This window comes from Ambystoma mexicanum, chromosome 13, assembly GCF_040938575.1.
Source record: "Ambystoma mexicanum isolate Mex_15411 chromosome 13, UKY_AmexF1_1, whole genome shotgun sequence".
Taxonomy (NCBI): domain Eukaryota; kingdom Metazoa; phylum Chordata; class Amphibia; order Caudata; family Ambystomatidae; genus Ambystoma; species Ambystoma mexicanum.
This window is the reverse complement of record NC_090938.1, coordinates 654632060-654776238: the sequence shown is the minus strand read 5'-3', so window position 1 is coordinate 654776238 and position 144179 is coordinate 654632060. Positions and strand designations below refer to the sequence as shown.

Genomic DNA, 144179 nt, shown 5'->3' with positions numbered 1-144179 from the left:
AGGGTTAATACTCTCTTGCCACCACCCTGCATATTTGTGAAATAAAGGGAGGGTGATGTCTGGAGAGGACCTCCAGCCCCACGCAGAAAAAACACAGTGGGAAAAAAACTCAGTTTCCGAAATCAATATGATCCAGAAGGATTGTGCTGGGTACTGTGACGAATCCTGCAGAGTCATCACTGATCCCCAGCCTAATGTCTCCTTCCGTGTGGCCAGGGGAAGGCAGCCGCTACCTGATCCTGACTCTGGGGTGGTATTCTGAGGGTGGATCACATGGGAGGAGATGGCTGTCAGGGGAGAGTGGTGACTCCAACAGGAGAGAGGCAGTATACTTCTCTTTCTGGTGAGGAAGATCCCTTAATACCAGAGTTTTTTATGGCCTGCTGTTATTATTGAAAACCATCTAATTGAAAAACTCTGAAAGCCACTTTGCTTAAGCAAAACCCTGTTCAGTCTTCATGTGTACATGGTAAACCTAAAACATATGAACCATCTGATGTTTATGGTGTTTGTATTTTGAATGCAACTGTTCAACAATGTGACATAAAATCAGTTGAAACTTCCTGGGACTCCAAGTCCCAGAAAGCCTCAGGTACTGCGATGAGGAAGAGGAGCAACGAGTCCATGTGGAGGAAATGCGACACTAAAAGTAATGTGCTGTCTAGTTGTCACAAACCTGGTAGCTGAGCGGGACCTTTAAATCCCCAGATCACCTACAGCAAGGGGAGTGAAGAAGGAGAGAGAAGGAAGACTTCAGAGTGTGCGGAGTGGGAAGCAAGACCGGTGGTAGAGGAAATCCCACCGGGGAAATCCTGTGGGGGAACAAGAGACATTTGCCAGAAGCAGATTGGCAGCATTCGGGACCGGAGAAGAGGAACTCCAGGGAAGAGAACGTGAACGGTGCGCAGCGGGGCTGCCAGAGGAGACACAGACCTTTAGAGCTGTGCGGGTCCTGGCTGCGAGGGACACGAGAGCCAGCACAGGGACCTAATGAGACTCTGCCCAGAAGGGGAAACTGGCCCCTGGCAAGCACCTCACAGCAGCCACACAGTGAACCAGTGAGCCAGCCTAGAAGCACAAGGGGCCTCAAGACATGCAAACACGTTAAAGAGTGTTTGAGAAGCATTTTCGAATACCAACCAAATAGAACTGAAAAGAGAATGCGAACATGGTACAATTCTGCTGACATGAGATGTCAGTTGGGGGAAACCTGGAACCAGCATTGCCTAAGCCAAAGGACATTACTGAAAGAACAACAGAGGCAAATATGGTACAATTCTCCTGACATGAGAGGTCAGTTAGAGGAAACCTGGAACCAGCATTGCCATAAGCCAAAAGACACCGTGAGAGAAACAAAGGGCCAAGAGTTGTACAATTCTCCTGACATGAGATGTCAGTTGGGGGAAAATTGTAACAAGCATTGCCAAGAGAGATTGAGAGAAGGGTTGACAGACAGAGCTTGAACAAACTCTAATATATGGGATGTCAGTATGGGGGAAACTGGCATAAGTAACAACTGAAGCCAACAACGTTGTGCTAGTGAAGAAGTACAATTGTGTGATACTTAAGAGAAATGTGAATGTTGCAGAGAGACCTGATAAGAGTATCAGGTGGTGAACCTTTTTGTAAAGAGATACCTAGCAGGAGAGCACAGCAGGGGATCTATGTGAGCCAAAAGGGGAATATTCCTGGCAGGAGAGTAAACCAGGATATCAAGAGTTTTCAATTGAGAGGTTTCCTGGCAGGAGAGCATGCCGGGAAACTCACTTTGAACTGGTGTGTTAAAGAGAGACTTGGTTATATTAAGTTATTGCAATTGTATTGCATTTTGTCAACCAGAAACTTTGAAAAGACTTGCCTTCTGCCATACGTGAATCAGTATTGGAGAAAAGATATTTGTTTTGGTTTATGGTCATAAGACCGAAAAAAAAATCTCGAAAAAAAAATCTCGAAAAAAAAATCCGAAAAAAAATAATAATAATAACTTTTTTATTCGAAATGGGGTGGTTCCCCCCCAAACCCTCTTTTTTTAATATTTTTTTTTTTACCATTTTCTTTTTAATCCCAGACCCCAAAATAAATATATAATTAAAAAAAGAGAAATTTTTTTTCGAGATTTTGACCGACCACTGTTTGTTTGGCCAGCCTGAAAGACTAGGAGAGACTTCCTCCTTGCCATATTCCACCCAATGTTATGGAAGTAACATTTGTTTTGCCTTTCTGATGGAAGTATTAGGTATAAGAGACATTTGTGTTGCCTTTAAGAGACTGGTCTTGACACAGAAAATTGTGAACAGTTTTCTTGAAATAATTCAGGGGAAGGGAACCAACCCCTGGACACAAGGATTGTTTTGGTTGAAGTTATATTTTTGAGTTTTTGCACATTCCTATTGAGTTGAACTTTGAAACATTTATCTTGCCCTTTTTGCTTGTATATGTTAGTGTGAGGGTCAGATTTAGTATCGAAACATGGTCAGCCTGGTTTACTTTTAGTTTCATAGGAAGGGACATTCACGTTAGGATAAGGAAAGTTAGGCCTTTATCCAAACCCTGTTCTGTTAATAAAATGGCTAATGTTGAGAATATTACCACTTTGTGTCCGCCTCTCATTTCTGACCCCTCACAGCAGAAAGAGAGCATGCAGAGAGCAGAGAGCAGAGAGCAGTCTGGACTCCATGAAGGAGAACAGAGGTAGAGTGAGTAGGAGTTAGGAGGATCAGGGGGAAGGAAGGACAGAAACAAGGAATAGACACCAGTGTAGAAACCAGACCAGACAGGTTAACTAGACGTTGCGATGCGCAGCTCCTGTGAGATTTCCAGGTATTATAGCGCAATAGAGCAGGGAACCCACGGCACGGCAGCTGCGTCCTGCCATGTTAGTGTGCCACAATCTTGGAGAGGTCCCATGGGACATGCTTCCCATGCATGCCGCCATGTTGGGAAGGGCATGTTGACGTAGCCTCCCGGTGTACATCTGCAGAAAACTTCCACTGTTGTCATACTGACCAGCCATGTCCGCAACCATCCATGTCACAAACATACAAAATGAGTTTTAACCACGCCCCTTTTCCATACGTCTTCCTACCTCTCTCCAGCAATGGCGGCCCACAATGTTCCATGTCCCAGTTCGTGGAAGGGCTTTCCGGCTGGTTTGAGATGCCTGCTTGGAGAGGATGCTGCTCTGCAGCTCCATTGCAGGTGAGTACAATGTCTCTTAGCTCTTGGGACACATAGAAGCTCTCTGAGCTTTGACTCGTGCTGGAATTGTGCTGGTGCAGGTCACTGTTTCTAAGCGTGTGAATCGTGCTAGAGCTCTTCATGCTCGGATTCGGGTCAGCAGCTCGGTTTGCTGCTGCGCAGTCTGCTCCATATCTTGACCGCTGGGCTTACTCTCACTGTGGGCTTGCTTGTTTGCTGGCTGCCCCACCGTTAAGGATGCTGAAACTGGAAGTCCTGTGGGACAAAGAGAAAATACATTTCTCTTTGTTGCATTAGACCGGTGTTGCAGTAATATATCTACAGAATAATGATATTTCATTTGGAAAATGAAAATGTTGATGAGAACCAACTCTTTTAAACCACACAAAACCCTACCCAGCGAGGACCTTCTTACATTTTTGGGTGGGATCCTGGTGTCCATGTGCAGTGCCTGACTAGATCTCCTCTGAACCTGGCTGTTGTCGCTGAAGTGATTTACCCACCTTAGATGCTATACTTGAGGCGATGAAAGCCGTGCTGCTGGGACACACCGCCAGTCCGGTGAAGATCTGGTGCTGCTTAGTTGCAAGAAACCAAATGTGTGCTTCACAGCTTTCTGTGTGACTGAGCAGCTGCAATGCAGGTAGTTAGGAGTGACAACTCTGTGTCTTGAGATGACCCTTTCAGCTGTGTGCTTCACAGCTTTCTGTGTGACTGAGCAGCTGCAATGCAGGTAGTTAGGAGTGACAACTCTGTGTCTTGAGATGACCCTTTCAGCTTTTTAGATGGCCTGTGTGTTGTCCTTTTTTCTGTGGACATTCATTTATTTAGCGTGGATTTGTAAGGCGCTTTATACATCAAGAAATTGTGTTTCAAAGTGCCCACAGGGCAAAAGGGAGCGAACAAAGGCAAAAGAATAAACAGATGATCAGGGGAAAAAAGGGGCGGTCCTCCTAGGCCTTGTGAGCATTCAGAACGTGCAACATTGGTTTGCACCATGGCCCGAGGTGCTCCTGGGCTATCAGGAGGCCCTGAAAAAGGCTGGGGAACGTGTGAAGGAGCGGTCTGCAAAATGCATATTGCCAAATGTTTGGACTATAACTCCCATGATCCCACACAATTGACTATTCCTAGCTGGGGCAAATGGGAATTATAATCCAAAACATCTTGGGAGCCAAAGGTTGCCGACCCCTGGCTAAAGTGAATCACTGGCTTTTGCAGTGATGTTGAAACCATCAAACTCTGAAATGTGAATACTCCGTCTTGATAGGAGACTGTCTTCCAGGGGTGTTGCTAGGTCTGGAAAAGATCAGGGGCTACGCTAATGTCGGGACTGCTGGGACTCGGGGCTAGCTATAGCCTTCTGTTTGTAGTCCCTGAGCTTCTATACAGGGCTAAAACCAAAACACTCAGGGCTATAGACCCCTCGGGCCCCCCTAGCAACGCCTTTGCTGTCTTCCACATGTGAACCTTAAATTCCTTGAATATGATTAGTGTCCAGCTTTACTAGCGTCTTGGATATCTGTTACACTCCACAATGTAAACCGTAGCAAGAATTTACACTGTGTGACTTTGCCCTAATGCTAGGAAAATCGGTTCTATCTAAAAAACATGTATGAAAAAACTGTTATAAAGACTTATGTCTGTCTAGCGAAATTACCAGGCTTCATTACGAGTTTGGAGGTAGCCATGCCCTTAATAAGGGCATGGCTACCCCGAAACTCGGGTCCGGGTTCCCTGAATGGGGAAATACCGGGCCATTCCGACCTTGGAGTGCCCGGTATTTCCCCATTCAGGGAACCCGGACCCGGTACATCCCCATTCCCATTTGAGCCCCCATTGGGCTCAATGGGAATGGGGAGCATGCTAACAGTGGGCCCGTTAATGACGGGCCCATTGTTAGCATGCTGGGCCACTCGCAGGACCCGCTAAGGACGTCTGGTAAAACCAGGCGTCCTTAGCGGGTCCCGCGAGCGGACCTTGTAATGAGGTGGTAGGGGGTTAACGGCGCCGGCAGCTCTGCCGGTGCCGTTAACCCCCTACCGCCAGGGTCGTAATGAGGCCCATTGTGTATATAAAAATGTCTAATCTGATAAATTCCACCAGCAGAGCAAATGTTAGTTAATGTTTGATGTGTTTATTTTGTGTTTTACATTAAGATATATTGGGTTTGGAATTTTTCCTATGTACAATTTCATAGGTCTTTTGCAATGTCATAAATGTAAAAACAACAAAAACAAATGGAAAAATTGTATCAAAAATTGCCTGAAACAATAGGAGTAGCAGTCTACAAAATATAGTCTGAAACAAACATAGCAATATACAGATGATAACATGTTTCGCGCCTGAGTGTTTTTTCTAGGCTCACGAAACAATCAAGGCTACTGAAACAATAATAGTTCTATTTTCTTTACAGTCATTATTACTGATGTTAAGAAATATATTTGAAAAACATGCGAGAGAAGAGGAAAAGGGGGAAACAGTAAAAGAAACTTCCCATTAACATTTAATATGCATTAAATGTACTTGTTTTTAAGGTTTAAAAGAAACTTCGCAGATTAATTTGTTAACTGAATTAATCTTCCATTTGATCACACATGTATATGTTCTAACGCCCTGACTCGCTATTTTAGGGAATCTTCATATCTTTATGTAGAGTGTATCCAATTTAGGAATTGAATCTACAATATGTGTCTCATCCTATTAGTGAAGACATCAATCATGACATATTTTTTGTGGGAGCCTTCATATTATGCAAAATGTTTTATAGTTGGTAGAAATTCAAGAACTTGTTCCCAGACTCTCTCACAGAATACAATGTAAATGTATTTATGCTTCAGCCTGAAAAGCCTGAGTACATGTTCTGTGTGCAGTGTAGATATACATACAGCCATATTGTAAAGGGGTAAAGAAAAACAGAAATCCAGATACTACCATGCGCTGAGATTCAGGTACATTTTCTATATGATTATTTCATAGATGCGAGTAAAAGGCCCCACAAGTAACACAATTACATAAAACGTACAAAAACACAAATAATAAGACCTAACAAAAACACCAACTTTAACTAATTAGCGAGCACGTGCTAATGATGTGTCATGAGCAAATATGCCACCCAGACTTTAATACTTATCAATGTGTATTTTTTGTAGACGAGGGCAAGCACATTTTCTTGCCCAAGGGAGTCCCGAATGTAATAGTTCCATTTCCTGTCCTAAAGGAGGAAGAGGAAGACACGCGTGCCTGTTGCAAGCTTTTCTATGGAATTAACATGAAGTCCACAATAGGTCACCACTGCATGTGTCCTTGTTTCTCTTTGAATGCCATCATAATGATAACGATAATGATGTGTTATTTATCTAGCGCCTTAATCATAACTGCTGCTACAGGAGTCGGTGCCAGTCATCGACACCACTTCACTCTTTAGCCAGGTATTCTGAGATGACGACTTGTACCCCGTTAAGATTAGAAGAAAACACATGCAGAGACTTTGGAATAGACGGAGCACACAGATAGGAAGGGCTCCCTTTCAAGATGGCGCCCACCTGTGACGCATTAAGAGAATGGGATCTTCTAGAAGAAGTATTTCCATGTCAAAGGACAGGGTTCCTTTATAACCCGTTGACAATCCAATATGTATCGTTTTCTTTAGACTGCCCTTTCCCTTCTACTCTGCCCGTTCAACACTTGCGCCTCTACATTTATCCTACCCTATTTCTGCTACTTTCTTACCGTCTCCCGTAATCTGTGAGAAATCTGCCCCAATCCTTTTCTCTGGTCCTTTTGCTCTTCGAGAACCTGCCAGCTTCCTTCTTCCCTCGCTGAGGCAGGTCTGCCAGGTTATTTATGATATGGCTGTGTACAGCTTGTTTTTCGGCGCACTTATTGTTTGGATCTAACTTTCCCATAGAGGGGACTGAGAGAATTATTTATAAGTAACCCTGTACACCATACACCAGAAAGGAAGTGAAGAAAGGGAAGTGGTCAGACACCTTGAAATCAGTACTTTGGGTATGTGTTTGTCCAATAGGGAAAAAATCAAGGACAAAAAAATACAGATTGTATGCAGTTCTCTCATTTCTATTCCTATGGTTCCAGGCCTGGTTGCGTTGCATTTCTGGGTTTTGTTTCCCTTTTCCCCAGTACGGATGCTTCATTCTGTTTCCTTGCACTTTGGTGTAAATCCCAGAGCGTTCCCAACAATCGAGACAAGCTAGCCTTTACCCTGCCCTACCTTACTAAAGAGTCCATGTGGTGGGCTACCTCATTAATCCTGAATGGTACTTTACTCAAGGATCATAGTCATTTCTCAGTCCACTTTAAGGCCATCTTTTAACAAAAACATTTAGAAGCACAGGCACACACTGAGCTGTTAACGCTGAAACAGGGGCCAGGGAATTGCTAATTTATATCACCTGGCTTGAACAGTTAAAGGATGAAGTGCAATGGATTAATGAAGAGGCAGCCTTTTATCATGGCTTGAGAGAAGAATTGAAAGTTGTGTTAGCATTGCTGTTAGACCGCCTCACTGCATCATTTAAGTTAATACAGTTAACCGTACAGATTAAATAACAATAGATTATTAGGATAAGAGGGAAATGTGTAGGGTATTAGATAAGAAAAACATGGCCAATACCCTTTCAACCAACTCCGCTACATCAGACGGTAGATACCACAGAATCTATGAAAATTGCTAATATTAAAAGAACATTAACTCCTGCTGAAGAAGAACAAAGACAAAGGCTAAGCTTATGCTTTCATTGTTGACAAGCCGGGCATTTTGTTAGAAAATGTACAAGGATTGTTGGAAATGCCAATATCTGGTCTTAAAAAGCAGACAATGAGCGAGCCCAAGTTTTTCTTCGCAATCTACTCCAAAACATAATAGAGTTTTTTTAAGTATTGCTGACTCTCATTTTTGGTCCCATTGCAGTTCTAGCACCTTTGGTCCGGGTGCATCTGGGACATTCGTGAATGTAAATTTCGCCAAAATGATTCAAAGTTCCCTCAAATACGAAGATTACTTCAGAACCAATTGGCACACTTGACGGTTCAACGCTTTTTTAAGGGGATGCTCAACAAAACCTGCACAGATAATCATATGGGCCAATATAGGACATGTTGAAGCCATCCAATTTGGTCCCCTAGTTTTCCAGTAATATTAGGAATATCATGGTTGCAAAACAAAACCCAGTGATAGCTTTGCGGAACCAGTAGATAACGTTCTCTGTGCCATGACTATGCCACAGAATCCTTAAATTGTGCGGTAGATAAGCAGCACGAGAAGGTGAACAAGATATCAGCACATTGTCATGAGTTACTGGAAGTATTTTCAGAAAAGGAAGCAGAAGAACTCCACTGGTGACATTTGGTTGCCCCCAGGACATATGGTTGCCCAATTCACTCAATACTGGATGTGAAACTATGACATAGCTGCATATATGAGACTCAAAGAAGATGAGGAACTTAAGAAGTACTAAACAATAAAGGGACTGGGAGAAAGGGGCTGGAGGGGGTGTACCACAGACTAAGAAAAGGGGATCGGTGATGTGGGATTGCAATTTGATCATACTGAATGTTGTCCATTTCTCTGACTTTTACTGTTATGATAAAATCAATAAAAGATTTTATTTAAAAAAAAAAGAGGTACTTGACAGAGAATTGGAAGATGGACTTTACTAGACTCTTGATGTCCCCAGCATTGTCACCTGCAGGTGACATGAGGCTGTGCATAGATTGTAGAGGAGTGAATGCCATCATGAATCGTCACTGATATCCATTGCCACTAATCTGGGTGCTTGTCGATCAACCAAGGACCCCCGAAATATTCCCCAAATTAGATCTCAGATGGGCCTACAGTGTGATGGGAATTAGGCAAGAGGGTCAGTGGGAGACAGCTTTCAACACAAGATATGAACACTTTGAGTTTCTGATAATGCCCTTTGGGCTCTGTAATTTCAGGGCAGCATTTCAATATTTAATGAATTGCATATTCTGAACCGTCATAGTTACATTTGTTATTGTGTATCTTGATGATATTTTGGTATTCTTTAAATCATGAGGCTGACACCAGCAACATGTGCAATGGGTCCGAATGAGGCTCCGAATAAAAAAACATGCTGTATGCGCAACGGAAGAAATGTGAATTTGAAACAAGAGCTGTGGATTTCTTCTGATTTTGCATTTTAACAGATGGTATCCGCGTAGGCACGGGAAAGATTAAAGCAGCAGCGGCGTGGCCATTGCCCAAGACAGTGAAAGACTTTCAAAAGTTCTTAAGTTGTGCAAACATCTGTAGATGCTTGATTGCAGACCTCTCAGAAATAGTCCAACCTGTTTGCCCACTGACCAATCAGGAGTTCAAGTTTTATTGGGGGCAGCAGCAAGAAGAAGTGTTCAGTGTATTGAAAAAATCATCTATTAATATTAGATTCCATTTTGCAACAACCAAATCCAGATTTACCATCTGAAGTTGAAACAAATTCATCAGTGTAACCATTGGCGCAATTCTATCACAAAGACATCGGTTGTTGAAGGAAATCATCCAGTAGCTTTCTTATCAAGAACACTGTCAAAAGGTGCATGGCATGGGAAGCCAATCTATTTAAGGTACATGACATTACTAACCACTTTTCTGCATATCCTCTACGGCATATTGATTCTGGTCTGTTATTTTCTCTTGGTCGTAAAAATCAATAAATATATATAAAAAAGAATATTCTCAGAAACAGAGGTGCACTGCACTATTTATGATAAAGACCTGTTGGCAATAAAAGAAGTATTTGCATATTGGAGACACTACCTTGAAGGAACTGTCATGCCAGTGATTGTATGGACAGATCATAAAAGAATCTGGAGTTTCTACGCACAATGAGTGGCACGCGTATCAGGCAGGCCAGATTAATGCTGTTTATTCTCCAGATTTAAGCTAGAAAATGAAATACAAACCGGGTAACAGGCAGGGTAATGCAGATGCTTTATCCAGACGTCTTATCCAGTAAAATATGAGACTTATAAAATGGAGGAACCATTTATTTTGCGCAAGAAGGACCGCATTCCCACATTAGGTGCGGGAGGATCTGTAGATCTAATTTCGACCATCGAAGAGGGCTTCAGAGCCTTAGATGAATAATGCAAGTGGAACTGTTATACAGAAAGGAAGAGATAGAGCGGTTGTGTTGCCAGGATAAAATGCCAATACCAAACACAACATCGAAAGGAATGATATTGGAACTTTGCCATGCTGGATTCCGGAAAGGAGTTTCAACAGTAGATCAGGCATTTATGTTGCAACTTATCTCACAGAAATTCGTGATTCTGGAAACCCAAACGATGTATCGGGCCCTTGTAGATTTGCAGACAGCATTCGACACGCTTCCAAGAAAGCTTTTATGGGAAACCCTTGAAGCACTTCCGGTTCCTTCTAATATTAGTAGTTCAATAAAGTCTCTATACCATAATAATGTTACACATATTCGGTGGGGACCAAGTGGAGAGTGTATGGACCCAGTTTCTATTAATGTTGGTGTAAGACAGGGTTGGGTGTTGGCCCCTTTGTTGTTATTATATATCAATTATACAGTTTAACGATGAATGCAATGGCGATGGATGCCCCAAGACTAGGGCATCACAAATGGAGTCTGCTACTCTTGGCGGATGATGCAGTTCTCCTACTTAAAAGCCCAGTGGGCCTGCAGCACCAGCTCTCCACCTTTGCGGCTATTTGTAGGATTAAATGCTTATCTATCAATACATCAAAAACTAAAGTGATGATATGCCATCCTGCAAGCGGTGGTCGCCCTGCCCCTTTAAAGTTGTATCTAAATAATCATTTATTAGAATTCGTCCATTCCTTTGAGTATTTGGGAATTACAATTTCTAGTAATATGAATTGGCCATGCAGATTGACAAGAGCGGCCTGACAGCCACCAGACAAAGTGGTGCAGCTGCGTGCTTCTCTTCCTGTTTTGAGGGTGTAGTACACCAGAAGAAGGAGGTGGACAATTAACAAGACTTTATTAAACTAATAGAAAAAAAGCCCTATAACAAGGGGGGGACTGTCTGCCTAACATAAATCTAACTATAGTGCTCGTCGTCTGTGATGTTGTGCTAATCCAAATCAAACTAGTCTTTCTTCCGTCCAAAAACTAACCTACGCTGACCCTACCACTAAAGAAAAAGGTTCAGCAAACAAAAAGGCGTCCAGGAGAGTGACTAACTTCTCCTGGATAGGCTTGCTCAGCCTTAAAAACATATCCTCATATAGTTCCTTGTGCTATTCTTAATTGACCCCTGTAGTTCCTTAAGGGGGCTCTTCCAGTCTCTCTTTAATGTCCAATGATTCTTTTGTTTCAATGTTCTGTGTCTCACTATGTGAGGATCTTGATCCTTTCCCCACTGGGTTTCTGTTAGTGTCTCTTTCCTGTTACTACGACGAGTACCACAAGTCCGGTAGCCCACTTGATTGACTCTAGTTACTTCACTACTATTGCAACGAGGGTGATGACTCCTATAGTATTCTTGATGTGCTTTAATGTTTTCCCAATTACTGAGATGAGGGATATGACTACTATAGTGTTCTTGACTTGCTTTAATGTTTCCCAATTTACTGAGATGAGGGGGGTGACTCCCGTAGTGTTCTTGACTTCTCTATGCCACTGTCCTCTAACAGATCCCTCGCCGCTCCCGTTACCTTTTTCTTGTCAGGTTGGCATCACTGGTTCTTCCTGGGGTCGCAGGTTTCCTCTGTGCTGGTAAACGCTGGCCTTGTTTCTCTCTTCGGCTTTCTGTGCTTCTCAGCAGCTCCGCAGAGCCCTATGCTCAGCGATCTCAGCCTCGTTTGCAGACCGCACGGTCCACCTCCTCTAGGTCACGCCACCACCTGGATCTTCCAGACCTTCTTGTGAGTAGGGTCGCTGCCGGCTCGTGGACTGCTTTTCCTTCTGCTTTGCCACGTCCTTTCAGCCGAGGACTAACATGCTTCCATGGGTTTATCTCTCCTGGGTTTGAACTTCCCGGGCTACAAATGCTCGGCGTCAGCTTCCCTCTTCTCAAGTCCTTTTTCAATTTTTATACTATCTGGCTGGGTCCTTCCTAGTGGAGGATCATTGTCCTTCCTCAGTCTCCATGAAGTATTCTTCATGACCCCAAGGTTCCAACTCTTCCCAGTGATGTACGTTTCCAATTGAGGACGATAGTTATTACTCCTTCATTCTTCTTCCCAGTACGAGTGGATTCCAATCTGTTGGCACTCTTCATGTTTCCCTCACTCTTCCTCTTCTCAGTGGTTGTGTTTTTTAATGGAGTAAGGGAAGGGGTGTTACAACAGCAAACAGTGGTCTGTTCAGGTTGGAGTTCTTGAGGTAGTGAACTAAGAGCCTCATAGAATAGAAGGTTAGGGAGTTCCTTCATGCAATGGGATTCCCTTTCCCCGATAGGGCAGTCCCTCCCCTGCGATGTCCCGCTTGCTGCCACCCCGAGGGGGAATATTGCATAGCAGGCTCACCTCCCTAGCCTCAGAGGGAAGGGCTCCCCTCTGGGGAAAAGTGATGATATCCCATGAATCGACACTGCGGGAGAACACTTTCAATTGCTACAAAGGTATACAAGGCCCAGGCTATCCCAGCCATTACATATGGAGTCACGTTGTGGGGCCATGTACCCTGCCCTATGTTACAGGTAGCTGAGAATAAAGGTATGAAACGTCTCTTGGGCCTCCCATGTAGTGTCCCTTCAGCCCTAGCAGCCTTTCGAATTAGGTTTAACAGATATAAAATCTGATATCATGTTGATACCACTTATATAGTGGCTTATGATTTGGAATACTGATGTGTTATCACCTTATAGAGAAGGCGTTGTAGATGTATTCCATTGGAATGGTGGTAAATTATTTTTGTGGTTCAAATATGCAAAATTCATGTTTCAGAACATCAGCCTTGAAATCCTATTGACGGACCCTAAAAGATTTGGATCACAGGCACGATTGGATCTTCAAAGCTAGATTATATATTTGTTATTCTCACTGTTTATCACTTAACTATGTATTAGTTAAGTCTAATCTGGCGACAGCACCATATCTTGACTACCAAGCACAGAGGCAGATGAAAACCCATATACAGAATTTCGCTGTGGCATCCTACCCCTCACCACATTTACTGCTCATTGGAGAAAGGATATGTTGACAAAATGCCCTTTATGCACTAGGCATGATGGAGATGAATTGCACTTTTTATTTGGGTGCCCCCTATACAATGTTGGTAAGCAAATGTGGCTCAAGCCAATGATTAATTGGTATGGTCTTAGACTTGGAAAGGAGGGTCTTATCCTAATGAAATCTTGCTCCTCTCCCCCAGTGTTCTTTGCGGTTTCCTCATTTTTAATTGATGCTTTTCAAAGGAGGAAGGAGTTTATGAGTAGCTAACTAGAAGAGTGTTAATGGGTCTTCGATCTTATATGTGCTCTGGAAATCAAGGTTTGCCATTATTCAGTGGAATGTTTGTACTTGTCTACCCATTTAGTTCATTATTAGAAGGGGAATTGGAAATTACAATGAGTATGATATTAGAATAATTGCACTGTACTGCACAACACTAAAAATCGTACTTTTATTTTTTTTTAAATGTTATAGTTTCATTTGTTTAACTTTTCATTTGTCTCCAATTTTGCAGAGTTTTCCTTTTAGTTCATTGCATGTTTGCCAAGATTTAGTATTTCTTGTAGAAATTGGCATATTGTGAAAATGAGTTTGTTTAATCTGCCATTGAGCATCTCTGTGCATCTTTCTTCTGGTTCCATCGTCTGTTCTCTAATCTTGTAGTAAGTGCCAAGTCTGGATCTTTGTTCAGAAAGATCGTTGCATTCCATTAGTAGGTGGAAGAGCTTTTCTGACTTTTGTGGGTCTGAGCAGAAACGGCAAAAATGTTCTGTTGGCGGAATTTGTCTGGTTTTGGCTAGGTAGAAGCGTGTTGGTATTGTGTTCATTCGGATTTTCAGATATATTGCATGCATTTTGGTGTCAGGGAAGATGGTCAGATAGGCTGGGAGTTCGTTGATTGATCTGATGTCTGTTTTACATTGTATATTCAGACTGTATTTTGTTTTTTCTTCGATGGTTTTTATCCAATTGTTTCTCATTATTTTTATTTTTGCATGTTGAGGGCGTAGAGTGAGCATTCGATGGGAGATTTCTTCTATTTTCATGAGTCGTTCGAGATTGTCTTTCCACTTAGCAAGCATTGTGTTGTTCATGGCGCCATGGCGAGACCTTAGGATTTGGATTGCCAGTGTTTTCTCGTCCGTGAGCAGCTTGCGTTATAGATCTAGGTGTTTCCACAGGATAATTGAGCTGATGGATTGGACGGCTACTTGTCTGATTCTGGGCATAGGGAAGGAAGGTGGCATATGTAGAATCTTGCGCCAAAAGGAAGCTTCTAGTTTTGTCCAGTCATAATCCGCTGCGTTTATCATTGCTTCTGTTCCATAAACTATTGTTGGAATCACTTCTTGTTTGTAATATGTTGTTATGGGTTTGAATGAGTATTTGCCGTACTTTCGCTGGATCATGCATCCTTGTCTTGCCAGAGATTGGATCTTTTGTTCTAGTTTCGCTGTCCATTCTTTTTCGGATTTGGATTGATTTATATGGATACCCAGGTATTTGAATGTTGTTACTTCTTCGAGTTGGTTACCGTTTAAGTAGATTTTTAGTTGTTTTCTGTTTTTCTTGGTTGTTCTGCTCAGGTGCATGGTTTTCGTCTTCTTTGTATTGATAGTAAGTTCATTGAGGTTCATGTATTGGTTTAATTGAGAGAGACTATTTTGGATGCCTGAGTGTGTCTTTTCCAGCAGGATGATGTCGTCCGCGTAACTCATGATTTTAACTGGTGTTGAGTTGACCTTTGGGGGGTTGAGGGCATCGGGTTGGAGATGAGTCTCGATGTCTGCAGTAAAAAGGTTGTATAGTGTAGCTGCTAGAGGACATCCTTGTTTTAGGCCGTTTTCAGCGGGTATTTTCAGTGTTGTATGGCCTCCTTTAAGAATTGCACATTTTATATATATATATGTATCTTGTGTTTTACATTTTTACTCTGATCACTCTGTGGAAATGTAGGAAGTTGAACGCTTTTATGACCTTGCGCCTAAAATAAAGCTACATTTGATTGATTGGTTATACAGAAAGGAATAGCAAGAGCTGGTGTTTTGCCAGGATGAAATGGCAATGCCAGAGAGAAGGTCTAAAGGAATGATACTGGAACTTTGTCATGTCCCCCCATTAGCAGGTCACCTTGGAATCACTGATGTTGGGATTGATAACAAGGGATTTGTAGTGGAAAGACCCCCCCCCAGTTCAGTGATTTCAAGTCACAGCTTTGTCTGACAGATCAGACAGAGCTCGGTTAAAACTGAGCATTAACGACTTTATTGACTTAATAATTAGCCACGTCCTTTGTGTGGCCCTCTCATGGGTTGGCACTAAAAGGGGGTGATCAGACCGTACCTGCCAGATGACCATACTCTCTGCAGAATTCCACCTACCACCTGGGATGAAGATGCCACTGGGCGCTGACCTCTTGAACCTGCTACCCGAGGGGAAGTATCAGCTGCACTGTGGTATATGTGTGGGGTAACAAACCCCGTGCCTAATCTATTGACCAGTTACATGCGGGTAGAATCCCCTGTGCCCTTCTGTATGTAACCTGTTACATTAGAGCGCAGGCTGCTGCAGTAGCAGGATATGTTCCAAGTCTAGTGTAGACTGATATATCTTATACCGTGCACTGTTGCCACCTGCGTGATCTCTTGACGGCTCTGTGATGCAAGGAGGGCAGCGGGTGTTAAGTAGGAGAAGGAAAATAGCAAGAGAGCTGTGATGTGCTTTTGGCAGCTTCCGTTCGGTTATACTGTTCACTGAGTGTAGGTGTGATTTTCGTTTGGTGGTTGCCATGTGGTGTGGGGCAAGATTGTGTGTGGTTTGTTTCATTGTTGTGGTGTTGTGAAGTACGTGCAGTTTGTGGTACTGGAGAGGTATGGTTGTGTTTAGTGCAGAGTTTGAGAGGTCTATGCAGAAGGGTGAGTTTCTAGTACGGTTTGTTAGTGGCAGTACATTTCCTACCCCCTCTGGTCTGATGAAATGCGATCCATATCCCTTCACATCGATCAATTTAGAATGCAGCAATCACCGCCCCCACAAGATAGTCTAGCTGTAGTGTGCTCCCTGTGCCCATGGTCAGTCCCTGGGCTGCCTGGTTTCTGCGTTCAGCCCTGTACCTTTATTTGTGATGGGTTTCACACCCTCAGTAGTTCGATTAAGTGGGTCACATCTCCCTCCCCTCTTTCCACCTTTGGGCCTCTATCAGGATGTGTACACTTCAGGTCTAAAACCACCCTTCCCAGTCAGACGTCTCTCTTCTCACCTGCCCTCCACTCCGGTCCGGCCTACTCCTCAATCCTTTTCTGGTGTGTGTTCCTTTAATGGTGTGTGGATGTTGTTCAGTCGTTTTCACACCGTTCGGAGCTGAAGAGACAGGTTTTTAGAAATGTTCTGAATTTTAGATGGTCCTTCATAGTTCATAGTTCCCTGGGGAGAGAGTTCCAAAGTTTTACGGCTATGCAAGAGAATGCTGATCCAGAGGTACCTTCACAATGATATATATATATATATATATATTTTTTTTTTTTGTTTAAATGTTATTGTTTAATGCGTGGACCTAGCTCTAGAGCAACCGGCTGTGAGTAGCCAGCATTTGGGGTGGCATCTTTTAACAGTAGCGCAGTACTATGAGTTGCTCTGTAAACATCAGTACTTGAATCCATTGGGATTAGTCCTTGCTTAGGTGTTGTTGAAATAGCCATGTTTTGAGAGATTTGTGAAATTGGGGAATTGTGAGGGCATTTCGAGCCAATACCGGGATTAAGTTCCAGAAGGTGGGTGCATGAAAATAGAAGGACTATTTGAAGGTCCTCTCTTTGAGGACAAGTTTCGGTACGAGTCAGTTGGTCAATTGGCTGCGTGACACGCTTGTGCCACCTTATAGGTGGAGCTTAACCACAAGGTACACTGGTGTGAGACTCGTGACTGCTTTGCAGATGATACCTGCCATCTTGAACAGTATCCTGGCCTGGAGAGGAAGCCAATGTATGTCACGGAAAACTGGGGGCTGGGGTGGGGGGATTCTGTAAAATGTCCACATACCCATAATAAGACATGCTGCAGGATGGTGGGCTGCCTTTAGGAGAGCCAAGTTAGCAGCTGGGAGCCCTGTCAGGAGAGCATTTCCCCATCGATGGGCGAGACCACAAGTGCCTGCGCTACGGCCTGGAAATCCTGCAGTGGGATGAAGGGTTTGATTCTGCAAAGGGTGGAGATTTTGAGCAAGGCAATTTGGGCCTTCTTAGCTATATGTTTATGGAAGGACAGGCTGCTGTCAATGGTGAAGCCTAAGGATTTTGCGGAATCCAAGAGTTGTGGATCAAATCCTTCTAGGGGCATATTGGTGAGCCATTGTTGGAAAAAATGTTGTTTAGTGTGGGGGCTGATGGGGACACATTCGGTCTTGGATAGGATAAGTGGGAGGTAGGCAGTCGACCTCCAGAACTGGATAATGGCTAGGTAATCATTGAAATGACTGATGTTCTGTGGGCTTTTTACTCTCATATACAACTCAGTATCGTCCGTGTATTGGAGTATGGCTGTATTGGGATCTTTGAAGAGTGTGCCCAGAGGCTCCATGGAAAGGTTAAAAAGGCTTGGTGAGAGGATTGAGCCCTGGGGGACTCGGCATGAGCCTGGGAGTTGGTTAGAACACAACGTGTTCACCTGGATTGTCTGGTGTCTGCCCAAGAGATAGGAGGTAAACCAATTCAGGACAGTTCCAGAGAATCCCATCCTTTCGGCGAGGAGGGAGAGGAGGATGTGGTGATAGACATTGTTGAATGCAGCTGAGAGGTCAAGGAGTATGAGAAGGCACAAGTCATCCTTATTCATGATTTGGAAGGCATCATCCACCACCTGGATGATGGATGTCTCAATGCTACACTTGGGGTGGAACGTTGACTCATAGTCATTTAGAAGGTGCAGTTGTTTGATTCTGGCGAGTAGTTGTGTAGCAACTCATTTTTCCAAAATGTTTCCAATAAACAGATGGTTTGTAGTGGGTCAGTAGTTGGCCAGGTCATCTAGTTCTAGGGTTGTTTTTAAGAGGTCGTATGAGAGCAGTCTCAATGGTATCCAGGAATAACCCTTCAGTGGGTGAGGCATTAATGAAGCTTAGGAGTGTCTGAGCACCGGACCCATCAATTGTTTAATGATGCAGCCCAGGATGATATTGTCAGAGTAGGAAGTAGGTTTGAGTGAGGCCATTCTTTTGAAGAGGTCTAGCGGAGAGAGGAGATAATTTGTTCCAGAGGAGCAGTGTGCGGGCTGGTGTGCAGGGGGGGATAATGCTGTGCGAGGTTGATTTGATGATCTGTCAGGTTTTTATCCATTTTTTTGATAAAGTTGTTGATTCCATCACATTTTTCCTGTGTTGCTGGCACCTCAGAATCAGTGAGGGTTTGGTACAATGCTTTCATTCTTCAAAGATGGCTTTGCTCCTGTAAGTGGCTGTCGCCACAGTGGTGGAGTGGTAAGCAGCTTTGGCCTTAGTAATCAGACTCCTACGGTTGGTGCTGAGAAATTTGAGGTTGGTGAGATCTCTAGTATACGTTTTTTGTGCTACCGTTTCTCTGGGTCTTTGATTGAGAATTTGTTGAAGGAGTGCTCGGGGTGTATCAAGGGGCAGATGGTTTGACATCAATGTGGCTGGTTTTTAGGGGGGCGGTATGCCCACCAGTTTCATAGCAGAGTTTTGGAATAATTCTCAGACGACCAAGGCATTTCCTGTGGCGGGGAAGCCTACGAAGTTTGCTTCTAGCGCATTGACCGGGATGGTTTTGAATGAGCGTCGCTGAGTGAGGGGGCATTTAGCCTGACCTTTGTGAGACATAAGGGGCTTGGTGATCGATAGTGGAATGGCAGCATAGTCAGACCAGTTGACTAGGATAGGGTCTGAGCAGGTGATGATGGGGGTGATGTAAAGACTAAGTCTAGTGTGTTGCCTTTGTTGTGCGTGGGGAGAGCAAAATGGGCTTGAGGTCCATGGATCCGATCAGTGTGAAAAACATGCTTTGAGTGTGGTTGTCAGCGTGAGACTCGGGATGTTAAAATCTCTGAGAAAGACATTATTAGAGTGTGCTAATTTGGCAGAGGAGAGTACTTTAGAGATGTCGGCAATGAAAAAGTCACTCTTGTGAGCTGGTCTGTAGATTAGGTGGAAGGTGATGGATTCCTTGTGAGATAAAAGGAACACGGGGCGAGTGGTTTGAACGAAAGGGGATCGAATGATGGCACACAACCAATTGCTCCTGTGGATGATTGCCACTCCGCCTCCTGCCTTTTCTGGCCAGTCTTCATGTTAGATGTAGTCGCCTGAGGGAAGGAGGATATCGAAAACATGGGGGGAGAATGGGGCAAACCATGTTTCAATGATGAACGGGGCATCAAGGTTGTTGTATGAAAAGAGGTACACGTTGTATGGGGCTTCAGCAATATAGATTAGGTTTGCTAGGGTAACTTGCTGGGGCTTCCCAGGGTACTTGGCATTTCCAACGCAAGCGAGGGTGGGGATAGGCTGTGGAGGGAGGAGACACATGGGGAGGTCTTTTGGTGCATAGTATTAGTGGCTACTTTATAAGAGCCTATCAGCCACAAACATAAGAGGTTCTTGTCTTTGTCGGTCCTTTGTTGAGGATGCCAGCGATGAGCACGCCTAAGGAGGACTGGGGAAAGAGGTGGTTGGTGGAGCAACTGAGTGGCAGGGCCTCGTCACGTGACTAGCAGTTTACTCAATTATGTCTGTCTAGAGATGGCCTGGAGCCCTTAAGAAGAGGCCTCGTAGGTGCGAAAAGTGGTGGGCAGAGCAACTGAGAGGCAGGACCTGCTCAATTGACCAGCAGCCTACTAAATTCTGTCTGACTAGAGCTTTCCAGGCGCCCTTAAGTGGATGCCTGGCATGTGCCAAAAGTGGTGCTGGGCAGAGCAACTGAAAGGCAGGGTCTGGTCACGTGACCAGCAGACTACTCAATGCTGCATGCCTGGAGGTCTTAAGTGGATGCCTGGCAAGTCTGAAAACTGGTGGTGGGCGGAGCAACTGACATGCAGGGCCTGGTCATGTGACCAGCAGCCTACTCAGTCTGTATATTGCACCTTTTACAGTGGGAACAGTGGTAATTGCACCAGGATGTATGCCACCTCTTCCATGGAGGCAGGTTCCTCTGCACTTTACATGGGGAGCACAGGTCCTTGCACCAGGGTATATTCATTGTTACGGGGGGGGGGGGGGTGCGCCAGTGGTCCGGGCATCCTGATATATACACCAAGTATTACAAGGGGCAGAATGCCCCCCTCCCCTACAACCAGCAAATGAAATACAACTGTCAACACGTGTTACATGGGAGACAGAGGACCCTGTTGTGTGACATATTCCATGTGTTGCATGTGCGGCAGTGGCCCCTGCAGCATGATACAGCCACATGTTATATGTGGAATGTGGGTAACCGCACAATGATATAGTCCACCTGTAACATGGGGGGCGGGAGGGTACTTCTGCGCTAGGATAGAATCTATTCGGCCTGTGGTATGGGGGACAGGTGGTATGGGGGACAGAGGTCCCTGCACCACAATCTATTCGGCCTGTGGTATGGGGGACAGAGGCCCTGCACCACAATCTATTCGGCCTGTGATATGGGGGACAGAGGCCCTGCACCACAATCTATTCGGCCTGTGGTATGGGGGACAGAGGCCCTGCACCACAATCTATTCGGCCTGTGGTATGGGGGACAGAGGCCCTGCACCACAATCTATTCGGCCTGTGGTATGGGGGACAGAGGTCCCTGCACCACAATCTAATCGGCCTGTGGTATGGGGGACAGAGGCCCTGCACCACAATCTTTTCGGCCTGTGGTATGGGGGACAGAGGCCCTGCACCACAATCTATTCGGCCTGTGGTATGGGGGACAGAGGCCCTGCACCACAATCTATTCGGCCTGTGGTATGGGGGACAGAGGCCCTGCACCACAATCTATTCGGCCTGTGGTATGGGGGACAGAGGTCCCTGCACCACAATCTGTTCGGCCTGTGGTATGGGAGACAGAGGTCCCTGCACCGGGATAGTTCCACCTTTCACAGTTTCACATGGGGGACATAGACTCATGCAACATGATGCATGCCACTTATTCCACGTGTATATCCCCCCGCCCCCCTTTTACACGGGGAACAGAGGGCCCTGCTACCTGATATAATCCGGGTTAAGGGCTGGACTGTTCTACGGGCCTCTGGGGTCACATGGGTCAGAGGTCGCCGCACCCGGATGTGTTGACGCGGTCAGGTGTATCCGTTCGACATTTACACAGGATCGGGGTGCAGAGACCTCGTTGCGGGGGTCTGCCCCACCTGGCACTGGTGCCATATCCGACCTCGGTCGTTCCAGTGGGGGTGGGGGTCGGGGGTGGGGGTGGGGGCGGGGGTCCAGGGTGAACGCGCCTTCGCAGTTATCCTGCCCCCTTTACCCGAGAGGAGATGGGCCAGGCGCGCGAGCCTCAGCTGCAGGGCGGAGGGGGCGGGTGATTCCAGCGCTGCCAGGGTATCACTGCCAGGAGGGCCGGGCCGTGCCAGCTGTCCCATTGTTGTGGTCCCTCCATATGTTTCCTGTACTTTATAATTCGTTTCCTGATTGAGGGTTTGTGGCGCTTGCTCCTGCGCCTGGGTTATTACAGGGACGGGTCCCCGTGCGGCGGCCCGGGTAGGAAGAAAGGCAGCCGAGAAGTGCCCTCTGTTTTGTTCTTCCATTTCTCGATCAGTTCAGGGGATGAGCAGTAATTCGCCTGTCTGCCACTTAATCTGTCTGTCACTTCCACCCAGACAGACGGGCCCTGTACAACCTACACCAGGCATCAGCACCCACCGTGCAGGTGCCAGACATAAAGCATGGGTGCCAGGACCTCCGCGGTGCAGCTGGTACCTGCCATACCCCATACGCACCTGCACCCCAACAGTGCTGGAACCTGCTGTACAGTAATGAGTACAGCGACCCAATAGTGCTGGCACCTGCCATGCAGCATGGGCACCAGGACCTCAACAGTGCTGGAACCTGCCTTGCAGCATGGGTACCAGAACACCCACCCTACGGGTACCTGCCATGCAGCATGGGTACAAGGACCCCCACAGTGCTGGCACCTGCCATGCAGCATGACACCCATCCTAGGGGTACCTGCCCTGCAGCATGGGTGCCAGAACACCCACCCTACGGGTACCTGCATTACCCCATGGGCACCAGGACCCCAACAGTGCTGGAACCTGCTATACAGCATGAGTACAAGGACCCCCACAGTGCTGTTACCAGAAACTAAGCATGGACCCCAGGACCTCACAGTGTTGGTACGAGACACAAAGCATGGGCACCATGACCCCCACAGTGCTGGCACCAGACACAAACCATGGGCACCAGGGCACCAGGACTATTGGCTAGTGGGTTACCTGACCTTTAGCATGCTAACATTCACAGTTTTCTCTAAGTGTGGCACTTGTTGGCCTTTCACAGTCCTATCTAGAAGCGGCGCAGGCCAATGTTCACAGTTCTATCTAGTTGTGGGCATGCTAACATTCATAATCTTATCTAGGAGTGGCGCAGGCTGGTGTTCACAGTTCTAAGTGTGGCACATGCTAACATTCGAGTTTCATCTAGACGCGGGCATGCTATCCTTCAATCAAAAATCTATCTGGATGTGACGCAGGCTAATGTTCCGATTCTATCCAAGCGTGGACATGCCGACATTCACAATTCTATCCAAGTGTGGACATGCTAGCATTCACAATTCTATCTAGATGCGACGCAGTCTAATGTTCACAATTCCATCTAGATGGGACACGACGGCTAATGTTCACAATTCCATCCAAGTGTGGACATGCTAACATTCACAATTCTGGCCAAGTGTGGACATGCTAATATTTACAATGCTATCCAAGTGTGGACATGCTAATATTTACAATTCTATCTAACTCTGGACATGCTAATATTTACCAATCTGTCTAAATGTGGACATGCCAATATTCACAATTCTATCTAAGTGTGGACATGCTAATGTTCACAATTCTATCTAAGTGTGGACATGCTAATATTTACAATTCCATCCAGACGCGATGCAGTCTAATGTTCACAATTCCATCTAGAAGCGACGCAGGCTAATGTTCACAATTCTAGCTAAGTGTGGACATGCTAATATTCACAATTCTATCTAAGTGTGGACATGCTAATATGTACAATTCCATCCAGACGCGATGCAGTCTAATGTTCACAATTCCATCTAGAAGCGACGCAGGCTAATGTTCACAATTCTAGCTAAGTGTGGACATGCTAATATTCACAATTCTGGCTAAGTCTGGACATGCTAATATTTACAATGCTATCCAAGTGTGGACATGCCAATATTTACAATTCTATCTAAGTGTGGACATGCTAATATTTACCAATCTGTCTAAGTGTGGATATGCCAATATTCACAATTCTATCTAAGTGTGGACATGCTAATGTTCACAATTCTATCTAAGTGTGGACATGCCAATATTCACAATTCTATCTAGGTGTGGACATGCTAATATTTACAATTCTATCCAGACGCGACGCAGTCTAATGTTCACAATTCCATCTACATGCGATGCTTTGTATGGTTGTATGGTTTAGACTGTGAGCGTGCAGGTTTGGAGTTGGGCTAGAGGGATGTCGCGTAAAGCGAAGCGCGTGCACTTTATACATTGTACAAGTTTCAGGCATTGCAATTTGCCATTTCTACCTCCAATATGTTACATAGAAGTTTAGGCATAGAACTAGGGATGGGGGTAGAGGAAAAAGATCTGATGAAGGACATGGAGGACATTATATAATTACACCAAACACATAGTATATGTGAAGAATTCAATGTCAATATTTGTATAAATGTAGGATGAGCCTGAATGATTTCTTTTGAGATCTGTACTATAAATAACAATTTAATTGTTGGGTTGTGAGCTTTTCTTTGGCTACCGTAAGAATATGCTTGATCCAGTGACAATGTGTGAATGGCAGGAGATTTTTTTGTGATGTGGTACTGGCCATAGAGCATGGGTACCAGGCCCTCACATTGCTGGTACCCGCCACAGAGCATGGGTAGCAGAGCCCTGCACACTATGGGTGCCAGGAACTCCACAGGGCTGATACCAGTCAGAGAGCTTTGCTACCTGGACCCGTACATAGTGCTGGTTCCAGATAAAGAGCATAGATACGAGGACCACACAGTGCGCGTATGGCGCTAGAGTGCAGCTACTAAAAGCTGACAGTGCTGGCCCCATTGCAGAGCTAAAATACCAGTAGGCCACATTGCTGCCACTGCCAGTGAATATTGATACTGGGACCCGACATTGCTTGCTTACCAGAGATACCAGGACCTGACAGTGCTGGTCTTGCACCCGAGCAAAGGTACTACAAGCTCCCAGTGCTGGTCCTGCCGCAGAGCTCACACACCAGTAGCTCACAGTGGTGACACCGGCCAATGAGCAGAAATACCAGGACTCCACCATACTTGATCCAACCAGTGAATGCCGGTAGAAGGAGCCCACTGTGATGAATCCTTAATGGCTCCCCCAGAAAACATGGCCTGGGACTCTTCTCATGTAGCCAGGGAAAGGCAGGTGCTTTCTTATCCCGACCCTGAGGGTGGTGTTCTGCGGGAGGATCACATGAGGGGGGAAGCAGGCCAGGAGGAATGGGAAACCCCCTTGTTCACCTTCCCCCAAGACCCCAACCTTTTAATGGCTTATTGCAAAACTAAAGAAGATAGAAAACCTTTTTTTCATTAGGGACTTCAACTCCCATAATCCATGAAGTACTGGGATGTAGAAGGGGGCCAAAGAGGAACATAACTGCAAGGTGCTGCGTGTTAATGGGAATATGCCACACCTGAGGGATAATGGGAGGCTTAAAAGGCCCCATCAGGTGCAGGCCATTAGTGGGCAGCGTGAGCAGTGTGAGCATCAGAAGCAGATAATGGAGGAGGGAGAAGACGCTAGGACCACTGGCAAGCAGAGTGCAGTAGCCGGTTCTGAGAGGGTCTTTGCCTCCAGAAGCCTTAATTACAGATGTCGCGCAGTGGGAAACGTGAGAGAGGGAAGCTTGCCCTCTAATTACCTGTTTTGCAAAGGCTGGGCAGTGGGAAGGAAAAGTGGGGAAAGCTTTCTTCCCTACAAGGCTGTCTACGGTGGCAGGTGAGCACTGGAGAGCCTCCAGAGCAAAGGAAGCTCAGTGTGTAATTGTACAGATGGCAGCAGACAAACCAGCAGAGTGCCAGACAAGAGGAGCTGCTGAAGTGAAGTACCTCTGAGCAGCGAGGGAATCGGATGTGCACGTCTTACCTGGTGAGTTCACCAGCTAATAGTGACACTGGAGCGCTTTGAGACAGTTTGCATGCTTGTTGCAGGTGTTTTAAGACCAGAAAACTGTGGGGTACATTTAAGAGTCACTCTGATAGATACCCCCAGTTAATCTATACTTTTCTGTTCTCTTGTTCATTTTTCTTTCTCATTGTTACCTACTATCAACTACCAACAGTTCAATACAGGCTTCTGATGAAGAGGAATTTTCCTTGAAACACGTAAAGCCACAGTATATTGAACCTGAGAAATTTGTTTTTGCTCACTACCACATTTGCTTTATATGTGATTAAAATACATGTTGCTTTTACACAGTCTGTGTTCCTATAATATCTTTTTGAATGTAAATTCTTGTAAAAGTTCTCAGTGAATTCAGACATACATTTTTACAAATCAATATTCATAACTAATTATCACCTTTTTGGTGGATTATAGACAGTGTGCAAGGGACGGGAGGGTTCCTACTTTGGATCCTCTTCTTCCTTTCATTTGTATAACCTTGTGCAAAGGTCCTTTTTTTCCCTCCCTTGCACCTTGAAAATTTGAAGCCAGCTTGCCTGGACTTGTTACTTATTTGAAAATGTTATTACATACATGGTGTGCACCGACTACCTTATCTTCTTTGCAGTACATTTAAGGCCCATGAAAGAAATCCCCTTCAAACCAAAAACCATCTCGAATGAATGCCACAAAAACGGCTGTGCATTTCTTTCCCTGGCGCATGTGTTGGCGAGCATTGGAAATTGCCACCCAAGGAATGGCTCTGCATTTGTTTTGCCTTCATTTAAATCATCAGAAAATGATCTGCAGTCAGAACGGCACCACATTTGCTGTCCTGCCATTTGAAGACTAAAGCTGCGCCTGACATCCAAAACTGCTTTGCAAATTATTATTTATTTCATGAAAACATCACAAAGTTATGCCCTTCATGGAAACATACCCTTGCGTGCTTTATTTCTGCTGATTACCAAGAAGTGAGGCAATACATTTCAAGAACAGCTGCTGTACTGATAAAGTACTTGAGGAACAAGGAATTCTGTTTTCCACTTAACACGGCTTTTGTTTTCTTTTACTGTGAAATGTTGCGCTCAAAATTGCAGTAAATGAAAGAAATAACATGGTGTTTCTTTTTCTCATGTCAATATCAAAGAAATCCTGGGCAGCATCCTTTTGAGTCCATAAATCAACCGTATATGCAAAAAACCCCAGAAGATTAAGTGTAATGAAACTATGGTCTACAGAAACCGCCCTTGTAAACTTGAAATGCAAGGAAATGAACACGTGTGAATTTGCTCTTCTGAAAATGAGGAAAATGCTGTTTAAAAGTGAAATGTCAAATGACAGCTTGTGCTCGCACAGAAATGTGATTGAACATATGGGCGGGGTTTTTGCTATATAATGTACAGTATATTTATCCCTACAAGACGGGGTTTCCTTTAAAAAAGTTGCATCCATAAGTAAACTGGCCCACAAGGACACCTGAAAGGCCCAAGTTTGTGAAAATGCACATCCCTGCTAGACTGGACGGCATCCCTGCAGAGAGGAACAAAGAACCCAGTAGGGCTGGTGCATGACCAAGAGGTGCGATTTCCTCCAGCACCCACCCTGAAGTGGGAACTGTAAGAACTTCAAAGGGCATCATAAAAATCCTTTGTTGCAAGCCAGGCCTGGCAGAGACAGTTGGCTGTGGGGGGTTGCAGGGCCACCCACACAGTGACAAATCCACCCCATTGACTTTAAAGAACATTTGTATTTAAGACTGCTTATTCAGCACCCTGAATAAGTAGTCATTTTATATTTATGCCAATTTATCATGGGATTTCTGAGGAGAAGGAAAAGAGACCAAGTACATGTTTCTAACACTTGGTGAACTGAAATGGCCATGAAATACGCTTTTCGGGGTGAATTATAGATGGCACAAATCTGAAACTAAGTGGAAAGATGCTAAACGCTATCGAGCATATGTGTAGCCATTGGCAGATTTATAAATATTATGCTTTTCATGAAAATGGCAAAAATGTGCAAAAGGGCGATGCAACATTGCACAGAGTTGGCGATCAGACTGTGCAATTCCCTGTGACAGATGGCATCTGCATATCTGCTTCTTATAACGGTCACTAGTATAAATGTGAAGTTTGGCTCTATAACTCATTTTAGGTCAAAAAGTAGTTTGGTGAGACAAAGAAAGGTCACAAATGCACACACATAATTGATGTCTTTCCCCCTGAACCAATCAGCCCAGGGGGAGGTGGGAAGACCGATAGGCTGGCTTATCCTAGGATAGGAGTAATTCTAGAGTAGTTCCCCCCAGGTTATAAAATTTGATGAGGTCACTTTGGCTATATAAGGGGGAGACAGAGAAACACAAGGACAATCCACTGACAAGCCACTGAAACTCACCTTCAAGATCCAGGGAAGCAGATCCACCCATCCAGATCCAGGCACACACAAGATCCCAGGGAGAAAGGAGGGGAGGCAGCCGATCCCATTCAGGAGAGCCCAGTGACCAGATCCCTTGCCCAGCTGATCCTTTTCAAGAGAGCCCAGTGACCAGACCTTGCCTAGCTGTCCAGCATCCCATCCAGCTGTCCACAGTGACCAGACCTTGTGTAGCTGTCCAGCATCCCATCCAGGAGAGTCCAGTGACAAGATCCTTTGGCCTAGCTGTCCAGAGACCTCGCTGGCTTTCCAGAATCCCAGATTCAAGCTTACATTGTAAGTATCACATAACCCTAGTCCTCAAATTGCATATCCCACGTTTTTGACCCCTGCACCCCATTGAAATCCCATTCCAAATCCCAAATTGCCAGTATCATCTGTTCACCTTTCCATAGAAGAATCTGTGTTAGCCTATGTCTGTTAGCATATTCCTTTTATAATTCTGTCAGTTATCTGTGAAGTAAATTAATCAATTCCTCTATAAGGTGATTCACGGTGCAAGCTGGTTAAAATTCGAAATTAACCCCCTTACGTGCAGTGTCTTTCTTTAAGAATTATAACCATTAAAATATAGTCTCATCAGAACTAGTCGTTGTGCAACAAAAAACGAATTTGCCCATGTATTGTGCATTCCTATAAATTCCAATTTGTATTTGTCCCATAGAGAGACCCAAACAGTAATCCCATTAAGAGTAATCCCTTTCCATCAGAATCCTATCTGTAAAGTGCCTTTGTTTCTTATCCTAAAAAACGATTTTCGATTTTGACAGCCAAGCCCTTTCCATGGGTGCTGTCATCCCAAGTTCTGTGAAAAACGAATTGCCATTCTGCTGCGTGTGTTTTCTTTTTGCATTTCTGTCTTTTTCTCCAAATCGATTTTCTTACCTGTGTTCATGTTGCTTTGGTGCCCTGCTCAGTAGCCCGTAAGCTTCCTTATCTCTTAAGTGCAGCCACACACATTTCTGTCCTAGCTATCCCACTGCAATTGTAAACTGATATGCAAGTAACAAGTAAAATCCAATTATGCCATTTTGCTCATAAATAAGGTTTTCATTTTCATTTCTGGCCTCCCATTTTGGGGTGGTGGACTGAATTCAAAATATGATAGTTCCCTCTTCATTCTGAGTCCTTCCCGCTGCTTTCCACCCACCAAGAATTTAGTTAGCAGAAGTTTGGGGATGAGTGTTGCAGGGGGAGTACTGAACTTGAGTGCCATCTGTTGATTTTACAAACACTTTCCCTTCTGTTTTGCTATTAAAAGTTTCTGTGTATATGTTAGGAGTTTGAATTATCTGTATTGTGGGATTGTTGCATTTGTACTGCCACACAGTGGTGGCTGCTGCTCAAATAGTTTGATTTGCTTGATTTTTCATTAATCCTAAAATAAATAAATATATTCTTACACAACGGCCTGGTTCCTAGTCCATTGTGACACAGGGAGTTTGTTAAGGTGGGTGTGAGACGGGTTTGGGGCCTTCTCAAAGAAAGAACCCGGAAATGAAATAAAAATAAAAATACATGTTTTTATTGTGCGTCACATTCATTGTCAGTGGAAGAAGTCCCTGGCTGGAGTGTGGCGTGTTATAAAACCTTTACAAAACACTTGCATATGTTTGGAAGTATTACCAAAGGCAATTCTGAATACTGAACTATTAGAAACCAGAGAAAACACTATTATACAAAACCAAATGACTGTGTCTTTAAGCATGTGTGTTTATTGAGAACCCAACAACAAGATGGGACAATATTCTTAGAACCTAAGGCAAACAACCATTAGCCAAGCTAAAAGAAAGTAAAAGCAAGGCAACTTCAAATCAGTATATATTGCCAAAGTCAGTAGGGGACTAATGGAAGTTCCAAAGATTGTAAAACGTATTACCCATATTTGAAGAAGCACATAACAAAAGCTAATATAAACCCACATTGTCAAATCCAAGGAAGAAGTAGAATAAAACCATATCCTTGTCAGTATTTGCATCATGATGCAGTGAGGACACAAGAGTGACAAGAAGGCTGCCCTTCTAAAAAAGGTTGTTCAGAAGGAGAGGAGCATATCTTGCAGAGGTTTTGGAAAGTACAAAAGAGTACTAAAGAGCATCAATGTTAATCTTGCCTTCCCTGAAGAATTGCTTAAAGCCTGATGTTATAATGAACACTGCAAAACTGCTGTAAGATGATTTTAACCACAAAGGCACTTGTTGTTTGTAAATACTGTTCGGGCAGGGGAGTATACCCGAACAGTGAACTCTGAAGTAGTAGGCCTGGCATGGCAGTAAACCAGGTGTGATTGAAGTAGTAGGCCTGGCATGGAAGACAACCAGGTAGAAGTTGATGAAGTGCTGTGAAGTGGTGTTAACACATTATCCTCACAAATGTTCATTGCTGAAGCAAGAATTGTATATAAACTGCTGCAGAATTGCCTTATATATTCAGAAGTAATAGGTTGTTGCAAACGAATCCTGACAAAGACAATTTAAGAGGATACTTCTGATCCAAGGAAATAGTCTTTGTTTATGTGAGGAAGATTGCTTTGAGTCTCAGTATTACAAGAGGAAGAGAAATAACCCTTTGTTGAACCATTGGAGTGTTGGAGCTTTTTGATGTAAAGTTGGAATCACGAAGAACTGTTAGATCTTTTTTGCATACCAGGATTTCCTTATTTCTTTTTTGGAACTGTGCGACAGACTCCTGCTTGAATCTGGGTAGAGGGCATTCACCCAGATTAGGAGAGACTGTTGACATATTGTGCACTTAACTGTTACATTTTCTTGCACTTGAACTGCCATGCATTACCTTATTGAGTTACTGTATGTATAAGTGTGAGTGTCAGATATCCTTTGGTAGAGTGTTTCTTCTAGTTTATTTTAGGCAGGGAAATCCTCGTCAGGGCAGGAATAGTGGGGCGTTTATCCAATCTTTGGAGTTAATAAAATGCCATCTTTTGAAAAACCTTCACAAAGTTGTCCGCCTCATATTTCTGACCCCTCACACCACACAGTGCTACTGCTACTACTGACCACATGATGCAGGAACTAGAACTCCTACTAGCCACAGAGTGCATGTGGAAGGAGCTCAGGTTGCGATATCGGCACCAGGGAGTGGGTACCGGCCACAATTCGCAGATATCAGAAAGTGCACATTGCTGCTACAGTGCGCATGTACCATGAGATCTCAGACACAGTGATGGGGGACTACAGAGCTCATGTAATTGGCGGTCACTCTGCTGGCAGCCACCACTGAACGCAGCTACTGGAACTACAGTCCTGGTAATAGCAAAGAGAACAGGTTGCAGGTGCTGAAAGAGCTGGTACAGGCCACAGCGTTCAGGTGGTACCCACTCAAACTGAGATCAATGTTAGCACACTCCAAGTGTAAACTCAATAATACCTCCTCCTGTACTCTAAGTTTAAAACTAACTCTGCTATAATATGGGCAATACTGACTTCCACCGAACCTCGACTCCCACACAATACACCAAGTACTCATAAGAAATCCAATAAGAACAACCCTGCTACTCCAAGAATATCTTCAATGCACAATATTAAACCACCCGCAAACTACACCTAATGCTATCCCTCCATGCTGGCCTCAATGCTGGCTCCCCCATGCTGGATCCAGTGTGGGCTTGCACCATGTTGGACTCAACTCAGATTCCCATCACATTAGTTCCTCACGCTGGATCCAATGCTACCTCCCACCACTCTACACCCAAAGGTCCCCAATGCTGGATTCAATTCTGGTTCCCCCATGCTGGACCCAGTGTGGGCTTGCACCATGTTGGTCTCAACTCAGATTCCCATCACATTAGCTCCTCACACTGAATCCAATGCTGCCGCCCACCATTCTACACCCGAAAGTCCCCAATCCTGGATTCAGTTTTGGCTTCCCCCAAGTTGCACCCAATGTGGACTTGCTCCATGTTGGACTAAAATCTGATTCCCATCACATTAGTTCCTCACGCTGGGCACGGCCCAATTCTGGCTCCCTCCATGCTGGACCCAATGCTGACTTAAATCATGCTTGCTCCAACCCCATTGTTTTCAATGAACGCTAGATCCAGTGCTGGCTCTTCCTGTGCTCGATCCAATGCTGGTGTCCCCAAACTGAATCCAGTGCTGGCTGCATCGGATCCAACACTGGGGTCCCCACATTAGACCTAATGCTGGGATACCATGTGGGAAGCAATGCAGGCTCTCTCCCCGCTGCAATCACAGCTGTCTTCAACCATAATGGTGCTACCCATGCTGACTCCAACCAGGGCACCCCCAACACTAGACTCAGTGCTGGCTCCCCCAAGCTGGATCCAGTGGAGGGTCCCTCACTCTGGAACAAATCCTAGCGCACACTCCAGTTGGACCCAATACTAGCTCCCCCACAAAACACTATCCTATGAAGATCTCTGTATGCACGTTTCTACCCATGCTATACTATCCCCTGGCAAAGTCTCTTCCATTCTATGCCTGATCTAAGCCCATCCCATGCCAAGGAGTTTATATACCCATGCAGGGGTGGACTGGCGTACAGGGAACTGTGGAGATTTCTCAGTAGGCTTCTGCACCGTGGGCCTCTTTTGTGTAAGAATTAACAAAGTGTCTCATGGTAAAAGGGTTTGGTTTGCTCCAAATGTGTAATATGGGGACACTTTGAAAATTATCTCCAGGGCCCCTTTTGGTTCCCAGTCCACCCCTTTACCCATGCTATGCTTGCACCATACAAAGTCCATGCAATGTCAAAGCTAAGCCCAAACCATGATCAGATGAGTGTGTACCGCTACGCTTAACCTTTAGTATGGCTCTCATTAGTATGCACTTACTAAGTGCAAAATATTCCCCTGCTAAGGCCTCCGATAAGCCATAGCTCTCAACCATTTGTGTCGCCAAGACAGGTGAGAGCCTGTTGAAGTGAATAGGCGAGCAGGGGGCTTGGCAGTTGAGTCAGCTGTTTGCAAGGCGGGTGACACCCGCCAAAAGCGAGTGAGCAGAGTGCCATGGTTAAGCTTCATGCTGATATGCCAAGGCCAAGGTGGCGCTGTGCCCCTTCTCTCTACGGTGTGCGGTGCAACGTTTCTCCACGCCCGGCCCCTACATGCTCCTCCTCCAGCTCAGAGTCAGCCCCTACAAGAAGGCACGTCTGAACGTCGCGCTGCTGATTTACGACCTTGCTTTCTGGCCGCCGTGTCATCCCATCTCCTGTCAGCATGGCCGAAGGGGAAATGCTTGAGAGGCCAGAAATCACCCAGCCAAGGCGGTGGGTTTGCCGTGGGTGGAACACTGAGATCCCTTGGCATGTCATAAGCTCTGACTGACTCCTAGTTTCCCACCTCCACGTTTCCTATGGTCTAGCCCTGAGGCCCGAGAGCTGTAAATATGACAGGTCTCCTACATGACAGATGCTTCTGGCACGGCACACGCCGTGGACCACAGAGGAAGACGCTTCATTGGCTGCCTTCAGAGACTTGGTGCTTGTAAAAAGAAACAAAGGAAGGCGGAGGCCACTGGGCAGGGTGGGCCGCGCCAGCCGAACTCTAGGGCGTGGCATGGGAACAGATCAGGTCTCCGCCAGCGTAGAAAGCACTGACTGCAAAACCCAATGACGGTGAGGGCCTCGTTCACTAATGGGCCTCATGGGCATAAGGGTGCTGAAGCCTCATAGGCGTGATCACGGTGGTGCGGAGGCCTCATACTAGTGAGCAAAGGGGTAATGAAGCCTCATCGCCACGACCATAAGGGTGCGGAGGCGCAGTTGCCAACATGAGCCAGTCCTGTTTTGTTTCTTTTTATTCGGGGACTTGTAGTTCTGGTTTTTTCCCATTATAAAACTCAGACTACAGGTCCCAGAATGCAATGAAAATCAGGACTGGATAAACTCCTACAGATCGGAATGGTTTATGTCGGCAACTATGCTGAGGATTCATAGGTCTGAGCATAGTGGTGATTAGACCTTGCAAGCCATTATGTAGCCATTGTTATACTTCATGGACCTGGGCCTAGGAGGGGAATCGGCCTCATGGCTTGATCACAGGGGTGCTGCTGCTCCAAAGGCCTGAACACAGGGCAGCTTAGTCCTCATAGACCTGAGGAAAAGAATGTTGAGTACTCATTAACCTGCGTATAGGGGTGATGAGTCCTCGCATGCCTGGGCATAGGCATGCATAGGCTTCACAGACCTGAAGATAGGGCTGTTTAGGCCTCATGATTTGATCATTGGGGGTGCTGAGGCCTCATGGGATTGAGTATAGCAGTGATTAGTCCTCATAGACCACAGCATAAGAGTTATTGGGCCTCATAGTGCTGAGCAGATTGGTGCTGCTGAGGCCTGAAAGGACCGGGAATAGGAATGAATAGACATGGGTATAGGGTGTTTACGCTGCATAGCCCCGAGCATAGGACTGCTGAATGCACACAGACCGTACCATAGGGTTGATTATGCGCCATGGGCTTGGTTGTAGGGGTGATTAGACCTTATAGACTTCAGCATAGAGGTGCATATGTGTATTAGTCTTACACATAGGGGTGCTTAGACTTCATAGCCCCAAGCATAGGGGTGTTGCTGTCTCATATACCTGAGCAGAGGGGAGATGGACTTCACAAGCCTGGCCGCTTATTCTTCACAGTCCTGGGCATAGGGGGGATTAGCTCTCATACAGTTAAGCACAGAAATTCATTGGCATCTTTGCATTAAGCACAGAGGTGCTTAGATTTCATAAACTACAGCATAAGGGTATCAGAGCACCGTATGCCTCAGCACTGTGGTGGTTAGCCCTTAGAGGCCTAAGCATAGCAGCACCATGTCATCATAGACCGCATAGGGGTGATTCTGCTTTATAGACTCGAGCAATGGCCTGTGGGGATTATGTCTCATAGACCCAACCATTTGGCTGCTGAGGCCACGTAGGTCTAAGCATATAGGTACTTAGACATTGTAGACCTAATGAAGGGGTTAATTAGGTCTCATAGACCAGATAATAGCAATGCTGACTGAGGCCTCATAGGCCTGGACACAGGGCTGAGTAGACTTTGTATGCCTTGGCATGCGTGCTTACATTTCATAGAGCCTAACGCAGGGTGATTAGGCCACACATGCCTGAGCACAGGGGTGATTAGACCTCATAGGTTGGGCATAGGGGTGCTAAAACCTCAGACACCCGAGCATAGTATTTTAGAGGCATCTTAGTCTTAAGCATAGGGGTGCTCAACTCTCATAGGGTTGAGTACATGGTGGCTTAGACTTCATAGGCCTGGGCCTAGGGGTGTTTAGGCTTCATGGCCGGACCATAGGGGTTTTAGGAATCAAATCTTGAGCACAGTGAACATTCATATTCCTCCTAGACTTGAGCACAGGTTGGCGTATGCCTCATAGGCCCGACCATAGAGGTGCGTATGTCCTACAGGCCTTAGAATATGAGTGATTGACACTCATGAACAAAGAAGTGCTTAGACCTCATACGCTTGCGCATAGGGGCACTTGGGGGGGTCATAGACCTAAGCACAAAAGTGTTCAGTCCCAATTGATTCGAGCATAGAGGTGCATAACCCTCATAGGTTTTCGAGCATATGGGTGCATAGCATTCGTAGGCAAGAATCGAAATGCTTAGTAGTCATAGGCATTATCATAGTAGTGCATAGACCTATAGGTTTGAGCATAGGATAGACGAGCTGTGGGCCTAGTAACGCCTAAAGGGCTGTATGAAATAAACCTCTCACTTGATAATATTGGAAGATCTGTCTGCTTGGCGAAAGTAGAAGGATAGCAAGGGGTGGTGAAATGGCTCTCCCAATTGGACCCAAATAGTAGCCTACACAAGCCATTGTCCTAATGGGGAAAATATGGACTACAGTGGTTGGCCAGTGACCACACAGTAAATGCAGAGTAGGGTGCATACCACTAGAAGCCTTCTGACATTGGTCAGCCTGATGCCATCACAGTTGTTGGTGAAGGATGCAATACTCTGTTGCAGCACTTTTCTGTATGGGTATAGTTACATACATTATTTGCAAAGCTGATTGATCTCTATGCCAAAGAAACTTAAGTATTGCAGGAAGCAACAGGGGTTGAAAATATGTGTCGATGAGTTGATTGTGCACATTAAATGGCTTATTAGTAACTGGATGAATGACTTATCTCAGTGGCTTTTTATAAGATTCTATGCATTTACACAATGGCCTCATAATAGTAATAGCCCCATCCATCTCTTACCAACTTTTGGTGACTCTTGATAGACAGGCACTGTGCACTAATATTCCACAAAATGAATCTATAGATTGCATTAGTGAGATCTTACAAGAGGTACTTATGTAATACATTCTGCAAGCCATGATAATAGCATAAAAACGTAATTATTTGGAATTCAACAATCAATTTTTTCAAACAAATAAAAGGAACTGCCATGGGAGCAGCATTTGCCCCAAGCTTTGCAATTAAATATATGGCAGATTTTGAGAAGAAGTACATTTTTGCAGAGAGCACTCCATATCAAGAACAGATTACATGGTGGAAGCGTTGCATTGATGATGTTCTCCTAATATGGACACCTATGGCTGATTTGTTGAATGCATTTTTGAACGGCAGAATAATCACAATAATAATATACTGTTTTCTAAGGAACAGAGTGTTTCAGGGTCAGCTATCTAGATATATTGCCTTGACATGACGATGGAAGACAGTTATGCAATTTAAACAGAAAGCAACAGATAAGAACATTGGAAAAGGTAACAATAGTCCATACCAACTACCCTCATTTATTGAGAATATGTTGATATGAACAGAACATGGTGCAAACTGATTTATGGACCTGAGGAATGCTGATCATTGGCTAATAGAGAGTTGAAACATACCCGTTGAACATTGTTAGGGCTATGTCGAGCATGACCTCAAGATGTCTGGCGTGAGCAACTTAAAACCAGGCAACCTATACAAATCCTCATAATCAGTCTGGATGAATGTATTCCAATACCAGATGTATGAAGGACCAGTAGGCAAGGATTACTTAATTCCAAAATCAGATGTATGAACAGGTTTTCTCAGACTGCTGAGATTTTGGAATTGATTATCTTCTGAATAACATTACGCTAGGTAGCTATATTAACAAGGATCTCAAGGCTATATTAGAAAGCTTGTTATGTTGCATATTTAATAAACATGTTGATGGTTTGCAAATTAACTATGTATATTTATATTTACTTGTCCCTCTACTTTTCTATATGTAAAACAATGGTTTAAATATAGAATGTTTGTAATAAACAATTATTGGGTTACCTCTAAACAGGTAATCTCCCTCAATTATTGTTTACGGGGGGTCAAAGTCTCGGAACGGGAGAACAAAGCTGAGAGCGTTATACAAAAATGAGACTATTGACTACCCCACTCATAGTCCAAACAGGCTGGGCTTGGTGGTATATGTTATCTACTTATTTTGTGATTAATGCCTTCCAGATTGGTACCACATTCACAATTTTCAAAAATTCATTTTTTTGCAACAGTTATCAACAAATGCTGCATGCTATTGAGACAAAACATGGAACCATATCGCTTACACACCCTCAAGAGTGAACACTAAAAATCATCAGTCATAAATGAGTCCATATCAATTTATTATTAAGACAAATTTAGAAAAGTTAAAAAAGAGAGAAAGCAGAACATACAGATATATGTCACAAATCAATGCTGCATGATCGACTTAATCTACATCCTAAAAACAGAGTCAACTATAGGGGTTAGTTGAATTAATGAAAACTGACTTTTATCAATGAAACAGTATTTAGATACAAGACTTCAAAAAGTTGGTAAGTCTTTTGTCAAGTGTCGACATGTTTCGGCCCTTCTGGAGAATGAGGCACTATCTCTAGTGTCTCTACAACCATAGTTTTTTCAACTGCCTTCTTCAGGATAGACAATTTCTTTAAATCAGATAGGAAACCTCTTTCATATACCCCGACAGGCTTAGCGCAATCTAAAAACAAACATACAAAAAATTGTAAGCGACAACGGTTGATTGTTCCAAAACAGTGCATATTATCTAAAACACATTGTACTTGTACCAATATTCGCACATGTTTTTCATAGAATTTACACAATATTTACATCCTTCAGATCAAATCAACAAAGGGAAATGGAAGACAACACAAATGATACTGGTGTCCCCATTAGGGAACAACAGTCAATATATATCAACAAGCCTTAACTTACATCCTGGATGGACGTGAGATCAAGAAATCCGGCTCCAAAATAGCTGTGACAGATTAAGAGTTCTGATTTTCTTGTCACCGGATGTTCGTGGATCACCCTTTATTTGTTCACCCGGCCCGACATCTAATGGGAACCTGTATTAGGTAAGGGACAAACCTCCTTATTTCAGTTTCTATTTTAATCAGCAGTGACTAACTCACTAAACAGCAACTTGATTGATTATAAAACAATGTATTCTCTGTTTTTGCATTTACCGAAAAATACCGAACCATAACATTATTACTATTATTGTCATGTTCACAACATTGGAAAAGGTAACAATAATCCATACCAACTACCCTCATTTATTGAGAATATGTTGATATGAACAGAACATGGTGCAAACTGATTTATGGACCTGAGGAATGCTGATCATTGTCTAATAGAGAGTTGAAACCTACCTTTTGAACATTGTTAGGGCTATGTCGACATGACCTCAAGATTTCTGGCGTGAGCAACTTGAAACCAGGCAACCTATATGAATCCTCATAATCAATCTGGATGAATGTATTCCAAGACCAGATGTATGAAGGACCAGTAGGCAAGGATTAATTAATTCCAAAATCAGATGTATGAACAGGTTTTCTCAGACTGCTGAGATTTTGGAATTGATTATCTTCTGAATAACATTACGCTAGGTAGCTATATTAACAAGGATCGCAAGATTATATTAGAAAGCTTGTTATGTTGCATATTTAATAAACATGTTGATGGTTTGCAAATTAACTATGTATATTTATATTTTCTTGTCCCTCTATTTTTCTATATGTAAAACAATGGTTTAAATATAGAATGTTTGTAATAAACAATTATTGGTCATTACCAAAGCTCTGTATAACTGAAAATATGATAACAGAAATCAATGTAACAGGTCCAGAGATCTGTCCCTGCCAGGTAGGGGTAGGGACCTGTCAAGACCTGGGGTGGGAGGCCTACCAGGGTTCATGCCAGATACGGTCCTACCCCAGAGGCGGGGTGTGGTAGTTGGAAGGGCCCCATTCCTTATCCCTTCCCCTTGTGCCAGGTTGTGTGACCCAAGTGTCATTGTCTATCCCCCCATGCCTGCACAGCATCATTATGCCCTGTGTATTTCTCTTAGTCTTGTAGGACCTACAGCATCAGTAGTCATAATGGGACAGCCAGCGAGTCCCCAAAGAGAGACTGAGCCAAGTGAATATAAGTCAGAGAAAACCACACGGCAGCCCGAAAAAGGCAAGTCGCTGTGCAACCCACTCCTATTGAAACAACACAGCTAGACCGGCCATGGATGGATCCAGCAAAATCCAGCCACAAGGAGACAGCGACCAAGCCAGCTGAAAACCAGCACAAGTCAGGATGTCGAGTGCCCGGCGGGACTCACATAAACAAAGAAATTATGCTCACCTCCAGGCGGCTGCGAAGCGGCCCCTCACCAAACCGGCATCCTTAAGCCTCCAGCAGATGCTGACATGAACTTGAAGGCTCACTGTTGTGGCCCAGCATTACTGAAGACCCGTGGTTTTGCGGATCGACAAGGGGCAGTGATTAAGATCCCTTTTGAATGTGTGCTTCATTGTAACACCACACCAGGGAAAAAGACAAGCAGTGGTTGACCTGGGGAGCCAGCAGAGGAAGAGTGACAATATAGAGGGCAGGGGAGGATAAAAGGGTGGATCGAAATGGGAAGGTGGGGGTTATTCAGTGGGGTCAAGGGAGGAGCAGGAGGACCAAGAGGCCAAGAGAGGAAGGATGGAGCAGAGAAGCATGGAGAAGAATTTCTGAAGGCGTGTTCACAGTGCGATATTGGTTGGTGGGAGAGAGTGGTACTAGTGTGTGAAAGGTGTGAGAGTGAAACTGATAAAGAAAGAGTAAGGAGTGAATGAGGACTGGGGAAATGAAGGGAGGGTGACTGTGATAGAAGGTTTAGGCGGAGTGAGTAGTAGTAGTGTGTAGTGTGTAGAGGCGTGCCACAGTAGTTGTAGTGTGGAGCAGGGAGTAGTTGGAGATGTGAGCAGTGATAGTGGGGAACAGGAAGTAGTAGTATGGTGAAGAGGGGAGAGTAGAGGAAGGGGACAGGAGACAGGGTGAGTAGAAGGGAATAGGAGTGGAGGATACAGGTAGTTACTAGAAAGAGAGAGGGAAACAGAGAGAGAGAGAGAGAGAGAGAAAGTGGCCGAAAGAGGAGGGAGGAAAGTAAAATGAAGAACGATTAAGGACAACATCGTCTCCCTTGCCGCTGCACTTGCGGACTTCTGCAAACACTTTTTTGCTACTGGGTTATTTACCCCTTCTCTCAAGCATTCTGTTGAGCGCCCCCTACTGAAAAAGCCATTCGCTGACCCCTCAAGTCCAGCTAACTATTGCCCCCTCTCTATCACTCCCTTTCTTGGGAAACTTCTGGAGAAGTTGGTCTTCCCCCAGCTGACACAGCACACTGAGCTCATTGGTTGCCTTCAGGACCAATAATCTGGATTCCGAGCATCCAGAGGCACAGAAACTGCTCTTCTGAACACTGTAAAGAATTTCTTGCATCTCTTGACTCTAACTCCCCGCTGTTCTCATTCTACTCGATCCATCCTCTGCATTCGATACAGTTAACCACTCCATCCTCATAAAGCGACTCTGTGACACCATTGGTATCTTGGACTAGGCACTGGACTGGCTAACCTCTTTCCTCACTGACCGCCCCTCCCAGGTTATCCTGGGCTCTTTCTCCTCTCCCACCTCTATCTCCACCTGTGGCGTCCCACAGGGCTCGAACCTCTCACTGTGGCTTTTCTACATCTTGCCCTGCAAGCTCACCTTATCTCCACTTTCTCCCCCCACTTCCAGTGTTATGCAGACGATACCCAACATTTCGTCAAACTTCCCTCTGACCCTCTCCTCACTTCCTCTACTATTCTTGACTGCCTATCTGCGATCCAGTCCCGGTGTTCCTCCAATGATCTCTGCCTCAATACCAGCAAGACTGAGATCCTTCCTATTGGAACTCCTCCTCCCTCTTTCCCTCCTTCACTCTGGCCACCTGCTATGGGCTCTCCCACTTCTTTTTCATCTGAAGCCAAAAACCTTGGAGACATACTCTCTTTCCTCCCTCACATCTTGGACCTTGCCAAGAAGGCCCACTTTCAACTCCACCTCCTTAGAGGTATCCTTCCTTGTCTCGCTTATCCACAGAAACTCAATGTATTTAGAGTTTTGGTACTCTCCAGGCTGGCCTGAGTGTCTTAAAGGTTCAAACCGTCAATCCACATCTTCTTGGGAGCTTAAGAGCAGGGACCACCTAGATTGTTCCCTGAGGGATGCCTTGCTAGAGAAGGCATCCTGCCTTTAGATAAAACAGATTTTAGATAGCAGGGGCTACCAATCTAGTGACCACCCATGGATTGAAGGACACCAGGGTTAGGGAGGGAATTCCCTTCCCTAAACGAGGTAGAGCGGTATGGTCCTTAGAGACCCCCTTGAGTACAGAAATAATAAAAACCCTTGAACTTTCTTCGAGAGTTGGTGTGTTCTGGAGGCCATCTGTGACATCATTAACAATCTTTGGTTGATGAATGTTCCCAAATTAAATAGAGATGTATTCTGTTTTGATTGCCGAAATAGTGCCGTTAAATGTTTTCTGCAAAAATGTTTGTATAATAGTGAGAAATGATTATATTCAACCAAGCCGTATTTGTATAAGTAATAAGGGTTCATTATGGTAGTGTAAGGAATGAGACATCAGGCATCAGTCCACCCACAGCTTCCTGCCAAGTTTTCAGCATTCTCGATTATCATTGCTAGCGTCAGTGCCAAGCGGCCAGGAAGATAGGATCATATCCACTGTAGGGCCAGGATCCTGTTACTTGCTGGACACTAGGAACAAATAGGAAGCACATTACCACCTGCCCTCTTACTCTTTAGTACCCTTGAGCCCCAAAGCAACCCACGCACATGTTTGGGTATCATCACACCAGCGGCCTTACCACATCCGGCCTTCCTGGTTCCCGGATTTCAGGGCGATATCAAGGTGCAACTTGGCAACAAAAAAACACAGCTGTGGTGAAACCCCCAGCCTAGTACAATATGGGTCAGGAAGAACTGGTTATATAGCCTGAGGGAATGATAGGAAGTGGAAGCAAGACAGCAGGGAGCACCACAGGTTCGATCCCCGGGTCCGCGCTTAGAAACCTCTGGGTATTAAGCGCGTTATAAATAACCTATCATATCATATCCTAGTAACATGTCACGGGTGCAATGGCGAAAGGAAACCTGGCCCAGCAGACAGTGTGGCCACAAGCAGGGAAGTGACAAAGAAGAACAGCTAACAAAAAGCATGTACGCAGGAACTCAGTGAGGACTGGAATAGGGATCTAGCCTGTAGTTGAGGGCCGAGGGGCTCCACCTGCGAGCAGAAACTACTCACACGCAACAAAGGAGCAAGGGAGTCAGAAAGCAGTGGCAGACCCCACATGGAGAGGGAAAAAACCTAAAAGACTTCTGTAACCCATCCCTGTCTGGATCCATAGAGAAAGCAAGGGAAGGGTAAGGTCTGACCTGAGTAAGTGCGCTAGGGGCAGACAACTACATAAAGCACACAAGGAAAGTCCCTAAACTCGACACAAAAACATCGAAATCCAGTTACAACATTAAATTAGGCTGGAATCTAAAAAAGTATGTGATTTTAATATAAGGAACACACAAATGGTCGACACATTTCACAACAGACCAGAAGCAACCATGAATGTGATAAAAAAAAGAGACAATATGAAAGAATCAAGACAACAAATGGATATACGTGATTTGCACAGATGTGTCAAAATCTTGCTGGCTGAACACATGAGACTGAACAAAGAATCTGAGAAGCAAATCAAGAAATGTATCCAGTCATTTTATCGCAAACATTACAGAGTGGTACATAACAGAGCGGACAATAACACTGAATAACACAGAAAACATTAAATCAATATATAAAGGGAAGTAGGGTGACGGGTTAAAATGGGTCTGGATGGGGTTGGGGTGGCGTTATAAGGGTGGAAAATCAGGGGGCTTAGGCCCCCCCACCAATTTAAAAGAAATCAGTGTTTTCCAGTGTTTTGCCTGCGATTAAATGTACCACTCTGTAATTGTGGTTGGTAAAATCACATATAACTATTAAATGGAAAAACAACAAGTGAAGTATGTGAGCATAACCTGAAAGAATGAAACTGTTGACCCATATATAGGAGTTTCATCTAAATGGGCCTGGGTGTTGTGTGGTGGGCCCCACATTCTTCAGGACAGAAGGTGTGCACCAGGACCCCCAACCGGCCAATAGAGCTGGGGTTTGTCCAATATCACTTTAAGATGAAGACGGAATAGCAGCACCCGTGAGATGGATGGGGATGCAGATCAATACTCAAATCAATAATGACAACTCAACAGTTTGGCAAAGGGAGTCCGTTTAATGACAAGTACAAAAAACGGGGAGTTTCATGAATATCAGCGGATGCGTGATCTTCCTTCTCGTTTCACAACTCCAACGAACTTCATAAGAAACACAACATTTATACTAAAAACTCGCCATCACTGACGTTTAACGCTTAAAAGTTGGCATGCAATTCTATTGGTTCTAGGAAGGTAACTTTAATATAGATACTATATCTGTATATGGTAACGGAATAAGAGGATTGGGTAAACACTATCAGGTGGGGCATCTAAGCCCTTCCTTCAAAATGGCTACTGTAGACGTGACTAAAAGTACAACTTCCCATTGGTTCTACTAACTATAGGACCCTAGACTACTTGGTCCATTATGATTGGGTTGGCACCAACCCCACTCATACCTTTCCACTTTGCCTAGCAGCATGCAGAATCGTCGGCCAGGTGCAGGGCGCCCACCAGCTCCCCCGGCCTTCCTCCAATAATTGTTACAATCAATCATCACTTTAGTGGTTATGTGTCAATGATCTCACTGTGGTTGGCCCCGCGACTGCATCACTCTCTGGAAAAGTTCTGATATCTTTGCATGGCACTCCACCAGGCGTAGGTGTGAAAGTCTCACTTCATCTCGCTTGGCTGGCCACGTGAATCAGACACCGTGAAATCGCCTTCTTCTACATGTAATTTGTGTATTTGATTTACATTTTGCCCACCACCTGCCTTCGGTTTCTTATCTTGACCTTTCTTAATAGGATATTCTGTTCCTTGCTTCATTAATTGTTGCTACTGTTTGTCTGTTTTAGCTGATCCACCTTGGCTTTCTTGGCACGATTTGTCTCTGCTGAGTTTCGTTTCTGTCTTTTATTCTTGATTTGTTAAATATGAAGCTCTCCTCGTGTGGCCTCCAGTAACCTTTGGTTGATTCTGCTGTTTGCGCATAGTGGAAGTATACTTATATAATGTGCTTTTTTTGAGGTAGATATGTATAGGTGGCGCTTGCCGCAATCTATCTTACTACTAAGCATAGCAAGCCACACGATTTTCTTAGCTTTCTTGCGGTTCCAACAAATGTACATGTGTAAACTGGTTGTATATCTTCATCATGCTCATGGCAAACTTCTTACATTTGACATCGTCCTTTCACTTTAGGTTCACGATGTCCCTTGTCCGTGGTGTTTTCTCTCTTTACGTCATTCTCAGGTCGTCATATCTTCTCTATGTGAGTCAGTCCGGGTTCTTGTGACATCACCATTCGTCTTCCATTAAGACCTTTTTGGCTTCTTCAAGGACTGTACTCAGACGATCTTCATTTAGTTTCATTTGTTGATATGGTTTTTTCAATGGGTACCTTACTGTCCATGTTTTCCTTGGCGTCAGTACTTCAATAGGTGATGTTCTTCTGATAGGTACTGGACAAAGCCCTGTTGCTGCTCTCTGCTGGTTTATTTGCTCAGATACAGCATGAACGTTCCTGGTACTTCAAAATGGACGGTTGGAGTGTGGGCCGTACTTGGGACCGCCTCTACAAAGGAAATGTAAAAAATGAAATCTGGAGAGTCGTGAAAGGATACATGGTATCCAGTGATGTTACCGAAATGCCAATACTGAATGAAATGTTACCAAAAAAATATCAAAATTTAAATATATGGGGTGCCGGGGTAAAGAGTTAAAATGTGTGGGGAGTGGTTCAGGGCGGGGTTACAAGCATGGGGAAATGGGGGTTTGGCGAAAGAACTGCCCCAATTAAAAATCGATATATATTTTTTACCGGTAACATTTCATTCGTTGAAATGCATTTCGGTAACATCACATGAAACCCACTATGTATGCGTCCACAGTTTCACTGTTTCATATTTGTTTTTTCATTTAATTAGAGGTTTCTTGATTTGGTTCTCAGATTCCATGTTAGGTCTCAATGTCTTCAGCCAGAAATATTTTGACACATCTGTGCAACTCATGTGTATCCATTTGTTGTCTTGATTGTTTCTACTGCACATGTGTTTGTGCTATATATTGTCTCTGCTTTTTTAGTTCATGGTTGTTTCTAGTTTGTGGTGAAAGGTGTCTACCATTTGTGTGTTTCTTAGATTAAAATTACTTATTTTTTTTAGACTGCAGTCTACATGGTGTGATATTTGTATTAGCCCCCTGGGCCCCCGTGGCCAGGCCTTGCCCACCATACCTGAAAGGAGACACGAGACACAGGACTTCACTCATCGGGCTCCAGGCGAACACTGCCGAGCCTGGGCACGCCCACTTTATTTTATAGAATGCACGAGATGGCGAATCGGTGTAGTTCTAGCTGGTGGTACCCGGACCGCAGATCGAGTTTGTAGAACACCTTCGCCCCTTGTAGCTCCCCCACCACGTCATCCAGTGTAGGCGTGATATGTCTCTTGCGTTTGATGCCGAGATTTGGCAGCCTCATATCCACACAGATGCAGACAGATCCTGGTTGCTTCGGTTTGGCTGCTACCATGATGGGGGACACCCACGGGGTGGGGCCTTCTATTCTCTCAATTATTTTCAGGTCAGCCAATTTTTGTAGTTCCTTCTCCACCTGTTCTCTCAGATGGAAGGGCATGCGCCGATGTTTTACCACTGTCAGGTGCACTGTTTCATCAATGTGTAATTTAATGGGCTTGCCCTTGACCTTTCTGACTCCTCTGAATACTTCGTCGAACCTCTTCAAGATCTTGTTGATGTCCTCTGCGTACACTGTCAGTAATAAATGTACAATTCCCAGCGCTTCCGACGCAGCACAGGTTAAGAAAGAGTGTGTGCTAATGTCTGTCACAATGAATTTAGCTCGGATCACTTTGTCTGCCTGGGCCACCTGAGCTACAAACGCGCCCCTGAGAGGCAGTGGTTGGGTCCCTCCAAACGAAAATATTTTGGCACGTGCCTTCATTAACGCTGGAGGCCCTATGAGTGCCTCACCGTGGCGGGTCGCTAGCACACAAACAGATGCGCCTGTATCCACAAGTACCAGAGTCAATGTTCCACATACAGCCATTGTGCACATAGGTTGTTTTCTTTTCTTTTTGAAGGAGTCAATGCTCGAGATAAAGAAGACCTTTTCCTCCTCTTCCTCTTCTTCAGTTGTTTCCAGTCCCTGCATCTCCTGTTCAACCACGGCCACTTGTATTTGTCGCTGGGGCATATCATTGGTTGTTCTGCTTGGCCCTCTGGGAATGGCGCCTGGAGAGGCAGCCCGGCACATTCTCGCAAAATGCAGTGCTGCCCCACAGCACCCACACACTCTCCCCTTCGCCGGACAGTTACCTACATGTAGGAGATCGTAGCCACATTTGCGGCATGGCTGTGGCGCGTAGACTCTCCTCGGGGGCCACCTGGGTCTTGATGGGCCGACATTCGATGGTCACCCAATCGCACAGGCGTCTTCCCCTTTCAGAGACTTAACTGCGGCGTCCATTTTGGTGGCGCAGCTGTCTGCAAGTTCATAGGACCTCCCTATCTCAAGAATGTGAGCCAGCATCAGTCCTGGCTCACGGAGGACTTGTCTGTGTAGTTTTCCTGAACTGTACCACTGCAGCAGCTGGTTGCGGACCATGCCCTCTTCATTCTCCCAGTGGCACGTGCTCGCTAAGTGACGGGACCTTTCACAAAATTGATCGAAGGATTCATCTTCCCTCTGCTTTTCGCTGCACATGACGAATCTTTCGAAATCTTGATTCGCAAGCGGCATAAAATGTTCCTTGATGCAGTGTTTGGCAGCCTGGTACGAGTTATCGGTAAGAGCAAGGGATTTGAAAATGCGATGCACTTCGGACCGGCTGCGTAAATGAGTGTCGCCACTTTGGCTTCATCGTCCATCTCACCAGTTACTTTAAAGTACATGTCTATTTTTTCGACCCACAGTAGCCACTTCGGCCCCAGCTTCGAGGGGGGGGGCCCGATGTGTCGAACTGAAGCATCGGGGCCAATGTGCCTTGCAGACGGGGCATTCTTCTCCCTTGAGGGGCCCCTACAGCACCTTGGACAGCGTTATCGGCATTGTTCATGCTGACAGATTGCACAGGCACCTTTCACTCTCGTGAAGGCCGCAACCTGCATCTTCCGATGGACCACTCTGGCGTCACAACCGCACAGGCACCCCCACGAGGGCCGCAGTGTAAATCTCTCGGTGCACCTCTCAGGTAAGGTGGTCTTGTCCCAGGTTCCCACCTCAGGATGACAAATGGTGTCCTCATAGGAGAAGATCCTTTCTCTCTCGAAGTTTGAGGAGAAGAAACATCTTTCTTTTTGAAAAAAACATTTATTTTTAAAGGGAGGGCCCCATTGGCCCCCTTTATGGCCCCTATGGCCTTCTTAGGAAGTATTAGCCCTGGTGAGCTCCAGAAAATATCCTTATAGCGCACAAGCACTCCACAACTGGAGCCGCGACCATAGGATTCCCAAAATGGCGGTGGAAACTTCCCTGCGAGGGTTAATGCTCCTGGTAAGTGCCGGAAACCATCTGATGCAAAATAACTCCCTTCCCAGTAGCGTCCTTGTCACCAATCTGATATTTGTATTAGCCCCTGGGGTCCCTGTGGCCCACGTGGCCAGGCCTTGCCCACCGTACCTGAAAGGAGACACGGGGCGCAGGACTTCACTGCTCTGGCTCCCGGCACGCACGGCCGAGCCTGGACACGCCCGCTTTATTTTATAGAACACGCGTGACGGCGAACGTTGCCGTCGCACTCACGTGACACCATCACACATGGGTCAAAAGGGAAAACAGACCCACATTTGCCACAGGCAAAGGGAAAACGGACTCACATTTGCCACAGGCAAAGAACATTGACCCGGTGCTCCAAGGTGTACCTGAAGGGAGGAACGACACAGAGAGTTGTTCTTTGGGGGTGACAAGACTCTGTTTAGGGGTGAGACAGAAGCAAGAGCTGCATGAGGCTGGTGGAGAGCTGGCCCACACTGTGCTGAGATGGAACTCTGACTTTCCTGAGGATGGACACAGTTGGAGAATTGCACAAAAGGACCTGTTTTGGGTGCAGACTTCTAATCTAACCAATGGTCGAGAAGGGGGAGCTGCTGGAGACCCATCCAAGAAGACGGTAGAGTTCCTATGAGAGTTGTAATTATTTGATGTACATTTAGAAATCAGAACGCTTTGCTGTAACAGGACTCAAGGCCCTAAACAGGGAACTGGTAATTGGTGAGTTAAAGTACCCCAACAAAGAGACATGTCAAGTAAACGAAATTGCAACGTGGGAATCGTAGTGTGGTGCCTCAAAAGCGTACCGAGACATTTAAAGTATAGTGAATTGCATTGTGGAAAACGTAGTCTGCTGCCTCTCAAGAGACCACAAATCGACTAGTCTTTCCCCAGAAAAGTGACTACAGAGATAATACAAGTAAAACAGGTTTTATTGCAGGAAACGTAGTCTGCTGCCACACAATTGACTACCGAGAATGTGCAAATACAGCAAATTAGAGACAACAGCAACATTTCAAGCAAAGTTAATTGCATTGTGGGAATTGTAGTCTGCTCCCTCACAAGTGACCACATAGTCACTACAAGCAAAGTGAGGTGCATTGCGGGTTCCACCAGTTCCCTGATGGGCAAGTGACCAAAGACATTTGAAGTCAGGAGAGGCAAAGAGTGAATTACACACCACATAGTGTAGACTTTCGGTGACCCAGTGGTTCCTTTGATCTGCTTTTGAGAAACTTTCAGATAAAAAACCTACGAGCCAAAACTAACAGTGGTACATAGGTGTAGCCTATGAGGCAAAATAGATGGTAGCGGTAAAAAGTGGTGTACAAGGTAAAACGAATTGTGCTGTTAAAGCACAACCTATGACCCCAATATTAGTATTGTTACACGAGTGCCATTTCTTGGGGGGAAATGAACAGTGCTGCTAAAGCCCCCCTGAGAAAATAACTAAGCGCCCTAACTTACCCGGAGGACATTCTGCCTCCAGACCTCACTGTCTGTCAGACCAGGGGTATGTAATCCTTGGGCTGCCACTGTTTTGGACTACAACTCCCAACAGCCTTAGCCAGCATAGTCAAAGTGGGGAGGGCCGGGGGCTCATAAGGATTGTAGTCCAGAGCATCTGGGGACTCATTCTGCCAATTCCACGGATAGTTAGAGAAGGTGTGAAGACAGGCGTAGATAAGTTGCTCCTGTCTTGGCACATTCTGTACACATCTGTGGGATTCTCGGTTGTTTTGAAGCAGAGTAGGGTCACCAAAGCAACACATGGTTTAACACAAGCATGTATTTTCATGCTAGAGTTAAACCAACACCGCCTCTTACAATACATCCGGCAAAACCAGGTGGATTCAATTTTAAATGCCTCCTCCAATTTTACACATCTCCAAAGAGCAAAAAGCGATGGACGCGGACTCTCAAAGTGGCAAAACACCACAGAACAGGTTATCATGCCATGTTCTTTCTAGAGAGGGGCGCCTGCTACCTTTTTTGTATTTTGTACACAAGACATTTTTATAATATTTCATTATAGAGGAAATAGACGTGTAGTGAGCATCACTAAAGTTGTGTAAAGGTCTTCTGCGGTCAGGAAGAAACTGCGCTACAGCGAGTCGTGCGCCTTTGAATGCTGGGCTTAGCACGGATTCCGTCTCGATTCAGAGTGCCTCTATTTCTTGTCATCCATGCTATGTTCGCGCCTGGCGAAAAAACGTGTCTCTTAAATGATCTCACACGGTTTGAACAAGAGAGGCAGGTCTGTGCTTATGCTTTTGAATGGCTGTCCTAAAACATTCTCTAAGACAGTGGTCTTCAAACCTTTTAGACCTGCCCCCCTAAGCAAGATGGACAGTAAGTTCAAATGGCTATGAACTATCGCGCACCGTCACCGCACCCTACTCCCAGTATAGTCCCTGGGATCCCCGCCTGATCCAATCACAGTCTCTGGACTCCCTCATCCCACTCCGAGCCCAGTCCCTGTGCTCACCCCACCCCACCCCACCCCAGACCCTGCGCTCTCCAAACCCTGCTCCCACCACTATCCCATGTCTCTCGTCCATCCTGCTCCCACCACAGTCCCTGGGCTCCCCACCCTGCTACCAGCACAGTTCCAGGCCCAGTGGCAGCTTGTGAATTTTTTAAGTGTAGAGGCATAAATATTTCACTCATACATGCCATAGCGACCGAGCATAGCGATGCAGCCCAAACCAATCAAGAGGGGTTCAGGGGGGTTACCCCACACACATTTGTTTTAAATAATGAGTTAAAATGTTGCATTTTAGAGCATACTTAAAAACAAAATTGGGTAAAAAGCCAAACAGGTTGCAGTTGGCGCTGGGAGGTACAAAGGCAGGAATGATATTTTTTACTGGACATCTATCATAGATGTCCAGTAAAAAGATACCATCCCTGTCCCCTGGGCTTTACGGCGTCTCAGAAGGAGAGCTGATTTTGGCAGGTGGGTAGGGGGATTGTGCAACAAAGGCATTTTTAAAATGCCTTTGTTGTACAAGTCCCCCCCCCCCCACTCACCAAAATCAGCTCCACGGGCCAACACAGCATTCCCACAGCAAGCACTTTATAATTCACACAAGCACCCATCATCATACGTTCACTCATAACACAAGCATACATGCAACCATACACATTGAAAATACAAAATAAATGAACATAAACTTACCTTCTGCCCCGGTCCTGAAGTTTCCTCCCCAGCGTTATAGCTCCTGCATCATGAACAGGAATCGGGAAGCAAGAGCTTCCTGGTTCCTGCACATGCGTGTAGGAGTCTCCGTGTGGGTGCTGGAACTCCCCATTCCAGGCTATTCTGTCCGCATGTGCGAGGAGGCGCAGAAGCTCCACCTCGCACATACAGACATGCAGTTCCCCAGCAGCATTTCCAATGAGCTATGCAAGGTTTATGAAGCAAAATGCCCCTAGCCTTGCACGGCTCAGTGAGCATGTGCGGCAGGGGACCTGAACTGTCAACAGGAAACAGCGTTTCCCTTTGACAGATCAGCCAGCCCAGGAGCACTCCCTTAGCTGAAAAAACCAGTTGCGGGAGTGCTCAGTGTTTCACTGGGCTGGCTCCTCAGCTCCTCCGTAATGGGTGAGGGGGCCACTGGGTCGATGCCCCCTCGCCCATTATGGATGAGCCGCCAGGCTCAGACTGGTCTATACGGCAATAGGGAATTGCCGAACCAAAAATGCAAACTGCTAGTTTTTTTGGTCTAAATGGGACACTTTTTTGGCCAATGTGGGTAAGTTTGATGAGCTACTTCACTATGCAGCTAGTAGTTTTGACCATTGTTGCTGAATAAATATTCCTTAAGTATCACAATTTGCTTACATTTTAACAAAAAAAACACTCCCTTGGGTACTATTCAAACAGTCTGTCACTAAAGGAATGAATTGCCATTTGCAACTGTGGGCCACTGTTTCATTGGTGCCCGAGACAGCTTTATGCTCCAGTCCTACACTGTGAGCGGCCCCTACCATTTTCTCCATCTAAAAATAAATAAATAAAATGTTTAAAATAGGGGTGTACCGAACTTCGGCTTCGAGTAAGTCTTTGGCCGAATTCTGGCTGAAAAAAAGCTATTCAGCTCCGGCCGAATAGTTTCTTGCTATTCGGCTCTTGCCGAATACTTTGACATTCTCATTTGAATTCACTGCAACATGAACTGAAGAGAATTAGACCAGACACATTGCTATCACACAGCTGAAAATTATCTTGTATTGCAATCTGCTCTTTAGGGCATGTTTTGTTACAGATTCTTAGACAAAAAAGGTGCTCATCTTTTATACTTAGCCTGCAGCAATACCTGAACATCTTTTCTTTTGGCTAATGTTTATATGCAATGTGCATGTTTTTCAGTTGGAAAAAACAAACTGAAAGAAATGTGCATAGATACTTTCAGTTCCTGTCATGTCACTTCCAATTGTGTACGTCATAGTCCCGCCCTTTTCTTTTTATAAGGACTTCAGTCCTGAGTTTAATACTATCTGATATTTTATCAGGAGTTATAAGTTGCATATGTTTGTGTATTCGCAAGAAAGAGTGGCTAGGATAAGTGAAAAGTGGGCAGCATTTGTTGGGGTGGGGTGAATAGTTGTGAGATGGAGTTCAGGCATTTCAGATTTCCTCTTGACTTGTGTCCTGCATGCGCCGGCATGAACCATTTTATAAATTTCTATGTGAGCTGCAAAGAAGTTTCGAAACTCGAACACATCGACTTTGCAACTGGATAGAGAATGGAATGCATATGATTCACAAAGGCAGTCCTTTTGCATTTGTGAATCCTCCTACTTTAACTGGCACTGAATATGCAACGATCCAGTACATTTGGTCCTTTCATTTTGGTTAAATCTTCTTTATTTCTGGATTTTATACTTTAAATAAAGATGCTACATTAATTACAATGAAGAGAAATAAAAGTATAGAATGCATTTAAAATGGTGCTTTATTTGTTTTTTTAATAAGTGTGTTTTTTGAAGTTTGGAACATGATTTATTAAATAAAGCAACTATTCGGCTTCATATTCGGCTTCGGACGAATAGTTGACAAACTATTCGGCATTTGGCCGAATACTAAATATGCTATTCAGTACAGCCCTAGTTTAAAACAAAAAGATTTCAGGCTTGGGACTTGCGCCCTCTCACCCCCCCTCCCCCCGGGAATTAGCACGCACCCCCCCTTGGGGGGCGCACCACACAGTTTGAAGACCTCTGCTCAAAGAGCTAAACAAATTTTCTCCAAATGAGCGTCCACTATGTGGAGGTGTTAACTACAGCCACTAACTACCCCAGGGTTGCATCCCTCTTTACAAAGAACAGAGGACGCATGTGAACAATTATAAAACATCCCTGACTTAGGAACAGGAACACAACACGACAAAATAGATTCAGTCGCCCTGAAGAAGGCCTGTCCAGAACTGGATGGGGCATTAGGGCGAAACGTAAGTTGACGATAATGTATTGAATAAATATCTGCATGTTGAACAATCCGTTTCATTAGGAATATGTAATGGGTGGATAAAACAACATTTTGAAATGTGTTTCTTGTGATATGATTAATTTAAAGATGTGCAGTTTTGATTGCGCTTGTAAAAAGTTATTTTCTTGGTTCATGGTTTGTTTTTTCGAGGCAGTTTTTCTGTGTCCACATTTTTTACTGGCATTGTTGTTGCGTGTATATATGCGTGAGTGAGGTGTGCTTGTGTCTTGTGTTCATGTGTTGTGCCTCAAAAAGTGCTGAATAAGCACTTTACAAAACTTTAGTGGTGCTCACTCCATGTCTGTTTCTTCTGTGATGAAATATTATTTAAAAAAAGGTCTTATGAACAAAATAAAAAAATATCTAAATTGGCCAAAATTCACGTTGATGATTAATTATATCAGGAAACTGTTGTCGATGTCTTGGTTTGAACCCCGCTGTTCCAGGTGCACGGTTGAGTTGGGAGCCCCTCTTTGAGGAGCATATTATGAAGCCAGCACCTGTAAGATAGCTCAGCAGGCTGTGACACTCGAGTATGCCCAACAGGGCCCTGGTTCGAATCCCTTGTAAGAGGCTTAACAAAAAACAAAAGTGCCCCTCTGCTGCTTCCAGGAACAGTGCTCCGGGTGACAAAAAGTAAGGGAATGATCACGGATTTCCCCCAATAATGGATGAACGTTGTGCCCTTTAGTTGCCAACCACTTCGACCTCTGGCATTAAGTGGTATCACCTGCCATTGCACTGCATTCTGCAATATCACGTTTCCTTAAAGTCCATTCAGGAACATCACCCACCATCGTCACGTGCGCCGTATTGGAGAACCCTTTGGCCTACACAATCTGAACTCGGGGGTAACATCCGTCCAATCACATTATTGCATCTACACTGCCTTCTGTCCTATTACCAGCAAGGACACTGCTTGCCGCATTGTTCGCACTGCATTGTGGGGAGGCATAAATGCAGGTCAGAGAATCTCTGGCGGAGCCAGCCTTCACATAAGCAACAGTTTGTGCAGCTGCCAATCTCCAGTTTTGCTGACGGCGATCTAGCTAATGGCCTGCTCTTAATTTGTACTGATGGTGAGTCACTTGAGTGTAAACGATTACATGTTGCACAGAGTGCTCGGTGCCAGGCCTTCGCCATCACCTGATGCACGCCATACTTGTTGCCAGTCTGATGTTGCGCCTGGTACATACCGCCCTCATTACCAGGCTCTTCTGAGCGGATGCACACGCCACTCCAAGCCCGGGCTGGTGCACGCGACGCTTCACGCCAAGCCCTCCTCATCACCTGGTGCACACCGCACTCTGTGTCAGACAGTAAGCATGGTGGGCGCACTGCTTCGTGCCAGTGTATGCCTGGGTGCGTTCGGTGGCACGCCCTGCTGAACCTGAAGGTTACAGTTATCAGTGCCAGGCCCTGCTTGAGCCTGGTGCACACAGCACTCTATGCCAGGGTCCCCCTGAGGAAGGCCCTGTGGAGCTCCATGCACACAGTGCTCTGGGCCCGTTTATGCCTGGGTGAATTCAGTGGCACGTCCTGCTGCGCCTGCAGGATACAAAGATCAGTGCCATGCCCTGCTTGAGCCTGGTGCACAAAGCACTCTATGCCAGGGTCCCCCTGAGGAAGGCACTGTTGAGCTTCATGCACAGTGCTCTGTGCCCGTTTATGCCTGGCTGCGTTCAGTGGCACATCCTGCTGCACCAGCAGGATACAGAGGTCAGTGCCAGGCCCTGCTTCAGCCTAGTGCATACAGCACTCTATGCCAGGGTCCCCCTGAGGAAGGCCCCGTTGAGCTCCATGCACACAGTGCTCTGTGCCCGTTTATGCCTGGGTGAATTCATTGGCACGTCCTGCTGCACCCGCAGGATACAGAGGTCAGTGCCAGGCCCTGCTTCAGCCTAGTGCACACAGCTTTCTATGCCAGGGTCCCCCTGAGGAAGGCCCTGTTGAGCTAATGCACACAGTGCTCTGTGCCCGTCTATGCCTGGGTGCATTCAGTGGCACGTTCTGCTGCGCCTGCAGGATACAAAGATCAGTGTCAGGACCTGCTTGAGCCTGGTGCACACAGCACTCTATGCCAGGGTCCCCCTGAGGAAGGCCCTGTTGAGCTCCATGCACACAGTGCTCTGTGCCCGTTTATGCCTGTGTGGATTCAGTGGCACTGCAACCGCAGGATACAAAGATCAGTGCCAGGCCCTGCTTGAGCCTGGTGCACACAGCACTCTATGCCAGTGTCCCCCTGAGGAAGGCCCTGTTGAGCTTCATGCACACAGTGCTCTGTGCTCATGTATGCCTGGGTGCATTCAGTGGCACGCCCTGCGGCACCCGCAGGATACAGGGGTCAGTGCCATGCCCGGCTTGAGCCTTTTGCACACAGCACTCTATGCCAGGGCCCCCCTGAGGCAGGCCCTGTTCAGCTCCATCCACACAGTGCTCCATACCCGTTTACGCCTGGGCGGGTGCATTCAGTGGCATGTCCTACTGAGCTTGCGGGACACAGTGACCAATCCAGGCTGGGCCCTGCTTGAGCCTGTTCTACACACTGTCTTCCAGGCCCAGCCTGAGCGTGGTGTGCACACATCGCTATATGCCACGGTCCCTCTGGGTGCACGCATCACTATATGCCAGGGTCCCTGTGGGTGCACACATCGCTATATGCCCGGGTCCCTGTGGGTTCACACATCGCTATATGCCCGGGTCCCTGTGGGTGCACACATTGCTATATGCCAGTGTCCCTGTGGGTGCAAACATCCGCTATATGCCATGGTCCCTGTGGGTGCACACATCGCTATATACTCGAGTCCCTGTGGGCCAGGCTCTGACTGAGGCTGGAGTACACAGTACTGTCTTCCAGGCCCAGCCTGAGCGTGGCGTGCTCAAACATCGCTATATGCCCGGGTCCCTGTGGGTGCGCACATCGCTATATGCCGGGTCCCTGTGGGTGCGCACATCGCTATATGCCCAGGTCCCTCTGGGTGCACACATCGCTATATGCCAGGGCCCCTGTGGGCCAGGGTGTGCACAGTACTGTCTTCCAGGCCTAGCCTGAGCGTGGTGTGTACACATCGCTATATGCCCGGGTCCCTGTGGGTGCACACATCGCTATATGCCCGGGTCCCTGTGGGCCAGGCTCTGATAGAGCCTGGTGTACACAGTACTGTCTTCCAGGCCCAGCCTGAGCGTGGCGTGCGCATATATCGCTATATGCCCGGGTCCCTGTGGGTGCACACATCGCTATATGTCCGGGTCCCTGTGGGTGCACACATCGCTCTATGCCCGGGTCCCTGTGGGTGCACACATCGCTATATGCCTGGGTCCCTGTGGGCCAGGCTTTGACTGAGGCTTGTGTACACAGCACTGTCTTCCAGGCCCAACCTGAGAGTGGTGTGCGCACATTGCTATATGCCCAGGTCCCAGTGGGTACACACATCGCTATATGCCAGGGTCCCTGTGGGTGCACACTTCGCTATATGCCAGGGTCCCTGTGGGTGCACACATCGCTATATGCCAAGGTCCCTTTGGGTGCGCACATCGCTATATGCCCGGGTCCCTGTGGGTGCACATATCGCTATATGCCCGGGTCCCTGTGGGTGCACACATCACTGTATGCCCGGGTCCCTGTGGGCCAGGCTCTGACAGAGCCTGGTGTACACAGTACTGTCTTCCAGGCCCAGCCTGAGCGTGGCGTGCACACACATCTCTATAGGTCCGGGTCCCTGTGGGTGCACACATCGCTATATGCCAGGGTCCCTGTGGGTGCACACATCTGCTATATGCCATGGTCCCTGTGGGTGCACACATCGCTATATGCTCGGGTCCCTGTGGGCCAGGCTCTGACAGATCCTGGTGTACACAGTACTGTCTTCCAGGCCCAGCCTGAGCGTGGCGTGCACACACATCGCTATATGCCCGGGTCCCTGTGGGTGCACACATCGCTATATGCCCAGGTCCTTGTGGGTGCACACATCCGCTATATGCCATGGTCCCTGTGCGTGCACACATCGCTATATGCCCGGGTCCCTGTGGGCCAGGCTCTGACAGAGCCTAGTGTACACAGTACTGTCTTCCAGTCCCGGCCTGAGAGTGGCGTGCGCAAACATTGCTATATGCCTGGGTCCCTGTGGGTGCGCACATCGCTATATGCCCGGGTCCCTGTGGGTGCACACATCGCTATATGCCCAGGTCCCTGTGGGTGCACACATCGCTATATGCCTAGGTCCCTGTGGGTGCACACATCGCTATATGCCCGGGTCCCTGTGGGTGCACACATCGCTTTATGCCCGGGTCCCTCTGGGTGCACACATCGCTGTATGCCCGGGTCCCTGTGGGCCAGGCTCTGACAGAGCCTGGTGTACACAGTACTGTCTTCCAGGCCCAGCCTGAGCGTGGTGTGTACACATCACTATTTGCCCGGGTCCCTGTGGGTGCACACATCACTGTATGCCCGGGTCCCTGTGGGCCAGGCTCTGACAGAGCCTGGTGTACACAGTACTGTCTTCCAGGCCCAGCCTGAGCGTGGCGTGCACACACATCTCTATAGGCCCGGGTCCCTGTGGGTGCACACATCGCTATATGCCAGGGGCCCTGTGGGTGCACACATCTGCTATATGCCATGGTCCCTGTGGGTGCACACATCGCTATATGCTCGGGTCCCTGTGGGCCAGGCTCTGACAGATCCTGGTGTACACAGTACTGTCTTCCAGGCCCAGCCTGAGCGTGGCGTGCACACACATCGCTATATCCCCGGGTCCCTGTGGGTGCACACATCGCTATATGCCCAGGTCCTTGTGGGTGCACACATCCGCTATATGCCATGGTCCCTGTGCGTGCACACATCGCTATATGCCCGGGTCCCTGTGGGCCAGGCTCTGACAGAGCCTAGTGTACACAGTACTGTCTTCCAGTCCCAGCCTGAGAGTGTCGTGCGCAAACATTGCTATATGCCTGGGTCCCTGTGGGTGCGCACATCGCTATATGCCCGGGTCCCTGTGGGTGCACACATCGCTATATGCCCGGGTCCCTGTGGGTGCACACATCGCTATATGCCTGGGTCCCTGTGGGTGCACACATCGCTATATGCCCGGGTCCCTGTGGGTGCACACATCGCTTTATGCCCGGGTCCCTCTGGGTGCACACATCGCTATATGCCCGGGTCCCTGTGGGCCAGGCTCTGACAGAGCCTGATGTACACAGTACTGTCTTCCAGGCCCAGCCTGAGCGTGGTGTGTACACATCGCTATATGCACGGGTCCCTGTGGGTGCACACATCGCTATATGCCCGGGTCTCTCTGGGTGCACACATCGCTATATGCCTGGGTCCCTGTGGGTGCACACATCGCCATATGCCCGGGTCCCTCTGGGTGCACACATCGCTATATGCCCGGGTCCCTGTGGGTGCACACATCGCTTTATGCCCGGGTCCCTGTGGGTGCACACATCGCTATATGCCTGGGTCCCTGTGGGTGCACACATCGCCATATGCCCGGGTCCCTCTGGGTGCACACATCGCTATATGCCCGGGTCCCTGGGGCCAGGCTCTGACAGAGCCTGGTGTACACAGTATTGTCTTCCAGGCCCAGCCTGAGCGTGGCGTGCGCAGACATCACTATATGCCCGGGTCCCTGTGGGTGCGCACATCGATATATGCCCGGGTCCCTGTGGGTGCGCATATCGCTATATGTCCAGGTCTCTGTGGGTGCACACATCGATATATGCCAGGGTCCCTGTGGGTGCACACATCCGCTATATGCCATGGTCCCTGTGGGTGCACACATCGCTATATGCCCGGGTCCCTGTGGGCCAGGCTCTAATAGAGCCTGGTGTACACAGTACTGTCTTCCAGGCCCAGCCTGAGCGTGGCGTGCGCACATATCGCTATATGCCCGGGTCCCTGTGGGTGCTCACATCGCTATATGCCTGGGTCCCTGTGGGTGCACACATCGCTATATGCCGCGGTCCCTGTGGGCCAGGCTCTGATAGAGCCTGGTGTACACATTACTGTCTTCCAGGCCCAGCCTGAGCGTGGCGTGCGCATATATCGCTATATGCCCGGGTCCCTGTGGGTGCATACATCGCTATATGCCCGGGTCCCTGTGGGTGCACACATCGCTCTATGCCAAGGTTCCTGTGGGTGCACACATCGCTATATGCCTGGGTCCCTGTGGGCTAGGCTCTGACTGAGGCTTGTGTACACAGCACTGTCTTCCAGGCCCAGCCTGAGAGTTGTGTGCGCACATCGCTATATGCCCAGGTCCCAGTGGGTACACACATCGCTATATGGCAGGGTCCCTGTGGGTGCACACATCGCTATATGCCCGGATCCCTGTGGGTGCACACATCGCTATATGCCAGGGTCCCTTTGGGTGCGCACATCGCTATATGCCCGGGTGCCTGTGGGTGCACATATCGCTATATGCCTGGGTCCCTGTGGGTGCACACATCACTATCTGTCTGGATCCCTGTGGGCCAGGCTCTGACAGAGTCTGGTGTACACAGTACTGTCTTCCAGGCCCAGCCTGAGCTTGGTGTGTACACATCGCTATATGCCCGGGTCCCTGTGGGTGCACACATCGCTATATGCCTGGGTCCCTGTGGGGCAGGCTCTGACAGAGTCTGGTGTACACAGTACTGTCTTCCAGGCCCAGCCTGAGCGTGGCATACGCACACATCGCTATATGCCCGGGTCTCTGTGGGTGCGCACATTGCTATATGCCCGGGTCCCTGTGGGTGCACACATCGCTTTATGCCCGGGTCCCTGTGGGTGCACACATTGATATATGCAAGGGTCCCTTTGGGTGCACACATCCGCTATATACCATGGTCCCTGTGGGTGCACACATCGCTATATGCCCGGGTCCCTGTGGGCCAGGCTCTGACAGAGCCTGGTGTACACAGTACTGTCTTCCAGGCCCAGCGTGGCGTGCGCACATATCGTTATATGCCTGGGTCCCTGTGGGTGCACACATCGCTATATGCCCGGGTCACTGTGGGCCAGGCTCTAACAGAGCCTGGTGTACACAGTATTGTCTTCCAGGCCCAGCCTGAGCATTGCGTGCACACATATCGGTATATGCCCAGGTCCCTGTGGATGCACACATCGCTATATGCCCGGGTCCCTGTGGGTGCACACATCGCTATATGCCCGGGTCCCTGTGGATGCACACATCGCTATATGCCGCGGTCCCTGTGGGCCAGGCTCTGATAGAGCCTGGTGTACACAGTACTGTCTTCCAGGCACAGCCTGAGCGTGGTGTGCGCACATCGCTATATGCCCAGGTCCGTGTGGGTGCACACATCGCTAGATGCCAGGGTCCCTGTGGGTGCACACATCGCTATATGCCCGGGTCCCTGTGGGTGCACAAATCGCTATATGCCAGGGTCCCTGTGGGTGCGCACATCACTATATGCCCGGGTCCGTGTGGTTGCACATATCGCTATATGCCCGGGTCCCTGTGGTTGCACACATCGCTTAGTGCCCCAGCAGCCACACGGAGGAGAGGGCAGGAGCCCCTCCTCACCGACGCCATTCACCGACACGTGGTCCCACACGTGGCCCTTCCTGCCCCTCGTGCAGCGACAAAGTATCCCTGAGGCCCAACAGTGCGGAGAAGAGCGCTGCACTGGAAGAGGCTGCACCATCCTTGATGGTCTGCAGCTACCCTGAATTCGCAGCATTCCAATAGAAATCAAGCACGGAAAGCTGTGCCTGACCTGCCTTGCCTGGCCCCTTGATGCCGGGTGCAGCGCAGCACCAAAGCGAGGCTGCTGCCTCGCTGCTAGGTAACCAGCACTATTTGAAGCAGTAAACTTCCGCCGGCAGGCGGATACGCCGGCGGCCCAGCTAACGCCCTCATAAGGCCTCTGTTTACCCCTGGAGCTCCCTTAGTGCTTCAGCAGCCACATGGAGGAGAGGGCAGGGGCCCCTCCTCACCGACGCCGTTCGCCGACACGTGGTCCCACACGCGGTCCTGCCTGCCCCTCGTGCAGCGACAAAGTATCCTTGAGGCCCAACAGTGCGGAGAAGACCACTGCACTGGAAGAGGCTGCACCATACTGGATGGTCTGCAGCTACCCTGAATTGGCAGCATTCCAATAGAAATCAAGCATGGAAAGCTGTGCCTGACCTGCCTTGCCTGGCCCCTTGATGCCGGGCGCAGTGCGGCACCAAAGTGAGGCTGCTGCCTCGCTGCTCGGTAACCAGCACTATTTGAAGCAGTAAACTTCCGCCGGCAGGCGGATACGCCAGCCGCCCAGCTAAGGCCCTCATGAGGCCCCTGTTTACCCCTGGAGCCCCCTTCGTGCCCCAGCAGCCACAAGGAGGAGAGGGCAGGGGCCCCTCCTCACTGACGCCGTTCACCGACACGTGGTCCCACACGCGGCCCTGCCTGCCCCTCGTGCAGCGACAAAGTATCCTTGAGGCCCAACAGTGCGGAGAAGAGCACTGCACTGGAAGAGGCTGCACCATGCTGGATGGTCTGCAGCTACCCTGAATTCGCAGCATTCCAATAGAAATCAAGCATGGAAAGCTGTGCCTCACCTGCCTTGCCTGACCCCTTGAGGCCGGGCACAGCGCGGCACCAAAGCGAGGCTGCTGCCTCGCTGCTTGGTAACCAGCACTATTTGAAGCAGTAAAAATCCGCCGGCAGGCGAATACACCGGCGGCCCAGCTAAGGCCCTCATAAGGCCCCTGTTTACCCCTGGAGCCCCCTTAGGGCCCCAGCAGCCACACGGAGGAGAGGGCAGGGGCCCCTCCTTACCAACGCCGTTCACCGACACGTGGTCCCACACGTGGCCCTTCCTGCCCCTCGTGCAGCGACAAGGTATCCTTGAGGCCCAACAGTGTGGAGAAGAGCGCTGCACTGGAAGAGGCTGCACCATACTGGATGGTCTGCAGCTATCCTGAATTCGCAGCATTCCAATAGAAATCAAGCACGGAAAGCTGTGCCTGACCTGCCTTGCCTGACCCCTTGATGCCGGGCGCAGCGCGGCTCCAAAGCGAGGCTGCTGCCTCGCCGCTAGGTAACCAGCACTACTTGAAGCAGTAAACTTCCACCGGCAGGCGATACACCGGCGGCCCAGCTAAGGCCCTCATAAGGCCCCTGTTTACCCCTGTTTTCACCAATTGTGCCGTCCTTCCTCTACCTCCTCCTATCATCCAAATAGACCCACTATATGACTGCTGAACGATATGGGAGCTCTTTCTATCTGAGGAATAATGTCTTGACAGTCTCTGGTTCACATTCCAACCTGCCTGCCTACATCTACTCACTACATGTCCCATTGTATTGAGGTGGTCAGACCATTCTAAGATGGCCGACCACTAGAGCTCGATGCTCCCGCAACCAAGCGCTTGCCCGATTCAGAAAAGGCCCAGAGGCCAAGGCTGGTCCTCCTGATGCTGATACCGTCTCTGGAGACCTGATAGGCTCTATACCCATTCTGGTAAGCTCTATACCCATGTTCCCAAATCCTCTGATGCATACCCCGTCTGGCATTTTTAATTACCCTTGAATATTAGTAAGACCACAGAATGACGCCTCTGCAACAGATAACAGTTACTACCACCAAGGGCCCCTTTAAACGCCCGCAAAGACTACTTGCCTCTTGGCACTTTTATCCACCCCTGTACATTTTGAATCTAGGTGACTCCCACTACTTATTTGCTACCCGCCTAGGTGCTGCCAATGCATATCAGCCAATTGATTTACTCGAACCCCTGTCTTGCCCTGCTGCATTTGAGTCAACTGCTTCTATCTCGAATCTAGGTGCTACCCATTGCATTTGAGTCCATTGTTTCTACTTGAACCCATGTGCTGCCCCTTCGCATTTGAGTCAACTGCTTCTATTTCGAATTTAGGTGCTACTCATTGCATTTGAGTCAATTGTTTCTACTTGAACCCATGTGCTGCTCCTTTGCATTTGTGTCAACTGCATCTATTTCGAATTTAGGTGCTACCCATTGCATTTGAGCCAATTGTTTCTATTTGAACCCATATGTTGCCCCATTGCATTTGAGTCAACTGTATATCTACTTGAACAGAAGGGCAATTGCACTTAGCCCATGTGCGCTCTGCATTAACTAGCCAGATGCGATTTAACTACAACTAGCATCTACTAGGTACAGCACAGAAGTCCTGCCACCCCCCCTTTATCTACACTGAATTAACACTTAGGTGTTAGTATGACCCCAGTATAGCCTGGCAATGACCTCTACCTGCTTGACTAAACTAGCCCAGTCGGCACTACTTACCTGTGCTATCATAACCATCATGGCCATGGCCATCATAACAAACCCTCGTAAGGACAGAAACCTGAGATTTAGGTCCAGACTGTCTCCTATCTATGAACCTTATAGAAACCTCCCTAACAACGCCAATAATCAAACTATTACCCGGTCTAAGAACCCCTCTTCCACACTAACGCAAACCACCAATACCACTGACCAGACCCCCCCAAAAATCACACCTCCCGAGATACCCTCTCCCACAAAACTTCTCTAACTGCCAACCCTGACAGTACCTTAATGCTAACAGGGTCCCTCATAAACTCCAGATCAGTGGTAGCCCATTCTACTGAAATCGCAGACATTTTAAACAATGACAATCTCGATTTACTGGCCATAACTGAGACTTGGCTACATGAGGCCGTAGGACCAACTCTCATGTTAGCAGCACCATACAACTACCAAATCATTAGAGTGAGCCGGCCTAATGCCAGAGGTGGTGGCCTAGCCATCATCTTCAAAACAACCCACCCTATTAGACTTGCCACCTCACCTCCCTTCACATCCTGTGAAGTACTCACTGCCAAATTGCCCCTCTCTAACAACCGCACTCTAACTATGCACTTGATATATAGACCCCCTGGGCCTCTATGCACCTTCGAAGATGACCTAACCATTCTCCTAGCCGACAACACTAAAGATCACTCCCAAACGCTACTGTTGGGAGATTTCAATCTAGGCTTTAATGATACTGACAACAAACATGCTGAATCTATTGCAGCCCTACTAAATGACCACGGTCTTACACAAAAAGTCCTCTCACCAACGCATATCAAAGGAAGGACCCTTGACTGGGTATCTGAACTAAACTGTAACATCAACATTACCAATATTGTCCCACAATCCTGGACTGATCACCACTTAATACATTTCTCTGCCGCATTAGACCTCCTCAGCCCCAAGCCCAATAACATGGCACCTCCTCTCCCTACCAGAAGCAATAAGGATATTACTGCTGAAAAACGTATCCCTCTTCTCCTCCCTGCCATCTCTGGAATGGAAATTAACAACCCTGACGCATTGGTAAACACTTTCAACAATGCTATGACTAAGGCACTGGACATGATTGCTCCTGTCAAACTGTGCAAAGCTAGGCAAGTAGCGCACCTGAATGCCTAGTTCACCCCCCAACTTAAATCCTTGAGATCACAAAAAAGGAAACTCCAATCTATTTGGCGCCACTCCCCCTCTGAAAATAACAAAAATAACCTAACGGAATTTGCAAAAATGTATAAAAAAGAAATAACCAACGCCAAAAAGAACACCTTCAATGACAGGATTGAGAAAGCTAAATCCAACACCAAAGAATTATTCTCCATCCTCCGTGAACTAGAATCCCCAATCCAACCAGACGACAATGCCCCAAAGGATAAAGCATGGTGTACTAACATACAAAATGCTCTATTGAATAAAATCTTGTCGTTACAATGTAAAATTGCTAAAAAAAAAGGCCTCACTACCACTCATTGACCAACAAACTAGTCAACCCTCAGTGACTGGGATAACCACACCCTTTAGATTCAAGACCATCTCTATAACTGAAACAGAAAAAATAATACTCTCCCTCAAACCTTCTAACTGTAAAGGCGACACGTGCCCAGCACCGATAATAATAGAGACCTAGCCCCTTTTATCTCTAAGTTGACAAACTCCTCATTTAAAACTAATACAGTACCGGCCAATCTTAAAGAATCCTGGGTCCTACCGTTACTTAAAAAACAAACCCTGGACCCCACTATCCCTACCAATTACAGACCTATAATCACAGTGCCATTTCTACTTACAATTTTAGATAGCGCTGCCTACATACAAATTCAGGACTATTTGGAAGCCAACCACCTACTTGGCTCACGACAATCGGGCTTCCGCCCTCTCCATGGTACTGAAACAGCGCTGCTAGACCTTAAGATACAAATTGAAGAACTAAAGGATAATTGAAAAATAGCCTTGCTACTACTACTGGACTTGTCGGCAGCGTTCGACTTGGTGGACCATGCAGTGCTATGCAACCACCTCCAATCTGCCGCCAACTTCACCAACGATGCTACAGCTTGGGTCCAATCCTTCTTAGTTAACCGGACCATGAGAGTCTTCTCTACTTCAGCCTCTGCCGACCCTATCAAAATAACTTGCGGGGTTCCACAAGGTTCCTGTATCTCCCCCACCATGTATAATATCTTCACCAAGCCTCTGTTTGACAAGTTGGATAGACTGGGTGTCACCTACACTAACTATGCAGATGACACACAGATCCTCATACCCCTTTCGGGCAACTTCGAGGCAGACTCAGCCTTGGTGAACACAATATACACCCTCATTCAGGCATGGATGGCATCCCATGGCCTCTGCCTGAATGACGAAAAAACAGAGTTACTAATCTTAGGCTCTGAAGCCAACATCCAAAAACTCAGCCCAAACTACACATCCTTTAACACTGATAACTACCCTATCAAGGTGATGTCTGTAGTCAAAACCCTAGGATTCTACTTGGACTCCTCCCTCACTCTCAAAAAGCAAGTCAATCCCCTCGCCTCATCCACAACGTATACCTGCAAACTCATGATAGCTTCCAGACCTTACCTCTCGAGAGCGAGCTGCACCACTCTAGCCAATGCTCTTATCATGTCAAGATTAGATTAGTGCAATGCCCTGTACTCAGGAGCTAACAAATATATTACAGATAAAATTCAAAGAGTGCAGAATAATGCCCTGAGGGCAGCATTGAACATCCCTCACAGATAGCATATTACTGAATTCAGGAAAGAGAATGACTGGCTGAAAATAACAGACAGAATCCTCCTCAAAACAGCATCCCTTACATCCAAATGCCTGAATAACCTAGCACCCCCATACCTAATGGATAAAATTACTAGGAGAACAGCTACCCGCCCTACGAGATCTGCCAACTCAGTTATGCTGGAGATTCCCAGGTTCTAACGCGCGACAGCAGGAGGAACCCGTTTCCCTGTTAAAGCTGTACAATGCTGGAACAAACTACCAGTTGACCTCAGACTAGAACAACCCTACCCTAATTTCAGACATAAGATACTCAATGGGCTACACACCAATGACACCTAACTGACGAACTACACTTCTACCACTCCAGACCCCACACGACCCTTTGCTTCCGCCAAACTACACTGTAGTTTGGTTAACTGTGCACGTATGGTTGTCTGCTCTGTCACACTCGTATGCACCATGGATATACACTAACGTAGACATGTAAGGTTGTATATACATAGGTGCTTTATGTATATGCGCATATGCTGTTACTCATGTTAATGCTTCCTTGACTTACTAAGACCTTTGCGTTGTATTTGATGTATTTTGTTCCTTGCATTTTGCTCCTAATGCAATCACTGCTCTATGTATGGCTACCTTTGCACTGTAACCAAGTTTTAAGATTTCTTGTTTCTGTTGCGCCCGTCTACCCAAGGGCTTGGTGCTCATTACCAAAAAATAAACAAATAAACAAACAAACAAATATGCCCGGGTCCCTGTGGGCCAGGCTCTAACAGAGCCTGATGTACACAGTACTGTCTTCCAGGCCCAGCCTGAGCACAGCAAGCGCACACATCGCTATATACCCGTGTCTCTGTGGGTGCGCACATCGCTATATGCCCGGGTCTCTGTGGGTGCACATATCGCTATATGCCAGGGTCCCTGTGGGTGCACACATCGCTATATACCCGGGTCCCTGTGGGTGCACACATCGCTATATGCCCGGGTCCCTGTGGGCCAGGCTGTGACTGAGGCTGGTGTACACAGCACTGTCTTCCAGGCCCAGCCTGAGCGTGGTGTGCGCACATATCGCTATGTGCCCGGGTCCCTGTGGGTGCACACATCGCTATATGCCCGGGTCCCTGTGGGTGCACATATCGCTATATGCCCGGGTCCCTGTGGGTGCACACATCGCTTTATGCGCAGGTCCCTGTGGGCCAGGCTCTGACAGTGCCTGGTGTACACAGTGCTGTCTTCCAGGCCCAGCCTGAGCGTGGGGTGCGCACACATCGCTATATGCCTGGGTCCAAGTGGGTGCACATATCGCTATATGCCCGGGTCCCTGTGGTGCACACATCACTATATGCCCGGATCCCTGTGGGTGCGCACATCGCTATATGCCTGGGTCCCTATGGGCCTGGGTGTACACAGCACTGTCTTCATGGCCCAGCCTGAGTGTGGCATGTGCTCACATCGCTATATGCCCGGGTCCCTGTGGGTGCGCACATTGCTATGTGCCGGGTCCCTGTGGGTTCACACATCGATATATGCCAGGGTCCATCTGGGTGCACACATCCGCTATATGCCATGGTCCTTGTGGGTGCACACATCGCTATATGCCCGGGTCCCTGTGGGCCAGACTCTGACAGAGCCTGGTGTACACAGTACTGTCTTCCAGGCCCAGCGTGAGCGTGGTGTGCGCACATATCGCTATGTGCCCGGGTCCCTGTGGGTGCACACATCGCTATATGCCCGGGTCCCTGTGGGTGCACATATCGCTATATGCCCGGGTCCCTGTGGGTGCACACATCGCTTTATGCGCAGGTCCCTGTGGGCCAGGCTCTGACAGTGCCTGGTGTACACAGTGCTGTCTTCCAGGCCCAGCCTGAGCGTGGGGTGCGCACACATCGCTATATGCCTGGGTCCAAGTGGGTGCACATATTGCTATATGCCTGGGTCCCTGTGGTGCACACATCACTATATGCCCGGATCCCTGTGGGTGCGCACATCGCTATATGCCTGGGTCCCTATGGGCCTGGGTGTACACAGCACTGTCTTCATGGCCCAGCCTGAGTGTGGCATGTGCTCACATCGCTATATGCCCGGGTCCCTGTGGGTGCGCACATTGCTATGTGCCCGGGTCCCTGTGGGTTCACACATCGATATATGCCAGGGTCCATCTGGGTGCACACATCCGCTATATGCCATGGTCCTTGTGGGTGCACACATCGCTATATGCCCGGGTCCCTGTGGGCCAGACTCTGACAGAGCCTGGTGTACACAGTACTGTCTTCCAGGCCCAGCGTGGCGTGCGCACATATTGCTATATGCCCGGGTCCCTGTGGGGGCACACATCGCTATATGCCCGGGTCCCTGTGGGTGCACAAATCGCTATATGCCCGGGTCCCTGTGGGTGCACACATCGCTATATGCCTTGGTCCCTGTGGGCCAGGCTCTGACTGAGCCTGGTGTACACAGGACTGTCTTCCAGGCCCACTGTCTTCCAGGCCCAGCCTGAGAGTGCTGTCGTGCTCAGGACGTCGTGCAAGGTCCAAGCCCCGTTGAGCCTCGTGCACATAATATCCTGCCCCAGACACTGCCCTTTTGCATTAAGTGCCAGACCCTTCCAGGGGCTCTTGGGTGCCATGCCATGTCATGGACTACATGCCAGGCACTGTTGAGCCCACATACAGGTCTGCCAGTCTAGCAGAGCCGCTGTGCACGCTCCTCTGGGGCTTTACAGAGGGGGGCTCTATAGATATAAATCACAAGATCTGGCTATGGGTGCAGCAGGGGACACTAAGAACGTACCAGCAGTGGGAGGTGTTATGCTAAGGGGGGCAGAACAGCCCACTCTGGAGTAAATGCAACCCCAAAGCGCCTGGTGTGCCAGGAGGGCACAAATAAAGTAAGAATCCTAGACGAGGTGGTGGCCTATAAGAAGGAAGGAGGTCAGCCGAAATATCCCATGGCAAAATACGGGCCCCCTAGAACGTGTACTGCAAGTATTGCAGAGCACCCAGGAAATGACTGTAGTAAAGTTTTACATGGCATTGGACTCAAACGCTTGCAACACAAGCTCAGTCTCTATTGCCCACCACGTGCACTTCGATCTGCTTGAAATCAGTCTCCTACCATCACCACAGGTACTCCTTACAGGCCACTTGGGCGCTCCTTCCACGTTTTAGCCACTAAGCTTTGGAACGCTCTTCCCAAAGATCTTCAAACCTCCGACCAGTGTTTCTGGTGCATTAAAGCATTAACCAGCTGACTTCTCATCTACCGATTAGCGCTTGGATGCCTTTGGCCATAGGCGCTTTATACATCACATAAAATAAGATACTAACTAAGGAGAGGAGGGGGTGCCTTCAGGAAAGAATCCAGCATTGCAAGAGGGGGTGGGGGCGAGCCATGAAAAAAGTCCTGTTATCCCCCACATCCCAAATGCACAATGGAAAATGAATGCTAAACTGACACGCAATTGTTCTTGCTCACATATGACGATCTGATACCATACCCTCTCCCTGCAACATTCCGACAAGAGTGGGACATGGAGCTGTGTGCTCCTGCTCTGCATCTGGCTCTGCCCCTTATTGGGCCTGCGGTGCAGTCAACGGCCTGTAGAGGGACACAGCGTGTGCTCCTGCTCTGCCCCCCCATTGTGCATGGAGGGTGCAGAGCAGGAGCATATGACCACACTGTTGTCCATGTTCTGCTCCAGACTGCTGTTCTACGAGCAGCCAGGTCCAGTAGGAGCTCACAGCAACACTGTTGTCCTGCACCAGATACCCAGACAAAAAAGGCATGCCACAGTAAGAAAGGTCTAGACTGGCTGCCCCCAAATGCCAGTCCAGCCAAGTAATAACACATACAATGCTTGGTTTAACATGGATCACCATTAAAAAAAAAATAAGTCGCAGTGCCATTATGGCACACTGCCCCTCGCCCCCACCTGCCAAAATCTGTTCCTCCTCCAACACTGCCAGCATAAACACACGCCCACCCAGTCAAACAACAGCCACCCACTACACATAGATCATAAACACACCGCACAGCACTAGGAATACATAAACATACACATGCACATAAAAACATGTTTTCTTACCTGTTCCAGTGCTGTTCTGTCTTCGACAGAAAGAAGGCCTGGCCCCCACAATGCATCCTGCCAGCTTACTCCCGCCTCCACTACACAGAAAGGGAAGAAGCAGAGCTTCCTGGTTTCCTGTCATGCGTAGCGGGGCCAGAGAGGGACAGAAAGTAACGCTCTAGTTGTAGGGCGTTGCATGCGCTGCAACTAGAGCGTTACTTTCTGAAGCCCCTGGACGCATTCACTAGTCTGAATTAAAAAAGAAATCAGATAATTTCTTTCTGGAGTCAGATGCACTCCAACTCCAGAAAGAAACGAACAGACTTATTTCTGAAGTAAGACTAGTGAATGCCCCTAGGACTGGAACTGAAGGCAGAGCACACCAGCGGTGCACCTTGGCTAAACGTTTGGATTTGGGTTGTTTGACCATGATAGAATTGTTTGTGGCGGAATTGACCGTAGTCTATTTCGCCACAAATACGATTTTACTGTGGTCAAACACACCAAACCCATGTCCCCCCAATTCCCCATTACATGCCCCCACCCCCTAGATACCTTTTCTCTGTCCGCCGCCTCTCCTGAAACTGCAGCATCAGTTCCGTCCCTCTAACGTAAGTCGGATCTCTATGCTGCAGGGGCCCCTTTTCTTTTTTTTTTGTCCCCAATGTTCAGGGAGAGGGGGACACCCCAGCAAATCCCCAAGGCCAAAAATACCAAATATGTGGAGCGGGGGACACCCCGGCAGCCCCCGCTCCACATGTTCAGTATTTATTACAATCGACCAAATGGTACTGGCCGAATTCAGTAAATTTACCATTCGATCGATTATATTCGATCAAATTGGGTAATACCAAAGTTTTGGGGTCGGGCTAACCCTTCAAATGTTGGGAGGCACCAACTTCACTTCAGGAACTGTATGGGAGGGGCAAACTTACTTGTGTTGGGGCATCTAAATTCTTTACGCATTCTAATGAGACTTTTCATTTTGTCATTTGTTATAGAGCCTTTCAACATAATTATGGTCCCAGCACTCTTGGTTAAACCCCCTTGGAGGGACCGCAGTCCAAAAACTTGGGAGGTGCTATTATGCGGGTATGCATTTCAGCCATTAAAGTTATGCGAGTGTGGCCAAGACCCTGCTAGTCACCCATGTCGATGTGGAGTGTGTATGGGTGCAGCAGTGGTATACTATGCACTAAAGAGGGGGGATTGTGTTTAAGGAGATAGAGAGTTATGTGGGAAGCTACAGTTCGAATTTCTGTAGTTAAAAGTAGCTTCATTCTTATAGCAGACGTTATGTGCAATTGTGTTTGTGTTATATGTGAGTACGGGGTGTGTGAAGTGAGTCCCTGCCTTGCGCTACGTTGCGAAGGTGTGGTGTGCGAGAGAAGAAATGGGTTATGTGATGAATCAAGGGGAGTAATCACAGATTTCCCGGTGGTGACCTCCTCCCATGTGGCCAGGGGATGGCAGCCGCTACGTGATCCTGACCCTGGGGCAGTTTTATGAGGGAAGATCACATGGGAGGAACAAGCTACCGGGGGATGTCATGACTTCACTGGGCAAGACGCAGTGTCTCCGCCTTTCCTGTGAGGAAGACCCTTTAATAACCAGGACCCTTTTTCATGAAGAAGGCCCTCTAATACCAAAGTCTATCAAGGCACACTGCCATTTGCCTGTTCAACCATGTAGAAGAAGTAAAGAAGCCTCGTCTTCATATCTTTCTGGTCAAATGCCTAACAATGACACAAACACACATAACACCAACACATCTTTTCTACCAAAGTACCTTTTTGTAAAATCAGCAAGGAAAACTTTTCAATAACTCCTATGGACTTCCAATCCCATAATTCCCCGAGGAGTTAGATGAGTAGGATGCAGGAGTTTGAACGAAATACCAAAAGCATGAAACCTAAGGTGCAGTCTAGTTAATTAATTAATTCATTTAGCATGTATTAATTTATTAATTTAGCATTTAGCGTTTTTCTAAAGTACCTGTGCATGGGATTTTTAAACCTGGATAGCACACTATTCTAACAGGCAGGGTAGGAGATGTTGGCTTCAGTCCCTGAGGTCAGAGACGCAAAAATCACATACCAGTGTGGCAGAGCAGAGGAGGCTGCCGCATCAGAGGGAGAGATGCTGTACCAGAGACTGAAGTGCTGTGGAGACACTGGGAGCCGCAGGAAAGACCCTGGGCATTCAGTGAAGTCAAGAAGGTGGCATTCTCCATCCCAGAAGCTGCAGGAAAGCAGACACATGACAGTAGAGCCTCGCGTGAAGCCTGCAGAATATCTACGCCCTCCAAGCTGTAAAGCGGGTGAAAACAGCTCTCCGCAGAAGTGTTCACGGAACCAAAGACACTGGAGAAAGCCAGTGAGTCAACCCAAAGCCAGCTTGCCTTGACCTTGGGGCGTTCCAGCAAACACACCAACAGCAGTTTGAACCTATTACCATTAAATAATTGTTTGAAAAATTGTTTGAATGTACAAAAGGCAAAGTACAACCCTCAATGAACTATGAATATCTGAAGTGCAAATGTGGGGCAAGCTTTGAACAAACCATAGCACAAACCTATTTATGAAACCAAGAACAATATATATAGTATTGGTGATACTGACAACTGTAAAGCGCATTAGAAGTTCTGGCAACCAAGATAGCAGGCATCTAAGAGATATATACATAAAAGTCCTGGCAGGGGAGTATACTAGGAAAACGAAATTCATAAAGTGAAGTCTTGGCAGGCGAGTACACCAGGTAGTTGACATTGCAGAGAAAACCCTGCAGGAGAGTACACCAGGCAGTGGGCATTGCATAAGGGAAGCTGGTAGAATAGTATACCGGGGCCTCTGCAAGCTCCAGTAATATTACAGAAACACTGTGTTGGCTGAATCAAAGAAAGATTGGTATTTGTTTTATGAACCAAGGAAGATTGGTGTTGATTTAACAAATCAAGAAGAAGGTTGTATTAAAGAAAGAGAGTCACAGAAGTTACTGTTCAAACATGAACTTTGTGAAGCTTAGCAGGAAACAAAGGAAGTGCTAGTAAAAGAAACTGCTTTCACTTTAGTCAAGAATCCGGAGAAGGGACTCAACCTCTGGGACCAAGAGCTTCCACCTTGGAGAACATTTTTGTTGGAATTATTCTTACTTCAGTTGTGAACACTTTTTGCCAGTTTCAAGTTAAAGATATTTTCCTTACACATTTATATTGTTTTTGTAGTGTGAAGATCATGATAGGACGTTTTAGGCATAAGGATGGCTTTACAGTTATTGACATCCTGACACAGCCAGATCCTTAGTTTTGGGTCATAGTTTGGGAAACTCCTCTTTAGCATAGGGTCAGAGGGGCATTTTCCCAACCCTTTTTATTTTAATAAATATCTTTTACAAAACATGACAACCTTGCGCCCGGCTCTAATTTCTGGCCCCTCATAGTTGGCTGTACAAACAACAATATCTACTTCCTGGGTTCCATCTATGTACAAGGAGCAGTGTTACGTTTCAAAAACAATTTAAATGCTAGATGAATGCCTAATACTCACCCTCTGAGAGGTTCATAGAGTGAGAGGTTGCCATCCCTAGATCCTTCTATTGCAAAACCAAGGTCCCCATTTCATGATTGCATGCAGCGGCATGGCCCACCCTCCTGTGCTTTACAGTTACATGCAGTGCCAAGCATAATCGAGCGATCCGAGGTGCCTGATTGTCCTGCTAGGAAAAGATAGGTTTGTGAGTCAAATTGCATTAAGTGTGGGAAGGCTATGGCAGGGGATTATACCAGGGGTCTGGAGTCCTGCGAGGCTGGAGCCAGCGTCCAAGTTGTTTTTGCTTTCAAGTTATTTTGTTGAATAACGAATTCCAAGGAAGACTCATACCCTTAGGATTGTGAATGTTTGAAAAGACCTGGGGAAGGGAGACATTCTTCCTAGAAGTGGATTGCAACACCAAGAGGAAGGAGATATCCTCTTGGGATATAAGGAACTTTGTCTTGTTCATCTATCGCATTGGTGAAGAGAAACCTGGGGAAGGGAGCCATTGCCTGGAACTAGTGAATACTCTCAGTTGGGAACTTTTGTGTTAGAGTTACACCTTTCTTTTGAACGTGAATATTTGTGCACTTCCAAGGCTAAAGACATTTTCTGTAAAACCTTATAGTTACTTTCAGAATGTGAGGGCTAGAATAGGATTTTGGACACAGGACATTTTTGCTTTGGACATCTTGACACGAGACAGACCCTTAGTTGTGGATGAGGTAGGGAAATACCTCCTAGAGTAGGGATAGTGAGGCATTTTCCAACCCCCTTTTACTTTGAATAAAGGTTTGTGACCAGAATCACACAGTCATGAGTTCACTGTGTCTGTCTCTCATTCCTGACTCCTCACAATACCCATGGTAAGTAAACCAAAGCATAAAACTACCAGTATGTAACCCAAGGTAAGCAAACCCTACCGGTAGCAAACTGTCAAACCCACTCTGCTTCAGGAATATGCAGTTACACCAACACCACCTTCCAGAATAGTGGAACCCAACTCAAAGGCAAGCAAGCACCGGGCAATTACCCCTCAGATTGGCAAAACGGACCCTGGTGATCGCTTCGATGTTACAAGCAGTTACCTCTCTCCTTCACGTCTGAAACCACACACTTACAAAAAGACTGCTGTGAGAATGACTGTCTTTTGTCCCCACCCCTCATACCCTTCCAATCACTCTTGTGGCATGCATGTACTAATCCCCCATCAAAATTTCAGTTGCCTAAAAATGTATGCATATGAATGCAGGTGCTAAAAGTGACATGCTTTATGTTAGTAATTGCAAGGCCTTTGTTAACAGGGAAGCCCAGGTGCAATTTCCTGTTCTGTCCAGCCACGGCTCTTTAGGTTAGCCAGGTCGAGGCAACATAGCCCAACATTTCGGGAGGGGGTGGAGGGTGGGGCCTAGAGCCAGATCGGCTCAATGGTGTTGCACCAATGGAGCACACAGCACTGTCTGGTGTCCATGCACTGTCTGGTGTCCATGCCCGGCTCCTCTCCTGGTTGCAACTGCTGCGGTGGTCCAGAGCAGGGTGGGACACAGACACCTTTTTGCTGTGTGCTCCTGCTCGTGCACCCTCATTGTCCTGGCAGAGGGACACCTCTCCCATTCAGCATCCTCATTGAGAATGTAGATTTGCTTAAAGTAGTTGTACTAAAGTCGTTGCTAATACTATTGTTGCAAAGTTTGTGGTCTCCCAATGACAAGAAGTTTGTATCTATGCATGTATGGTATCTATGCAGGTATGGTATGTATGATATCTATGCATGTATGGTATCTATGCATGTATGGGATTCATAAGGAGGGAATTAAATGTAAAGCAACAGAGTGCTGCGTATAAGGGATGCATCCAAGGGGTAACGGGTATGGTGCGGGGCTAGCAGAGGGCTGCTGGGGCAGCTGGAATGGATAGGGGTGAAGAGAAGGGGGGATTTAGAAGGTGTGGCAAACCAGATGAAGGAGTCAGACTCGAGGATGACAAAGTCAAAGGTGTTTATTAAACTAAAAAGAAAATGCCTATCGATCCCTACTGCTAATAGGCATTTTTCCTACTTACAAAACGACTCTAAGGATGCTCGTCCATCGTCAAAATCAAAAGTAGCCCTGAGTCCAAACCTAATCGCTACTGGCCGTACCACTGTGGAAAAACAACGTAGACAAAGGAGTCCAAGCAATAGCCTCTCAGCTTAGGTTATGCCCGACCAATTGTCCTATGGATCTCTCTATGGAGATGGTTTCCAGTTCCTATAAAAACAGTTCAGAAAATAAATGTCGTCAGCTCTCCTGGTAGCCTCTTCGGATAGACTTGTAACTCTCTGTATAAATCAAAAGTCTTATGTTCGTTAGGTGGGGGAGGGTTCCTTTATTCCGTTTCCCACCACCTTGTCAAGCCTTTATATAAATGCAATGTTTCAAGTTCGTTACATGGAGGAATGTTTCCCGTAGTCCTTTTCCACCACCTTGGCAAGTCTCTAGGGAAATCAAAGGTGTCAAATTCTGTATGTGGAGGGATGCTTCCCTTATTTCATGGCCACCATCTTGCCTAGTTTCTCTCTAACGGGTTCATAGTTTGAACACATTGATTGAACCGTCCCGGTTCCCTTCTCCTTATGGTTTGACCGATGTCACTGATTCCAGGAGGGCTCTCCAGGCCCCTCTGGTGTTTTTTAATGCTGCAGGTCATTAGTTCTAGGCTCGTATTGGGGGAAATAGAAGCACAGTTGTTTGTTAATGCAGCGGGTCATCGGTTTTAGGCTTATATTTGGGGAAATAGTTAGGAAGCACAGCTGTTTGTTAATGCAGTGGGTCATCAGTTCTAGAATAGTATTCTAGTAAATACGAAGCACAGCTGTCTAATAAGGCAGTGGGCCATCAGTTCTAGGCTAGTATTCTGGGAAATAGGAAGCACAGCTGTCTATTAATGCAGTGGGTCATCAGCTTTGGGCCAGTATTAGGGGAAATAGTTAGGAAGCACAGCTGTTTGTTAATGCAGTTGGCCATCAGTTCTAAGCTGGTAATTAGGGAAATAGTTAAGAAACACAGCTGTTTGTTAATGGAGTGCATCATCAGTTCTAAGCTAGCATTTGGGGAAGTAGTTAAGCACAGCAGTTTGTAGACTGGCTCATCGGTTATATGCTGGCATTTGGGGAAATAGTTAGGAAGCACAGCTGTTTGTTAATGCAGTGGGTCATCAGTTCTAGGCTAGTATTCTGGGAAATAGGAAGCACAGCTGTCTATTAATGCAGTGGGCCATCAGTTCTAGGCTAGTATTCTGGGAAATAGGAAGCACAGCTGTCTATTAAGGCAGTGGGTCATCAGCTCTGGGCCAGTATTAGGGGAAATAGTTAAGAAACACAGCTGTTTGTTAATGAAGGGCATCGTCAGTTCTAAACTAGCATTTGGGGAAGTAGTTAAGTACAGCAGTTTATAGAACTGCTCATCAGTTATATGCTGGTATTTGGGGAATAGTTAAGAAGCACAGCTGTTTGTTAATGCAGTGGGTCATCAGTTCTAGGCTAGAATTTCGGGAAATATTTAAGCACAGCAGTTTGTTTGTAGACTGGCTAATCAGTTATATGCCAGTATTCGGGGGGAAATAGTTACGCACAGCTGTTTGTTAATGCAGTGGGTCATCAGTTCAAGATGTCAACAGTTCCAGGCTAGAATTCGGGGGAAATAGTTAAGCACAGCTGTTTGTTAATGCAGTGGGTCATCAGTTCTACGCTGGTATTCGGGAAAATAGGAAGCACAGCTGTTAATGCAGCAGGCCATCAGTTCTAGGCTAGTATTCGGGGAAATAGTTGGGAAGCACAATTGTTTGGTAATGCTGTGTGTCATCAGTTCTAGGCTCGTATTCGGGGAAATAGTTCGGAAGTGAGCTTAGTGCCCTTTAGGAACATGCATGCAATGGATGGGGTCACACAGAATAACTCTGAGTCCAAATAACCGAACCAGATCAGGAAGATGGCAAAGTACTGTTTTATTAACAATGATCTGAAACAGGGAGTTACAACGAACATCAACGGACGTACGCACAAGTTCTCTCAGTGATCTTTTCACAAATCATACCTTTTATATTACAAAATGCATCAAAGGTGACATCATACTATGTGGCAAATAATAAAAAACCTACTGAGGATCAGGTTATGATATGATTGGTTATTTTATAATGCGCTTAATACCCAGAGGTTTCTAAGCGCGGACCCGGGGATCGCGCCTGTGTTGCTCTGTGTCGTCTTGCTTCCAAGGGGAGCACGCTTCCCCCGAGCTATACTCCCGGGATATGCTTAAGGGGAACATCTAAGTATATCATCTATAGGAACTAAGGTTGTAATTGGCTCCCACTGTCATGTGGACTACATATGCCTACCTCTAAAATATGTCATCTTTAAAAACATTAGATACACAGTTTCTTATTGGTTTTCAAACTATAAGGTCCCTTATTATATAGACCTCTACAATTGGTTGGCACAATTGTGCCATGTCTGGAACATTCGGTTCACTTAAGCCCAGACCCACTTGCAAGGAAATGGGCCTGACTCTAGCTCCCCACCCAATTAGCCCAACATCTCTCATCGCCCATGCCTTCTGCCATGAAGAATGTCTTTGAACTTGGCTTTACAGTATCCCTGTCTCTGAGACTACACAGGAGTGCAGGCACTCACTATCCTGTTCTAGGACTACAAGTCCAAACTCTATTTTCATCCTTTGCTCACGTGACAGGAGACCACAAGTTGGTCCATTTTGCAGCTTTTAAATGTCTTAAATGAATTAAACTTGGCACTCTTGGTGTTCTTTCTTTGCAGCTTAACAAGAGATTATTCATCCTTCGTACGTTCACTCCTTTCCAGAATAGACAGGCAACCTTGGCCTCTTCAGTCTTGACTTCAGGCAAAACAACCTCGCCATGCGGCTCCACGATTCAGCTTATTCTTGCTGCAACACAATTTTCCCCTTCTCCTTCATGGGACCTGGTTTACTAAAATTCATAATACCGAAGTCCAGCTCCTATAAAATGGCTGCTTCGCCTGCATTCTAGTCACTATATATATATATTCTATGATAACTCGGTCTACTTGCGTTTCAGCATCTGTACAATTATTGAACGGTTGATTCTCTGCAGCACTTTGTGCACGTGTAATCTTCTTTTTCATATTTAAAAGTTCTCTGGATTCTTTGCTTCGTCATTAGTTTCTGTAGGATCCATACATCCTTTTCAACCAGTATCATGAGACGTCATTCATACTCTATTATGACGTGAAAAGCTTCTTTCTTTACTCTTTTTTTATATTCCTTCAGGGAGTTCCTCTCTCAAATTGTCGACCCTTCGGGGATACATTTGATAGGGTTGTCTCAATGGGTATCTTCTTTCGATCATACGTTGTGGTATTGGTGCAACTGCTGGTGTGAAGCACGGCAGGATATCAGGCTTCCAACATATGGGAGGTAAGGGGTGGGGTTTCCTGCAGAGGCATGCAGCTGCTCCTCTACATTCCCCCCTCTGGTCGAGTCCTCAACCACTTCCTCAATTGTTTCCACATCCTGATATTTTCTCTTGAAGAAGTGTTTCTTTAGTGTCCATTTCTTCATCACCCCCCTCATGGGTCCTGCTGATTTGACATGTTCATCTACACTCCAGGTCATGTAGTTACATTGTCCATTTGGGGTACAATAGACCCATCGTCCCACATAGTTTTTATGATTATTTGAATACAGGTACTTTGCTCCTTCAGGTGCTATGATGCTGGCAGTATTTCCTGACAGCTTCATCAGTCAGCTCCTTGGCATTAGGTTCAGGTTCGACATCGATCATGATCTTAATTCCTGCCACTTTCTTTCCTGTTTTCTTGCATTGGACAATCACTATCCTGACTACACAGAATCCAAACATCACCAGCACCAATATTACTCCGTGAATTTTGAATATATTTGCCAACCACTGCAGGATCCATGAGAAGAGGGCGGCAAACCAACTGTCATCTCCAATGTCATCCGTGTCGTCTTCCATCTTGTTATGCAGGTTTATTAACAACAATATGGCCTCTGTCAAGGTTCCATTTTGTTCATCGTGAGAAGGTATGAATGTGCAACATGATGGCCCGATTTTGGCACACGCTCCTCCTTCCATCGCTGTGATAATATCAAGGACATATCGGTTCTGGAGGGTCATCAGTCGTATGGCCCTCAACTCTTCCTTAATGGCATTGAATCTCTTTATGGGAGCATTGATTGTCAGTAAAAGCTCACACCAAGTGATCTGCAACCACTTGGCATTTCCCACTGTTTGGGTGCTAGGCATGAAAATATTCGTCACTATTGTGGCAGTCTTGCTGAACAACCTGTGCTCCTCAGGAATAGAGTCATACGCTGTTATTGATTTGTCTGAGACATAATTCTCTCTTCTTGTCCGTCAGAGAAGTTCAAACGATCTTCTTTTTCTCAAATTGGCATCCACCTTTGGAAATTCACCAATGTTCAGGTCGCATGGAGGCATCACTAATGCTGGAACATGGATGAGCACCAAGGAACATATTCCGCCCCAATCCTTGGGCAACCTCATGCATGCTCTAGATCCACAAGCCCAATATCGGTCCCTAAGAATGGCTGTCCCTTCTCCCAACCTAGGGATGTCAACTGTGGTTTTGAATTCTTTGTTATATCCACATGGTCCTTTCTGTGTCCTCGAAAGCCTAGTGTCACATTAACCAATGGGATTACAACTACTTGGCCTGATTTGTCCTCTACTCATGTCAACAGTTTGGATTGCTTGGCCCATGACTTTAAGCATCCATCATTCACCTTCTGTACCTCTTGTTCATAATCTGGTTTCAGCAGATGAGCTGCACAGGACATAATTCCTTCTTCCCATCCGTTCTTGGAATTCACTCATCCATAGATCAATAATTGATTTTGTTCCCAACATCCAGGTGATCTGGCTATTTCCGTCACATCAGGGCAATTCATTCTCTTCATTTCTTCAATTATCACCTCGTCCTGTCCCGCATCAGGACACACACGCATCTTGCTCTTCCATCCGGGCTCCTTCTCCATTTGTAGGGTTTTGATGTAGTCATCCTGGTAGGGAAACAACCATTTTGATTTCCATTGCAAGGTCGCCCAACTTCCTTGAAATTGACCTCAAGTAGTACATATTGCAAGATGACTGGGGCACTTTGCATTGTGCTCTGGTACCTCTTTTGCAATGAAAGTCCTTACTGTATTCAATGCATAGGGGATGAGAGAACAGATGTAGCAACTCTCCTTAGATGCTTTCTCCCTCACTTCTTTCATGTGTTGATACCACATGTTATTCCCCAAGTGAGCTTTCTTATCTAGATGGGTATTTATCCCTTCACTATCTTCCTCTGCATCTCTTTTGTGTCTCCTAAAATACCTATAGAAATCATAGATTTTGTCATTAGTCGTTTTCACAGTGGGGAGAACCATAGGGACTTTTCCTACAGCAGAAGTTCTAAGATGATAGAGACTGTGAAAGATGAGGAACAGAAAGACAGCTAGAACAATCATGCAAATGTATATTATACATAAGAATCTGGGCATCCATCTCTCGCAACACCCTACTGCTTGTTGAATTTGTTCATTCTCGATAACCATGCCATTCTCTTCATTAATCATTTTTAATACAATCATCAAGTTTCTTTGTATTTGCAATTGTAACATTTTTGCAATTATAGCAATAAGGAGTCTTCTTATCACTGGACTGTTTTAAGCATCCTGTAAGAAAGTTTGAATATTAACGTCTCTTCTAACAAGAGCAGGGTAAGACTGAAGTATGAACACAAAGACAGCAAGCACAAGCTGATGAACATCACTATCGGCAGGTACCATATGTTTGATCACTTAAAACATATATTCGCCACAAAATTAATCTGGATACTGATCTCGTTTTCAATTTCTGATCAGGAACTGACATTTAGGCATAACTATGATGCATTATTCTCTGCTGCAATGCATCTCTAAAAGTTCATTAAAAAATTCCTGAAATTCTCTGCAAGTCTTTGCACTCTCTGCTAAAATATCTATAAGGAGTGTCTATTGAATTCCTGTCCAAATAAAGTATTCATTAATCACTCGTTGTTTTATTGTCCTTCTTGGTCATCGATCGCGTCTGCACACACAGAAATTCTTCTCTTTATCTTGCTTCTGGATCGGTAACAGTGGGAGGGAAGGTCTTTCCATTATAAATCTTTGTGTCGTTCATGTGCAACCAAGCTCTTCTTCCTTGTATTTTAATAGCAAAAGGGGACACTTCCCCAACAATAAAAGGGCCATGAAAACATGGCTAATGCAACTTCCTAGTAAAATGTTTCATCAACACTAGGTCCCCAGCATATTACTTAGGTGGTGGTAATAGTTCACTTGGATTGGTTGCCGGATTACTTTCTTCAATGTTCTTAGAGTGACCACCTTGATGCTTGACTTGATCTGAAATGAAAGAAAGGACATACATGTCAAATAATCATGCATCTCATTACCTAAAGTTTTAGCAACACTCTGGGAATCACGCTTACTCCTAGATGGAGGTATAAGGGGTGTTCTCATTCAACGCCCCTGTCACTAGTTCGTGTGGGGTGGTGGTCTGATCCTGGCTGATTCTGAAGGGCATATAAGGCTAAGGGTAGGCAATACAGCCATCCCTTTTTCAAAGTCAATTTAATCTTGGCAATCCTTTCTTTGAGGAGGACATTGAGTCTCTCACTTATCCCATTCGCTTTCGGGTGATAAGCAGAAGAAACCTTGTGTTTTATGCTTAATAGAAGACCTATCTGTTAAAATAACTCATTGACAAAATGCGGCCCATTATCGGATCTTAGCACCTCACGGACACCACACCTCAGCAATACTTGGTGCACTAAAATCTTCACTGCGCAAGTGGCATCAGGGTGTGTACACGGACCTGCCTCGATCCACCTAGAAAAGGAACACACCACATAATAGATTCCTATATCCATTACATGTATGCAGCATATCGACATATTCGATATGTAAATGCTGAAACGGACCATTTGGTCGAGGTATTATTCCTCTAATCGTTCTCAGTGTATGCCCAGAAGTAAACTTTTGACAAACGATGCAATTCACCATAAATAGTGCAACGTGTTCCAATAAATTAGGAATTAACAGGTCTTCCACAATCGCAGCAGCAAGACTCTCTCGTGTTACATGTGCGGGGTAATGCAGCTGTTCAAGCGTGACTTTTAATAAAATTACTGGCATCACTGGCTTCCCAGTGCTGTCCTGTCACCATAATGCTTCAGTGGGTGTAAAGAACACTCCTTTTGTTTCCACAATTCTTGCTCTTCCTGTGGTGCAAGTCCCTGAATCTCTATTTATTGGGTTATTGACAATTTATTAAGCCCCTCTTGTATTAACATAGTTATAACTGAGTTCTCTTTAACGCTCTCAGTATCAAAACTCGAACTTTCTGGAGAATATGCAACCCTTTTGGCTTCTACATCTGTGGCTTTGTTCTCGCAAGAGATACAATCTGTTTGTTTAGTATGCCCTGCGCATTTGACGACCGCTATGGCTACCGGGAGTTGTAGTGCCTTAATAAGTCTCTCCAATAAGGACGTATGTTGCACTGGAGTGCCGTCTGCGTGGAGATAGCCCATCCTCTTCCAACGTGCCAACTCTGCATGTACGGTTGATGTCACATAGGCTCAGTTACTGTACAACATCACTTCCTGCCCTTCATATTTCTCAAGTGCAACAATAAGCGCTACTAATTCTTTCACAAAGGGTATATCATCATAAAATTCAACATAATTAGCACAATCAGATCCTTGATCACCTTCTTCTACGGGTTAAGCTACGAACATGGCTGGGTTCACTATTTTACATCTTACAATTTTAAGCTGAAGCTCTTTGGGATGTCAATGCGCCCTTGGGTTTCTCTAAAATGGCAAATAGAGCATGCTCCACGAAGATAGTCATAGAGCAGCCCATAACAATTCTTGTAGACTTCTCGATTGCAAACGCGGTGGCTGCCAAAGATTGTTCGCAAGGGAAGTGACCTCTCATAACTGAGTCTAATATACCACTGTAATATGCCAAAGGTTTGTACCCCAATGTGGTTCTTTGTGTAAGCTCTGCTGTCATTACTGACCCATCTGTGTGTGAGAACAAATATAATTCCTCAGTATAATTGGGAATCCCTAAAACTGGGGCTGTACAAACTGCTTTTTTCAATTCTTCAAATCCTTCCTCCATTTCACCAGTCGATTCTAGCTTTGTTTTACCAACTTGTGCTTTCTTTAATGCTTGCAGAAGTGGCCTTGTGTACGTACTATAATCAAACACCCAGGCTCTAACATAGTTGCACAAACCCAAACATGGTTGCATTTGTATCACTGTGTTTGGTTTTGATGTTTTCATGATTGCCTCAGCTCTCTCAGGTGTCACTTTCTTTCCTTCATGCAAAATCAACTTACCTATATATAACACCTCTTCTTGACAATACTGTAATTTCTCCTTGTCAACCTTAAATCCCTTGTCTGCTAGAATAGCCATTAATCGAATAGAGTCCTGTCTGCACTCCTCCTCTGTTTTACTACAAATCAACACATCATCTACGTACTGTATCACGGCGGTTTCAAGATCGATATTGCCTAGATCCATCTGTAGGACTCTGTTAAAGATCTCTGGGGATTCAAAGTACCCTTGAGGTAACCTACTATGTTTTAGTATTTTTTGGCGAAACATAAATAAAGTGAAGTCCTAGGAGTCTTTATGCAATGGGATCAAGAAAAACACATCATCGAGCTTCTACTGGGATACTATACAATATTGTCACCGGATTGGGAACTTAAGAAAACTCACCATCAACAATGTGGTTAAGAGGTCTCATATCCTGGATAAATCTCCACGCCCCCCTTTAGATTTCTTAATCGGTTACACTGCGATATTGCACGATTATTCTGATGGTACCAGAATCCCCTCACAAAAACAACGGTTTTCTAGGACGGTAGTCATTCAACGAACATGTCAAAAATGCAAAAATCGGGTCAATCGAGTTGTCTCACTCTAACTCAAAAATGGGGGCCACCCGGCTCAGCGTATCTCACCCTAAAGAAGAACACCCTGTCCCTGGCAGGGGTGCCTGTCCCTGGGTGGCGCGTGGTGTATCGCCTATCTAACAGATATAGAGAAGAGAGCTGTCCCTCAACCTTCTGTACTAGTGGCAGTGTCTGTAGGCAGACAAAATGCTCCAATTGTAGTAAAAACTAAAAATGGTGTTTTCCGGAGTGGTATAGCAGTATTCCACAGAACTGTGGATTAGATTCTGTGACTGCTGGGTCTTAGACATGGCTACAACCTGAGAAGCAGGTCAACTGTTTGTATTCCATCCAAAGTGTACACATTTAATACAGCCCGTAGGTCACTGTGGTTTAGAGTTCGAAACAGTACAGCTGGAGAAACCACTGGCGGGTTATGCAGTAAAAGACAGCCAAAGGGCTGAATGGCTAAAAGTTGGCTCTTATAAAATCAGCTCACTCGATGGTAATGAGTGTGCTAAAGCAAACAATTTCCAGAAAGCAAAGTCTCTTTGTTGATGTAAGAGAGATCAAAGGTGGGTCATGAGAGCCCTCATGACCGAAAAGGGTCGACCGGTTTCAATGGTGTAAATGATTGGAGCCGTCTTCGTCAGGACTGTGATTAAAGATACAAGCTGAATTGTCGGAGTGCAAGAATGTTGAACTGAAGAGGAGTGCTGGTGTCTCCTGCGCGGAGACAAAAGGAGGGGAGGGGCAGAAACACAAAGGGAGGGGATTAAGATGGACCACTGGCAACAGTAAATGTCTGCTAGCGTGGGAGTGGAGGTCATCATGCATTAGAGTGAGCATGTGGAAGAACCGAAAACTTTAGGTCAGTAAGTTCAGGAGAGGTGGGGGTGCCTGAGCACCTGTGAGAGGTCCTACCACCAAAAGGGGAGAGGGAGGATGTTGGAGGTGGTGATGGGGAGGAGTGGGTTGAAAGGTGGACAAAGGCTGCAGGGAACTTGCAGCCAGACGGTGATGGGGGTGAGGTAACCAGGCATCCAGGTGCCCCAGTGTACAGGGGTGAAGAGGCGAGCGCGGGAGAATCTGCTGCTGTCTATTGCGTGGGGGGGTGAAAAAATGCCCCCTGTGCAGGTGGAGGGTGGTAGAAACCATACCTCTTACATGAAATATGCCCACTGTGCACACTGCCACTAGTATAGAAGGTTGAGGGACAGCTCTCTCCTCTATATCTGTTAGATAGGCGATACACCACGTGCCACCCAGGGACAGGCACCCCTGCCAGGGACAGGGTGTTCTTCTTTAGGGTGAGATACGCTGAGCCGGGTGGCCCCCTTTCTTGTGTTAGAGTGAGAGCACTCGCTTGACCCTATTTTTGCATTTTTGACATGTTCGTTGAATGACTACCTTCCTAGAAAACCGTTGTTTTTGTGCTACCACATGTTTTATCGTTAACGGTTAAAAGGACGACCACGGTTAGTCCGTGCTCTTTAGCTTTTTCAAGCTTTCCCTGTTTGTTTCAAGACCAGAATCCCCTTATCCATCAGTGCTGAAATAGTCTGAAATATACCTTCATCAGCTTCTCGAGACATGGGGTACTGTTTTGCTTGAGGTAAAATTGCTCCTAGTTTAACCTCCCCTATCTCCTTCAATAAACCTACGTCATAAGGGCCTGTAGTCAATAAGGCACTCTGCACCTTATCAAGGTCCCCTGAAAGAATTCTGGTTGCTGCCGCATTATCGCCATTCTTTGTGAAACCTCCCCTTTCTCTAGCCTTATCCAGTACGTAAAGCTTGAGAAGAACACTACTTTGTCATCGTTTCGGTCCTCCCTGAACAATTCGTCATTAGTTTTGTCAGTCAACCTGTACCCTTCTTCAAGAGCTATCACAGTTCTCCATGGTCTACCCTCATCGTCTACTCCTTCGAGCATTGCCATTTCTTTTCGTACTATAGCTGCTTCTAACTCTATAGGAATAGTCTGTCCACCTTCCTCATCCATGGGTATTTGTGGTCTGAATAGAAACTCATCAGGTATTCTCACAATCTTTCTCACCAGACCAGGTAGCCAAGGTCAATAAAATGCTTATCCGATGTAGAAATATCTGTGGATCTACTGGAACACCTCACAGAGCCACTTGCCCTGTGAATGCCAGTATAAACTCTCCCATGTTTAAATATTGTATTCCTGGAGTGGAACACACTATTCCCTGATCAGTAAATGAAATCAGCATGTTTTGTCATTAAATCTCTTCCTAAAATATTAACCAGTGTCTGTCGTGAGTATAACAGAGGAATGGACATGTCACATTCTCCTAAGGAGACCGGTAATTTATCAGTAAAAGGAACTCAACTCGTAGCTCCAGAGAACCCTTGATCATTCATGGCAATACCTGACATTGGATATTTTCACTCTAATATACACAAACAAGTTGCTCCAGTGTCTACAAGAAAAGAAAAGGATTTGCCTTCTATCGTCACATCGATCCTTGGTTCCTCTTGGGGGTCTGGTATCACAGATAGTACTGAACACATCAAGTCACCCTGTGAGCTGTCCTATTGTGGATACAAGCTCATTCCCTTCCCTGTGAAAGGATTTCCTCCTACCACAGTGACACCTCCTATTCTGGGTGTCAATACTTGTCCTGTGTTTGCATACTGCTATGTCTGCATAGAGACTTGTTGCGGCTGCCATTATGGCAGATTCATTTGTACTTGTACCTGCTTTTGCACCTGCTGTACTTGTACTTGCAGTGCTCGAGTCTGATACAATGTGTGATCTTGGGCAAAGCCCTCTCTAGTCTATGTGCTGTATGGCAGAGGATCAGCTGCCCCCCCCCCTCTGGAAAGCTGACCATTTTGTACATTCCCTTGGCTCCCACATATGCGCGCAATATGTCCCGTCATTCCAACAAACTGGAGGAACTCTTCTGTTAATTCCTCCTTGATTATATCCTCCCTGAGTACTCTGGTTCTCATTCTGTATATTTTGAAACCCACCTTGGTTATTCTGAAATCCGCCTCCTCTTCCTCTATAACCCATACCTCTGCCTCATGCCTTAAACCCATATCCACCTTGGTTCATCTGGCGTGCCTGCGATGTACCTACTGCTTCCTGCATTCCCAATCCTTCTCCGCTTGTCAGTACTGCCCTTTCTATGGGAAATTTTGAATTTAATTCTGAACTTGCTTAGCTTTCTCGTTCTTCCTAGTCTCATCTTCTTGTTTTTCTCTTGTAAGAATGACAATCATATACTATTGTCAACTGTTTCGCAGCCCATGGCTTCGCTTCCATCCCCACTTGTTTTTTCATCTGCCTCTGTACTGGTTCAGGCAGCCCTTGACATAAAATATGATAAAATAACGCCACTGTCTTTTCCCACGGCTCGCGAGTTTCAAGCTGCCATTTCTCCTGAATGTCCTGAATGTAAGCAATAGGACCTTCATCTTCTTTCATTTTACGTGTCATAATTGCACCCATATCTGATGTATCAGGGTACTATACCCTGAGAGCTCTTCAAACATCTGCCCTACAATTATTAAATGGCACTCCACGTGCCGTGTTTTGTGCAATCACACTTGAATATCCCGCTCTCCTCCATATGTCATCAGCCCTCTCTCCAAGAATAGCTGCACATGGTTATAGGTCAAAGTATTGAATCAAAAGGATCGAATGATAAAAGGGTTGAATCAAAAGGTCCCCACCCAACCCCTGTTTTTGTGGTAAAAACCACTTTTTTACCTAAACGAAAACCTCCAAAAAAATATATAATTAAAAAAAATATTTCAAACCTTTTGTTTTCGATCCTATTCACTCTCACCTTTTGCATTCGATCCTTTTGAATTCGATCCTTTAACCGGACACCGCTGCACATTAGATACAGTTTCTTATTGGTTTTCAAACTATAAGGTCCCTCATTCTATGGACCCCTACAATTGGCATCAGCCCTCTCTCCAAGAATAGCTGCACATTAAATACACAGTTTCCTATTGGTTTTCAAACTATAAGATCACTCATTCTATGGATCCCTACAATTGTTTGGCACGCTTCTGCCATGTCTGGAACATTTGGTTCACTTAGCAGCATGCAAGTCCATACCCAGGTGCAAGGAAAGGGGCCGTACTCTACCTCCCCACCTAATTAGCCCAACATCTCTCATCGCCCATGTCTTCTGCCATGAAGATTGTCTTTGAACTTGGCTTTGCAAAGTAGCCTTGTCTCTGAGAATACACGGGAGTGCAGGCACTCACTATCGTGTTCTAGGACTACAAATCCACACTCTATTTTCATTCTTGGCTCACGTGACAGTAGGCCACAATTTGGTCCATTCTGCTGCTTTTAAATGTCTTAAATGAGTTAAACTCGGCACTCTTGATGTTCTTTCTTTGCACCTTAAAAAGAGATGATTCATCCCTCGTATGCTCACTCCTTTCCAGAATAGATAGCCAACCTTGGCTGCTTCAGTCTTGACTTCAGGCCATACAACCTCGCCATGCGGTTCCATGATTTAACTTATTCTTGCTGCAACACAATTTTCCCCTAATCCTTCATAGGTCCTGGTTTACTAAAATTCATGATACCAATGTCCAGCTCCTATACAATGGCGGATTCATCTGCATTCTATTCACTTCATAAAGCAAGCTTCTATGATAGCTCAGTCTACTTGCATTTCAGCATATGTACAATTATTGAATGGCTGATTCACTGCAGCACTTTGTGCACGTGTAATCTTTCTCATATTTAAAAGGTCTCTTGATTATTTACTTTGTCGTAAGTTTCTGTAGGATCCATACACCCTCTTCAACCAGTATCCTGAGACGTTGTTCATACTCTTATGACGTCACAGGCTTCTTTCCTTATCTTTTAAAGCTTCCTTCAGGGAGTTCCTCCCTCAAATTGTCATCCCTTCGGGGATACATTCGATAGGGTTGTCTCAATGGGTATCTTCTTTCGAACATATGTTGCGGTATTGGCACACACGTCACGATCTCAGGCTTCCAAAATGTGGGAGGTAGGGGGTGGGGCTTCCTGCAGAGGCATGCATCTGCTCCTCTACAGAAGCACTGCTGTTTGTTAATGCAGTGGGCCATCAATTCTAGGCTCGTATTCAGGGAAATAGGAAACACCACTGTTTGTTAATACAGAGTGCCATCAGTTCTAGGCTTATATTTGGGGAAATAGTTAGGAAGCACAGCTGTTTGTTAATGCAGCGGGCCATCATTTCTAGGCTTATATTTAGGAAAATAGGAAACACCACTGTTTGTTAATGCAGAGGGCCATCAGTTCTAGGCTTATATTTTGGGAAATAGTTAGGAAGCACAACTGTTTGTTAATGCAGTGGGTCATCAGTTCTAGGCTCGTATTCAGGCAAATAGGAAACATCACTGTTTGTTAATGCAGAGGGCCATCAGTTCTAGGCTCGTATTCAGGGAAATAGGAAACACCACTGTTTGTTAATGCAGAGGGCCATCAGTTCTAGGATCGTATTCAGGGAAATAGGAAACACCATTGTTTGTTAATGCAGCGGGCCATCATTTCTAGGCTTATATTTAGGAAAATAGGAAACACCACTGTTTGTTAATGCAGAGGGCCATCAGTTCTAGGATCGTATTCAGGCAAATAGGAAACACCATTTTTTGTTAATGCAGTGGGTCATCAGTTCTAGGCTCGTATTCAGGTAAATAGGAAACACCACTGTTTGTTAATGCAGCGGGCCATCATCTCTAGGAAAATAGGAAACACCACTGTTTGTTAATGCAGAGGGCCATCAGTTCTAGGATCGTATTCAGGGAAATAGGAAACACCACTGTTTGTTAATGCAGAGGGCCATCAGTTCTAGGATCGTATTCAGGGAAATAGGAAACACCACTGTTTGTTAATGCAGAGGGCCATCAGTTCTAGGCTTATATTTTGGGAAATAGTTAGGAAGCACAGCTGTTTGTTAATGCAGAGGGCCATCAGTTCTAGGCTTATATTTGGGGAAATAGTTAGGAAGCACAGCTATTTGTTAATGCAGCGGGCCATCATTTCTAGGCTTATATTTAGGGAAATAGGAAACACCACTGTTTGTTAATGCAGCGGGCCATCATTTCTAGGCTTATATTTAGGGAAATAGGAAACACCACTGTTTGTTAATGCAGAGGGCCATCAGTTCTAGGATCGTATTCAGGGAAATAGGAAACACCACTGTTTGTTAATGCAGAGGGCCATCAGTTCTAGGCTTATATTTTGGGAAATAGTTCGGAAGCACAGCTGTTTGTTAATGCAGAGGGCCATCAGTTCTAGGCTTATATTTGGGGAAATAGTTAGGAAGCACATCTGTTTGTTAATGCAGAGGGCCATCAGTTCTAGGACCGTATTCAGGGAAATAGGAAACACCATTGTTTGTTAATGCAGAGGGCCATCACTTCTAGGCTTATATTTAGGGAATTAGGAAACACCACTATTTGTTAATGCAGAGGGCCATCAGTTCTAGGCTTATATTTGGGAAAATAGTTAGGAAGCACAGCTGTTTGTTAATGCAGTGGGTCATCAGTTCTAAGCTGGTATTTAGGGAAATAGTTAAGCACAACAGTTTGTAGACCTGCTCATCAGTTGTATGCTGGTATTTGGGGAAATAGTTAGGAAGCACAGCTGTTTGTTAGTACAGTGGTCATCAGTGCTAGAGGTCAACAGTTCCAGGCTAGTATTCAGGGGAAATAGTTAAGGACAGATGTTTGCTAATGCATTCAGAATTATATCAATAAAGCCAGCAGATCTGCATCCCTTCCAAGACTAAAGGGATAGCCGTGGCTTTAGTAGTGGGTGCAAAAGAAATAACTGAAAAGGAATGAGTGGGCCAGGGCTGTTGCTGATCAGTTGCAGGAATCATCACACTGGATCCCTGCTGTGGCTAGTTCCAGTGGATTGCTTGTCCGTGGAAGCGATTCAGATCGAAAGAGTCAATGGGGCAGATGCCAGCCCACACCTCTTCCAGGTAGACTTGCTCATTGCCCCAGCTCCCATGAGAGGAAGACAGGCTCTGGTGAGACCTGAGAGAGAGACCTGAGAGAAAGACAGGGTGTTGAGAGACCTGGGAGAAACCCGAGAGAAAGGCAGGTTGTGGTGACACCTGAGAGAGACCTGAGAGAAAACAAGATAATGGGGAGACCTGAATGAGGCCCGAGAGGAAGGCAGGTTGTGGTGAGACCTGAGGAAGACACAAGAGAAGGGCAGGTTGTGGGGAGACCTGAGAGAAAGACAGGCCATGGAGAGACCTGGGAAAAAGCCAAGACAGAGGCAGGTTGTGGTGACACCAGAGAGAGACCCGAGAGGAAGCCAGGGTGTGGTGAGACCTGAGAGAGACCTGAGAGAGACCCGAGAGAAGGACAGGTTGTGGTGAGGACTGAGGGAGACACAAGAGAAAGACATGCTGTGGTGATACCTGAGAGAAAGACAGGCCATGGAGAGACCTGAGAGAAAGTCAAGAGAAAGGCAAGTTGTGGTGACACCAGAGAGAGACCCGAGAGAAAGACAGGTTGTGGTGAGACCTGAGAAAGAGACTTGAGAGAAAGCCAGGTCATGGTGAGAACTGATAGAGAACCAAGAGAAAGCTGAGAGAAAACAAAGTCGTGGGGAGACCTGAGAGAAAGAGAAACCTGAGAGAGACCGGAGAGCGACGGAGAGGAAGACATGCTGTGGTGATACCTGAGAGAGAGAGACTTTAGAGAAAGCCAGGTCATGGTGAGAACTTAGAGAGAACCGGGAGAAAGCTGAGAGAAAACAAGGTCATGGGGAGACCTGAGAGAAACCCAAGAGAAAGCTGGCACATGGTGGTACCCGAGAGAGAGACTTTAGAGAAGGCCAGGTCATGGTGAGAACTGAGAGAAAGCTGAGAAAACAAGCTCATGCAGTGGTAAAAGTGTGCCGAAAAAGGTAATGGAACTGTGGTCTCGGTAGGGGAGAGTGTAGGCGGAAGCATAGTGTGACATGTGACAAGGTGTTGGGGCTGGTGCCAAGTGACTAGTAACTAAGGCTCCTATTACAACTGTACACTTGCACAAGGACATAAATGGACAAATCCTCTGTATAGAATGGTGAATATGATCATTAAACGTAGAGGAAAGGTAAACAGAAAAAAATAAAAGTAGTGGAACACCGCTCCCGAGCGTCCACGCTCACTTCGATCACTGAGGTCATGGGAAGACCTGAGAGAAACCCAAGAGAAAGCTGGCCCATGGTGGTATCTGAGAGAGACTTTAAAGAAAGCCAGGTCCTGGTGAGTTACTGAGAACTGACAAAAAAACTGAGAGAAAACAAGGTCAGGGAGCACCCATGACCCTCACTTTCAGTTATCCCATCCTTGACAAATTGTTTATTAAGAAATGCCCTATTTCTTTAGGATCAAGCCCTAGAACTGATGGGCATTAATGCCACCTGAAGCCGTGTCTTGTGAAACTGTGTGAAGGAAAGAGTTGTTACAGGGCTGTGTGGCGTGCCGGGCCGTTGCCCGAAATCAGCGCAACGCGCCGAAACAGCAGCAAAGCTACCGTGAATGCTTCTTCTCCAACCCTAGCCAGCTTCCCCCGAATGTGTTCAGATCCCCCAGAAAGCCAAGAGACCATGCACATGGCGGCGTCGCGTGGTATAAACCCTTATGACGTTGCACGGGCGCCATTTGCCTGGTGCGTGTGATAAGCAATGGGTGAAGTCTGGGAAGTGCGGGAGCAATGTACTATCTATGATACGCCGCGTGTAGTGTCTAGTAGACGCTTCAGGGTCTATGGCTGTGCGTAACATGCCCACCACAGATCAGGGTGCCCCCCGTCCTCCCCACCCATGCGGTGTGTGCACCTAGACAGATAGTGTACAAGCGGAGACTGGCAGCTTACACCTAATCCTTTGTCTCAAAGTACTTCCTCCGCAAACCTGTAAAACGGGCTCCCTGTCTCCCGGAACCTGCCTGGCCGCTGATGACAGGCTGTCAGTACCTGGCACCCGGACAAGTCACTGCGGGGCGCAGCTGCTGCCACAGGTGGAAACCAAGCGTGTGTGTGTGTGTGTGTGTGTGTCGGGGGGAGAGATGCAAGACAAGGCACAGGGGTGGCAAGACTGGGCCGGCCTGACGCATCGGGAAAACAGAAAGTTGGCACCATGACTTGGCCGTGCATTACTGGGAATAACAAGAAGGCCGCCACGGGTACTGCCACCCTCACCTGTATATCAGCAATGGGTAACAAGGGGAACACACACAGCCACGGGAACTGCCACCCTCACCTGTACAATAGCAATGGGTAACAAGGGAACACAGCCACGGGTACTGCCACCCTCACCTGTACAATAGCAAAGGGTAACAAGGGAACACAGCCACAAGTACTGCCACCTTCACCTGACCATCAGCAAAGAGTAACCAGGGGAGCACGGCCATGGGCACTGCCACCCTCACCTGTACAATAGCAAAGAGTAACAAGGGGAACACAGCCACGGCCACCCTCACATGTACAATAGCAAAGAGTAACAAGGGGAACACAGCCACGGGTACTGCCACCCTCACCTGTACATCAGCAAAGTGTAACAAGGGGAACACACACAGCCACGGGTACTCCCACCCTCACCTGTACATCAACAAAGAGTAACAAGGGGAACACGGCCACGGGTACTGCCACCCTCACCTGTACATCAGCAAAGGGTACCAAGGGGAACACACACAGCCACGGGTACTGCCACCCTCACTTGTATATCAGCAAAGGGTAACAAGGGGAACACATACAGCCACGGGTACTGCCACCCTCACCTGTACATCAGCAAAGGGTAACAAGGGGAACACACACAGCCAAGGGTACTGCCACCCTCACCTGTACATCAGCAAAGGGTACCAAGGGGAACACACACAGTCACGGGTACTGCCACCCTCACCTGTATATCAGCAAAGGGTAACAAGGGGAACACACACAGCCACGGGTACTGCCACCCTCACCTGTACAATAGCAAAGGGTAACAAGGGAACACAGCCACAAGTACTGCCACCCTCACCTGTACATCAGCAAAGAGTAACCAGGGGAGCATGGCCACGGGTACTACCACCCTCACCTGCACAATAACAAAGAGTAACAAGGCAACACAGCCACGGGTACTGCCACCCTCACCTGTACATCAGCAAAGTGTAACAAGGGGAACACAGCCACGGGTACTGCCACCCTCACCTGTACATCAGCAAAGGGTAACAAGGGGAACACACACAGCCACGGGTACTGCCACCCTCACCTGTACATCAGCAAAGGGTAGCAAGGGGAACACACACAGCCACGGGTACAGCCACCCCCACCAGTACAATATCAAAGGGTAACAAGGGAACACAACCACAAGTACTGCCACCCTCACCTGTACATCAGCAAAGAGTAACCAGGGGAGCACGGCCACGAGTACTGCCACCCTCACCTGTACAATAGCAAAGAGTAACAAGGGGAACACAGCCACGGGTACTGCCACCCTCACCTGTACAATAGCAAAGGGTAACAAGGTGAACACAGCCACGGGTACTGCCACCCTCACCTGTACATCAGCAAAGAGTAACAAGGGGAACATACACAGCCACGGGTACTGCCACCATCAACTGTATATCAGCAAAGGGTAACAAGGGGAACATACACAGCCACGGGTACTGCCACCCTCACCTGTATATCAGCAAAGGGTAACAAGGGGAACACACACAGCCACGGGTACTGCCACCCTCACCTGTATATCAGCAATGGGTAACAAGGGGAACACACACAGCCATGGGTACTGCCACCCTCACCTGTACAATAGCAATGGGTAACAAGGGAACACAGCCACGGGTACTGCCACCCTCACCTGTACAATAGCAAAGGGTAACAAGGGAACACAGCCACAAGTACTGCCACCTTCACCTGCACATCAGCAAAGAGTAACAAGGGGAGCACGGCCATGGGTACTGCCACCCTCACCTGTACAATAGCAAAGAGTAACAAGGGGAACACAGCCACGGCCACCCTCACCTGTACAATAGCAAAGAGTAACAAGGGGAACACAGCCACGGGTACTGCCACCCTCACCTGTACATCAGCAAAGTGTAACAAGGGGAACACACACAGCCACGGGTACTGCCACCCTCACCTGTACATCAGCAAAGAGTAACAAGGGGAACACGGGTACTGCCACCCTCACCTGTACATCAGCAAAGGGTACCATGGGGAACACACACCGCCACGGGTACTGCCACCCTCACCTGTATATCAGCAAAGGGTAACAAGGGGAACACATACAGCCACGGGTACTGCCACCCTCACCTGTACATCAGCAAAGGGTAATAAGGGGAACACACACAGCCAAGGGTACTGCCACCCTCACCTGTACATCAGCAAAGGGTACCAAGGGGAACACACACAGTCACGGGTACTGCCACCCTCACCTGTATATCAGCAAAGGGTAGCAAGGGGAACACACACAGCCACGGGTACTGCCACCCTCACCTGTACAATAGCAAAGGGTAACAAGGGAACACAGCCACAAGTACTGCCACCCTCACCTGTACATCAGCAAAGAGTAACCAGGGGAGCACGGCCACAGGTACTACTACCCTCACCTGTACAATAGCAAAGAGTAACAAGGGGAACACAGCCACGGGTACTGCCACCCTCACCTGTACATCAGCAAAGTGTAACAAGGGGAACACAGCCACGGGTACTGCCACCCTCACCTGTACATCAGAAAAGAGTAACAAGGGGAACACGGCCACGGGTACTGCCACCCTCACCTGTACATCAGCAAAGGATAACAAGGGGAACACACAGCCACGGGTGCTGCCACCCTCACCTGTATATCAGCAAAGAGTAGCCAGGGGAGCACGGCCACGGGTACTGCCACCCTCACCTGTACAATAGCAAAGGGTAACAAGGTGAACACAGCCACGGGTACTGCCACCCTCACCTGTACAATAGCAAAGAGTAACAGGGGGAACACAGCCACAGGTACTGCCCCCCTCACCTGTACATCAGCAAAGTGTAACAAGGGGAACACACACAGCCACGGGTACTGCCACCCTCACCTGTACATAAGCAAAGGGTACTAAGGGAAACACACACAGCCACAGGTACTGCCACCCTCACCTGTATATCAGCAAAGGGTAACAAGGGGAACACACAGCCACAGGTACTGCCACCCTCACCTGTACATCAGCAAAGGGTAACAAAGGGAACACACACAGCCACGGGTACTGCCACCCTCACCTGTACATCAGCAAAGGGTACCAAGGGGAACACACACAGTCACGGGTACTGCCACCCTCACCTGTATATCAGCAAAGGGTAACAAGGGGAACACACACAGCCACGGGTACTGCCACCCTCACCTTTACAATAGCAAAGGGTAACAAGGGAACACAGCCACAAGTACTGCCACCCTCACCTGTACATCAGCAAAGAGTAACCAGGGGAGCACGGCCACGGGTACTACCACCCCCACCTGTACAATAGCAAAGGGTAACAAGGGGAGCACGGCTACGGGTACTGCCACCCTCACCTGTACAATAGCAAAGGGTAACAAGGTGAACACAGCCACGGGTACTGCCACCCTCACCTGTACAATAGCAAAGAGTAACAAGGGGAACACAGCCACCGGTACTGCCCCCCTCACCTGTACATCAGCAAAGTGTAACAAGGGGAACACACACAGCCACGGGAACTGCCACCCTCACCTGTACATCAGGAAAGGGTAACAAGGGGAATACAGCCACGGGTACTGCCACCCTCACCTGTACATCAGTAAAGAGTACCAAGGGGAACACGGACATGGGTACTCCCACCCTCACCCGTACATCAGTAAAGAGTACCAAGGGGAACACAGGTACTGCCGCCCTCACCTGTATATCAGCGAAGAGTAACAAGGGGAACACAGCCACGTGTACTGCCCGCCTCACCTGTACATCAGGAAAGGGTAACAAGGGGAATACAGCCACGGGTACTGCCACCCTCACCTGTACATCAGTAAAGAGTACCAAGGGGAACACGGACACGGGTACTCCCACCCTCACCTGTACATCAGTAAAGAGTATCAAGGGGAACACAGGTACTGCCGCCCTCACCTGTATATCAGCGAAGAGTACCAAGGGGAACACGGACACGGGTACTGCCACCCTCACCCGTACATCAATAAAGAGTACCAAGGGGAACACAGGTACTGCCACCCTCACCTGTATATCAGCAAAGAGTAACAAGGGGAACACAGCCACGGGTACTGCCACCCACGCTACTGTATCAGCAAAGAGTGACATAGGGAACCCAACCAAGGTTACTGCCACCCTCACAATGCATCAGCAATGAGTAGCTGGGGAAACCAAACCAAAGGTACTGCCACCCTCCCCTGTGTATCAGCCAAGAGTAACGAAGGGAAGCCAATTATAGATGCTGCCAACTTCACCTGTGTATCAGCGAAGGTACTGCCACCTTCACAATCACAGGTACTACCACATTCTCCTGCGAATCAGAAATCATAACAAGAGGAGCACACCTGCGGGTACTGCCACACTCACCTGTGCATCATCAATGAATAACAGAAACACAGCCACACGTACGGCCAACTTTACAAGTGCAGCCATAAATATAACAAGAGGGACACACACGGCTATTGGAGCTGCCACATTCAGCAGTGCATCCCTAATCCTAAGAAGAGGAACACATCCACAGGTGCTGCCACACTTACCAGTGTATATAATCATAACCCTAAGAAGAGGAACACCTCCACAGGTGCTGCCACACTTACCAGTTTATATAATCATAACTCTAACAAGAGGAACACATCCACAGGTGCTGCTACACTTACCAGTGTATATAACCATAATCCTAACAAGAGGAACACATCCACAGGTGTTGCCACACTTACCAGTGTATATAACCATAACCCTAATGGGAGGAACACATCCACAGGTGCTGCCACACTTACCAGTGTATATAACCATATCCTAACAAGAGGAACACATCCACAGGTGCTGCCACACTTACCAGTGTATATAACCATAACCCTAATGGGAGGAGCACATCCACAGGTGCTGCCACACTTACCAGTGTATATAACCATAACCCTAACAATAGGGACACAGCCAGTGGTACTGCCACACTCGCTAGTGTGTCAGTAAAAAATAACAAGTGGAAAACAACCACCGGTACTATCAAGTTCATCTATTTATCTGTAATCCTAACCTAGGGATTCACGGGGACTGACTCAGCCAAAGAAAGCTTAATAGCTTTTCTTAAGTGATCATTTAGGGTTTCGACTTTACCACCCCTCCCCCCCTCGTCCTTGCCCTCTTGCTGCCTTTAAACTAGGATTTTGCCAGGTAATGAAGACACAAGGTGGGCTAATGGTACCCACACATGTCCCCAAGGAGCCATCAGTATTCATAAACTAAAAGTTGGGTCACTTTGAAAGTGTAAAGACAGGCCTCTTCAAAAGGTGCTAAATTATCCCAGACATGCTTCGCCCTGCTTTCAGCTCTTTGGTGGGGGGCAGTGAACTTGCTTGGAGATTAATGAAGCCCAGGGTGGGGTCCATCCATGCTATGCCACTTCACTGATCAAAGCAGGCAAATCGCCCATTGGCGCTTGCCCTAAGAAACGGCTGCATTATTATCTATGCACCGCACAGCTGCCTGAGCCGAGCTTTCCTGGCTGAAGGCAGGGGGGTCCCAAAACATCTGTCTGAAGTGGGCCCCAACATCTTCAGGCTGACCGGTGTTTCACCCAAAAATTACACGAGGAACACAATCACATTTGCCCGAGCCCACCCCCCCAGCCCCCTCCGCGCCCCGCTCTCATGGGGCGCTTTTAACACATACAGAGTCACAGGAGAAAAAGCAGGGTACAGGTACCGTGGTTAATTCCAAATGTCACATGTCCTAGTAGTACCGCTTTTCACTTTATTATTTATTCATTGCCATTTCCATTGGGGTTTTTTATTCCCTTGCTCCCTTCCCTTTTGCCTTGTGGCGCTTTGAAACACTGTTCTTTTTGTACAAGCGCCTTCTAAATATCCAAAATATAAAATAAAAGAGTCAGGAGTTTGAGGCGTTTCCTGAAAGTCCCAAGGTTTGGACGTTGTTGGAAACCTGGATGGTGTTGCCATCTATGTTGAAGGATTTGTACGATAAGTCTAGCTTGCTGAGTGTATGTTGCGAACCGACCAGGAGGATTTCATCTTATCGTCATTCAGGCAGAGAAGGTGGGAATCCATCCAGGTCTAGATAGTATGGTAGACTGAATGTAGGCTCTTGGTATCAATTTCATAGTTTCCTACGAGGTGTAGGAGAATCTGAGTATCATCCACGTAGTTGGTGTAAGAGATTCCTTTAGAGCCAAGCAGATCGAAGACAGGTTTCGTGAATATACCTCATTGACCGGCGCCGAAGCTCTGCAGCAATTGATGAGAACACTCTCATAGTTAGGAAGGAGTTAATCCAGGAGATGGCTTCAGGTGAGAAGTATGCTGCAGAGGCGAGGAGACTTCACAGGATTTGGTGGTAAACCAAGTCGAAGGCCGCTGACAGGTCCATTAGGAGGAGTAGGCCTGAGTTGCCCGGGATTTTGATTTCAACCAGTTGGTTTTTGAGATTTAGCAAGGTGGATTCAGTGCTGTGGCCAGGTCTGAAACCAGATTGCTTTAGGCCCAAGAGGTTGTTGACTTCCAAGTGACAATGGATCTGTAAGTAAGCTGCACGGTCGAGGATTTTAAGTAAGAAAGGGACAGTTGTGATGGGTCGGTAGTTCACAGGGGTGGCTGGGTCAGGCGTAGGTTTTTTTAGGAGTGGGAAGACCCAAGCGTCCTTGAGGCACATAGGTACGGTGCATGTAGAAAAAGAGGCATTAATGAGGGCAGCAAAGAAAGGCGCTGCTGCGGCGGCACAGTCCTTAATAATTACTGCAGGGCAGATGTCTCTGTGACAGATGGAGGGTTTGAGATCCTTAATGATTTGAGTGACGTCACTTTCAGAGACAGTTTCCAATTTGAAAAAGGCTGATTAAGTGGGGTCATTTGGATCTCAGGTTTAGGAGTGGTGGCAGCAACAATACTTAAGAAATCTTTTTGGAGATGATCTTTTTCTTGAGTGTTTCAATTTTGTGTATCAAGGCTTTTTGGATGTTAGTGCACCACAAGAGGTCTTGAGTGCAGTTTGTGGCAGGAGGCTGCGTGTGACTGAAGCGCAGCATAGGAAGAGCTCCCTAGCACTGAAATTAGCGTTCTTTATTCTGGAGTTGTAGGTAGAGCTTTTTTCTTAGAGGATGTCCCTTTTGTATTTGCTTGAAGCCAAGGTATAGCTGGCTTTGTCTAGAACCGTCAGGTTTTTGTTCCATTTGGACAAGTCACATTTCAGAAGTCAAAGTGCTTTGAGGTCAGGGGAGAAGCATGCGTTACAATGCGCAGCCACTCTGGGTTTCCATAGTTTAAGCGGAGCTACACTGCTTATGGCCTGAGTCAACAAGTGGTTGTATCGGTCCACTAGTGAGGCGGGGTCAATAGGCGTGGACCCGAGGTCAATTAGCTCATCCAGTAGAGGGAGGATACTGGAACTAGTGATGTTTCTCAAGTATCTAGTGGCAATGGGGGGGCAAGGGAGGGTGATAGGCCAGATACAGGGATGGAGAAGAGGATAATGTTATGGTCTGTCCAGGGTCAAGGTTTATTACATGTGATGGTAGTACTGCAGTTCAAATCAACAAGCCAGTCGAGGATACAGCCTTTCGAATGCATGGGCCTGAGGATGCGCTGTTGAAAGCCCAACGCCTTTAGAGAGTTATCTAGAGATAGGGCATTTGCGTCAGTTTCGTTGTTAAGTCCAAGATTGAAATCTCAGAGGAGTAACGTCTTCGAAGACGGGCTTTGTGTTAAAGAGAAGGTGCAGGATATCCTCTTCAAACGTAAGGGTGGTCAGGGGCACGATATACCACATGCAGTGTTACTCTGGAAGTGTGCGGTAGGCTCAACTTGGTAGTCATGAGTTCACCGGATGAAAAGGCAGAGTTGGACCTTTCTCTAAGTCGTATGGAGACCTTTGCAATGATGGTGACCCCTCTGCCTCTGGTATCCAGTCTATCTCTGTGATGGATTGTGTAGTTAGGCGGTATAGCTAGAGTAAGGGAGGGGCCAGAGGTAGCTTGGAGTCAGGTTTCTGATATTGCTAATACATCTAAGTTATTAGCTAAGATGAGGTATGTTGAGTGGGTGGGCTGTTCTAGACCTAGCGTTCACCATTGCAGCTTTGAAGGCTGGAGGCATAGCGTTAATAGTGCACTGTTTAGTTTGCATTGTGTCTGCTGAATTAAGCATCTGTGGGTTGGAGGAGGCATTTGCGGTAGAGCAGTGCAGTTCAGGATCTTGGTTAGAGGTAGGGCGAGCTTTGGCTCGAGGAGGAGGTGAGCACGTACGGTAATGGTTGAAGGGGGGTTCACTACTGGTGATCGCATGGGGTTCAACCATAGCATCACAGCGTTCATCTCTTTAAAGGCGCAGAGAGTTTGGCAGTTTTGAGGCCAGATCTGTAAGTGACCGCTGGTGGAGATTATCGTGGGACATGGTGGTTGAGGGTGCCTGTGCTGGAAGAGCAGGTTGTGCAGGGGGGTGTAGAAGGATCTTGCAATCAAAGGTCAGTCTAGTGGTGGCAGTCGGTGGGACTGCAAGGTACGCCTGGAGAGGGCGGGTATGTGCTGATAAGTGAAACAATCTATCTCGACCCAGACAAGGCGTGGAGGATGGCGGGACACGGTAAAAGGTTTGGTGACTGTGGCAAATGAGGGGTATGGGAGACTGCGTGCGGGCAGGTGTTTATTTTGTGTGATTTAATGTTCAGTGGGCAGGCATGTACCCCTTTACCCCATACATACCTCAGTTTGATCTGGGACCATGCAACGATAACCTCAGGACCAAACCTTTTTTAATAGGTTTTTTAATGAACATTGTTCAACTAAAAAACTCACAGTAAAATATAGGGGGTTGGGAAAGTGCATAAAAGGGATGAGGGGTCTAGAGAAAAAGCCAAAGGGGATGAAGGGCTTGGGTGGACCCCCCAAAATAAAATAAAAAATAAAAATTTAATGAGTTTTTTCATTTAAAAATATTCGTTATAAAACCCATCGGAAAAAAATCAGTCGATGAAATGACATAGAACCCTCTTAGGTCCTTATGTCTCAAGGATGCCAAGGCATTGCCTCTGATATGAATGATCAGGCCTGGCTGTACTACGGTCATAGCCGTCCTCAGTTGATACACTTGAAGGCCCCTGATGTAGATCCACCATATAGAAATCTTCCCAAGTTGGCACAGTGTCTCCGGGAAAGCGTTCATCCGATCTTCGGCCCCCGGGTGCCATATCCTGAGCTCCTTCATCTTAAAACAAACAAAATTGGCACTCCCGGGATATGTTTCACCCTGAACTTCATGTTTACCAACAAATAAGACAGCACGTATTTCTTCAGCAACGTAAGGACCATGAGGCAAGAAGCTTTCTCATTATTGATGGCCCGAACCTCGAACATGCTATCAGACCAAAAGAAACACACTTCTATACTGTAATTCCCTTTGCCTGTGGTCTGAAGGGCCAAAGGCCATGTTGGGTGGACCCAGAAGTAGCGAAGGAGAGCGGCGGCAAGACCTCCTAGAAACGGCAGGAGTTCCTTGTTGCTTCCATCAAACAGGTGAGCAAAAACCCTTCCGTTGGGGAGTATTTTGGCAAGGCAGTGGGAGCCGGTGGCAGCGCAGCGACAAGAGGAAGGAGGCTATGCATAGCCCTGAAACGGGTGGCCTCCAAGGCCACCAAACCTTATCCCATTCCTTGACCCCACCCCTCCTTTCCCGGCGACACACGTCACCTGTAGGTGCCGGAAGGGGAGCTGGGGCAAGGAGGGCACGGACGATCCCCCTCATTGCCTTCCTGCCAGCCTGGCCCTGCTTGCCAAATCGGCCTCCTCAGCAATGTAAGGGCCGGGCTGGCAGGAAGGTTAAGTGGGGACCGACCCCATCTTGTTCGCCCCCGCCTTGCCGTTAAAAGGTATCAAGTCCGGATAGATTATAGAATAGCGCCAGTGAAGAATTATATGTTCAGAATGTGTGTCTGGAGCTCCCAGACAGGGTTCAATGTTATGTTTCGTAAAGGCATTTTTCTTGAAATGCCATTTATTACCCTCCATATTGTGCACCCTATTTCCGAACTAACGTTTTGTTGCTTTTTTCCTCAAGTGTTGGTAGGCACTTCTAAGTACAATTTGGCTTCTCTCCAGGTTGCCCAGAATAATGCTATCCGAGCCGTCTGTTACCTCACTAAAAGGAATCATGTACTGAGCCTTGCAGATCCCTTCATTGGCTCCCTGTCAAACACTGTGTCACTTATAAGATTCTTTTCCTCACTCATAAATGCCTCACCCACAATGCGCCAGTTTATTTCAAAGAAAGAATCAGGCACTTTTGTATTCCTCGCTCTCTTTGATCTAGCAATTCCAATAAACTGGAACAACCCTGTTTCAAACTGACTCGTTTTGGTGGCACTAGTTTTGATTCCATTGCCCTCTCGCCTATGGAATTCTTTTCCCTCAGGGATCTGCATCTGTTCTGAAAACCTCTCGTTCAAAAGATCTGTTAAAACCTTTCTTTTTAATTCTAATGATTAGGTCTCCCTGCTAATTCGGGGCTCTCTCGGACTTGACCCCTCTCTCGTGCTGCACACTGAGGCCTCCAGGAGAGTTGGGCCTTACAAACATTATTTACCATTAATATAACATTAACAATGGGCGTTTTGCCACAATTCCCTCCTTTTGCCTCACTCCTACTATTCAGGGACGTCATTTGTGTGTTGCCAGGGGTCGCAGCTGCTACCCCTAGCTCCCCCTCTGCTACTCCTAGACCTGTCCTTGCTACCCCTAGGCCACTGGAAAAAGAGGCAGTGCCAGGAGCAGATATCTGTTTTGCACCTGAAAAAGGCAGTTGTAAATGCAGCTGAACGTGCCACTGCTTTTTTCACCTGGAAGCTCGATCACGTTAACTGGAGCAAAAACAGGGATTCAGGAAAAACCATGAAGCCGCCATCACTAACAGGTTGGCCGTAGCAACAGGAAGGGAATGGGGGCTAGGTCTAGCTAGCCGAGAATGGGTAAGAGCAGCCTGCAGTACTCAGTGACAGCACAGCATGAACACAAATCTCATCAGTGTTTCTCGTTGCCTGCTTTGCACATCCATTGACACTGGGCTTGTGACAAGAGGGGTGTGGCACAGTGGCTTCTGCCACCAATCCTGCCTGAGCACTGGGTGACCTGACCCAGATCTGCCGGGCCTGCATCACTGGCACACTTCCACATGAGATGCACACTTTAACTTTTTGTCCATTATGTATGATTTATTATGTTTAAAAGTGTCCTAATTCTTCTTTATAAGCTCAGACGCAAGGTGAGATAATTAATTTACTTGAAGTTGCCCTCTGCCTTTGAAATAAACCATCTGTTGCTTGCTCAAACAAAAAAAAACATATTTCAAAGGATTGCTCGAGGGCAACGCACTTGCTTTGGGAACAAGAGGATGCAGCGCAACACAGGTTCAGTTTCTGTTTCAGTGCTTAGAAGCTAGTATTAAGCAAGATATAGTGGACCAAAGAAAATAATAAAATCTGCCTTTTCTAGGGGTGATGTCATGGAGCTGCTGCTGCCGTTTACATTTTCAAATAAAACAAATCTGCAATTACTGTGACCTGCAACACATCCTTCCCCTCTAACTCCCTTCTAACAAAAAACAGGGTGGGTTACTTAACGAATTAGCAAAACAGAAAGTTGATGGCTGGAAGGTTTCAAATCATTCATAACCACTGGCACAGTTCTGGGCAACCCTCCCGACCATCGTCTTTAGCCTGCAAAGCCATTACAGAAGGGGAAAGACCATATACAAATCATGCTTGGGCCCACCCCAAAAGGAGAAGTTCAGCCCAAACTGCTAGATCACATCCCGTCTGCACGAGATCACACGCATCCCCAGACATGTTTCGGCTTCATTGGGTGTCATGTGTGAGGAGTGGCCTAGGTCTCTAGGCCCTGCAGGCTTTTCTAGGGGTGATGTTGTAGAGCTGTTACGCACATTTTAAAAGAAAAAAAAGAAAAACACAATTACTGTGACCTGCAACACATCCTCCAATACGACCCCTCTGTCTCCCAGATAACAAAAAGAAATATGGGTAACTTACCAAATAAGCAAAACAGAAAGGTGATGGCTGGAAGGTTTCAAATCATTCATCACTACTGGCACAGCTCTTGGCAACCCTCCAGACCATCGTTTTTCTGATTGGACTTGTGTTGGTCAGTTGCTGTTTCCAGTCTGTGGCCAGGCCCTGGATGTCTGCGTTTTGGGGTTTAGGCCTCTCCGAGATGCTCTGTTTACAGTTTAGCTTGAGTGATGTTCAATAGTCCAGGTTGTTGTGTTGGATGTCTGTTTACATTCACAGTAATTTTGTAATATGGGCCTATACACACCGATATTAACGCTACATATGGTGATCCATTCTTGTATGAAATGTATATATTACAGTGATATCGTAACCATATTTGTCTTAGTGTACTGTGGAACAATGCTATGTGTTGCCACTTCCTGTTTTGTCAAGGGTAAAAGGTCATGTGCCATCACTTCCCATGATGCCATTTGGGGGAGGGGCCAAATGGCATCACTTCCTGTGATGTCATCAGCGGTCAAGGGTCATACAATGTCACTTCCGCTACCCCTTGCATTTTGGTGAAATGATGTCCCTGCTGCTATTCAAACTCTTTCTCACCTCTCTCCCCATTTGTTTTCCCCGTTTCCCCTATTTCTTCTTACTGTTAAGGCCCTTCACAAAAACCCCTGTATTCCAGCCTTGCTTTTTGCAATGGTGGTTTCTAAATGGTCATTTGACCATGTGTTTTGTGGAAGGATGATTGAGGACACCCAGACAGATGGAGGACACCTGATTCCTTGTAGTAAGCTTTGATGCACCTGCGTCAGCCCGATTGTAAGGTTCCTTCTGCTGGAATCAAGGTGCATTTGGACTCTTGCTGGAAGTCTTACCACCTAGCGACTAAGTGCCACACCTTTAGTTCTCGCGTCTTGCACCACTTTCCAGTCGTTTATTTCTTTCATGGTCCCTCCAGCAACCCGGGCTGCAGAACCTCCAGAAGTGATGGAGCCTCAGTCCTCTTGCCTGGGGAGTTGGCCAATCCCATTGCAGATGCAGCAGGAAGCCACCGCTTTACTTCTGGAGACCCGGCATGTGAGTCCATCAGGCCCCTAGTTCAGCGGCCCAGCCTACTGCAGAAAATACCTCTCCTGGTCTGCAGAGTTCACTGCAGATGGCATAGAGTGTACCCTCATCTGTGAGTTCTATGGGGGCTCCTTGGCAAAGAGATCAGCTCTGGAACACACTGGAGTCCATGGTCAGTGCCCTTCCAAGACACACCATTAACCATACAAGACACAGCTCAGTACTAGGGAAAGGTGTCCTTCAAACTGTCTAAACAAGGACAGACTTTCTCTCCAGAGTAGCTGGGTCCATATTATTTTTATTCATTTTATTTATTTTAATTTGTATAACGCGCCACATGCCCGTAGGCCTCAGAGCGCACAAAAAGACGAGATCAAACAAACAAACACAAAGAGGCAGAAGAGAAGGGAAAATCATAACGAGTTATTCCAGGTTAGAAAAGTGAGTTTTTATGGCGCGTTTGAACACAGTATAGCTCTGGATCTGCCGTATCCGAGCTGGTAGTCTGTTCCAAAGAAGGGGACCCTGAGCATCACGAGTGGTACCTCCAAATTTAGCTGTCCTGAATCTGGGGTGTTTAAGGACAATCGCAGTGGATGAGCGAAGATTCCTCTCATTTGGCTTGGTACTGATGCGTGCTGACAGATATGTAGGACTGCTGAGGCTCAGGTATTTGTGCGTCGTAGTTAGCACCTTGTGTGTTATACGATGTTTGACCGGCAGCCAATGAAGTTTTTCCCTAAAGGTGGAGATGTGTGTGCGACGAGATTGGTTGAAGATATTACGCACAGCATTATTCTGGGCCACTTGTAGTGATTGAATATTGGAGGCTGTGGTACCTGCTAGGAGACTATTGCAGTAGTCTAATCTAGAATTAATCAGTGCCGTGGACAGGAGAGCACAGTTTTCTTCCGAGATAAATGGGCGAATGTATGCTATTCGTTTGTTAATGAGTCCACAGCTGGACTTAATGCTAGAAACGTGGGACTTCATGGATAGTTCTTCGTCCAGAACAACTCCTAGGGTCTTGACTTTCTTTTGGACGGCGATGATATTATCTGCAATAGGGAAGCTGGCACAGTTGGAATCAAGTTTCGTCCGAATGCTTTTAGATGCCACTATTAGGAGTTTGGTCTTTTTATCATTCAGAGCCAAAGAGTTGCAGGCCATCCAGTCCTGTATGGCTTTGTATATATTATTGTTGGTTCCAACATCACTGCTGTAAGAGCCACTCAGCTGTATAACTACCTGAGTATCGTCAGTGTAGTTTGTGTATTGCACTCCTAAATTGCTTAGGAGGTCGAGAAGGGGGTGAATATACAATATATAGATTCCATCAGGGTCACTCATTGCATAGACACAACGACAATTACTAACCTGGCCCTCCACTCTCACAAATGCACACTCATCATGCATTGTAATCCTAAAAAGTGACACCGCCTTCACAGTTCCAAGCCGGCAACGCCCACATGGAAAAGGACAAATGCTGATTGACCTCTGTCAGATGATATAGTCTGGGAGCTGACCCTAACTTGAAAAGGTGCCCTTCACAAGGTGTGGCAAAGTTCCAATCTCCCTCCCACCTGTAGCCTATTCAAGCTCTGGAGTGCAGCTATCCATGGCAATTCTCCAGACCCTAAGCCGGCGAGGCATCAAGGAATCCATCCCACGTTTTCCCACCTTCTGGTATGTAAGCTTTACAAAATAAAACCACATTTAATTTACTAACCCATTTAGTGTACTTACTTTACTCGCTATTAAAGCAACGCTTTTTACGTCACCACCACAACTCCATAAACCAATATTGCCATTACCACTTTGTCTAATAACCCAACCTTTTCGACTTTGAAGGGCCATAACTTGGGGCTAGACCATTATCCCGCGATAATGACCCCACCCCCCAGTCTATAAGGTTATATCGTTCATTCCATTAAGCAGGGACGAGTCCGGGTGCCAAGAGCCATAGTCACGCCATGTTTTAAGGATATCTATACACAATGCATTCGAAAAACATTGAGTCTCAGCGGGAATTGTGTATATATTCTGTGGTTATGCAAAAAAACTGGCGTGCCAACTCCTCTATCATGTATGCTGAGGCAATTATCCGTTCAGCTAAGTGCTTAGGTGCGATCCGGCCCTTGGTGTGCGCTGTTTGAACATCTTACTCTGTTACTTGCTGTGTCTGCACTGTCTGGTAGCATGCTATATAGATCCAGAGTCAGTCATCACTGCAGTCCAGCGATGGATGCCCTCCGTGTACAAGCGCCAGCGTCTTGGCACGCTGGCTTGTGGGCGAGTCCTGGGTGCCGTGCCAGGCGTTCTTGTAATTGGCACGGTGAGATGAAAAGTGCTTCACACAGGACATGCCTGATCTCTTGTCAGCAGGTGGTCTGCTTGGGTGGCACCTGCGGATTATTGGTGGCCCCACCCACTGGCTGCCAGACACCACCGAGGTGCCCTGTCTGTGAATACACCTAACGGAATCGCGATTCCATCCGAGACTAGCGCGGCGCCATGGGTCTTTAACAAACACAGAAGTCCTATCGCGAGAGCAGGGGAGCAATCACCAGGGCAATGCTGGGCGCAGGGTGGGGTGACCAGCATTAGCAAAATAAAAAAGCGGGACGGCCACAAACATAAAGGAAGGACTACCATGGCAGAACCTTCTGCCCCCTTTCTTCCCTTATGTGCACGTAATGTTTTCCAGGACTGAACTGCTACCCTGCAAATAAACCGTTTTAATGTAAGCATCTCTTTAATAAAGGAGCTTTTGCTCTGAAGGAGCTTTTGCTCTGATAAATGTGAATAGTACATGCTTTCCTATCTATTTGATTTCCCAGTCAGTCTGTGTGGCTCAAACTGGTAATGCGTATGGTGGCTACTGAAAGGTTGAGGATTCAAGTTCGGCCTGGGAGGTCAGAGGAACGAAATGGAATGTAAAATGCTATTTATTCGGATGTTTGCTTGCTTTATAGTTGTTGGCCACCATCAATATTCGATCATTTCATACTGGTAACCTTCCCTTTATCCAAAACAGGGGCGTGATTTTTAAATTATAAACATCCTCTCACCTCACACGCTTTTGGCGGGTGTGACCCGCCCTGTAAAGGGCTGACTCACCCACCAAGCCTCCTGCACGGCCATTCATTCCAATGGGCCTCTCACCCGCCAAAAACTTTGCAAAATAAATGGTTGAGAGCTATGCTAATAACAGGACAGTCCCAGCAAAACAGGAACGTCTGGTCACCCTAGCGCAGGGGGCAAACACAGGTTCGGCTTTACGGCAAGGGGAAGTGCCAAGTGCTTTAAAGGGGAAGAAAAGAAGTGCAGTTCCTCACCAAGCTATTAAGCGTAACATTCCGGCGCAGTGTTTTCGGCACCGGCCGTTTCAACGTGAAACCTTGGGTACAGGCCCCTTTTAGGAGCACCCTGTTTGCATTGTGTTAAGAAAGTTTGAACATCCATATGAAATGAGACTTTCTTTTTTGTTTATCAGGCCAGCAGATATCATAGCTGTAAACTAAGCTCTAGAAGGGGAGTTTTATTATTGCTTGCTTTCATTGCCTAATAAAAATTCAGTAGGTATCCAGAGCTGTGTGCGAGTTTACAGTTGAACACGTTCCATCACAATTCCAATTACTACTTAAACAGTTACATATTAGAAAAGGCACTGCTAATAACAAAGAAAGATCTTAAAGTAATTTCCCAGGCTTTCCAAATCAATCCCGGCTCCATCAAAGGACCCCAGTGGTAGCGGGTGAAGCCCACTTGGGGAAGCAGTGTTTCCATGCTAAGTTTGCTGAGAGCCCAGCAGCGGCATGTGTGTCTCTCCCTTTCTTCTGCAGGGTGAGGCCTGAAGGAGACAGCGGGTGTTGGAGAGAGGAGGATGGAGAGGGCACTGCTTTCCCCAGCAAAGGCTGCAGAAGCGCAGTCCTTTAAGTTGCGATAAAGTGAAATGAAAAGCTTTCATCTTCACCTCGAAACATGATTGAGTACCGGTACTCTCTTTCAGGCGTTGAGAAGTGCAGGTACTCAAATGCTCAAAAATAAGAAGTGCAGGTACTGAGGGCCGGGTAGGACCGGGCCATTTAAAGCACCGCTTTATACTTTAAAACAAAGATTACAATATATTGCTAACACTCCAAAAGTCATCCTAAATAAATAATAAATCATATTCCCCAGAACCACATTTGGCACACACATTTTAATTTCCCCGACCAATTTCCGAGCTTAAAAACAAAGTTCTAACCTGCAGATGCTGCTTTGTTTTCCCCCAAAGCTTTAAGATTAAAGATACTGGAAGGAGTGCATTAAAAAGTAATAAAAGAGCACTATATCATAAAAACTGACCCATCCATTCAAATAGGTTCTGCAGCGTGAAGCGCAGCCAACGGAAACTCGGGCTGTATTTACCGGTACAGACCCGAGTACCATGCAGCCTGGGTGTTGTGCCGCAATCGGCCCGGGCCACTTTAAACCATTCGCTTCACCTTAAGTATCTGCAATATCCACCGGCAGGTCTTCAAGGCTCCTTTGTAAATAAAAAATAATTCTATGCCAAGACCCGCAGGTTTGTATTATGCTTTACTCTTTACTTCACAACTCGATCAGCAATGAACAATACATAAGGTTCAACCAAACAAAAACACAAAAGAACTACAATTTCCTGGGGAATGTCAGTCCCTTTGTAGTTGAAACTTGACTGATCCTGACACAGCCCCACATGGTGCTGTCCACCAATCAGGATGCGGCTCGCCACATAAACCTGGACCCTTCTATACTCTTCCTCTTCCTTTGCTGCTCGAGCAGCAGATAAGTACCATTTCATGATTTTCTGCGTGCGTACGTGGTTGTTGATGATTCTGCATGTGTTCATGGGTAGCGCATTTGCACATTGGGCAGGGTACAGGCAGCGGGTGTAGGCAGCGCGACACGGTTAATCCCTGAAGGGAATTTCGGCTAGAGCCAATTGGCAGCATAGCATAGCTTCAGACACCCTGGCGTGGAAGTGAGGCTGTGGTGCGTAAGAACTATGTCCCCATGGTCAGCGACCTGGCAGGCTTCTTCTGTCACCTCCCGTCCCACGCGCCGCTTTGGACTTGGGGAGGCTGCGTAGAAATATAAGCTCCTTTCAATGAGACCACATTGCTACCTTCCACCTGCCAGCCATTAAAGGTCATTGTGCCTGTTAGACAGAACAGCACGTTGCTGAACAAGACTGGTCCAGGTCCCCAGTAAACCTGTCGACATATCAACATTGACTGTTCCTTATTTAAGATTTTGACGGCAGCAGACCGCCAAAGACAAGCGGCTTGAACCCCTGTTGGCAGGTGTGGGTAAATCTGTGCATATATAATACTGAGTGAGGTGTGAGCTGCAGCCCAGATCCTAGGGCTAGGTAGGAAGAATGGCTTTCGTGGGGGAATCATCATCCGACAATGAATCCTCAGAGGTAGGGCCATCCAGTTCATGCTGGTTGCCTGAGAAAGCAGCAAGTACTGTAGAAGGTGCTCTAGGCAGGGCTGGGGCTGGTATCAGGCAAGATAGACTTCCTCAATGACTTGATCTCCTTCTCTCAGGGCCGAAGGGCAGGCATTCAGATAATTGCAAGGGAAGAAGCAGAGTCACTCACAAGGGGAAGAAAGCGTCAGCGGTGACAAGGCTCTCAAGGACCGGAGAACCTTGACCCCCCACCCGCGTTCCTGTCACGACTGCCGTAGCAGACGCTTACGCGCCACCAAAAGACTGCCGAAGTCCAAAAGCTGTGCATGGCGCGGGGACGTACCCTCTAGCCACGAGAACGATCAACAGGGTGACGAATCCAGTGGTACATCGGGCTACACCAGCGATGAGGAGTCCGTGGTGACAATTAGCTCCTCAGCTAGCTCACAGAAGTAGGAGAAGCCTGGCAAGAAGCATAAGAGGAGCAGGAGTCGGGGACAACAGAAGGAGAATTCGACCCAGACTTGTTAGTACACACTAGAACCTTTGCATGGGAGCCTCCAGCCAAGGTGGCAGCCTATCTAAGCAAGCATCTGCAGACGCCACTGAACAAAGAGTCGCGTAATAAGCTGAGGGCTGAGTGTCTCAGGCCCCTCCTGCCTGACAACGTAGCCGACACGCCCAAAATGGATGAAAAAATGCTAACCTTCATGGTGAAGTGTGGGCTGCCTGCCAGGATAAGCCTCTGGATACTATCGGACCTCTAGCAAAGATCCTGGAAATGGTGGAGGAGGCCAAGGAGAATACCACCGGGATAGACCCGCAAGTGCTAGCGGGTTGCACCCAACGTGCGGTTTGCCTCATAGGGAATGCTAACTGTGTCATTGCAGTGGAATAGCGGAGGCCCATCCTGTTCAAAATTGATCCAAAGTTGGGAGATTTGGCATCTTTGAATACTGCCACTGCAGCAAAAGGTTGCATCTTCGGAGAACATGCCCAAATTCGTGTATATGTTTGCCACCCTAGATAAGGTGCAGACGTACCTCAGGAAAGTCTTCGCCCCTAGAGTTTTTAGACAGACCGGCAGAGGACGGGGCCACTTTGCCGGCTGAGCAGGCAGGCAAAGGCCTTATCACAGAAACTCCTGGCGGATGCAGGAATCCAGAAAACCCAACCCCTTCTTCCCTACATGGGCAAGAGGCAGGTGCAGGGGACGGAGAGGCGCCAGCGGAGCTACAAACACCACTTCAGGTGAGAGCACAAGCGAACATTCTTATGGAAAATGCAAGCACGCCTACACTAGCGATTGGCGGCAGACTAGCTACGCACTTAGAGAGGTGACAATAGATCTCTGGGGATACTGGGAGGCAGTGCAGGGTTTTCGACTGGAAGTTGTTCAAAGGGCCCAGACAGATCAGCCTGCCCAGGCCCGTGTTCCTCTTAGAGTAAGAGTGTTTCTCATACAGGAAGAAGTAGCAATGCTTCTTAAAAAAGTGGCGATAGTCATGCCGACGAAGGACCAGCCGGCTTTGTAATCAAACTTTTCCTAGTGAAAAGGAAGGAAAAGGTCAGGCCAGTCATCAACCTCAGGGCCCACACGTTTTTCTTGATTATTGGCTTTTCAAGATGGAGGGCATCCATCTCTTACGAGACATTCTGCAAGAGGGAGACTCGCTCGCACGCATAGGCCTAAGAGATGCCTGCCTAGCGATTTCCATTTACAAGCTTCATCAATACTTCCTCCAGTTCTTCTAGGGAGGTCAAAGATGAGAGTTTACCTATCTTCCATTCAGCCTGTGCTTCAAGGTGCTTGAGCCAGTGGTTGCAAAGTTACGCCAGCGAAGGGTAAGATTCAGATATCTAGACGATATATGCCTGATTGCGCAGGATACACAGCTCCTGTGGGAACAGGTAGCAGAAGCAACAGAGATCCTGGAAGTAAACGGGGAGAAATCTGAGATCAATCTCACTCAAAAGATGGAATTTCTTGGCTTAATAATAGACTCAGTGAAGGGGACTCTGAGCCTGCCGTTGCAAAAAGTAAGCCATAGCAGGAAGGAGATCAGGTCAGTCCTGGCCAAAGACCAAGGGCCTCATTACGACCCAGGCGGTAAGTTACCGCCTGGGCCGTGACTTTACCACCATGGCGTAAACTACGTTTACGCCATGGTGGTTGGCGGACTTACCGCCCCATTCCGACCTTGGCGGGGCGGTAAGTCCCCAATCCCCATTTACCCTTCCCCATTCCCATTTTTGCCCCATAGGGCATAATGGGAGTGGGGAAGGCGTTAATTACGCCACCGTAAATTACGGTGGCGTAATTAACTCCATGGTCCCTTAGCGCCATGGATTTTAACACCCGCTAAAAGCGGGTGTTAAAAGCTCCATGGCGCTAAGGGACCTCGTAATTGGCGGTAAGGGGTCGGCGCAGCTAACGCTGGCGTAAACCCCTTACCGCCAGGGTCGTAATGAGGCCCCAATTGTCCCTGGGGGAACGAGCGAGAATGGTGGGGTGTTATATCCTCCTCCGTCGACTATCGGGCCCTGCCACGCCTGAAGATAAACACCTCAGGGAAGGCTTATCTTACAAACAGAGAATTCCTCTGTCGCAGGAGACAAGGACGGAACTGCATTGATGGGCCCAGAACATGGAAGCCTGGAATGGGAAGGACATTTTCGTCTCCCTCCCGGATCTAGTTATAGAATCGGACACCAGTTGCAGGGGCTGCGGATCCCGCTGCAGTGTAAACTCGACTGGGGCTTTATGGTCTGCCTTGTCTAGCAGGTTTCACATAAACTGTCTGGAGCTTCTAGCGGGCTCCTTTGCAATCAGAAGTCTGACTCCGACAATGAATCTGCCGCGCACTATATCAACTGGCTAGGCAGAACAAGGTCCAGATTACTGGCAGAGGTGACAAAAGACTTCTGGCACCTCTGCTTGAGCAAGGGCCTCAGCGTCATCACAGATTATCTACCCAGGCTAGCAAATCAAGTGGGGGATTGTAACTCGTGGTACCTCCGAGATTCCAGCGACTGGAAGCTGGATGGAGCGATATTCTGCAACCTGATGCTTCGGAAAGGGCCATGCAAGACATACCTCTTCGCTTCCAGACTGAGCTGGAAGCTACTGCTTTTTTTTCAGCTGGAGGCCGGATCCAGAGGCTGCCACCACGGATGCCTTCCTATAACAGTGGGGGCCAAGCGCGGAGTATGCTTTTCCCCACGTTGCAATGATCGCCAGGGCTTTAGATTATGCAAGGCGGCAGAGAGTGAAGCTAGTCCTAGTGACGTCAGCTTGGAGGAGTCAAGCTTGGTTCCCCAACCTCCTGGATCGCTCTTGCGACAGTCCGGTTCTGCTACTGGACCAGGCAGGGCTCCTGCAGGATCCAGCACGGCTCCTGCACCAGCTAGTCCTCCAGGGGCCTCACAGGCTGATAGCGTGCAAGATTTCAGTGGTACCCACAGAAAGCCAGGCCTTTCGGGAGCGGCTGAACAACTCATTGGGGAATCCTGGGCACTGAGGACATCCAGATCCTACAGGACAACCTGAGCCAGATGGCGCAGAATGTGCTTGGCTAGGGATGAGCATCCTGCTTCTGCGGATGTGATTCACGTTCGAAACCTTCTGGCGGCTCAGGGTAAAACATACAGGAAGGTGAACACCTACAGCTCGGTCATCTCAGTGGTGCACGAGCAGGTGTTGGGTGCTCCGATAGGTGAGTACGCTTTAATATCCAGACTTCTCTGAGGAGTCAAAGCCATCCGTCCGCCTAGGCCGAAGTATGCATATTTGTGTGACGTAGATGAGGTTCTTCAGCTCTTTTTAAGTTGGCCAGACAACTAGGATCTGTCCAAGAAGTAGCTGTCAGCTAAGCAGGTGATGTTTTTTTGCCTACTGGCGTGCAAAAGAGTGTCTATGTAGGAGCGTAAGAGCGGTAGAGATGCTAATAAGTCATTTTTGCCTGAGGAAGTGAATTTTTACGTGAGGAGAAGAACTAAGACAGCTATAAGCTCAGCATCCTTTCCCATCTTTCCGGAACAGTTTAAGCTGTGACCAGTCAGAAGTCTTAATGAGTATGAGGCGAGAACTGTCCCCCTCAGACCTGCGGAAGAGAGCAGTGTTTATTGCGCTCCGCAAGCCTTTCAAGGCGGTGTTGGTGGCCACCATGGCCCGGTGGGTCAAGTGGGTCATGCAGCAAGCAGGCATAGATGTGGAATGTTTCGGAGCACATTCAGCGGGGGGCGCCATGGACTCCAAAGCCTTCTCTAGCAGAGCATGCCTACAGGATATCATGAAGGCCACAGATTGGTCAATTGTGTCCACTTTCAATACTTTTCATTTTAAGCCCATTGATCAGGTAGCTTCATTGGTGGTAAGTAAGCTTTAAAAAAGCATAACACGAGCACCTGGGTTTTGACATAGAATTCAGTTTTTCCATAATATCGTTCAGGAAATTCATAATTCTCTTACAGACACAGAGACACAGTGTTATCCCTCTGGAAAAATCGATAGGTGGCTAGAGAAGTCAAGCGTAAGCAAGGCTAAGGCAGTATGCCAGTGCAGCAGGTGCAAACAACGAGGCTGGCAGAACCACCCTTCATTGCCCAATTGCTAGTATCTTTAGGTTTCTCTCCAGTTGCACAGGTTAAACCTGTGGGCTCCTGAAATCCAGATTGAGACATTTCCAGTTGCAGAGGCTAAACCTGTGGGCTCCTGTAACAGTTAACAAGATTTTAACTGGTGCATAAGAGCGTATGCAAGCGGTTCATGCCTCGTTGGGCACTGTCAGTTAAGCTTATTTCGGTTCTGCCACAGTTGGACATTCAGTTGCTACAGAAGTATGCGCAGAGCAGTGAAAGAAAGAGGAAGTGTATAGACAGTCTCTAGGTTTATGTGGAGAGCCGCATCCTGATTGGTGGACAGCACATGCGTGGTTGTGTCAGCAGCAGTCATGTTTCAACTACAACGAGACTGGCATTCCCCAGAAAATGTTAGTCCTTTTGTTTGGTTGAAACCTATAGATTGTTCATTGGTGCTCGAGATGTGAATTGAGAGTAAAGCATAATACTTTGCCTCTGTGTCTTTAATAGAATTATGACTTTCCTGATCGATAGTCTGAAAAATCTGCAATCTTACTCGACACAACTAGGCTGTCACACTAGACCAACAAAGTCCTTTTTTCCATGTTAATGAGGTCATTGCCATTAACAGACAATGGCCCTCATTACGACCTTGGCGGAGAACCATGGTGCTATTAGCACCATGGTCCATGGCGCTAAGTTGCCAACTCCGCCATGGTGGTTGGCGGACTTACCGCCCCATTCCGACCTTGGCGGGGCGGTAAGTCCCCAATCCCCATTTACCCTTCCCCATTCCCATTTTTGCCCCATAGGGCATAATGGGAGTGGGGAAGGCGTTAATTACGCCACCGTAAATTACGGTGGCGTAATTAACAACAAGGTCCCTTAGCGCCATGGATTTTAACGCCTGCAAAAAGCAGGCGTTAAAATCACCATGGCGCTACGGGAACTCGTACTCAGGCGGTAAGGGTCGGCGAAGTTTACGCCGGCGTAAAACCCTTACCGCCTGGGTCGTAATGAGGGCCAATGAACTTCCACCATCCAGCATGGCTTCCTAGTTTCCTCAAGTAAGAATTATGTTTCCTTTTTTTTTATTTACAAAAGAGCAGGGACTGCGTGTGAATATCGCAGGTGATAATGGCAATATAAACCCAGGGGATAGGTCGACCCAGTCAGTGTCGGCATCTCCTCCAGAGTAAAGCACCCTCGCTGCATTCGGGCCCATAACACGGCAGCAGGCCGTTACCAAAAGGGTTGGCAAACCTTTGGGGTAATATTCCTCATTCAGGCACCCTTTTCTCCCTGTGCACAAATGGACAAATCAGGGGTGGGATTGATCTGCTCTTTGCTTGCAATTAATGCTTGTTCTGTCCACTTCCTTATATTTTTTCTGTGTTTTCCAGATCCTAAAGGATCTATTCGCGGCGTTCCGCTCATGCCTCCTAAAAAATATAAGAAAATGGACAGAACAAGCATTAATTGCTAGTAAAGAGCGGATGTGAATTAGGAATCAATTTTACCTGCAAATGTGGGTAGTCTGGAAAGGGTCTGGAACCCCAAGAATAACAGTATATAACGAAGGATGCAATAATATATAAAGGAGATATCAGCATTGCACAACCCATCAAGGGTGATAACCTTGTGGGAATAGGCCTATGAGAGAAGTGGTTTGGCGTAGATAAGCCATTTGGATTGAGTGAGGACTTGGCCCGCTTTTTAGCAACAATAGAAACACGCCCTGAGGAAGACCTCTTTGAAGAGGTCGAAACACATGTTGCCAAGACCAGTAAAGAAAATATGCAAATACTGAATTTGTCAGCTTTTATTAGTATCCATTTATGATACCATACTCTTTGGAGGGACTACTAAAGGTATATAATACCAGTATAGTCCCTAGTGCATTGTAAGGAATGGAAATCTTCTTAAATAGGAAATTGGGGGGTAGCCTGTGACACACCACTTTGGGCCTATCTAGGTCTGCCCCTGTGGACGCCCGAAGAAGTGAATTGGAGCTGATGTTTTTAATCATGCAAAAAAAAGGGATTCGGTGATATTTATGTAAAAAATGATCTCAGAAAAGGACAAAATGACGTCAACGTATTCTATTTTTTCAGAAATATGGGAGAAGAAATTGGCACAAGAGGTCATAGGCCTTTGGGAGATTGAAATCTATAATTATTAAAATAAGATTAATGTTGAGATTAGGTTTCCTTTTCACTTGGGTCTAGTAGAAAAGGAAATCAAACAAAAGGCAGCAGTATGGGATAGAGACAGGAATATGCACGAATTAAGTACAAAGTCATCTTCCCATTATTATATTAGACAGAGTCTCCCAGTTAACGCCCCTGTTCACTACTTGACTAAGTGAGGAGATTTTTCCTTCAAATGCACGTGGAACAATTGCCCAATTATGTCCGTATAGGCTCTTGGAAACACATGCCACTAGAATAACGTGGATGTAGAATCTGCAATGTTGAAGTAGAAACTACAAGACACCTATTAACCAGCTGTAAGAAGTTGAAGGATGGTTATATTAGAGGATATAGAAGTTATACAGATAGCGAAAATGTAATTGGGAAGACCAGAGCTGGTCCTACATTTACTCTGGAAACAATCAGGTTTTAAACTATAGTGTATTTTATATTTGGCAGTTTCTTTTGAAAATTATTAAGGACTTGTAATTTATTAGAAATCTTATGTAATATGTATAGGTATTGTCGAATTCTAATGAAATTGTACTTTTAAAAAATGTGAGGGATATTATTGTATGCATTTTATGAAATGTATAGTATTTTATTCTTGTATGGTGTTCTAGGGTTCATTTCTTAACCACGAACACGGTTTCTAAGACATTTCATGATCAAATACGCCTCATTGCCCCTTCACTGTAAAAAGCACTCCCACCAGTCGCGCCGATTTCATTAAATTCTTCTGCGCCCTCAAAATGTTTATATGCAGTATTGTATAGAATGAGGTAGAGGGAAGCCCTCCAGCTCCAACAAAACATGGAGGGATATGTGTGCAATATGAAGAGAGCCTTACGCAAAAAGTGGCAGAATCGCTCAGTGAGTTCAGCACACGTGGCAGAGGTAAGCATGACAAGCGAATCACAGGTTCTAATCCTAAAATGAGATCTCAAAAGGTCAATGTACATGTTGCAGAGATCGGTGTGCAATTAGTAGGTCTCATGTTCGCGTGCAAGTTAGGTAGCCCAGAGGGTATCAGCGCCCGCTGCAGAGGCACTATTCAACAGAGTGGTTCCATGGCTCACGCTCACAGGTGATAGACTGGGTGCTGAGTCATGCGTGTATCCTCAAGGTCACGTGTTCCACTCAGTCAGATAGCTCAGGGGGTTAACGTGTCTGTTGTAGAGATCTATGTGTGGTGTGCAGGTTCCTGGTACCAATCCTTGTGATACGGGGAGGGGGTAAAGTGCCTGCTGCACTTGGATCTACGTGCAACATGCAGATTGTGGGATTAGAACCCCAGCGGAACCAACGCAAACATTCATCCTTATAAGGTCGCAACATGTGAAACCTTCAACAGGATAATAGCACCACCTGTTAGTGCTGGGCTTGCATGCCCCAGGGCGCCAGTGCTTAGCTCGTACTTCTTTCTTGATCTCCTGTGATGAACTTCTGAGTGAATTCCTTTCTGAGTAGGGAATCGCTGTTTAATAATCTTGCGGCGGTCAAAAAGGCGTTGTTGATGCCTGATTGGTGTAGAACAAGGGATTCCTTAGGGCAATATAAGTTATTTTACCAAATAGGCTTGGAGGGGCTTGTTTTGCCACTTTACTCCATCAAATCCCCTTCTAGGCTGTTAGGAAAAGCTTTAATGAGAAGTAGACTTAATGTATGTCTAATACATTATTAGGGGCTACAACTAAGGTGGGCGTGGAAAACAGATCCTGTAGATTTTGCTTGAAGGAAAGCTTAGCAGAAATGTGGGTGTCAGGCCTTCAGCATACGCAGAAGCCAATTTTGTAAATGATTACATTGTTATGTATTCAAATAATTTTTGGTTGCAGATTTTAGCAGGTGTAGGGAAGGAAGGGTCTTTTTCGGACCCCTTCCCCTATATTCCAGTCCAACTATACACACTGCGCTCACACCAAGGCTGACCATGTGCCCCTGGCCAGGGTGTTGGACCACCCCGGGGCGACCCATGCATGTGCAACTCAAATAGGTAGGCCCAACTACAACTGCATTTTGTATTAGGCCTAGACGGCCCATAGAAACACCAAACTGCAGGCCGGCGCCTCTCCTCATCAGCGTCCGCCCACAGCGAGCAAGCCAACTCCCCTCCGCCTCCCCTCTGGTATCTCTGTGACTGTCCTGTCACAGAAGACTGGGCGCAAAAAGATACAAACTAAACACTGTATCTCTCGCCTTCCTCCTTACATCACTGCCCTCTGAATGACCGGGCCAGGGCCTGGTCCGGGAACAAAACATCCATCTCCACAAACCTGCCTCTGTACTCGCAGACCCACTCGGAAGACATACAACGCACACAACCCCTAACCTTGCATCTTTTTTGATGTAACAGATGCATGCCCCACAACTGTGTGCCATTCAGATTCACCCCTATCACTAATCCCACGTGTGACTATATTTCCTTCTTTGTACTAAAACATAATAAAGCAGCCTTCATGAGATAGTAAACGCTTGGTAAATATGTTAACTGACTGATTGTAGTAGATAAGATATTTGGTCCCATGTGCCCTTGCCCCAGGGTTCAGGTCAACTGTTGTTAGCATAATATATGCATATGTATGATGTTAGAAGAGCCATGTGACGTGATGTAAATTATGTGGCCCAAAGAGCGAAAACAACCAAAATATGTCTTGCTGTAAATCGGACATTGCCAGATTTGTGTAATGTAATGTATATAAAGGTACAACCCAAGCTTGGACCAAACCCCTCACATGTCCTGTGCAGAAACGGTGCATACGAAACCCACTGAAGACCAATTTTGTATACTTCCAATCCCATTGTCCTGACCAGGCCATATTCTGGCAACTGCCAGGCCTCCTCTCCCCGCTGCAGCACTGCGCACGACGAGCAATGATGGCCCCCACCTTTTTCCCCTCCCGCGCCTGTGCTGCCTAAGCCCATGTCTCACGGATGTCTCGATGTTACAAATGTATCATTTCATCCCTCCACTGGGTTCGTGCTCCCCATGCCCCCTGAAAGAGATGACCCCCACACCTTTCACTAGGTCAAAGATTCGAATTGAACTAATTAAAGTGTACATATGCAATATGTGGTTTTCTCCCTAAATGTCAAGATATTGCTGGCGATCATTTATTGCATACTCTGAAGTAATGTCTAGATTAAAGAGTTAGTACCAGCCGCCTTACCCAGAACCAACATGACCTTCACCTCGCACCGACCAGCCCTGCTGATGCACGTGATGTCCAACGTCCCAACAAGCCAACATCCAATCACATGGAACTGGGCCATAAACATCTATACTGGGCCTACTGCCCCACCAATTGAAATGTAACTTTTGTACTGTATGTATTTTGTCATCAATGACACTGTAACTGTTTAAAATGTACTGACAAGTATTGTTTGTCAGAGCGCTCTCGGAGTATGCAAAGTCCTCTGCATGCCCTATCTTATCTAGATAAACTTTACCTTTTGACTCCACCCGCACTTGGTCGTGGTCTCATTCCCTACTGTGGTGTGTCCGTTATTGACTCTCCTTGGGAGTTTGTTTTGTATTTTGGGGGACTGCTCACTTTCATTTGGTTACCCTGACGTGATTGCGTTCTTTCTGTTCCTTCTAGCACGAGACGTCTCCCGGCCACAGCGGACACAGGGCACTCCCCCTCAAAAGCCACCCTCCTACGGCAACCGGTACACCTAGACGTGTGCACCCAATAGGGCGAGAGGGTGTACGGGTCCTGGCTTTGCAAAAACCCACCGTACCGCTCGCCGGAGCAGGGTGTGGCCATTGAATGTGGGGCGGCGCCTTGACAGACCGGGTACGGACGGTCTCGGATCAAGACAGACACGCGAGTATCAAGTGCGAGTGATATTAAAAGGCCATAGAGGGGAGAAATGGTGGGACTGGGAGTCAGATAGAAGGACATTTGGAAATGAACAGTCGGAACATAGAGGGGAGGAAACTAACAGAATATAAGGGGAACTATTCTTTCTGCTGCATATGGCCATTAGGACAGTTAAGAAGATTACAAGGTGAAAAGAGGTATGGGAACCTAGCAACGCGAGGGGGTAGAAGGCAGCGCCACATTAGTACTATCTCGACTAGTACAGGAAATAAAGTGGAAAAATAAGTGGAAACAGTAGGAGTCTCATATAGAGGAGGAGACTCACAATAGTATTTAGAAACGCTTCTTTTCTTTTTCTTAAAGGGACACTCTTAGGTAAAGGGGCAGGTCTGTAAGGGACCACGAGTAGGGGGACGGTTTGGGCAACAGGTGGGAAGAGAATTAGAGGGGCAAAAAGAGACAGGGAGGTTTTGTGTTTAATTGTTAAATGTGGTATGTCTCAAAGTCCATTGTTGTGTAATATGTATTGTTTATGTCTGCTGCGCGCTGTTGAGTGCAAAATATGCAATTGATATGTCAAAAGGTGATATTGCATAATTGCATTGCTATTGGTCTTGCTAAAAATTGTGTGACACAGTGTGGTGAATTGAACGTTCTGTCACAAGAGTGACATAAGACTTGGTGCACTATTGTAGTGAAAGGATTTGTGATCTATTGTATTGGTCCATCAGCAAGTGGAGGTATCATTGAAGTAAACATGGGAGCAGAGACACCGCTCTCACATATTTGTCAAAACTTGGCAGGTTATGCAGATAGAATTAAAAAAATATCTTTTTTTATTATTTATTTGTTTTTTTATTTTTTATTTGTGTTATAATCAAAATTTGATTTTTCACAAAAAGAGAAAGTATCAGAATAAATAAAAGAAAAAAGAATCTTACAATTATTTACAGACCAATTCATACGATTCTTTTTAAATTTAAGAACCTACAGACAGACATGTCTATATAATATTAGCAGTATTTTGATAAAATGAATTTCATATCTACAAGTTACATTTATCGTCAATGCCGTCTCTTGCCCAGTGATCAGTCTATTCCAGAACATCAGTGATGAGAGACCTGTCTCTAAATCTAAATTAGCGACAAATTTGCCCAAATGTTTTTTTCTGGCATTTAATGTCTCAAAAGATGCTCTAGCATCTGATGTTTAGCTTTTTTCTTGACCTCTTGTGACTTGAACAGCTCCTGTGTGAACTAAATTGAGCCGCATTCTGATAAAATTGTGTCGTATTTTATTAAATATCTCAGTAAAAAACCCAATTTTTTTTCAAGTAAGGATAAGGAAGTTGAGGAGGAGAATGCTCTCATTTCCCTTATTGTCTTAATCCAATCTGATGTTTCCATCTGTTTCGTTGTCTTCATCGGGTTTGACACCAAAAGATCTTCATTGTTATCGCAATTTGTTAAAATCTCTTTTACCATGTTTTTTAGGTTGTGCAGGACTGGCGAATGCTGATCCAAGTGCTTTTTTAGGTCTTCATACAGCGAATTTCTTAAAGGATACATAATAAGTCTGTGCAAAGAAAGCAATTTCCAGTCCATTTGCGATTTTAAAGATTTTAAGCCCAACTCAAAACGAAGGTGATAAATTGGTAGGCCTTTGGGGAGATTTAAGATTTCTTTCCAAATGGAACCTTCAATTTTATCCCAGTCCAATGCCCAAGCCAGTGGTTTGGCCTCTATTCCATATAGAAGAGTTGGGATGATCTTTGCTTTATAATACCTCAGTGCTGGAATCAGTGAGCATTTGCAGTACTGACCAAAAATTCTTTGCAGTTGCGCTGTTAGTTGTTTAGTCGCACATGTGATATCAGATAGTATTTGTGCCCTTCTTGGTTTGGCGCACAGTGTATATCCTAAGTACTTAATTTCGTCTACCACAGGGATGATTCGGCCATCTATCTTCCAAGGGAATCGGTCAGCGTTTCCACAACCATCGCATAATATCATGACCAATGGCTGACCGAGCTAAAGGGAGAAGGTTTGCCCCAAATATGGGCCGAAGGGGGGTCATTTGATAAAAGTGTATTGGACATGGTAGCCACATGTTTATTCGTGAAGTACAAAGGAAAGCAGTTGCAAAACAGGAGAAAAATACTAGTTTTGTGGAGGCTGTTTGAGGAAATACCACCAGGTAAAAATAAGGGGCAGGGCGCATCTCCCCTGGCAACAAATAACGGTGACAAGGAGGGGGAGGTGAATGAAAGAGAGGTTGAGGTGACAAGGCTATACCCACTTCTAATGAAACCAGCTGAGGGATACAGTGACCCAGTATACGTATCTAAGCTCACGTCACCCGCTGCACGACATGCGACCACACCAGCACTGCCCGCGTACGACCAACGAGGATCGGCAAGACAGGTGAGTACTCCAATGATAGACATGGAGCAAGTTACCCAGGACCTAGAAACACAATTAACAATGACACAAACGGAATTAACCCGGTGAAGAGGTATATGCGAGCAAAATTGCACACCCACTCCGAGACCAGAACAGATACAGGTACCCCAGAGGCCCAATAAACAAGCGGAAGAGGGTTGGGAAAAGGGAGACATTTTGGTCAGAATTAATGAAACCCCCACAAGGATAGTGGAGATAGATCAAGCAAACGCACAGGTGAGTATGGAAGGGGAAAGTATATTGTCCGAAAGGGAAGAAGAATATTGGTGCAACATAGATGAGCAGGAAGAAGAAGAAAGAAGGTTAGGTGAAGCAGCAGGTGGGGAACAATTTGGAGCAGAGGGATCCCCTACAGGGAGGATACTCGAAGAAGAGTGGCGAGGGAGGCTGAGAACAAGAGCAGGGAGGATGGCAGTTTTGGGGAAGAGGGGAACAACAGCAAATGCTGGGAAAATAAGGGGTAAACTACAACTTCCACTAATACACAAGGGGCAGGAATCTGTTAAAGACATTACCCCTGCTGTTGGGAGGGGCGAGTAAATGGATATATGCATTTGAGAAAAACACAGCCGGGGTTCCTCTAGCAATAGGAGACATTAAGAGTTTGTTAGTTTCTGCAGTGGGTGATCAAGCTAACAGGCTGTGGGCGAAGGCGGGGTTCCCCGGGATAACATTGGACTGTGACCGCAATGATGGGGCTTCCTTCAGCCCATTAAGGACTAGGGTATGGGATGCACTGAGAGAAACATTTCCAGACACACCTGATCTGCAATCAGTGATGCAATGTACAATGGGGGAGGAGGAAGATGCAACGGCTTACATTCTCCGGGTGCAAGAGATGTTGAGAGCGGAGACAGGCACGGCTTGGGATCAATCCGCCTCACTGTTTTATTTCATAATTAAAAAAGGCTCCCGAAGGAGGTGCAGAAAGCTCTAGATGAAATAGCTGGGATAGAAGCCAAGGGCTGGCCCGCAATACAGAGCATCATAGTACACCATTGTAAAAGGATCAAAGAGAGAGAGAAAGAGATAGGTCAGAGAAGGCTGGCAGACGAAGCAAAGTTAATACAAACAAAACTGGTGAAACTTGCAGCTGCAATAGCAGCCCTCCCCCAAGATAGAGGAGGAGAAGGAGAGGAGGCACAGACAGCTATACAGGTAAGGATGGCAGTGAATTGGGCAGTAAATGGACAGGAGCAATGGAACGGCGAATAGCAATATGGAGGGCCACAATAGCAGGGAAGGAGCGCCCGTGGAGGAAGAGGTGGGTACAGAGGATCGAGAGGAGGAGGGTACGGATATGGAGGAGAGTGTCGAAGCCGCCCTTTGGCCCCCTATCAAAATGAACAGCAATTTGTTCACCCCCAGCCTGGCAGCCCATACTGCTTACCTATGGGTGGAGCAAGGAGGGAAGAGCAACCTGACCCAAGGTACACATACGAACAAAAAGTGCACTCACAAAATGTACAGCAACACTCGCAATATCAGGAAAATATGCCCCTAATGCGTGAAAACCCTCTCGCCACAATAGCAAATGGCGCACCAACACTTTACAGGGGAGCCACATTGGTGGGAGACAACGTTTTTAGCAACGGCGAGAACACGAGATACTCAGCCTAGGACAGCCCACAGAAGGCACTTGCGTGTCCAGTACTATCAACGACTATCAACAACCCTCAATGCAGCAGGAGAACAACTGTTGGGGGCGGAGATAGGGAACAAACAATTTATTTTTATGGTAGACTCGGGAGCAGAAAAACTGTGCCTGAAGGAAGGCCTGTTCCCGCTGTCGAATCATAAAACGGAAAAACGGGTTTTCTGGGGCGGTGGTCAATGTTCCATACACAGAAGATTGGATGTGACGGTGTGGGAAAAAAGTGCAAACACTCCTACTATACTATGAAGACTCGCCCATAAATATACTGGGGAGGGACCTCCTTAGCAAGCTCAACATGACCATCTCGTTCACAGAGGGAGGGATAGTGTGCTCAACTCCCGGAATATGCACGATGCACGCTATGCTAGTGATACACACACAAGCCACAGCACAGCAGGTGTGTGGAGTACCAGTTAACCTAGACATGTTCCTCCAAGGGTAAGGGTTTTAGCACGTGTTGTGCCCGAATTAAAGCGCCAAGAATGGCGAGTACCCTCTGAGTTTGTGTTTCATCCGATAGCACCCCCAGAAATAGTGGCAGGTTCAGTGGTGTCTATAGACTTACACGGGGTACAAGTGTCATCACAAAGGATAACAGTTATTGGCCTAGACATGCATGGATGTGAATGGAGAACAGTACTGTGCATAAATTTTAACATAGCATTACGAGATTCGTCAGATGAAGAGCTTTTCACTGATGCAGACACTGATGGGGAGATAATAATGGAGATAGCAATTCCCTGTGACATAATGATCTAGAACAGACAGGTGCCACTCTCACACATGGCCGTAGTAAGCGAGCCACCAGCATTGTTTAATGAAGATATGCAACACGTACCACCAGAATTATGGACAACTGGCCCTCACAATGTGGGGCTGTTACGAGAAGTAACACCAGTAAAAATAAAACTCAAGCCAGGGGCATTGTTGCCCCGGGTGAAGCAATATCCCTTGTCACGAGAGGTAGAAGCAATAAAAGAAACAATACAGGCACTATCACAGCAAGGGATTATAGTACCCTCAAATTCTCCCTGCAACACTTGTATCTATGCTATCAAAAAGGCAAAGTGAGGGGCGTGGAGGATGACACAGGATTTACGCCCCCTCAATGACGCCATACAAAAAGAATTCCCACTCATTCCGAAATCTCTGCATCAATCTTATGCAGCATCCCAAAAAAAGCTACCTGTTTCACGGTGGTGGATTTGAAAAATGCATTCTTCTCTGTATCACCAGACCCTGAATCAAATATTTGACAGCATTTACCCTGGGTGGGAGAAGATATGAGCACTGCAGACTGCCCCAGGGATATTGCGGAAGCCCAAGTATCTTCAACAGGATATTACACAAAGATCTTGGAAATATTGACACCAAGAGCACAATCATTCAGTACGTGGAGAAAATGAGGAATAGTATAGAAAGGATTCAATTGCGCTATTGACATTGCCAGCACACAAGGGCTAGAAGGTGGACAAACAGAAATTGCAGTATTGGTCGGCAGAAGTACTATATTTGGGCAAATTGATATCGAAAGAAGGCAACAAATAATCCCAGACAGAGCAGCTGCTGTACGAACAGTAAGTGAACCCAGAACGGTGAACGAGATGGAGAAATGTCTTGGTATTGTAACGCTTACCTTAGGCTCTGTGGGAACACCTCTACTACTCTTCTCGGGGTGCGTGGTTCTCTCACTACTTCCCTGTTTGGAATTCTATGAGTTGAGAATCTGTGGAATTAAACAACCAGTCAACAATGGAATCTAAGATAACTGAGAATTGTCTCCTCACCAACCAACACTTCTTCCCACTGAGTTCGCCCTGCTCACCTCTTATTATGTTTTGATGAGCTATCCGTCCTGCATCTGTGCAGGGTCGCAAGTCCTGAAGAGGGGATTGAATGAGAGTGGGAAAAGGAACCAACTCGAATGGAAGGGCTACGGGAGTACTAATGCCTCAGGAGGTAAGTTGTATGCTGGAAAAGGTTCAATGACTGAGAGAAGCTGGGTGCCAAGAACATGAGGAGAAAATCACTCCTAATCTGAAGGGAATGTCACTGAAACATTTACTAGAGAGTGTGTTGCTCATACACACAATGTGAACCAGACACCTCTGTCAGGCAATGCACCAAGCCTATTATTTTCCTCCAATACACCAGAGGGACTCAGGGAACCAACAAGGTGGACTCTACATATACTGTATGTTCCTACGTGTGTGTGAACAAACCATGTAAAACAAAAGCTGCTGTGATTAGACTGCCCAACTGCGGAATAAACAATTAATGTGCTATAACACAGCCACAGTAAATTCCTAGTGACACGAGCGACTAAAGCTCGCTTACTAACCAAACAGGCTAACGAGAAAACTAGATGCCAAAATAATGTTTCACAAGAAACCTTACTTGCGGTCAGAAGAAACAACACGGACAGCTTCTCCTGTTAATTCCTGACAGAAGAACGCTCCTCCTCACCGGACACTCGGAAACTGTGAACTGACGGAATTCAAGTGGGAACTAGGAAATCTACAATGAATGTGAACTGAGAGTGACAAGGCACAGGAATTTTCGATGACAAAAGGGAAAACTAAGGGCAAGAATTTCCTGTCAGAAACGAGCTGAGGTAAGCGTCCGCTAACAGCAAGAGGACGCGAAGCGCAGCTCCACCGAGGGGAGGGGCTTAAATACTCGTGGAACCTGTACTACTGGAATGCTCCGCAGGATTCAGGGACGGCCGCCTGGCGGCCATGTTGAGTAAAGCGGATAGTCTGAATCACAATTGGCCACTGGGTCCTCCCTACTCATAGCCCAGGAATGATACACAGCAGCCCAAAACCTTTTGGGGGAAGTTCTATGGAACGGTCCTGTGATCATGACAGTTATGTACAACTACTGCCGTGCCTGGATATTAGATTACGCTGCTTGCACAAAACCCCTACTGCATGAACTGAAGGAAGCACTAAAAGAGAACACAGCTTTACAATGGCCACAAGAAATGCAGGTAGCCTTCAACACACTGAAAGAACTGATCTCCACAGCACCAGTTCTAGCAACACCAGGTTATGAACTCAAATTTATTTATTTTCACGCTGCGATGGAACACTCATGACAGCGTACTGACACAGAAGACATCACTGGGTCACAAGCCGCTGGCATATTACAGTGGTATACTTGATGCAGTAATGCAGGGTCACTTCGCTTGCGAACAAGCTCTCGCAGCCGCAGCATTCGCCAATGAAAAAATTGCAACGATTGTGATGGGAAGCTATGTGACTTTGTTTGTGGAGCACTCATTGTTTTCAATACTTGAAAGATCAAAAAGCACAATAACAACCCAGAGAGCCGCAGCCTACAAAATAATATTATCAAGTGCCAACATACACATAGTACGATGTAAAACAGTAAACCCAGCCACATTCCTCATAGAAGCATGCACAATAGAAGATATGCAAAATCACGATTGTGCCACATACAGGGGGGAAGATGACGGTACACTCACAACAAGTGAAGATGCGCTAACAGAAGGAGAGATATACTTTGTAGATGGTTCAGCATCAATAAATTGTGAAACAGGAGAGAAACATGTAGGGGTGGCAGTGGTACGATTGGAAGAGGGGGAGTATGAAGTGATTGTAGAGAAGAGATTGCCCGGCCACTTTTCGGCACAAGCAGCCGAATTAGTAGCATTAATTGAAGCTCTACACACAGCCAGGGGGAGCGCAGTAACAATATACACTGACACAGCATACATGACAACCACAGTGCATGGGGGACTAGCACGATGGGGAAGGAAAGGATTTAGGAGAGCAGATGGGTACCCTGTGCAACACGCTGAATTACTTGTGGAATTGATTGAAGCGTTAAAAGAACCCACAGTTGTAGCACTGGTGAAATGCCAGGCCCACACAAAAAGTGACGTCATCTCATTAGGTAACCTGGCAGCGGATGCCACCGCGAAAGAAGCCACCTATTTCACTAAAGAAATGGTAGGTGAGTTTGTATTGCAGAAACATGTGGCAGAAGAGGAGGGGAGGGATACAATTCCATGCCAGTTTCACAGATAGTAGAATTGCAGCACGATGCACCGCCGGAGGAAAAAGAGCTATGGGGGAAGAGAGGGTGTAGCCAATCATCGACTGATCTTCTTTGGTGACAGAACAACACAGGTAAAGTGATAATGCCAACTAAATTACTATTTAGCATTCCAGCCCATTGGACCGTTCCGTGAACTGCATATTGATTATGCAGACATGAGTGAAAGGTGTAATGGATCACGATATTTGATAGTGGTTGTCTGTCCCTTTTGACGGTGGGTGGAAGCAGGTCCTTGTGCACACCCAGATGCAAAATGCGCAGCAAAACCTTTAGTGAGAGAGGTCTTTCCCCACTGGGGTATATGTGATGTAATACGCTCCGACAACGGAACGCATTTTGTCAATGACCTATTTAAAGCAGTGACAACGATGTTGGGCATTACCCACAAGTTATGCACGATTTATCACCCGCAATCAAATGGCGTTGTGGAAAAAATAAACAGCTTTCTCAAAAGCAGACTGTCCAAAATGTGTCATACACTGAAGAAAAAATGGGTGCATTGCTTGCCTTTGGCGCTGTTCGAATTAAGAAACCAGCCTAGCAAAGACCACCATTTGTCCCCACATGAAATAGTAACAGGCAGACGCATGCATACAGCACTCTCCCCTTTACGAAGACAGTCAGATGCACACATAAGTGCAACAGTATTGGGGAAGAATTTCAAGATTACTTGAAAAAACTGACGATAGTGGCACGCATGATCGCAAAACAACTAGCTGCACCTTTCACACAAGGGAACACGAGTGACAGAATGACACCAGCCACAGATAGTCCTAGCTGCCAATTGATGCCAGGAGAAATGGTATACGTGCGAAGCTTCATACGTTGGTGGAATGCCCCCAGGTTTCATGGCCCATATGAAGTAATATATTATACACCCACTGCGGTGAAGGTAAAGGGCCTGAAATAATGGATCCATTTATCTGATGTGCACAAGGCGTACGATAGTGTAAGACAAAATTAAGAAGAAGAGAGGTCGGAAGGAGCAACACAGACGTAATAATGCGTGAAAAATAAAATACAAATAAAAGCAACTGCTAGATTAGAAGGAAATACAAATGAAAGGTGGTTAAAAAGTAAATATGACAAAAGTAAAAGAAAAAGTGACTTGTAAATAATGTAACTATAGAAATGGGAACACAGAAAACAGCATGACGCTTTAAGAGAATGATATTAGTTTTGTGTCCCTTTCCTATTTTCTCTCTCACTCTCTCATTCTCTCTTTTTTCTTCAATGAGAAAACATATGGTTTTATGTGCATTTAACAGGTGTAATAGAAATAAGATGTGTAAAAAGTAGAATGGAAAACCATAGATGATAAAATAAAAGTAGAATGCTGAAAGAATATTTATATGGATGTGTACTTAACCTCATTTTATATCTCACTCTGTAGGATCTTCCATGGCAACGACGGGGGCCCTCAATGTCAACAACAGTAGTATAGATAGAGATAGGAATAGAGGAAATAGTTTAAGAGTTTATTCTTATGAATGTGGACTATTTTTCTGTGCAATTATTTTCTTTTCCATGATGTTGGGCCTTGTATTGTATTGGGCAATATCATTTATATCTATCGATATAAAGGAGGGGGGAGGAGGAGGGAAATTTGTAAAACAAGGAACTCACCTCATATGGGATGGATTTAAATTGATTTGGGCACACAGGGCCCATAAAAATGACACACACAATGAAAATTACACAATCAGCGCCCCTGTATTAACTGACCCCATGGCCCTTTACAATGAATCTGAGTTTAACTTCCGCGAAAAGAATGACCCATACCCCTCTGAATGTCCATGGTGGAACGATGAACTCTATACAACCACACAACCTACCTCAGGCACCACGAGTATAAAAGATGTAAACGATAGAACTATCGAAAAATATGTTGCAATGTATAATGAGTGGGAAAAGGGGGGGAAGGTGGAATACTCCCAATTAGATATGGGGAAAAAAGAAAAACACCAGACGGCCAAGGGGGGAATAGAAGAAAGAAAAGGGGGCGGGCTGAAAAAATATGATGAATATCATGGGCTAGAGTTGGCTACAATAGAGGATCCACCGCATCCACACTAGTCTAACAAATGGTACGCAGATATGAGCACAACGGCAAAGCAGACCACAAACGAGAGCTGTTATGTATGCTCATGCCTCGGGTACTCCTAAAGTGCTGTTGCCACAAGAGTCGCCTATTGCAGATGCTCAGTGTCTCCTTGATCTCGCATTATGCAGAATAAAAAACACTTTTCAAGCACACACAGTTTCATTTGAAATACTACAGAATGAGAAGACGTGCTACAACAAACCGCAAGGGGTGATCTGCCTGGAAGAGCCTTTCCTCATAATCAAAGGAACATTATTCTTGGACAATAAATGGCAAGAAGAGCAAATAACATGCAAAGCAGAAGCACTGAGAGGACTGTCAGATGTAAAATTGCAGTGGATTCAGAGAACATGCACCCTGATATGGACACAACATATCACAAAACCCACGTGGGTCACAGCCCTCAAAAACCATTCAAGCTACAGAGAGAAATCCTGTATGAGTTATGCTTCTATGGAGAAGGAAGAACACACCTGGGCACAAAGAAGAACTGTAGTAAAACTCTCATCATCCCAGACATGAAAAAAGGCACAGCTGCATTAGTGGACACTTACTGGGTTTGGGGCAAACAGGTGTACTTGCACCTTTCCCAGTCTTGGAGGGGCACGTGTGCCTTGGCAACGCTGCATTCCACTCTTGTGGTCATACCTGAAAGCCACATTCAAGGGGGGCTGTCCACAACCAAGCATCCTGAGCCCCTACCAACGGCTACAGAACCTCCCACCTAGGTCCTCTCTGAAGAACAGCTGCAGAGGACATTCTTGCGAAAAAGAAGATCCTCAAATTATATCTCCGAGGCATCCTCTGAACTTTTGGCACAGATTCCTGATCGGTTTAGGCTGTTCACATCCAGTGAAACGTTCTTTGCGTCCCTCGTCCATCCAGGCACGAGCAAATGCAAAATGGCTCCAGATCACTCGCTGGGAACTGATCCAACTGGCCAACGACACAGAAGGGAGCAACTTAAGGAAGGTGGAGCTGAGGGCCCTGTGGCTGATGACGATGTAGAACAGGTATGTCCTAGACCTGTTGACAGAAATGGATGGAAGTGTTTGCCGAAAAATCAGGAGCACATGTTGCACTTTCGTACCTTCTGCATACACGGTCAATGGAACATTATCTCACGTAATGGCAGCGGTACACAACCTCAGTGAGCATATGAAAGAAGAAGGAGGGGTGCAGCCCAGTACGTGGTTCGCAACATGTTTTTGTGGGTCCCATCCGGGCTCGGAATGACCGTCAAGCTGCTGATACCTATCATCATCTTTTTTCTTTTGCTTTTTTGTGTGTGCCAATTAGGTCTCAGGTGTTGCACAAATGCAGTAACAAACAGTGCAAAGATGATGGTGACAATGGGCCGTGCAGCAGGAGTGGTACAGATGACACATGAGGCACAAGTTCAGACAGGAGATGACTCTGAGCCAAAATAGAGAATGACCGCAATATATAATACTGGGTACATTGTAGACCTGCTACACCACACAACCATAAAGGAGCCCCATATATTAGAATGGTATGATGAAGTTTAGGTGGACTTGGAAGGGGATGGGGGCTGTATTTATATGATGTGCACCCCTGATGAATATGCACGGGCAGGGGAAAGCCTATGGGCGGTATGCAGGGCCTGGATGCCGCGAAAGGGGACCCCAGCCTGGGAGGAAGCAATAGCTGAAGAAGCGGAACGCAGGAGGTTGGGAGAACTACAATATTCGTTACTTAAGTAACAAAAGGGAGGAATGTAGGCAAGGAAGGGTCTTTTTTGGCCCCCTCTCCTATATTCCAGTCCAACTACACACACTACGCTCACACTGAGGCTGACCATGTGCCCCTGGCAAGGGTGTTGGACTGCCCCGGGGTGACCCATGCATGTTCAACTCATATGGGTAGGCCCAACTACAACTCCATTTTGTATTAGGCCTAGACGGGCCCATAGAAACACCAAGCTGCAGGCCAGCACCTTTCCTCATCAGCATCCGCGCACAGCGAGCAGGCCAACCCCCCTCCACCTCCCCTCTGGTGTCTCTGTGACTGTCCTGTTCTCAGGGAAGACTTGGTGCGAAAAGCTACAAACGAAACACTGTATCTCTCGCATTCCTCCTTACATCACTGCCCTGTGAATGACCGGGCCAGGGCCTGGTCCTGGAAAAAACCATCTATCTCCACAAACCTGCCTCGGTACTCACAGACCTCACTCGGAAGACATACAACGCACACAACCCTAAACCTTGCATCTTTTTTGATGTAACAGATGCATGCCCCACAACTGTGTGCCACTCAGATTCACCCCATCACTAATCCCGCGTGTGCCTATATATCCTTCCTTGTACTAAAACATAATAAAGCAGCCTTCATGAGATCTAAGTAAATGCTTGGTAAATATGTTAACTGACTGATTGTAGTAGATAAGATATTTGGGCCCATGTGCCCTTGCCCCACTGTACAGGTCAACTGTTGTTAGCATAATATATGCATATGTACGATGTTAGAAGAGCCATGTGACGTGATGTAAATTATGTGGCCCAAAGAGCGAAAACAACCAAAAGGTGTCTTGCTATAAATCAGACATTGCCTGTTTGTGTAATATAATGTATATAAAGGCACAACCCCAGCTTGGAGCAAACCCCTCACATGTCCTATGCAGAAACGGCACATCCGAAACCCACTCAAGACCCATTTTGTGTACTTCCAATCCCATTGTCCTGACCAGGTCATTTTCTGGTAACTGATTTATCAAAAAGGTCACCTGGTTGATGCCTTACTCTGCCCAGGCGGGTAACATGGTGAAAAAAACAAAATTGAGTAAGGAACTAAGAGTCTTACTGCTGAGAAGTATTTGTTATAAAAAATGTGGTTCTTTATAGCGTTCTGAAACGTAGAGGCAGGATTGTTTATGTAGATGGCATTCTCCCCACGCTCATGGAGCTGTAAAATAGTCCATCAACATTGCAGAGATGACAGGAGTGTTGTATTCTGTCATGGGGCGATATCTGGCCCCTGCGCTCCGAGCCCCCTGGTCATGAGGAGTCACTCGGTACTCCCAAAGGAATGAATTGATACAGTGCCCGACGTAGGCTCTGACCTTGTCCGTGCGAAAACTGGAATACCTTGAACCTTCAGTGCCTCATGAACCTCTTGGCCTCGCCATTGACACGTGGCCAAACTGGCGTAACCTTCGTGTGCCGGATTCCATATTCTTCCATCAGCTAGGCAAAACTTCCTCCCTGGAATGGTGGCCCATTATCAGAGCACAGAGTCTGGGGTAGCCTATGTGTCGCAAAGATCTTTTTGAGGACCACTGCCACATCATCAAAAGCCACCGACTCCACGAAGGTCAGCTCCTCCCGCACTCACCAGAGCTGCTCAAGTGTCATACGTGCTTCCTGTGTCCATTTCCACAATCCTTCCAGCACCGACTTCCAGTCACCCTGTCGGAGTGAGTCGCGCAAGATTTGAAAGCACTCGTCAAACTCAGATGCCTTCTCGAGCTCTTGGATGGGCAAAGAGTTTGGAGTGGCCAACTCTACCAGAAGCTCAACATACTCGTCAGCCTCCTCAATGCTTGCTTCTTCCTCTGCATTTTATCTGGGTGCCACGACAGATAGTCCGCTGCATTGTTGGTTCCCGGCCGGTAGATCAGCAACACCCCATATTCCAACATGGCGCTTTCGACATGACACTGGAATGAAACCTCGATATCAAGTAGCGCTCCACGGAAGGGAACTAACCATAGTTAATCTGCTTTGATTGCCAAGTTTGGCAAGACACCTACCCAATACCTTAAAAGGTTCAGGGAATTTAAGAAAAGAGAGAATGGGCCTCATTCCGAGTATGGCGTTAAGGGATAGCGGCCACCGGTAACGAGACCGGTGGCGGTAATCCCTTACCGCCATACTCCGAGTTCCCTTTGCGCCCTCGTCCTTAACGCTTGCTTTGAGCAGGTGTTAAAGTCGAGGGCGCAAAGGGGCCTCCGAGCCAATAACGGTGACCGTAATGAACGGTCACCGTTATTTGCATCTTCCCCATTCCCATTGAGCCCTATGGGGGCTCATTTGGGAATGGGGAAGTGCCTTGGTGAATGGGGAATTACCGCCCCGCCGACCTTGGAATAGGGCGGTAATTCCGCCATCCACCAAGGCGCTGCCGGTCCGGGTACGGCGTCAACCAAGGCGTTAATAGCGCCATTGGTTAGCGCCGTACTCGGAATGAGGCCCACTGTGTCTTGGGTTGACTGGGTGAGTGCTGCGCATATGCAGGGCTTTAAGTGGGGTAAGAAATCGAGGGGGGGCCCTCATTTGGGTGCGTGGCTTGTGGGAGGGACGTGGCCTAAAAAGTATGCAAATCGTAGGGTATACACACAAATATATATAAATGTTATATATTTGTGTGCGTACCTTACTATGGTTTGTGCACTATGCAAGCCATCTTTTCTAAACATAGAGATATGTAACATATTTCTACGTTTATAAAAGATGGCTTGCAAAGTACACAAACCATAGTAAGGTACGCACACAAATATATAACATTTATATATATTTGTGTGCATACCCTACGGTTTGCCTAGTTTTCAGGCCATCTTTTTTTTAAAGATTTCGGGTTTATAAAAGATGGCTTAGAAAGTACACAATTCAAGCCATCTTTTATAAAGCTTTGACTACGGACAAAATTGTCTGTCGGCAAAGCTTTATAAAAGATGGCTTCAAATGTGTACTTTCCAAGCCATCTTTTATAAACGTCGAGGAATCCCCAGGTTCGCCGAGGGTTAAAGACGCCTCGGCGACCTGGGGAAACAAAGGGACAGTAACTGCCTCTGGTGACCTCTCGCACGAGGGGTCACCAAAGGCAGTTACTATGACTGACGGAAGTGGCAGCCAGTCACAGCGTCGCTGTGGCTGGCTGCCACTTCTGTCAGCTCGCCTGACTTCATGGCAGGCGCATCTCCCGTCGCGGCTGCGGTCGCGACGGTATAATGCATCCCGCCAATGTTGCGGTAGGACGGGGGCCCCGGCAGGGCCCCGGGTCAGTCCCACTTTTTGCAGACTGCCGGGGCCCGGCCCCAGCAGGCCCCGGCCCACTTTAAGCACTGCGCATATGAACATGATGGGATGGATTGATGGTTACAAGGTGAAAACTTTTGTTGAATTGTCCCACTTGTTGTTTTTTGAGCATTTTTCTGAAGCCTGTTCACCAGAGCTGCGTCAGTATGTTGCTGACCAGAACATTTTGGACCCCTTTAAGCTGGCTAGGTTGGCGGACAAGTGGGTCTCCCACCGGGTGTCCCCTAAGGACTCCAGTGGGAAGGACAATGAGAAAGAAAAGGGTGCCTCTCAGAAAGCTGAGGAGTCCCAAAAGCAGTCACAGTCGGGTAAACCTAAACCCTCCTCTCCTAAGACCCAAGAATCTAGTGGGGATAAGTCATCTGTGGGTGGGAATAGGAGTAGTGGTCCACCTGCTGCAAAGCAGGCGCCCAGTGGTGCCAGTACCATACCCTGCACTCCCGGCACTTGTTGGGATTGTGTGGCTCTGGATCACAAGAGGGGTGACTCCAAGTGTAAAGGTAAGGCACCTGGAGCACCTTTGGTGCTCCTGTAGAGATTTCCTTAGTGTCCCTTGGGGCCTGGGACCAGTACGCGGAAGTACTGACGACTATCCCACAGAACACCCGTAGATTTTTGAGAAGTGTCCTCTTGAATGGCCAGCCTTCTACTGGTTTGAGAGACACTGGGGCAAGCATGATAGTGGTGGACAGGACCCTGCTCAAGCCAGAGGACTATGTAGGAGCTCCTCTGAGAACCACCAGGTTAGCTGGTGGGCCTCCCAAATTATCGCCTGTAGTCTTAGTCACACTCGTAATTGGAGACAAGACAGCAAAGCTTCCTGTCCTGGTTCAGGACAATGTCCCTGCTAACATCTAGTTTGGTAATGATCTAGTAGAGTTGGGGTTGATCTCGGATGGTCTTCCCATGACTGCTGCTGCGGTCACTAGGTCACAGGTGACACAGGGTCTGGCTGTGAGTCAGGTACCCGAGCCAAAGGCGCGGCCTAAGGCAAGACGAAGGAAGAACAAGAAGGCCACCTCTGTGAAGGGAGCTCCTTCTCTTCCTGCTGTTCCTACAGCACCCACTGGGATCCATGCTCCGGACGGGCTGGGTCCAGTGGTAAACCCTGTCTCAACTCCTGTGGGAGAAGAACCAGAAGACTCTCCTGTGGGAGAGGTTCTCAACCCAGAGGATCATCCCGATCTTCAATGCTTGTTAGCTGAAGGGGGACCCTCCCGGGTAGACTTCTGTAAGGGACAGAGAGAGTGCCACACTCTCGAGGGTCTCAGGAAACAGGCCCTGTCCCAGGCCCAAGGAGAAGTGCCTAGGACCTTCCGGATATATTGGGAGGGTGAGCTCCTTGTTAGTGAGCCCACTAAGCCTGAACCTGGTGCCCTCAAGAGGTTGTTGGCTCCCCAGGTTTACAGGCCCTTCCTACTGCAGTTGGCGCATGAGGTACCCTTGGCTGGTCATCTTGGTACCAAGAAGACTAAGCAGAGGCTCTCTGCCCATTTCTATTGGCCTCGGATGGGAGTAGAAGTAGAGTCCCACTGCAGGACCTGCCCAACTTGTCAGTTGTCTGGCAAGACTGGAGGCAGTATCATTGCCCCACTGTAGCCATTGCCAGTGGTTGGCACACCATTTGAGAGGGTGGGCATCGACATTGTCGGTCCCCTGGACCCTCCCACTTCAGGTGGACATCGGTTCATCGTGGTTTTGGTAGATCATGCCACCAGGTACCCTGAGGCTATACCCCTTCGGACTGTAACTGCCAAGGTGGTTGACAGGGCTCTCCTGGGAATTTTCACCCGTGTTGGATTCCATAAGGAGGTTGTCTCTGACAGAGGATCCAACTTCATGTCTAGTTACATGAAGACCATGTGTCACAGGTTTCCCCCCTTCTCACCTGTCTGTGTTGCCTGATGTCCTCTTTAGGCGGAGTCTTCTTTCGTATGGTTTGGGACTTAAATAAGCCTGCTCGGCCGTCCTCGGCTTCCAGATTACGTTCAGCTTCGATGTCCAGGATCAAAGAAAAAGTCCGGGAATATTCAAGAAGGAGTTAGGGGGCACGCGGAAGCGACGCAGGGATTCCGGGAAGATTGGATAAGAAGGAAGAAGTCGGGAGAAGGGAATCCAGGGGCCAGGGGATAGCAAGTAGCACAAGAGAAGGTACGGAGCACACGTCCGATCACAACTAGTAGCAGCGTTGAGACGTGCGGGGCCGCGGGGGTGTGGTTTCTTTATAGAGGACGCTGCGTAGAATGTGAAGACTGGTGAGCAGCGTTCTGAGCTTGCCGCCATGTTGGTAGTATTATGGAGTGTAAGGCCCGGCGTGTCAGGGACCAGGAGGACCAGAAGGGGCGAGTTTGATGGTTCATGAGAGAATGCCTCCTCCAGAAACTCGTTCCACCGGATTTGCCCGGGTGTATGAGATGGAACCTTCTGAGTAACCTGGGGGTATTTAGATTTGAGATAGGTTCCCAAGTGCGTTCACTGGGGGGATATCCTTTTCATTCCACCAGGTACTGGAGTTTGCCACGTCTATATCTAGAATCGCAAATCCTGGAGACCTCATACTCCAGTTGGTCATTGACGAGTACTGGTTTGGGCCGAAGGTTAGTTTGAGAGGTCTGGACATATGGCTCCATTAAGGACGTGTGAAAGACTGGGTCGATTTTCTTCCAGGAGTCTGGTAACTTGAGTCGGTAGGCCACTGGGTTGATGATTTCCTTTATAAGGAATGGCCCATAATATAGAGGAGCCAATTTATTTGGTCGCAGATGCCGTGGCAGCAGTTTCGAGGATAGCCAAACCTTATCCCCTATTGTGTAGGAGGGGCTTGGTCTTCGTTTGGAGTCGCATACAGTTTGGTCTGAGTCCTGGCCTTTTCTAATTGTTATTTGGCTTCTCTTTGAACATTAATGAGTGTTTCAATCCAGGAGTTGACTGTTGGAACTGGTGTAGGATGAGGAAGGATGGAGGGTAGAAGGGTGGAATCCTTTGCTACAGAAAAAAGGACTGGTCTTAACAGCAGAGTGGTCCGAATTATTATAGGCAAATTCAGGCACTGGTATTAAAAGGGACCAATCGTCCTGGACCTTGGTAGTGAAGCAACGGAGGTATTGTTCCAAGGTTTGATTTACGCGGTCTGTGGCTCCGTTGGTTTGGGGATGATATCCTGAGGAAAGAGCGCGCTGGATTCCTAGTATTTGGCAAAGATGTTTCCAGAACTGAGAAATGTATTGGGGCCCTCTGTCCGATATGATCTTGGAAGGAAGTCCATGCAGTCGGAATATGTGTTCCAGGAAAATTCCAGCAAGTTCTGACAAGGATGGCAGTTTATACAGAGGTGTAAAATGGGCCACATGAGTGAACAAATCAATGGTGACCATGATGGTTGTGTATCCCCTGGAAGGTGGTAATTCCACAATGAAGTCTGTCGCTATGAATTCCCAAGGCTTTGTTGGAAGTGGAGGTTGCTGCAATAGACCCGCCGGTCTTTTGTTGTCATGTTTGTTTTGATTACAGACAGAGCATGCCTGAATATACAGTTGTACGTCAGCTTTCATTCCAGGCCAGCAAAATTGCCTTTGTATTAATTGGAGGGTATTGGTAATACCACGATGCCCGGAGTAAAGAGTATCGTGACAGAGATTTATTATCCTTTGCTGTAGATTTTGTGTTGGGATGACCAAGGCATTGTCTTTGAACAAGTATCCATGTTTGGTCTTCAATTTCCACTGGTTCTTGTCCGAGATATCTTTCCGGAGCTCCGGGGATTGAGTCTGAATGCGGACTTTATCTAGGAGGCTGGTCGCCTGGGCTACAAATATTGTGTGCGGAAACATCTTGGGAAATGTTCGGTCTTCAGGAGGTTCATAGTCAGGGCGGCGAGACAAGGCGTCAGCGATTACGTTTTGTGTTCCCGGAACATGGTGAATCTGGAACTGGTATTGGGCAAAGAAGAATGCCCACCGGGCCTGACGGCTGTTCCTGCATTCCAGGGCCTGTAACACTTGGAGATTTCGATGGTCCGTTCGAACCTGGACAGGATGTTTAGCTCCTAGAAGTAAATGACGCCACTCGGTGAAGGCTTGACGGATGGCTAGAAGTTCCTTTTCTAAGACTGAGTAATGAGTTTCAATGGAGGTCAATGTCCGTGAAAGATAGGCAATAGGATGTTCCAGCCCGTCATCGAGTTCCTGTTTCAGAACTGCTCCGATGGCATAGTTAGATGCGTCTGTTTCCACTAGGTATGGTCGATTTATATCAGGTTGAGCCAGGATGGGGGCTTGTGTAAATTCTGTTTTGAGGCGTTGGAAGGCCTTCTCCTGGGCTGGGGTCCAATGATAGGGAGTATCTTTCTTCAACAAGGAGATGATCGGTTGAACAATCTCGGAGAAGGATGGTATAAACTTCCGATAGAAATTGGCCAAGCCCAGGAAAGATTGGATCTGTTTTACAGTGGTCGGAGTTGGCCAGGATAGTATGGCCTTAACCTTGGATTGATCCATTCCTATGCCATCTGGGCTAAGGACAAATCCTAGATAGTGAACAGTGGGAACATGAAAAAGGCATTTCTCGGGTTTTGCTAGAAGCTTGTGTTCACGTAGCTGTTGTAACACTGCTTTAACATGTTCTTCATTCTTGAGAGGATCCTTAGAGAATATCAAAATATCGTCCAAGTAGACGATGATGAAAAGAAATAGCATATTCGAAAACACCCGGTCTATAAAGCGTTGGAAGATTGCCGGAGCATTAGAGAGTCCAAAGGGCATGACCAAGTATTCGTAATGACCAAAGGGTGTTCTGAAGGCTGTCTTCCATTCGTCTCCTTCTCTAATACGAATCAAATGATAAGCACCCCTGAGATCCAATTTGGTAAATATTACGGCTCCTCTTACGGCTTCCAGGATATCTGAGATCAAGGGTAATGGATAAAGATCCTTAAGGGTGCACTGATTAAGACCTCGATAATCAAGACAAAGTCTGAGCTCCTTGGTGTCTTTTTTAGGAACAAAAAATAATGAGGCTCCAGCCTGAGACGTGGATGGGCGTATGGTGCCGTTTTCTAGGTTAGTATCTAGGTATTCACAAAGGGCCTTTTTCTCGGGTTCAGACAGAATAAACATCCTTCCAAAGGGAATCACAGCTGAAGGTTCGGTTTCAATAGCACAGTCCTCAGGCCTATGGGGTGGTAAG

The 144179-nt window shown here is 46.7% G+C and overlaps 1 long non-coding RNA gene across 1 annotated transcript; it reads right to left on the bottom strand.

Annotated features, from left to right (window-relative positions):
* Positions 1–37705: 37705 nt before the first annotated feature.
* On the bottom strand, positions 37706–110084 carry LOC138521655 (uncharacterized). Its single transcript, XR_011283091.1, has 3 exons — positions 106544–110084; positions 38318–38451; positions 37706–38081 (listed from the first exon to the last, which is right to left on the bottom strand). It is a non-coding gene; the product is annotated as an uncharacterized lncRNA (long non-coding RNA).
* Positions 110085–144179: the final 34095 nt, after the last annotated feature.